A 140661-nucleotide genomic window follows, 5' to 3' on the forward strand; every position below is an offset into this window, starting at 1 on the left:
AAGACGAGTAAGAACTTGTTTTGCAGGCCAACCTAAGACAGGCACCGTTAAGTTGCTGAACCCTCCTCAGGCAGGGTCAACAAGGCCTGAGCAAAGAACTCTGGTCCCCGCTGAGCGCCCTATGTAATAAATGAAAAAGGGTGGATATGTGGGGAGTTAAGGCCTACCAGGCCAAAAGGAGTCAACCTGGAGTCTGCCTGGAGCTGTCAGAGGACCCATCTGTGCCTAGCCAATAAGGCACAACCAAGCAGTGTTTCCTGAGTGCCTAGCAACAGGCGCTGTCAGAGGTCCTGATCGTGCCTAGCCAATGAGAGACATGCATGAAAGGATCTGAAAGCCTGGGTGCTGGGAGGGTATGTAAGTTTTTCCATGCTGTTAAATAGACGAGTCTGGTATAAACTTTATACCCCACTTCCGGCATCTGTGGTCATAGATGTCGTGCCTTACCCCCACTCTCCCAAGGAAGACATTAGGACCCAACAACAGGGAGGAGGCATGGTGGCGCACGCCTTTAATCCCAGCATTTGGGAAGCAGAGGCAGGCAGATCCCTGTGAGTTCAAGGCCAGTCTGGTCTATAAGAGTGAGTTCCAGGGTAGGCTCCAAAGCTACACAGAGAAACCCTGTCAAGAAAGAAGAAGGAGAAGGAGAAGGAGAAGGAGAGGGAGAGGGAGAGGGAGAGGGAGAGGGAGGGAGAGGGAGGAGGGGGAGGGGGGGGAAAGGGGAGGGGGAGAAGGGGAAGGAGAAGAAGAAGAAGAAGAAGAAGAAGAAGAAGAAGAAGAAGAAGAAGAAGAAGAAGAGGACCTGTAATTCTATAAAGAATTGGACCATAAAGAATTGGTGGTCAGTCTGGGCTACATAGCAAGACACACCCCATCTTAAAAACAACAACAACAACAACAACAACTAAGATTGGCATTATTTATTTATTTAGATTTTGTGAGGCAGAGATTCACTTTGTTGCTCTGGCTGATCTGGAACTCACTATGTAGAATAGGCTAGCCTCAAACTCAAAGAGATTTGCCTGTCTCTCAGTACTGAGATTAAAAGCGTGCATTACTACAACCTAGCTTATTCACTTTTAAGTTCCTGTGTGTGTGTGTGTGTGTGTGTGTGTGTGTGTGTGTGTGTATGTGTGTACATGGGCAAGAGTGCTCCAGAACTACCCTGCTGTGTATGCAGTGGTTAGAGGATAGTTTTTGAGGACTCAGTTCTCTCCTTCCACCATGTGGGGGGCCCCAGGGAAGAAATTCAGGTCACATCAGATTTGTTAGCAAATGACTTTACATGCTGAACCATCTTCATGGCCCAAGACAAGCTTTAAAGATAAATTGGCCCAGGGGCTGAAGGATTACCTCAGTGGTAGAGCGTTGCCTAACGTGCTGAAGGTTGTGGTTTCCCCTCTCGACACCGCAGTAATCAACAACGACAGTAATAATAACAGCCACCCAGAGTGGCTTTTGAAATAAGGACTGGGAATGTCAAAGAAGAAATGGCAGCAGGGAGGCCTCCCAGAGGAGCCTTTCTATCCATAGCCCATAGGACTCGGTCTACTTGGAATATCCCAAACAGAACACCAGGCGACATCTGGAAACCAAGCAGCTTGGAGAAGCTGATTGATGGTGGGCATGCCATAACCAACAGTACTGATCCACTGTATCCATCCTTCTGAGAACTCATTAAACAGTAACTATAGATTACAGGACACCAGTGTGATGTTTTGAAAGAAAATGGCCCCCAAAGGGAGTGGCACTATTAGGAAGTGTGGCCTTGTTGGAGGAAGTGTGTCACTGTAGGGGCGGGCCTTGAGGTCTCTTTTGCTCAAGCTTCCCTCAGTGTAACTGTCAACTTCCTGTTGCCTGCACGAATTAGCACTCTAAGCTCCAGCACATCTGCCTGCACACTACCATGTTCCCCATCATGATGATAATGGACTGAACCTCTGAAACTGTAAGCAAGTCATGCCAATCAAATGTTTTCCTCATGAGAGTTTCCTCACTGTGGTCATGGTGTCGCTTCACAGCGATAGAAACCTAAGACACCAATAATTCCTCAAGTGTGGCAGTGGTTTTGTGGTTGTTTTTAAAAAGAAAGACCATTTCCTTAAAATGTATATGGAAGTATTTTGGGAGAAAGTGGCATGTCTGGGTTGTTTCAAAATAAGTTCAGGGCTCCGTGGTTAAGAGCACTGGCTGCTCTTCCAGAGGACCTGGGTTCAGTTCCCAGCACCCATATGACTGCTCACAAGCTTCTATAACTCCAGTTCCAGGGGATTTGATGCCCTCTTCTGGATTCCATAGGCACCAGGCATGTATGTGTGCACATTTATACATGCAGACAAAACACCCATACACATAAAATAAAAATAAAAGCAACCAGTGGGGCATTGGTGGAAATATAGATAAACACACCAATATTTCAAGATGGAATTGTGATTCCTTGTCTGTTAATCCTGGCACTTGGAGGGCAGAGACAGGAGAATGGAGCATTTGAGTGATTAAAGGGTGGGAGACGCCCAGTGCTTAACAGCACTTCCTGCTCTTGCAGGGGACCCAAGGATCTGAGTTTGTTTCCAGCACCCATATCAGGTGGCTCACTACTGCTTGTAACTCCAGTTCCAAGGGTTCTGATGTCATCTCCTGGCCTCTGAAGGCAATTGTGTTTACATGCATGTACCTACACACAGAGATATAAACACATAATTAAAAATAAAGATAAAATCTTTAAAAATAAAACAAATAAAACAGACCACACACGACTTAGGGAAATAAAATTACAGCAAATTTAGCCTTAAAGACTGGGGATATAACTCAGTGGTCGAGTCCCTGCCTAGAATCCCCCAGTGAGGGGCTGGGGTGTGACTCAGTGGTCGAGTCCCTGCCTAGAATCCCCCAGTGAGGGATTGGGGTGTGGCTCAGTGGCAGAGCCCTTGCCTAGAATCCCCCAGTGAGGGGCTGGGATGTGTGGCTCAGGGGTAGAGCCCCTGTGATGCAGGAGGGTCATCTGCCTATGTGTTACTTTCATTGGTTAATAAAGAAACCGCCTTGGCTTTTTGATAGGGCAGGATTTAGATAGGTGAAGTAGACAGAACAGAATTCTGGGAGAAAGAAGGCAGAATCAGAGAGCTGCCCACCATGAAGCTGCCAGGTCAGACATGCTGAATCTTTCCCGGTAAGCCACGACCTCATGGTGTTACACAGATTATTAGAAATGGGTTGAATCAATATGTGAGAGTTAGCCAATAAGAGGCTAGAACTAATGGGCCAAACAGTGTTGAAATGAATACAGTTTCCGTGTCATTAGTTTGGGGGTAAGCTAGCCGAGATCTGGGTGGGAACGCAGCCCACTGCTCCTTTTACACCCCTGCCTAGAATCCCCCAGTGAGGGGCTGGGGGCATGGCTTAGTGGCAGAAAGCTTGCCTAGAATGCTGGAGTGTTGGGAGCCAGGCTGATACAAGGCTTTTCCTGAGGCTCTAATGTATGGAGAAGGAAACCAAGAGTAGCAAGGCCAGTAATGGCCCAGTGCCAGGCCCCTAGGGGAACTCCAATTTTGAATCCTGGAAACCTGACTCTTCTCTTGGGCTGTGGTTATCGGTATGTATCAGCTGTGTGATTGGTCTGTGATGCACTGATATCCTGGGTTCCTATTATGAAATCTTGCTTGATGAGCTTCCTGCTGACTCTGTCCAGTTTTCCCCAACAACAGGATAGGATGTTTGTACTGCTTAGTAAACTTGCTGGGTGAGTCGTCAGTGCAGACAGACCTTCCATCCCTGTTCTCTGTCTTGTTGATTTTCTCATCCCTGGTCCTCCCCTTCCACATCTCACCATTTGGGATCCTTATTCCTATAGGATGATGTTGGTTTGGTCTGTTGGTTCTGATGAAGAAGGTGGAGCCCAACCAACAGCCACCTGTAAATTTGATTTGACAATTCCAATAAACACACAGAAAGGTGATTGGTCTCCTTAACCATTCGGAAAACATAAATTGAAACTATTACACATGCTGCAGATGTCCAAACAAACAAACATCTTTTATTGTTGGTGCCAAGATGAGGCACTCCTCTGACGTGGAGGATGGAGCGGCTGGCTGGCAAAGTCGTCAGGCAGCTCCCAACTGCAGTTGAGCAGTTGTCCTTACAGACTCTAGGAAACGTGCCTCTGCGTACGTGCACATCAAGATTTTAGGACAGCCGCTGCTGGCTTTGTTTTCACAGGCTGAAACGACCAAGCCAATGTCTGCCCACAGTGCGTGGTAAATCAATACTCCGCAAGCCACAAGATGGGAGAAGACCTGCCAAGCACAATTCGGAAAGAGTTTAGGCAATTAAGGTTAAGGAGATAAGCCAGACACAACAGAGCAAGGCAGACAGAGTTCAGGACAGAGGTGCTCTTTCTTTGGACTTGGAGGCTTGCTCGGCTGTCCTGGTTGACCTGGGACTCACTGCTCCCAGTGAAGGCATGTGCCACCAGGCCCTGCTGATGGTGCCCAGGGCTTGGAGCATGCTAGACAAGCACTCTCCCAACAGAGCCCCAGTCCCAGCCCTGCCTCTTTTTCTGTGTTCCTGATCCCATGAATAGTCATCGGAAGACACAAATGTCCACATACTCAGAGTCCAGATCTCAATGACTCCAGTTGTGACAGGAATCTCCCACATGGCAAATGAGTCTTCAGCCAGTGCCTGCTGGGTGTCCTCTAAATCAGTTCAGTTCCAACCTTGGGGATTACTCTTGTGGACCCAAGACTGCCCTTTGCCACAGATGCTCACTGCGAGCCCCAGGGCAGTGAGGGCTTCCGATGAACTGGCTGTGAGTTGAGGCTGCAAAGCCCCGTTCTTGGGTTCCATTAATTTTTTAGGTTAGCTCACAGACCTCAGGAAAACACTCATTTCACTTTACTCTTTCTTCCCTCTCTCCCTCCTTTCTTAAAAAACATATTTGTTAGCCGGGCAGTGGTGGCACACACCTTAATCCCAGCACTTGGGAGGCAGAACAGAACTCTGTGAGTTCGAGGCCAACCTGGTCTACAGAGTAAATTCCGGGACAGCCAAGACAGAAACCCTGTTTTGAAAAACAAAAAAACGTGTGTGTGTGTGTGTATATATATATAATATGTTTATTACTATTACTATGTGTGTATAAGGTACATGTACAACGTATGTATAGATGCATGTTATTGCAGGCTCACCTTCACTCCAGCGTGAGGGTTAAAGGACAACTTTCAGGGATTCATTCTCTCTTTCTGTCATGGGTTTTAGGGATCTGGGGACCCATGGATTGAACTCAGGTCCTCTGACTTGCATGGCAGATACTTTTACCTGCTGAACCATGTCATTGGCCTTCCCCTTCCTCTCTCCTTCCTTTTTCTCTCTTTCTTCTGTCTCTCTCTTTCTCTTTTCTTTCTGAGGTAGGGTTTCACTCTGTAGGCTCTACAAGAGCAACAAGTTCCTCTAACCACTGAGCCACCTCTCTCTCTCAACGTTTAGGCTTATAACAGATGCATTTCCCTCTGGGTGATTGCAGGCAAGGTAGGTCTCACAGACACAGCAGGATGAAAAGTTCACTTAGAAGCTTTATTCTTTTTTTCATTTGCTTGATTTTTTTTTTTTTGAGAGAATCTTGAGTTGGTTTCAAATTCGAAACAGCGTGGCAGAGGAAGACTTTGAATGCACCTGACCCTCCCGCCACCACACCCTAAGTGCTGGGCCCACCCATGCACCACAATGCTCCATTTTTGCAGTGGTGAGGAACGAGCTCAGGAATTCCTGCTGGCTAGACACTCTGCCAGCTGGTTGTGCTATTTTATAAATGATCATCCGGTGTTTACATCTACAAATGACATCCATAATTTGTTTAAAGAATATATACAATTTATATGAGGCTTCTAAATTTTTTTTTGCTATGGTGGGTTTTTGTTTTGTTTTTGTTTTTTGAGACAAGGTTTCTCTGCATGACCCTGGCTGTCCTGGAACTCTCTCTGGAGACCAGACTGCCCTTGAAGTTGGGTATCCACTTGCCTCTGTCTCCCAAGTGTGTGTGCCACTATGACCAGCCTAAGTACATCTCTTTTAAACATTTATTTATTTGATTGCTTGTGTGTATGTGTGAGTGTATCCCTGTAGATACACCTGCCTTGCACGTGTGTGGTGGTCAGAGGACAACCCGTGGGAGCTTTTCCTGTCCTACCTCTATGTGGATTCTGGGCACAGACATTAGACTTTTGAGTCAAGTGCCTCACTGACTGTCTTTACAAACCTAAAAAAAAATCTTGTAAGAAAAGATTTATATGCACCTAGATTAACAGTAACTAATATGTTGTTTATTAAAACTTTTTGTGATATTTAAATTTTTTTACACTTGCTTATTTACTATGTGAGTATATGTGTGTGTTTGAGAGTGCCACATCTTATTGGTGGAGAGACACGCCTTTAATTCCAGTACTTGGGAGGCAGAGGCAGGCAGATCTCTGTGAGTTTGAGGCCAGTCTGGTCTATAGAGGGAGTTCCAGGACAGACAGAGCTACACAGTGAAACCCTGCTTTGAAAAACAGAAATCAAAACAAAAACAAAAGGAATGCCACCTCTCTCTCTCTCTCTCTCTCTCTCTCTCTCTCTCTCTCTCTCTCACACACACACACACACACACACACACACACACACATTCCTAAGGTCATACAAAATTATATTTTTCTAGACCAGAGAGATAAGCCTATGGGCTATTGTGACATTTTGTTTTGTTTCAGTTTTTGTTTATTTGTTTGTTCTGAGACAGCCTCTCACTGTGTAGCTCTGCCCAGGCTGGAACTTCCAGTGCAGATTAGGCTGGCCTTGAACTCACAGAGGTCCACTGGCTACTACCTCCTGAGTGCTGGGATTAAAGTTGTGCACTGCCATCTAGTTTGTTTTAGAGATAGGGCTCAGGTATCCCAGAGTGATACAGGTCTTTCCTGGTATGTAGCCCAGGCTTTCTTAAGTCTCACTATGTAGCCCAGGCTTTCTTCAGACTCTCTATGTAGCCCAGGCTTTCTTTGGACTCTCTTTGTAGCCTATGTTGGTCTTGAACTTTCTTGTACTGCTTCTGCCTCCATCTCCCAAGGGCTTGGTAAAGAAAACACAGGGCTTCGTCATGTGGAGCAGGACTTTGGCTCTTTCTCTGTATCAGTCTGTTCTACATTGCTGTCACAAAGCACCTGAGAGTATGTGTCTTATAGAGCAAATGGGTCTGAAGAAATGACTCAGTGAATTAACACAGTGAGGACCTCAGTCCAAATCTCCGGACTCTGCAATCCCGACACATGGGAGGTGGTAGTAAGTGGCCAGCGCTACAGTGAGACCCTGGCTCAAAGATAAACAAATCGGGGCTGGAGAAGATAAGCTGAGGACCCAGCTGGAGCAAGGCAACACCCACAGATCTCAGTTTTTACAAACACGAGGCCCATTTTTGGAGAAGTCCTACCTCATCCAACCCCACGGCCTTCCTGCCATCAACAGGAGGCTCTCTGTTTCTCTCTCTCTCTCTCTCTCTCTCTCTCTCTCTCTCTCATACACATACACACACACATACACAACACACATACACACAGAGAGATAAAAAATAGAATAAATCTAAAAATATAAACTAAAAATAGAAAGACTAAGGCCACGTGATTAAAGCCCGGAGATCTCTGCAAAGGGGCAGCCAGGCTGTAGCTGGTTGGTGGCCTGCAGCCCACGTTATTTCCCCATATGAGATGCCATCCCATCTAGATGGCCATTGTCTTATTGCCTGCTTCCCTTATTTGAGACCGTCAATCTATCCACACATCTCAAGAAATGAGGGTGTGGTAGCCATGCTGCCAAGCAGGTGTCCCGGCATTGCCTTCCACAGGGTGCATGCTCACTAGGCTCACTCCAAATCATGCACTGCCTGGAACCTGCAGGATGCATCCTGATGTATCCCACGGCTTAGAACTGGGCTGGTTGCCTGGTTCCTGAACCAGACATGCTTAGGGTTTGGGGAGGCCTCCACATTCTCAGATGCTCAGTGGGGAAGCATCGGACACTGTGTGCTCCATACTGAGGCTTGGGGGGTGGTCAATGTAGGGCACTCCTATGGTGCTCTCACATGTACTGTAACACTGGACCCCACTGATGTTCACTCTCCAATACTCATTCCACTGATTGCATGAAGGGCCCCTGGGAGTGTTTGCTCCCTGATTCAGGAGCCTCTTCCTTTGCCAAGAAGCCTCAGGACCCTGTGCGTTAACCTATGCCTGTAATTTCTAGCACTTGCAGGCTGAAACAAGTAGATTGCTATGAGTTAGAGGTCAGCCTGGGCTCCATAGCAACATCCCTGTCTCCAAAAGAGATACTCTGGAGAAAAGAGAAGCCTCTGGAGACTCAGTGAACACACACACACACACACACACACACACACACACACACGAAGAAAGCAGTGACTACCATCCTTGGTGACAATGAAACTATGGGATGGGGTGTGGCTCAGCTCTAGGACACTTACCTAGAATCCCCCAGTGAGGGGCTGAGTGTGGCTCAGTGGTAGAGCCCCTGCCTAAAATCCCCCAGTGAGGGGCTGGGTGTGGCTCAGTGGTAGAGCCCCTGCCTAGAATCCCTCAGTGAGGGGTTGGGGTGTGGCTCAGTGGTAGAGCCCCTGTTTAGAATCCCCCAGTGAGGGGCTGGGGCGTGGCTCAGTGGTAGAACACCTGCTTGGCATGCAAGAGGCCCTGGGGTCCATTCGAGCAGCACACATCAAAACAACCCTAATGGAATGTAATTGACAGGTGACCGCGGTGATAACTGCGGTGCTGTGTTTCTGCAGGCTGTGACTCATCAGTGCTCCTACCATGGCACGTGCCTGCAGAGTCGGTTCTCTCCTTTCACTGTGTGGGTTTTGGGGATCAAGCTCCAGCTGTCAGGTGGAGCCACCTCCCTAGCACTTGTTTGTGGTGTTTTTAGACGGAGAGTTTAGTCTGCAACTCAGGGTGACCTCAAACTTGGGGTTCTCCCCGTATTTAAGCTCTCTAAAGGAATAGATCTGATAGGATAAATACACACACTCACACACATGCACACATGTGCGCACACGAGCGTGCACACACATGAACACGTGCACACATGTACACATGCACGCGCACACAGACACAGACACACACTATCGTTACATGCTAGAGGAGGCCACTGGGGGCAGAGAATCTCAAGTTCCAAGTCAGCCTGGGATAAATAATGAGATTCTGTCTTAAAAACAGAAAGAGAGAGAGAGAGAGAGAGATATTAGTCCCAGCACTCAGGAGGCAGAGGCAGGTCATGCTGTATGAGTTCAAAGCCAACCTGCTCTACTTAGGGATTTCCAGGTCAGCCAAGGATATACAGTGAGTTTTTAATTTCAAAACAAAATAATAAATAATTTTAAAAATTGAGGATGGAGAGCAATTAAGAGCACTGGCTGCCCTTGCAGAGGACCTGGGTTTGGTACCCAGTACCCACATGGTGGCTCCCAACCACCTGTAACTCCAGCTCCAGAGTACCTGAGGCGTCTTCAGGCCTCCTTGGGAACTGCACACGTGGCGCACTTACACATGTGCAGACAAAACACTCATGCACATAGAATAAAAATGGATGCATCTTAAAAACAAAAAGAAAGTAAGTCTTAAAACGGGAAAGGTGGTGAGCAGGTAAACTGAGGGCAGCGGTTGGGGAAAGCCCGGCAAAGGAGGCGACTTTAAAGCAGACCCGAGTTGGTCAGTTTTCGACAACTTGACAGAAACTAGAGCCCCTGGGGAGGAGGAAGCACAGCTGAAGAACTGTTGGCATCAGGCTGGCCTGTAGGCAAGTCTGTGGGAACACTTTCGTGACTGATGATTGCGCTCAGCCTGCCGTGGGTGGTACCACCCCTGGACAGGTGGTCCTAGGTTCTACAAAAGGCAGCTGAGCAAGGCCGGGAGAGCAAGCCAGTAAGCGTCTGCCTGACTTCCCTCAGTGCTGGGCTGCTATGGGGGACACTGAAGAGGGATGCTAAAAAAGACATTCCACACTACCTCAGAACTGAGTATAATAGCAGGTTATTTATTTAGGGGTAGACTCACAGATCACATCACAGCAAAGCACCTTCCTCCCCAGGCTGCTTCTGGTCCTGGTGTCTGTCAGCAATAGGAAGCCAAGCAGGACAGGGTCTCAGGTACCCCAGCTGGCCCTGAACTCCCGCGCGTCCCGTCTTCACGTCTCCTGCTCTGGGATCTTGTTTACAAGGTTTATAGGGAACAACCCCAGGACTTCGGGCCTGCTAGGCAAGCAGCGTACCAAATAAGCTACATCTCCGGGCCAGAGTGGGACTCAGGGGGAGGGAAGGAGGGCACAGTGCTGAGCCCCAAGGAGAGTGTTTCCTCCCTTGAGGACCCATAGAGCAAAGGCCCTGTGCTTGCAATACAATATACCTTAGGTCAGCATTTCTCAACCTCTGGGTTGCGATCTCTTCAAGGGTGGCAATCAGATATCCTGTACATCAGATATTTATAATATGACTCATAACAGCAGCAAAATTAGTTATGAAGTAGCAACAAAAATAATTTTATGGTTGGAGGTTGGAGGTCACCATAACATGAGGAACTGTACTAAAGGACTGCAGCATTAGGGAGGCTGGGAACCCTGGCCTTAGGCAGTCACCGGAGCAAGGGGGCAGGTGGAGGTCACTGGGTCAGAGAGATGACAGGGGTAGATCATGTGGGGACTTGTGGACCACACCTAGGGCTTCGCCTGGTCCTAAGAGCCAGATGATAGGCCATGAGTGCGCTGAGCTAGAAACCCCACACAGCTGTTCCTAGGCTCTTCATGGATGGGTGGGGGAAGGGCTGCTTGCTAGTCCAGGCTGGAGATGGATAAACAGGACCAGGGAGGAACCACGGTGGAGGGAGAAGCCAGCCGGTACCAGGTAGGCCAGATGAAGAGGTGGCTCTGGGGCTGGAAGTGGGTGTGACAATGACTTGGCCTGGCAACCTGGCAGGACCAGGTGGAGTCCAGTTCATAATGGGGTTTCCTAGGCCAACCCTGCTCCCAGGCCTCTGAGTCATAGGGTTGTAGGCACCTGCCGGTGACTGGTTCCAGGTGTCCCCCAGCCTAGGCGGCCGCTTTATTTGGCCTTTGCACAGGTCTCTGGAAGGTGTGGCTTTGGAGAGCTGACCTGGCTAAGGTAAACACAACCCTCAGGCCTCAGAGGCCAGCAGTGGTCCCCCAGTGCCCTCAAACCAGAAGTAGGAAGTGACGGAAGAGAGAAGGAGCGAAGCGGTTCCTGAGTCGGGCATAGATGACCTGCATCACCTTGGGTCAGTAAAGGAGAATCCTGGCCCAGAACCTGCAGGAAGGGTCTGAGGGATGAAGGAAATGCCATAGGTGGTCCTGGGGTGGGCTGCAATGAAGCCCTCTGACTTCCTTAGCTCACTCTCTTGCAGCCCCTCCCCACTTTCCAAAGCCCAACAGTTCAACATTTAAGGTGCCGGCACTCCCAGTCCTCCAGCATCATGGAAAGAACAATAGAGTGTTCTGTAAGGCAACGCTTTGGAGATTTCATTAGAGACCCATCCCAGGGATGAACACCGCCTCCTGCTTCCTTTCCCCAGACTGTTTGTTAACGGGTTCTGTGTTTGCCCCGTGCTGGTGAGCCTCGCCCTATCTTCTGGCTTTTTGTGTCTGTTGTGCCCAAGTTGAGACACCCCCATCGCCCAGAGAGACCACCACCGGAATCCAGTCAAGTCCAGAATGCAAAAGCAAGGTTTATTCAGAGCGTTCTCTAGCCAGGCTTGGGGCTGGACCACTACTGGATGCAGACGCAGCGCAGTGGGGAAGAGACCCCCTCATCATTTGGGGTTGACATATATAGGGAAAAACCGCAAGCCAGGTTTACTCGGAGTCAAGGGGGTTGGTTTTGCTGAGTACAGGGTATGTCCTACTTCTGTATACCCCTTCCTCCTTTGAGCGGGTACTTCTGCTTCTGTGCATGCCTCCCCACTCCCCGCCGCCCCACCACCGCCCTCCCCCTGAGCAGTTATTTTCTGCTCCTGTCTAGACCACAAACTGGGTGTTGACAGGGGCTAGCTGCTAGGGACAGTTGTTTTTTTCCCTGCTGACTCCTATGATGTTGCAAAGGGCATGTGTCTTAATCAGATCCTAATCAAGTGAAGCTTCTTAAAGTTTTCCATGTTCTGGGCTGGAGAGATGGCTCAGTGGTTAAGAGCATTGCCTGCTCTTCCAAAGGTCCTGAGTTCAATTCTCAGCAACCACATGGTGGCTCACAACCATCTGTAATGGGGTCTGGTGCCCTCTCCTGGCCTGCAGACAAACAGACAGAATATTGTATACATAATAAATAAGTAAATAAATATCTAGATAGATAGATAGATAAATAAAAAGTTTTCCATGTCCTTACAGTGTCCAAATTCACTTTCCCTCTCTTGCTGAAGTGGCTGCTATCCTGATGCCATCTGCAGGGCTCCCTCACCTGAGGACCAGGCCATTTGGTTTTGTTCACTCCTTTCTTCTTTACACAGCCTTGGTGATTTAATTACAGTAACTGAGCTACAATGTCCACATTACATCCCCTCTATCCGCGTCTAGAGGAAGAACTCGTTTATAATCGCCGAAGCCCATAGTGAACCGTCTTGTTCAAGCACAATTAGAACATCCCCTGTGAGGCAGTTGGTGAGATGGTTTGTCAGGTACTTGCCACTGGGTTCGATGGACTGAGCTAGCTTGAACTTGATCCCTTAGCCTGCATGATGGAATGAGAGAACCAACTCCCAAAAGTTGTCCTCTGACCCCCAGGTGAACACACACACATACACACACACACACACACACACACACACACACACACACCATCATACACATACTTTGCGTAAGTGTAATCATAATCTTTCCCCAGCAAAGCAACTCACTGACTGGGTAAAAGGCAGTCTGTCCGTTGGTCACTGTTTTGATACCTGAATCATGGCGCCATGGTGCTCCCCTGTGTCTAGCTTTATGATTGTTCCCACAGCATTCAGAAAAATTCTGCCCCAGCAGATTCTGAAGCCCTTTGTTATAGTTTTCAGCTTAACTGACATTTTTCATTAACAAGCCTTCCATTTGGTTCTCAGAGCTGGGGAAGGAATAATTTCAAAAACTTCCCTTTGTAAAGATTTATTTATTTCTATTTTATGTGTATGAAAGTCTTGCCTGCTTTTATGTGTACCATATGTATGCAGTACCCAAGAAGGACAGAAGGGGGCGCTGGATCAATAGAAACTGGAGTTACAGATGGCTGTGAGTCACCCTGCGGGTGCTGGGTTTGAAGCTGGGTGGTCTGGAAGAACAGCAAGTCTTCCTGATTGCTGAACCACCTCTCCAGCCCTATTTATTTCATGTGTAAGTGTGTGCCCACTTGTTAGTATGTGTGCGATGTGAATTTAGGTGCCAAAGAGGTCAGAAAAGGCATCAGATCTCTTGGGGCTGGAGTTCCGGGTGGTTTGTGAGCCCCCAGATGTGAGTGCTGGGAACTGAATTTCAAGAATACTAAACGCTCTTAACCACAGTCATCTCTCCAGCCCCCATTATTTAAAACTTTAACATTTTATTATTATCAGTGTGTGCGGTGTGTGTGTGTGTGTGTGTGTGTGTGTGCATGCGTGCGTGTGTGTGTAAAAGAGAGAGAGAGAGAGAGAGAGAGAGAGAGAGAGAGAGAGAGAGAGAGAGAGTTGATGGGTTTCTGCCCGGTTCCCGCAGTCGTTAAGTCCCAAAGAAATCACACAGAGGTCTACATTAACTATAAACTGTTTGGCCTAGTATCTCAGACTTCTTATTAACTCTTTTTTTTAATGACTTATTTGTCTTTATTTTATGTGTATTGTTGTTTTGCTGGCATGTTTGTCTATGTGAGGGTGGATGCCCTGGAACTGGAGTTACAGACAGTTGTGAGCTACCATATGGGTGCTGGAAGTAGAACCCAGGTCTTCTGGAAAAACAGCAAGTACCCTTAACCACTGAGTCACCTCTCCAGCCCCGAAATTTAAGACTTTTTTGTTTTGTTTTGTTTTGTTTTCCAGACAGGATTTCTCTGTAGCTTTGGAGCCTGTCCTGGAACTAGCTCTTGTAGACCAGGCTGGCCTCGAACTCACAAAGATCCGCTTGTCTCTGCCTCCCAAATGCTGGGATTAAAGGCGTGTGCCACCACAGCCCAGCCCTTATTAACTCTTATATTAGCCCATAATTTTTGTCTGTGTTAGCCACGTAGCTTGGTATCTATTTTGGCGAGGCAGTTGCATCTTGCTTGTTCTGTGTCTGGCTTCCTCTGTCTGGGTGACAGAAAAGAATATCCTCCGCCTATACTTCCTGCCTGGCTACTGGCCAATGAGCGTTTATTTAAAATACAAGTGACAGGGTACAGACCATTGTCCCACAGCTTGTAAATGCAGGGGCACACGCCATGTTCTCATACCTGTGGAAATCAATGTGTGCATGTGTGCATGTGTGTGTGCAGGGGCATATGCCATGTTGTCATGCCTGTGGAGACAACTTTACTCTTCTCCTTATGTTGTAGGCCTGAGTTGGTGGCACTGTGCTTGCCTAGCATGTGTGAGGCTCCACAATCCCTGCCCTCCCCAGAAAACCCCTCACCTTCTCTTATTCCTTCTTTTCTATAATAAGGAAATCATCTTGATCTAAAAGCAATTTGCATGTAGGTATATTATATTAGCCATAAATCTCACTTCAGAATAATGAAAGAATATAAAAGCATTTGTTATGACATAAATCCATGATGATAAAAATCAAAACAGCAGTTACTCCCGGAGTTAAGAAGTGGGTGGTGAGGAGGCTGAGTGCAAGGGGCTCACAGGAACTTTCTGGAATGTTGGAAACCGTCTTTCCCTGAAGTAGGGCAGTATACAGTTGTCAAAGGCCATCAGATAGCACAGTTAAGGCTGGCAGATTTTTGTTGCAATTCAACAGTAAATTATATCTTACACGAGTGGAATTGAACATACATTCAAAAATATCTGTACAGAAACTTTAAAAATGAGTTTGGCCATTTAATCTTTAATATCAGCACTTGAGTGGTAACGGCGGGAGGATTTCTGTGAGTTCAAGGCCAGCTGGAAAGACCCTGTCTCAAAATCAAACACAAAAACAAAAAAGAAGAGGGAGGGAAGGAGGGAGCAGAGAACACAGCATCAACCATTCAAAGACAAACTGAACACTATGACCATTCCTAAATCGCACAAAAAGTTTTAATTCTGCGATGGATGCACACATGCAGGTGTATGACATACCCACTGATCTACATGTATGGTATGTGTGTATATACATGTGCTGGCTTCTGATGGTAAATTTGAAATGCTGGGTGATGGTGTCCAAAGACTCTGTGCAGGCTTGCAGACAGAAGCGAAGGGTTGGCAGATACAGTTCTTGGCATGTGTATGCTTCTTACACGTGTGTGGGCATGCTTGTCCACGTATGCACGTGCACATAGATGTGTGGGCACATGGAGGCCTGAGGTTGATGTCGGCTGTCTTACGAATGGTGCTTTGACTTATATGCTGAGGCAGGATCTCTTTCTTGGACCCAGTCATCAGTTTGGCGAGTCCAGCCGGCTTGCTCCAGCAGCCGCCCTTCATCTCTGCCTCCTGCTTGCTGGGATCATGGTCGCCCTGCCCACCCAGCTTCCCCAGTGGTCGTGCTAAGGTTCAGAACTGTGGTCCTCACGCTTGTGTGACAAGAACTTACCTATGGAAACATCTTCCCAGGATAATGTGTGGAAAGAGGCGGGAGGAAGAGAGAGAATGTGTGTACAGGCCTGTAAGTGTGCACACGTGCATCCAAGTACATGTGTGCCTGTGTATGCACACATGTGGAAGCTGGAAACCAAGGCCTCGTTGTCTTCTTCGGTCATTCTCCTCCGTATTTTTGAGACCCAGGCTCTCACCTAACCTGGGGTTTACCGATTTGGCTAGACTGGCTAGCCGCTGAGCTGCAGGGACCCATCTGTCTCTGCCCCCACCACTTGGGTTGCATACATGTGTGCCAGGCCCAGTTGTCACATGAGTGCTGGAGATGGAGCTCCAGTCCCCACGCTAGCCCAGCAGGCATTGCGCCGACCGAGCCAACTCTACGGCCTCTCATTCCTATATTTTTTTAAAACAGCAAACTAGCAGCTGCAATTGGATTGTCACGGCGGATTCCTGAAAAGCTTGCCTGTCAGGAGCTTGTGTGTGCAAGAGGATTAATGTGTGGCTCAGGGAGTTCCGGTGACAGAAACGACAGGCAGGGTAAGGGAATTAAGTCTTCATCATTTATACCAAGGAGGTCAGAAGTACTTTTAAATTTGATTCACCTGGAATTAACACTAGTAAACAAAACGAAAATTATGAACTGCGCCCAGGAGTGTGTGTCCTGCTATAACCCCAGCATTGAGGAGGCCAAAGCAAAGAGCTGCTGTGGTTTCAAAGCCTGGGCTTGCAAAGTGAGGGCTTGTCCAGTAGAACAGGGATTACAAACTGCATGGCACACAAGGACGAATCACGTCTCTATGGAACACATACACGTTTCCCACAAACCGGTAACAAAGGGATGATCCCTGAGGAAGATCACGCACCTAGAATATGACCAGGTGGTTCACAGGAAAGAAAATGAAAGTGGTTCTGGGGTTAAGAGTCCTGCCAGGTGTTGGTGGCGCACGCCTTTAATCCCAGCGCTCAGGAGGCAGAGCCAAGCGGATCTCTGTGAGTTCGAGCCCAGTCTGGTCTACAGAGTGAGTTCCAGGAGAACCAGGGCTACACAGAGTAACCCACAGAGAAACCCTGTCTTGAAAAACCAACCAATCAACCAACCAACCAAACAAACAAACAAATGAACAAACAAAGCCCTGACTGCTCTGTGTCCCCAGTGCCCACACGGCAGCTCACATGCTCCTGTAACTCCAGTGCCAGGGGATTTGGTTCCTGCTTCTGGCCTCTGAAGGCTCCTGTCCCCACCTGATGTACCTAAAGTCACGCAGCACACACGTATCCACGCTTAAAAGAAATAGTCAAAGCTGGGAGGTGGTGGTGCACACCTTTAATCTTTTAATCCCAGCACTGGGGAGACAGAGGCAGGCAGATCTCTGTGAGTTCTAGGCCAGCCTGGTCTACAGAGCAAGTTCTAGGCTATTCAGGGCTACACATTGAGACCTTGTTTCAAATAAATAAATAAATCTCTAAAAAAAAATTGTTCCTGGGCTGCAGAGTGGGTAAAATCATTTGCTGAACAAACATGAGGACCTGAATTTAAGTCCTCAGCACCCAGGTGAAACACTGGGGATGGTTACATGTACTTGCAAGCCCATCATTGTGGGGGAGGGAAGTAAGCAGGACAGATGGCTCCCAGAAGCCTGATGGTCACCCAGCCTAGTGGAAATGGTGACACCCTGTCTCAAAGGAATTACAGGCCCTTTTCCAGTCTTCAAATGTGTGTGTGCACACAAACACACGCACACATGCTCTCTCTCTCTCTCTCTCTCTCACACACACACACACACACACACACACACACACGGAATGACTCTAAAGTGCATGAGAAGATAATAGAATACAATTGATAGTAGACAAATGCAGGTGAGAGCCTCAAAAGTGGGCGTGGTTCTGCACTCTGAGGGCTCCTGGGCAAGCAAGGCCCTTTCTCAAAATAAAATTTAAAAGAACTGGTAATATAACTCAGTGGTTGAGCAGGTAGTGAAAATGCAAGGCCCTGGTTCCTGTCTCTGGAAACATTCATGAATGCAAGCGCGCGCGCGCGCGCGCACACACACACACACACACACACACACGGGGGGAGAGAGAGAGAGAGAGAGAGAGAGAGAGAGAGAGAGAGAGAGAGAGAGAGAGAGACGAATACTGTTTTTCAATAGCCCTAGCTGGTAAGAGACAAGACTGGTGATGATCTTGTGTTGGCCAGACCTCAGGGCTTGTGGCTGTGATATAAATGGATACAATCCCCGTGGGGGAGTTTGCAGCACCCATTAGTTACTGTGTCTGGGTCAGAAATGCACCCCACTGCCTGACCCAGGACTTCATACCTAGGACATCTGTGTGCAACTACAAATGATGTCCCAAGGCTCCTCAGAGTCACACAGTGTGACATAGCAAAGGTATCAAGAAAAGGACCGCCTGTAGGGGGGCTTTTTACATGGTGTGAGGACAGAGAGCCAGCAAGATGGTTCATCCAGTGAAGACACTTGCAGCTAAGCCTAGTGATCTGTGTCCAATTCCTGGGACCCATATGGTAGAGGGAGAGAACTAACCTCCAGACATCTTCTGGCCTCCACAGGTGTGCCACGGCACACACCTGCCCCACCCCCATTCATCCACGCAAAATACATTTTTAAAAAGGTAATAGAAACAAAAGAAACAGAGATAGAAGATTGGGATGCAGCGACTCAGTGGTCCATACTTGCCTAGACTCTACCAGTCAGAGGCTGGTGGTATGACCCAGAAGTAGAATGTGCCTAAACTTCAGAGGTGAGGGGTTGGAGGTGTGGCCCAAGGGTAGAATGCCAGCCTAGAATTTAGTGGAGAGGAACTGGGGAGGGGCCAGGGCAGCATGTGCAAGATCCTGGATTTAATCCCCAGTACAACAAAATAAAATAAATAACCTCCCAAAAGAAACACAAAACCCACACGGTATTTCTAATACAGCCGTGAAAAGCCAATCTGTCAACACAGCCTCAGCAGTTTTACTGCGGCAACCAGAAGCAACCGATACAAGGCTTTTGGTCCTACAAATCAATCAACTGCCAGGCTCAAGCAGGTCAGTGGTGGCGCACGCCTTTAATCCCAGTGTTCAGGAGGCAGAGGCAGGTGAAGTCTTGTGAGTTTGAGGCCAGCCTAGCCTACAGAGCGAGTTATAGGATGGTCAGAGCTACTTAGTGAGACCCTGTCTCAAAAAACCAAAGAGCAAACAAACAAACAAAACAAAACAAACAACAATGAACAAGCAAGCCTAAATGAGTATCCTCCTTCAAGAGCCTGTTTGATATCTCTAGTTGGATGACTGTTGGCTATCACAGATGCTGTGGTTTAGACGTGGTTTGACCCCCTAAGGGACATATGTTGGAAGCTTGCTTCCCAGTGGGGTCTTGACATTAAAACGTGATGAACCTTTATTTATTTATTTTATTAACTTTTTAAGGAGGTAGGCTCTGTAGCCCAGGCTAGCCTCAAACTCCTTATGTAGTCAAGGATGGCCAGTCAGTGGTGACCTTGAACTCCAGGTCAGCCCTCCTCCACCTCCTAAGTGCCGGAATTATAGCTGTGTGCACTACGTACTGTTTTATTTGCTCCCTGGAAATGAAGCCAGAGTAGGGAAGCACTGTACCAAGCTCCTTCCCCAGCTCCACAACAGGCCCTCTCAATGGTATGATCTAACTGAGAGGGAATTTGGTCTATCCTTCGCAGAGGTTAAGGAGGTCTTGGTAGGAGACTGGTTAGTTCCAAGAATAGATTATTATAAATTGTTCTGTAAGTGTGAGGTCTACCTCTGAACCCTCTTGGATTTCTCTCACATTGTGATTTGCTGCCCTCACCACCATATTATATATATATGATATATTATATATGTATGTGTGTGTATTTTCCCTCCCTCCCCCACCCCCGGAGACAGGGTTTCTCTCTGTCCAGGAACTCACTCTGTAGACCAGGTTTCTTATATTTTACTTCTATTTTGAGGCAGGTTTCACCAGGCAACCCAGGCTAATCTTGAACACACGACCCTCCCACCGCACTGAAGGGTCTGCCTTAGCTAAATAGCAAGTTGGAGGCCAGCTTAGGCTATATTGGACCTGTCTCAACAAACCAGGAAACTAACCAATGAACAAAATGGGCACAGCCGGAGCAGAACTTCTTGGGCTGAGCAGTTAAAAGCATGCACTTCTCTCCAGAGTACTGGAGCTCCGGCCCCAGCAACCACACTGGTGTAATTCCAGCTCCAGGGGTCCTGCATCTCTGAGCTCTGAGAGCATCTGCACTCATACGCACATACCCTCTCATGAAACACATAATTAAAAGTAATTAAAATAGGGCTGGAGAGATGGCTCAGTGGTCAAGAGCGCTTGCTCGTTCGTTCTTGTAGAGGACCTGGGTTCGGCTCCCGATTCATATGTGTGCAGAAATACACTGCAGCAAAACACGCATACACATAAAATAAGTCTGAAAAGTAACATAAATCTTAAAAATATGTATATATTAAATAATTACATTATTGATTGATGATTGATCTAGAGTATGTGTGTTGGCATGCGCATGTCATGATGCTCATGCAGAGGTCACAGGACAGCTTATGGGAGTCAGTTCTCTCACTCCACCTTGTGAATTCTGATGATCAAACTCAAGTTGTCAGGTTTGATAGTAAGCAATCCTTCCTGCTAAGTCATCGCTCTAGCCCCCAAAGAAATACATTTTTCAAAAAAAGAAAAAGAAAATACTATGGCAGGAGAGATGGCTCAATGGTCAAGAGCATTGGCTGCTCTTCCAGAGGACCCAGATTTTGATCCCTAGCAATGCCTGTAGTTCAGAACCATGTGTAACTCTGATTCTAGAGATGTGATGCCTTCTTCTGGCCTGCAAGGGTACTGCACACATATTCTGGACGTACATGCACGTAGGCAAAACAACAATACACATAGGGGGTCTCTGCGTAGCCCTGGCAATCCTAGAACTCATTCTGTAGACCAGGCTGGCCTCAAACTCAGAGACGTCCACCTGAGTCTGCCTCCTGAGTGCTGAGATTAAAGGCATGTGCCTCTACTACTTGGCTAAAAATAAGTGTTTTTCAAGAAGAAAAAATAGAATCCTGATTTTTCCAGCCCCTCTTACTCCAGCAGAAGTGTCCCTTTCTTGCAGTGGCTCAGGCTTGTCCTTGACTCCTGTTTCCTACCATCCGGGGACAGTCTGACATCAGATTCCCTCTGATGCCTTCACAGTTGATCTGAGGTTGAGCACCTCTCCTGGACTCTCACCTGGTCTCCTCTCCCACTCACAGTTTGGTGCCTGTGTTCTTCAAACCCACTCAGGAGATAACGGCAGAATTTGCTGTGAAGACTCAGATCTCTGCAGCCTTCCAGAAGACTCTGGCGGATACTACCAGCCTGACCACTTGTGTTGGATCCCCGAGACCCACAGGGTGGAGGGAGAGCTCCGCAAGCTGTCCTGTGACCCCCAGGCGCCCTGCCTCCCCATACTACATCCATCAATAAATGTGGTTTTTAGGAAGAAGGAAAATATAGGGCTTTCAGAGCAGGAGGAGCAGCGGCATTCGGGGGTGGATTGCTGCTATGCTAAAAACACCGTGACTAAGGCGATGCGTTAAAAAAAAAAAAAAACCCTTCAATCCATTGGGCTTATGGTTTCAGAGTTAGAGTCCATGACGGCAGAGCAAAGGCAAGGCCGCAAGGAACAGCTCAGAGCTCAATTCTTGAACTGCATGCAGGAGGCAGAGAGAATACATTGAGGATGGCAGGAGTCTTTTGAAGCCTCCAAAGCCCACCCCCAGTGACACACTTCCTCCAACAAGGCCACACCTCCTAGTCCTTTCCAAACTGGTCCACTCACTGGGGACCAAGTATTCATATATATGAGCCAGTGGAAGTCACTCATTCGAAGCACCACGGTGGGTGAAAGGACACATGAAAATGACAGCAGAAATAATAAGCAGAATCCAGAAGTAGAATAGTTATCTTGGTGTGGCTGTGCACCTGTAATCTTGGCACTGAGAAGACTGAGTGGGAGGACTCTGAATTTCAGGCCAGCCTGGGCTACAGAGTAAGACAATGTGGTAGAGAAGCAAACAGAAGCTGAATGTTCTACACTTCTCAAGAACAATTCTACAAATGAGAAAGTTGGGGTGAACCACACCCCAACCCCTTACTGGGGGATTCTAGGCAGGGACTATCACTGAGCCACACCCCAGCCCCCTATAGGGGATTCTAGGCAGGGGCTCTACCATTGAACCACACCCCAACCCCTTACTGGGGGATTCTAGGCAGGGGCTCTACCATTGAACCACACCCCAGCCTCTTACTGGGGGATTCTAGGCAGCTTTTTTCAAAATTCTCTAAACTGATTTTTGACATCAAAGAGGAGAGTATGGAAGCCTTTTCAAGTGTGCAAGAACTTCCAAGAATCTGAATATGGATGCACACCAGAAAAACAAAGAATCACTAAGAAAAAGGAAGAGCCGGGCTCAGGACCCAGTGGACCCAGCACAGGAGCGGGGAGGGGAATTTTCAGGATGATGTAAGCAGGGATTCCTGCATGGTAGCTGGGCATCAAGGTTATGGGCCAAGTGATCTAAATAAGATCACATGACTCACGAGACCTGCGGTAAGGGCTGTGGTGACTGACCTGCTAACTTCCATTTTGCTGTCTCACTCTAGCCCAATGTGTCCCGGAACAAACTTTGCAGTCCAGGTTGGTCTGGGCATCAAACTCAGGTCCCTAGGGCTGCACAGCAAGGGCTCTGACCTGCTGAGCCATCTCCTCGGCCCTAAAGAGATTTCTTTAATTTAAAAAAAATTAAGGGCCAGGCAAAGTGACATACACCTTTAATCCCAGCACTTGTGAAGCAGAAGCAGGGGGATCTCTGTAAGTTCAAGGTCAGCTTGGTCTACATAGTGAATCCCAGAACAACAACCAGAGTTGCATTGTAAGAACTTGCCTCAATATATATATGTGTGTGTGTGTGTGTGTGTGTGTGTGTGTGTATAATTTTTAATTTTATGTGTATGAGTGTTTTGTCAGCATGTATGTTGTGCACCACATGTATACCTGATGCCCGAGGAAACCAGAAGGGGCATCAGATCCCCTGGAGTTGGAGTCACAGGTGGCTGTGAGTCACTATGTAGGTGCTGGGAATGGGACCCTGGATAGGTGCTTTTCACTGCTGAGCCATCTCTCTAGCCCCAAGAACTATTTTGAAAGGTCATTTTCAGTAGCTACCTTTGCCTCTCATTCATTGACTTTAAAATCCTTTCTCACCCTTCAATCTCACTCCAGTGGAAAACGCGACCAGTGTTAGTTACCACAACATCTGGACCTGGAGGATCACGCTGGACTTGAGGGCTAAGCTCCAGAACGCAGCAGATGTTCAGGACAGCATCTGAATTTTGTTTTAAATTTATTTGTTTGTTTAGTGAGTGTGTGTGTGTGTGTACATGTGCATGTGTGCATGTGTGTGTCCATGTGTGTACACGTGTGTGTGAGTGTACATGTGTGTGCGTGCGTGTGTGTACATACATTAGGAAACAGCTACGGGGACTGGTTCTCCCCCTCCATCTATGGGACCCAGGGATCGAATTCATATTGTCAGACTTGGCAGTGAATGTCTTTATCCACTTAGCCATTTCAGTGGCCCTGGCACAGTGTCCTGTTGTGGGTAGTGATGCCCAGTCGTTAAACATGGAGATGAATGCAGCTCTCATTACCAGCATGATCTCAGGTGAGCATGCTCACTTGTCTTGCGAGCTTCCTCTTTGGAAAACTAGGGGCGCTGGGACAGGCTATACAAATGCCCCATCATAGTGGACACCTAACTTGCCAAAGTCACCGACTGGGAATGAGGCTGGGGCAGTAGGGGGCTGCACTGGGTCCATCCCAGTAGCTCTCATAGTTAAGAGAGTGATTCAGGCTTCCTTCCAGTTGTAATTGAGGCATGTGGCATGCATGCTCCAGGAAGTGAGCTGTGTCCGGGACACGCCCCTCACCTCCGCTGCCTCATGGTCCTTTGGTGCATGACAGCACGCAGTCATGATGAAATCAGAACCCTTTAGGAGAGGGGAGGTGGGTCTTCATCCTCTTCCTGATCCCAGTCTCTGATTCCTGTCCCTGGGACCTGGTCAGTTCCCTTCGGAGGCTGAGTTGGCACTTGGGTGTGGGTGTTGGCTGTGCTGATCAGTGTCAGGAAGGTGACACCAGGGGAGAGCGGGTAGAGAGAGGGTTCACGCTGGCAGTAGTCATAAGGTGTCACACGTGTGCGTAGTCATTTCAGAAATCCCTGTTGCATGCTCCCCCAGCCTTCCTGAGTGTGACAAACAGTGGGGAAAACCATCAACACCCAGACGAACAGGCAAGAATGACTGTCCCATAGACGTGATGGAGGCCATGGAGGGAAAAAAAAGTCAGAAAGGCCAAACCCAACCTATGTTCCTTTCTGCATAGCCTGTCAACTCCTGGGCCATGACTTGGATACCTTTGTTGTTGTGAGACTTCCGAGTCTCCTGCCTCTCCTCCTTTGTGCTGAGATTACAGGCATGCACTGTCATGCTCAGCTTGCTAACGTGGGGTAAGAGGCTGTCGTGTGGAGGAATGCCATGCCGGGCACTGGGAATTAACTGGAGAATCCATCAGAGTCCCTTCTGGGTGGAAAGGCGGGCACAGGGCTGACTCTGGGTACTGCTGCTAGAAAGATTGCAGCCATCTCCCAGCCTCTGCTGGATTGTGCCCTTATACCCTCATTGGTGTCACTGTTCTCAAAGATATTGATGTTTTGATCCCTTTGTGGATGTGATGAGGCCAGAAACTTCCAATCCCATCTCACTACACAAACAACACAGAAAGCACTATCAGATAAAACTGGAATCCAAAACCATCCTTAATGGCGTAGCCAGTTTGTGGCCAGCCTGGGCTACCTGAGATCACATCTCAGAACAAATGGGCTGGAAAGGTGGCTCAGGAGTTAAAAGTGCTTGCTGCTCAATCAAAGGATGAGAATTTGAATCCTAATGTTTGGGGCTGGAGAGATGGCTCAGTGGTAAGAGCACTTCCAGAGGACTCAGGTTCAAGTCCCAGCACCCACATGGCAGCTCACAACTGTCTGTAACTCCAGTTCCAGGGCTTCTGACACCCTCACAGAGACATACATGCAGGCAAAGCAGCAATGCATCAAGAAAGGAAGGAAGGAAGAAAGAAAGAAAGAAAGAAAGAAAGAAAGAAAGAAAGAAAGAAAGAAAGAGAGGGGAGAGGGAGGAAGGAAACAGGGAGGGAGGGAGGGAGGCACAAACTCTAGTTCCATGGGATCTGACATACTCTTCTAGCCTACATGAGCATCTGCACACACATGTGCAGCATTCACACAAACACATACACACATGCACAAATAAAATGAAAATTGGACACTGTGTTCTAGATTGGGGTTGTTCTGTAAAGCTTTTTTATATACAGGGTACCTGGCACAGTGAGAAATCCTTTCATACTCTGGATTTTCTGTGACTGTCACCAGAATAAGCCACGGAGATGTCAACTGTTTCCCCCAAAGAACATTTCAAACAAGAGAAGAATCACAGAAGGCTTTTAGCAAGGAAGGCATGTGTGAGTGCATGCACACGTAAGCACGCACACACACCCCCATACACTCACACACACAACACTTGGGTTCTGCTGTCTGCGGCTTATTGTTCCCACTTTGTCTCACACCAGATAACTGAGCCATTGTGTGAGCAACAATCCATCTTATTTGCCATGATGAATTACAAACCCCCGGGGTACCTGATAGGATCGTCAAGGAACTGGGCATGGTGTCACACACCTGTAATCCACTAGGAAGGCCAAGGCAGGACGACGGTCAGAGCAAGGTCAGCCTGGGCTAAGTAAGGAGATCCTATTTCAAATGAAACAAAATAAACCAGGCAGTAGTGGCACACACCTTTAATTCCAGCACTTAGGAGCAGAGGCAGGTGGATCTCTGTGAGTTTGAGACCAACCTGGTCTACAGAGTGAATTCCAAAACAGCCAGGACTACACAGAGAAACCCTGTCTCAAAAACAAAACAGAACAAAAAGCAAACAAACAAACAAAATACAGGACTGAGGGCTCGCTATAGTAGAGCCCCTGCCCAGAATCCCAGAGAAGAAATGGGGTGTGGATCAGCCTTAAATTGCCTAATACACACAAGGCCCTGTTTTCCTGTCCAGTACCACAGTAAAGAAAAGACTCAGTTTCATACCAAGCACTAATTTCTTTTCTTTTTTTTTTAAATATTTAAATATTTATTATGTATACAATATTCTGTCTGCGTGTATGCCTGCAAGCCAGAAGAGGGCGCCAGACCCCATTACAGATGGTTGTGAGCCACCATGTGGTTGCTGGGAATTGAACTCAGGACCTTTGGAAGAGCAGGCAGTGCTCTTAATCTCTGAGCCATCTCTCCAGCCCCCCAAGCACTAATTTCTGCTTAATTTTCTGTTTATTGCATTTATTCATTCACTTATCCATCTGCCTTCAGTTCTCTAAAATATGTCAAGAATGGCAGAATATCCCCAATTTTACAAGTGAGGAAATCAAGGCACAGACAGGCAAAGAAACGCTAAATATTTGAAGCTGAAGTTGAACCTGGACCACTCACCTCCAAAGCCCTGGCGCTCTGCCCATGCCACCTTCTCCTCCGAGTTGGAGACGCGAGCCACACAATGGGCTTTGGTGAGCCAGACTGAAAAAACGCTTAGGAGAGAGTCCAGCAAAAATACCACTGCACCATGGCACGCTCAGGGACTAACCCAGGCTTAGGTTTGTGAGTACTGATGAACGTGGAGGGATTAAATGAAATTTGGAATAATTGCAGCTATTACTTACCAAGCTTGTTCTTTGCGCCCCACCCTGTGTTAGCCACATGGGAAGTATGTTTCCGAGCCCTCGCAGGGAGGTCCTGCTCTCCCCACTCCGAACACCAGGACATCGGGCCTAAGAGAACACAGGTCACCCAGCTAAGGGGCTCGTAAAGCAAAATTCAGATGCAGGGCTGTCAGCTTGCCTGAGTCATCAACTTTCCCTGACTCTTCATCTTCTGGTTTGAAACAATACTGTTTTCATAATGGGAAAATATTTTTTTTTTAAAAAAAAAGGAAGTCTTGAAAGATGGTTCAGTGGGACAAAGGCTTGCACAGCTGAGGGTCACCCCTGGGGTCAGGCCAAAAGCCCGCTGTCCTGTGATACCAGTGTTCCCAGGGCGAGGTGGGAGGTGGAGCCAGAAACATCACCCAGAGGCTCCAGGGACAGCCAGCCTAGTGTACACAGTACAGTGGCAGAAAGGCTGCCTCACCGGGGTCAGGCAAGACCCACCCCCTCACCCTGCACACTCCCCTCCCCCCTTTGACTGTCTCGGCCCCGGATACACATGAATGCAGCAAATACCTACAGAAATAATAAAATATAAAAGTAAGGGTTTTTTTTCCTTTGTTCTTTTCAAGATGTTGTTTCGATGCATAGCCCAGGCTGTCCTGGAACTTGCTCTGTAGACCAGGCTGGCCTCCGAACTCAGAGCTCTGCCTGCCTCTACCCCGCCTTAGCACTGGGATTAAAGGTGTGCACTGCCAGGCTGCTTTTTTTTTTTTAATGGCTCATTTGTCATCATTTTATTAGCTGTGTGCGTCACTCTATCACTCGGATAAAATTAAAATCTGCCTCGTACCCACCCACAAAATCAGCTCTGGACAGATGGCCTAAATGGGATGCAAAACGATGAAGTTGTCTGTCAGCAAACAACTTAAGAGCTATGCTTCAGAGGCAGAGACCCCCACCCCCACCCCCACCCCCCACCCCCACCCCCAGCCCAGCCCTCCCTCCTTCCTACTGACTGAACCTAGGACCTAGGCACTCTATCTACCATTGAGCTATAATCCTCAGCTTTTTTCATCTAATTTTCATTTTAATTCACTTGATTTTTGTTTAATTCATATAACCCCCCCTCTCCCTTTCATTAATTCTGAGAAGGTTTTGCTAAATTGCCAGATTGACTTTGAACATCTGTAGCCCACATAGGAACTTTTGGCCCTTTGGCCTCAGCCTCCCGAGTAGCTGGAATCACAGGCCTTAACCATCAGGCCCAACTCAGCAAAACAGAAATTTTGCTGTTTTGCATTATGACAGGGTTTCTCTGGCCAGAACTCACTATGTCAGTGGTTCTCAACCTTCCTAACGCAGCAACCCTTTAATACGGTTGCTTACGGTGTCTTTGTCGTAACCCTCCCAACCATAAAGTTACTTTGTTACTACTTCATAACTGTAATACTCTGATAAGCAACTCCCAATGGGCTCATGACCCACAGGTTGAGAACCATTGTACTACATAGACCAGACTGGCCTTGAACTCACTGAGGTCTACCTGTTTCTGCCTCAAGTGCTGGGATCAAAGATTTACCCCCACCACATAGCCATTAATGGAAAACTTGACCACATTAAGCTAAAGACTTTCTGTTCATCAAAAAAAAAAAGTTCATTAAGAGTCAATGAGACGGCTCTCAGTGGGTAAGGATGCTTACTGCCAAATTTGATGACCCGAGTTTGATCCCCAGAAAGCATATTGTAAGATGGACAAAACTGGCTCCCATAAGCTGTCCTCTAGCCTCTACATGCGCTTCATATTACTTGAGCATACCCACACACAGACACACACACTCTCTAAACAAAAAGCCATTGAGAGTGTGAGAAAACAAACCACGGAGCAGGTTTCTAGTGCGCGGAACCGACAAATGGCTTGTGTTCAGGATAGCAGGAGAGCAAACTGTTCTAAAAACGAATAGCCCAATAGACAACAGGGCAAGACACTTGAACAGGAACACGAGAAAAAGGACATCCGAGGGCCAGGTACAAACAAAAAGCTGCCTAATTGCATTGCTCATCAGGGAAATGCAAATTAACACTACAAGGAGCTGCTACTACACACCCAACAGAATGACTAAAAATGAATTGCCTGACAATGCCAAGTGTTGGCAAGGATCTAGAGCAATGGAAATGTTCCAGCGTGGATAGTAGGAAGTAGAGAAGTGACTACAGCTGTTTTGGGAAAACGTCTGTTAGTACTGACCTAGGATGAACATAATCACACACACACACACACACATATACACATATATATACATGCACATACATATATGTACATGCCACACAACCCAGCCATTCTGCTCTTGACTCTATACCTAAAAGAAGTGTGTATGTATGTTCACCTACAAAACATAAACAAGAATGTTCAAAAGATCCTACTTGCAAGAGCCAAAGTCTTCAATGCATAAACTCGCATTTTCATTGAGAGACGGCAGATAAGTCATGGTGTGCTCACACAGTGGAATTCTCCTTGGCAAGGAGAATAGATTGTATCTGCCCAGCCCAGATGAATTTCACAATGTTCACGCGGAGAGAAGGAACTCAGGCAGAGTTCTCCACACGCACAGAGGCACAGAGAGGCAAAACGAAACCATTGTGTACAGGAAAGCAGGCAGGGTAACATCAAGGTCAGGTCAAAGTCAGGATAGTGGCTTCCTTTGTGAGGAGGAAGCTAGTGGTGCCAGGGAGGGCACGCGGAGTAGGAAACTGGTAAGATCATGTGGTCATGTTGTCCCCCCACCTCCACGCGGGTAATGAGAGCACAGGTACGGTCGTTAAGTGAAGCCCTCGATTTCACGTGCTCTTCTGTTTGCCAGAGCCGTTTCCTCGGGATTCTAAAGAGATTCAGGAAAGCAGGCTCCCGACAGCTTATCTTCCAAAGTGTGCCGACTGCATAGCTTAGGTATCAAGCTAATTGGAAGGGACGTTATGTAGGGCACGCGCTTTGCGCCAGGCACAATTCTAAGAGATTCTATCTGAGATCTAATCTGCTGCCCTGCAACAACCCCAGGAACTTACTATTATCATCCCCTTCAACAGATGGGGAAACTGAGGCACAGTGAGGCCAAATGACTTGCTTAAGGTTAATACACTAACTAGATTTCAACACAGGTCACTGGGTCCCACAGTTGGTGCTCTGTGCTCAACCCAAAGATTACAGCTGCATGGGAGCTGTGAGTACTCAGCGCCAACTCTCACAGACATGGTCTCTCCTCCCTCTTCCTTCCCTCCCTCTCTCCTCTTCTTCCCTCTCTTCCTCTCTTCTTTCTTTCTTTGATTTTTTTGTTTTGTTTTGTTTTAGTTTGGTTTGGTTTGGTTTTGGTTTTTCAAGACAGGGTTTCTCTGTAGCTTTGGTGCCTGTTCTAAAACTTGCTCTGTAGACCAGGCTGGCCTCGAACTCACAGAGATCCGCCTGCTTCTACCTCCCAAGTGCTGGGATTAAAAGTGCATGCCACCACCGCCCAGCCGCCTTCTTTCTTTCTTTCTTTCCAGGGTTTCAAACAGCCCAGGCTGTCCTCAAACTCAGTACCTAGCTGAGGATGACTTTGAACTCCTAATCTTCCTGCTTCCATTTCCCAAATGCTGGGATTATAAGGGTTACCTTCCTCTCCCCCTTCCTTCCTTCTTCCCTTTTTTTCTGAGCCAGGTTCTCACTCTAACCTAGAGTGACCTGGAGCTCACTGTGTAGCCAGATCTGGTCTTGAGCTATTAATTGCAGCAGTCCTCCTGCCTCAGCCTTTTAAGTGCTGGGACTATCTCACGAGACACATCTCCACATCTGTGACTCCTCTTTAATTTTTTTAAATTGGTTTTTTATTTATTTGTTTGGCGGGGCAGGGTTTGACTGTGTGTGCAAGCGTTGCAGTGTGAGCCCGTGGAGGTCAAGGGAGTCCGTTCCCTTTTCCCACCACATCGGACTTGGGGATGGGACTCAGGTCCTCAGCAATCCCTGGTTGAGCAGACCTGGGTGGGACTTGGAATTCAGCAGCTCCTTCTACTCCCCCACCTCCCGACTCCCTGCCCTCCTGCCTCCCGGTCCCCCTCACAGGAGGACAACAAACCACGGGCATCATCTAGACAAGCAGAAGCCTTGCCCCCAGGACCCTGTGATGTGATCTGCCTGTGACTGAAAAGCTTTCGTATGAAGAATAAAATGAAAGACGAACCAAGTGGAGGAAGGCAAAGCTTCTAGACTACCTGTTCTTTTGAATCTGACACAAGACTTGAAGTTCAATGAACTAATAAATCAGCATAGCCTGTATTGGTGGGGCTTGTAATCTCAGTACCCAGGAGTCAGAGTAGAAGGATTGCAGGAAAGATTTGAGGCCATCCTGGGCTATAAAATAAAATCCAGGCTAATCTGAACTACATTTCAAGACCCTCAACTTAAAAAAAAATACCCACATGTGAGGGTCCACAAGAATACAAACAAACACACGTTTATACAAATAAATAGCTGTAATAAAGAATTTAAAACAAGCAAACAAAAAAGCCAGACATCATGTCCTAGGTCTGTAATTGAAGCATTTGACAGGCTGAGTCAGGAGGATCAGCTACATAGTGAGTTCCAGACCAGTCTGGGAAACATAAAACCCTATTTTCAAATAAACACAAGAGCACATATGTTCTGTACGACACAGTTGCTTTAAAAATATCTGGCTATGTGCAACTTGGTGGTTTGGGTTTCTTTTGTAAATCTGTGTGTTTATCTTATTCATGTTAAAACACGACCCGTGTGGGCCTCAGTAGCTTGCCATAGGCGCCCTTTGCATAAAAGCAGTCAAGAGGCTTCCATTCTGGAAGGCCACCAGGAAAAATAACAGAAGGCGAGGGTTTTAGCGTGGCTGCCGCAGTAGCTATGAGTCAAAAGTTGAAATTGATGAAAAGAGCTCTCTTGTGGTATTTTGTTTTAAGATAGGGTCTGGTTATGTAGCCTCAGACTCCCGGCCCCTGTTCCAGCCTCCTGCGTGTTGGGATTAAGTGGGTGCACCACTACACCCAAATGATTTACTTTTATTTGTTTTATTTTTGAGACCAGCTTTCACTCTGTAGCCCTGGAACTCGCTGCAGACCAGGCTAGCTGCTTTAGAATGTACAAGGACCCTCTGCCTCCCTAGCGCTAAAATTAAAGACTGAAACACAAGACCTGGACCCAAGTTATTTATTTGTTTGTTTATTATTGCATTTTAAGCTGTAATGAAGATTTTGGAAGGGTTGGGAATTCAAAAGTGCTAAGACCGGAGACCCCTACCCTGAGTCTGCCTCCACATCCTTCACCAGCAAAGACCCAGACACTTAATTTACAAATCTAAACCGCGGAGTCATCGCGTCTGCAGACAGAAAATGGTTGAAAGACAGAAAACCCGAACACCCTCCCCTCCTCCCCAAGAACGTGTCTGCGGTGGGTCTGGGGAATCCTAAGCATCCTTTGCCGAAAGCTCCCTCAGCACCCAGACAGCTTATAAAGGTTTACCCACCAAATCCCCACTTGTTCCCACCTAGACTCCGGGGGCGGATTCTGGACTTGAACTTGGTTCTCCGCACAGAACACGGGGGTTCGTGCCTACTATCCCCTCCTTTTTACAGGTGAGAAAACAGAGGCTGCGTCGAGGTTGAGCAACTGCGCCTAGGGCGCCGGGCTCACAAACGCCATTGTCACCAGGCCCTTTAGAGTTTCTGTTTTCCAGAATGCCCAGCGGGGGTCGGGGGGGGGGGGTGGAAGTCCCGAGTTTGGGAAGCAGGAAGGAGTTGAGAGAAAGATGTTGCCGGCCCTACAGAGAAGGCTGAAAACTCCCGAGGTCGCGGCCTCCCAAGGGGCTGTCTGTCTGCTGGAGCGGTGGGACGCCTGGGGACAGTGCAGCCTTACCTGTCCCGGCGCGCACCTGCTGTCTGGCTCAGAGGTGTCAGTGTCCCATGCTTTTCTGGGTCCCCCTTTCTGCGCCCCACCCTAAGCGGGGCGGGAGGGTGGGCGTGGGGTGCCAGAGACCGGCCGGACCTGTGGGACCCGGGGCTCTGGCTGTCCGGGGAGCCCGTCACCCGAGGTAGCCGGCTCTTCCGGGGCTGGGACACCTGTGGGCGGCGGGAGCTTGTGTCCCTGCAAGCTCATAAATACTGCAGCACATCGGTGACCGAAAGGACCGTGAGGGCAGCTCGTGCGCCCCTGAGGGTGAGCCGGTGTCCCCTCCCCGATTGCGCTCCAGATGCCCCACCTCCGGTCTGGTGGACGGTGTCTCCAGACCCGTTGCACCCTCCCAGGTCCGGGGGGAAGGTGGATCGAACCTCAGAACCGGCCAGAAAGCTGGGGAGAAAACGGGGTTCAGGCACATGCAAGTTCAGGGCTGGGGAGGCAGCTGGGGTAAGGATGGAGCCCGGGAGGAGTGGGTCCTGAAGACAGGATGGGATGCTGGGGAGAGGAAAGCGAGGAGGCTGCTTCAGGCAGGGAGGCTAGTGAGCCGCCTGGGAGTAAAGTGGGAGCTATCGGGTCGTGAAGAATAAAGTGGAAATCTGAGGATGGATGCTAAAAATTGGGGCAATAGATTGCTAAGGAAGGCTGAGATGTTAGGGACGGAGTTGTCAAAGGTGTCTGACCTCCAGGTCCCCAGAAGCTGGGATTGCTAAAGTTAGCCCGAGGGAACGTTGAGGATGGTCCTCAAAACATCCTGCCCCAGCCACCCAGCCCCCTCCCAGCAGCTGGAGCCCGGGCCGGAAGGGTTCAAACCCCAACTACATCTCATCCTAGCCGTGCCACTGAGTCACCTGGTTGCTCAGTTTCCTATATGTGACAGGGTTGGTGATGACTGCGGCCACCACCTCTTAGGAATGCTGCGAGGCCTCCCGGTGTTAATCTATGCAAAGTGCTGAGCAGCGAGCCTAGCAGACCTCATTAATTATTCTCTCTCACCAGCACCTGCTTCACCACTCCCCTCAGAGACGTTTCAGTCATTCTGTCTCCCTCCCCCACTGACACCCTGACAGACGGACTGACACAGACGGCCCTGCCTGGCATCTCTCCATTTCCTCTGTGACCGGAACCCACGAACGGAATCTGATCGGGTCCCTGCGTTTGACTCTGCCCCCCTACCATCCCCCCTACCATGAGCCCCTTTTTTGAGTGCTGGTTCTACTACTGTCTGCTCCTCCTTTTCTCCCTGGGAGTCCTGGGAGCCCCAGAATATCCTCGTGCTGCTCCAGAGCAAGTCCACCTGTCCTACCCAGGTAAGTGTCCCTGGTCTCTCACTTCATTCTGCCTCTCCTTCAGCCCTGGGGTTCTCTGTGGGTGAAGGGCTCAGGAATCTGTCCAAGCCCAGGCTGGTGATTTGCCCTTCTGAGCCTCAGTGATGTGCCTCTGTGGAATGGGACTTCAGCAGGCTCGTGTGGGGAAGGATGATGGTGTGAGCCCATCACAAGCCGAGGCTCTCCTCTGGAGAGCTGTCCTTGCTCACCGCCTCCATGGCCTGGCATGTTGCCACACTGAGTTCAGAAATGGATTGGGGAAGAAACCAGTAAATGAATAAAGGGGGAACTAGATCTCCCCGGGTCACTTCTTTCTCCAACCCTCTTCTCTTCTTTCTGGCAGGGGAAGGGTCCCTCCCACCCACTGTAGTTTTGGAAATAGGCTTATGTAGCCCACGCTGGCATCAAACTTCTTTGTATCCCAGGCTGGACTTGAATTCCTAAAACTCCTGCCTCTACCTCCCATATGTTCGTTGTGTTCTTTTGAGACAGTTTCTCAGACTTGTAGCCCAGGCTAGCCTGAAAGTCTCCCTGTAGGTTTTTGGGTGTTTGGATTGCAGGGGTGAGCCCCCATCCCTGCTTCTTCTTCTTTCTTTTGTTTCTTTCTTTTCTCTCTCTCTCTCTCTCTCTCTCTCTCTCTCTCTCTTCCTCTCTCCCTCTTTTGTTTTCTTTTTAAGACTTGATCTTGGGGTTGAACCCAGGGCCTTGTGCATGCTGAGCAAACACTCTACCAAACTGAGCTACCCCAGGACTTTTTTTGTTGTTGTTGTTTTATTGTTTTGTTTTTTTTGTTTTTTGTTTTAATATCTGGTTTACTAAGACAGAGTCTCCATCTGTAGCCCAGGCTAGCCTAGAGTTCTCAACCCTCCTGCCTCAGCCTTCCAAATATTGGGATTTCAGGTATGGACTACAGGCTGGGGAAATCTTTTATCAGGAGGTGTTGGGAGCTGGTGAGGCGACTCTGACCCCAGCACTCAGCAAATGAGCACTAGAGACAGGCTTTCAAGACCAGCTTCAGCTAAAGCGCAGGCTTCATGAGATCCTGACTCAAAATTAAAGAAAACAAACAATCTATTGGATATACTGATTCTCACCTCTGTTCCAAGCACTTGAGAGATAAAGACAGGGGGATGAGTTCAAAGCCAGTCTTGGCTACATAGTGAGTTTCAGGCTAGCCTGGGCTATGCGAGACCCTGTCTCAAAACAAAACAAAAAGAAAAAGAGAAGATGTGGCACATGGAACAAGGGGTGAAAACTTTTGCTCCTCTGTGCGCAGACTGCCTGGGTTCAAATCCCCGCTTTCTCATGTGTCTGCTAAGGTATGCTTGGGCACCGAAGGCCAGTTAGCTGACAGCGGGTGATGACAGCAGGTGACCTGTGGTGGGAGCTGTGGGTTGTCATTTGCTCTCTGTGGAGTCACATGACTGAGCTCTGGGTGCAACAGAGACTCTCTCACCTGATTTGTCTTAGTTATACCAACAGGAGTGATGGCCAGCCTTGGGGAACAGACACGAGCAAGGGCTTTCCTTTAGGTGTGCCTTGCTTTGTTTCGATTTTTAAAAAAAGCAAGATAGTGGGTTTCACGACATTTTCTTTAGGATTTATTTTTTACTACATACGTTTCTCTACTTTGTGGGTGTGGATGTGTATATGTGTGTGGGTGTGTCTCTGTTGTGTGTATGTGTGTCCCTCTCGTGTGTGTGTGTGTGTAAGTGTGTGTATTGGTGAGTGTGCCCCTGCTGTATGTGTGTATATGTGTGTGTATTGGTGAGTGTGCCCCTGCTGTATGTGTGTATGTGTGTGTGTATTGGTGAGTGTGTCCCTGCTGTGTGTGTATGTGTGTATATGTGTATGCACGCGTGTCAGAGGACCACTCTCAGGAGGGGTTTCTCTGCTCTCACCATGGGAGTCCCAGGATTGAACTCAGGTCATCAGGTAAAGCGACAAGCACCTCTAATTCACTGAGCAATCCGGTCAGGGCCAGGACTTTTTCAGTTTATATGATAGCTCCCTCCCCCTCTATTTCTTCTCCTGTCCCTCCTCCCTCTCTCTCACTGCTCCTCCTCAAATAATCTCCTTTCCGCTTTCATACGGGTGTACACACATGCATATGTGGTTGGTCAGTTCAGAGCCTTCATATGAGAGAGGATATGGACTGTTTGTCTTCTTTATCTCTCTCATCCTGTCCTGCCCCTCCCTTGTAGATGGCTTCCTCTCCCTTCTAGTCTCTCTTCTACTTCTGTGGATTAAGATTACACACATACACACACACACACGCACACACATTCCACGTGTGAGGGAAATTGTAACCTCTCTTTTCATATGGTTTCACCATACAGCTCAGACTTGCTTTGAACTCACAATCCTCCTGCCTCAGCATCCCAAGAGGTGAACTCAGAGGTGGGCACAACCATACCTGGCTTATGTGATGTGTGTGTTTGTTTGTGTGTGTGTGATGTACATATAATCTCACATCTCCATACTCATCATATTAAAAATAAAAATTTAGGCCAAGCATAGAGGTACACTCTTTTCATTCCAGCACCCGGGAGACAGAGGAACACAGATCTCTGAGTTTGAGGTCAGCCTGGTCTATATAGGAGGTTCCAGGCCACCTAGGGCTACACAGTGAGACCCTAACAAAAGAAAGAAAGAAGGAAAGAAAGAAAGAAAGAAAGAAAGAAAGAAAGAAAGAAAGGAAGGAAGGAAGGAAGGAAGGAAGGAAGAAAGGGAGAAAGAAAGAAAGAAAGAAAGAAAGAAAGAAAACAAAAGAAAGGAAGGGAAACCCCAGCGAGGTATAGTGTCGCTCTCCCATGACCCTGTACTCAGGGGGAGGAAGCAGGAGGAGCAGTTTGTGAGTTTGTGGTCATCCTCAGCCACTCAGCGAGCGAGCAGAAGGCTCGACTGGACTGGGTGAAGCGGGTCCTGTCCACAAAAAGAAAAAAGAGAGAGAGAAGGGAGGGAGGGAGAGTGGGAGGGAAGGGAAACTGAGAGCCTGGGTTGAAACCGATGATGGAGCCGCTGCCTGGCACACATGACTGGGGCTCACCCCCAGCAGTGCCGAAACAAAGCTCCTCAGAAGAAAGCAGTAACAAGGGCCTCCAGTGTAAATGTCATTTTTACTGAATGAGAACTGTATTTACCAAAGAAGAAAGTTAGTGAAAATGCTATTGTCTTACACAAATTTTAAACAAAACAAAACAAACAACAACAACAACAACAACAAAAAACCCTACGTTTTATTTATTTATCACTTAGTGTGCGTGTGGCAGAGAGCCTCTGAGTCGGTTCTCTCCTTCCACCATGTGGGCCCTGGAGATTGACCTCCCATCATCAGGCTTGGTGGCAGCCCCTTCACCCACTGAACCATCTCACAAGCCCATATTTTTAAATCATTGGATTATAAAAATTTTTATTGCTGAGTGTGTGTCCGTGTACGCACACGCAGCACGACTTGTGTGGAGGTCAGTGGTGGGAATATTACTGACTTGGTGATTCCAAATCTTCCTTTTAAACCTTTTGGGTTTCCTGCTGTGTGCACACAGGTGGAGGTCGGAAGGCCTGTGGCTTGATAGGGTTGCCAGTTTGGTGGCAGATGCCTTTATGCACGGGGCTATCTCAGCAGCCCTTACGTCTCTGTAATGTTAGTCTGAGTAGATGTGGGGTTCTCCTGGACTACTTCCTGTCCAGCCTGTCTGGATCAGCCGCTCTGGCTGCTGAGAGGAAGGAAGTACACCCTCAGTGATGGGCAGAAGCTGAGGACAAGAACTTGACGCAGTCGGGGTAACGGTGGCTCCTTTTCTTCGGAACTACCCCAAAATGTAATATATGATTGCTTCTTGTTGGTCACAAATTTAAGGCTTTGCCAGGTGGTGGTGGTGCATGCCTCTAATCCCAGCACTCGGGAAGCAGAGACAGGAGGATCTCTGTGAGTTCAAGGCCATCCTGGTCTACAGAGCAAGTTCCAGGACAGCCAGGGCTACAGAGAGAAACCCTGTCTCAAAAAATAAAAACAAAAACAAAACACGAATGTAAAGCTTTTACATTTGAAATGTTTTGAGACTTCTGGAGGAATTCCTAAGGCAGTAAAGTCACCTAGGCCTGGTTGCACTTGTCGGCAGTTGCAGTATTCTGCAGGATGAGGCAGGAGGATGGTCAGTTCAAGATCAGCCTGGACCTTGTCTCAGAAATAATAATAGTATTTAACCCTAGCACTCGGGAGGCAGAGTGAGTTCCAGGACGACCAAGGTTGCACAGTGAGTCTGCCTCTAAAACAAAATGACAATAATGATATTGATAATAATGATAATAATGATAATAATAATAATAAACGGAGACTTGCTGAGTTAGAGTAGGTCACACAACCTAGAATAATGTTAATACCAACAGAGTCCACTAACCATATTTAATGTTTTTATTTCTTTTTTTCCTTTTAAGGTTAGTGGGGTTTTTTTTTTCTTTCAAAAATATTTTGTGGGCATACTATATTTTGGATCCCTTATTCATTTATTGATTGATTGATTGATTGATTATTATTTTGAGACAGTCTCAATTTGAAGCTCTGGCTGGTCTGAAAGTCACTATGTAGACCAGGCTGGCCTTGAACTCACAGAGATTCACCTGCCTCTGCCCACCAGGTGCATGATTAAAGGTGTGCACCATGAGCCTGGATGAAGTCCTCATTTTTTTAATAATTTATTTTTAACTTTTATGAGTGTGAGTATTTTGCCTATGTGTATGTCTGTGCACCACTGTGTGAACCTGGTGCACGTGGAGTCCAGAAGAGGGCGTCCGATCCCTCTAGAACTGGAGTTACATGTGGTAGTGAGCCCTCGTGAGTGGTGGGAACTGAACCCAGGTCCTCTGGAGTAGTAGCCAGTTCTCTTAGCCACTGAGCCATTGCTCCAGGCCTCTGATATCTTCTGATATCCTTTTGTTGTTGGTTTGGGGACAGGATCTTATGTAGTTCAGACTATCCTTGAATCTCCATGTAGCCTAGAAAGATAACATCTTAAATAACAGTGGTAGGATTATTAAAAATTGAAATTTGAGTGGCCTGACAAGATGTCTCAGTGGTTGAGAGCACTGGCTGTTCTTCCAGAGGACCTGGGTCAGTTCTCAGCACCCACGTGGCAGCTCACACATCTGTAACTCCAGTTCCGGAGGATCCAATGGCAGGGAATGGACACTGGCGCGGTCTGGTTAAAGCACAGACCTCACTCAAATGTCCCCAAGGTCACCACTGATTTTACTGCAGGATCCCACCTGGGCTTGGGGAAGGTGCAGCTTTAGTCTCCCGCTGTGCTTTGGATCTGTAGCTCAAGCTGGCCTCAAACTAGAAAACCTCCTGCCTCAGGTTCCCTGGTGCTGGAATCACTGGGATGCGCACCCCTGCAGCCAGCACCGAAGTCTTGATCTTTTGTGACCTTTGTGTTTTCTGAGTGTCGGTCGGTCAGTGGTTTTGTGAAGCTTCGCTCTTTCAGGTCTCTTCGCTGTTGTTTCAAGGGTGTGTTAGAGAAGACAGCTTCGGGTCTCTCTCCGCACGTGGCACTGGAGGGTCCATGGTGGAGACAGGCATTATTACAGCCGCCGCTGGTGCTGACCCTGATTCACTGGCTGCTTAAGCAGATGCCTGCTGGGTCTATCCACTGTAGGGCCTTTATTCTTTGCTCTGTAACTAATGAATAGCTTGGGGAGAGATTGCTCAAGAAGAAGCAAGTCCTGTTGCTCCACAAATTTTCACCCACTAGTTTGTTTTAGCCTCCATCGGTGGCTCCTAACAGCAGTGATTCTTAGTGCTGTGCTTGCCTAATTGGGAGTTTTTAATTTTCTTATTCCCTCTTTCCATACATATACATGTAAAAAATGCTCTTTTGTATGAGTACAGATGAATCTTAGCCTCCCACCCGCTAGGCAAGAACTGGGTGATTCTAGGCAGGGGCTCTACCACCGAGCCATGCTGCTGCCCCTCAATGGGGAAGGGTGGATTCTAGGCAGGCACTTGACCACGAAGCCATGACCCCAGCTGTTCCTTCCCATCTAATTAAAATTTAGTGTTAGGAAGAGCTGTCCCTCCCTCTTGCCTACTTCATTTATGTATTCAATGATTTCTTTCCATGCCAGACTTGTGAATATTTTTTCATTCTCTGGGTGGAAATCTGGTACTATCATTGCTTATTGCTCTTCCTGGGTCCCAGATTTGGTCTCTTGGAATTTGCATGGCTTGGGAGTAGTGGTGGGCAGACAATGTAAGTCTGTGGAACTTGCCTAATATGTCTCAAGCTCTGAACTCTCCTGTGCCTGAAAAGAAAATCCTTTCTTCCTGCGTAAGAGGCCTGATTGACCAAGTGACTGTGCTGTCATGGTCGACTTACTGCTAGCCTCCTCAATCCGTTAAGACTCTACTTCCCATGCACCACCACCCCCGCCCCCCCCCCCGCCACTCCCCAACCCCGCCCCCGCCACTCCCCCAACCCCGCCCCCGCCACTCCCTTCAGTGTGTTGACGTCACTCATTGTGTAATATAGCCACGAGCTTGTGTTACTTTCCTTTCACATCTGGCTGATTTTAATGTTCTCTAAAGTTTTGTGCATTTATGAGCGTGTGTGTGTGTGTGTGTGTGTGTGTGTGTGTGTGTGTGTATACCATATGTATTCAGTACTCTTGGAAGCCAGAAGAGAGTGATGGATCCCCTGAACCTGTACTCACTGGTAGCTGTGAGCCATTGTCTGGGTACTAGAAACTGAACCCAGGTCCTCTGCAAGAGCAGCCAGTGCTCTTAACCACTGAGCCATTTCTCCAACCTCAGGTTCTTTTAATTTTAGTGTGTGTGTGTGTGTGTGTGTATGTGTCTGTGTGTTTGTGTCTGTGTGTATGTGTATGTGTTCATGCATGAGAGAGAGAGGAGAAGAGAATTAGAGGCCAACTCTAAAGAACCTGACCTATGATATAAAAGCCATTATGTACAAATTTACTCTAGAGCCAAGCATGGTGACTCACTCCTATTATCCCAGCTGAGGCAGGAGGATTACTGCAGGTTCAAGGCCATTCTGGGCTGTCTGGGATACAGTATGAGATCCTGTCCCTCCCTGCAGACCTGCCCTATAGCTGGCCTTTGTCCCCACTTCCCCACTTTATTATTTAGCTGGCCTCCAGATACCTGTGCGGAGCTCTCAGATGACATCATGCCCATGCAATGTTGGCTGCAGGCTAGCACACACTGAAGAATAGGGACATTGACTCAGCCTGTAAATCTCATTGTTGCGAGTCCTTTGCCTAAGGTTGTTTCTCCTGTTCACTAAAGATGACGACCAGGGCATTCTCAGGATGCCAAACCCGAGGTCACCTACAAAGCACAAGGCTGTGGTGTTTGCAGAGCCCCAGCACACAGTAAGACGTCTGTGACTCAGTGCTTAGCACAGTGTTCTGGAAAGTAGCTATTGTACCTGCCACGCTTCTTGTTTGTTTTGTCTTCTTCCTAATTAGTTTATATTAATCACACGTCAGAAGCTTTGTAATGACATTTTCTCTTTTCTATTTATTTGCTTAAATTTTTCTTTTTTTGTTTTTTGTTTGTTTATTTTTTTCGAGACAGGGTTTCTCTGTGTAGCCCTGGCTGTCCTGAAACTCATTCTGTAGACAAGGCTGGTCTCGAACTCATGTAGATTTGTCTGCTTCTGCCTCAAGGGCTAGGATTAAAGGCATGTGCCACCACTGCCTGACCCATATTTGTACATGTGTTTAATGTGTGTAATGTATATATTTCTGTACATGTATATAATGTATATGGGTTCATTCACCTACCCCCTCACCCTCTCTTGTTCCATCCCCCACCTCCATTGGTCCCTTTCCTCTTCCAACTAGACCTCCTACTTTAAAGTCTTTTGTGCACAAGTAGGCACACATGCGTGTGTATGCTCACGTGTGTGTGCATGTGTATATGCATGTGTGTCCACACATGTAAGTGTATATGTGTGCATGTGTGTGTACATGCATGTGTGTGCACATGCGTGTGTGCATGTGTCCAACCCTGTGAGTTTCCTTAGGGTTGCTTACAGGAGCATGGGTGAATGGCTATTCAAAGGAGCACGAGCCATACCACAGCAGAATAAATCCTTAGGGAAGGGCTGGGCTTGTGTGTTCCTCCCTCCTTCAAGTTTGATTTTAAAAAAAACAAGAAACAAAAAAACAAAAAAAAACAGAGCCTTGCTATGAAGCCCAGGTTAGCTCAGAATTTGTCATGTAGCCCAGGCTGGCCAAGAAGTTCCAATTCTCAGTCTCCGGATGCTGCACCCATGATGCTGGGGATGGAACCCAGGGCTGAGAGCACATGGAAGGCGCTCTACACACTGAGCCACATCCCCAGGCCTACGCCCAGAAATTTGTCTTTATTATTTTATTTTATGTGTATTGTGCTTTGGCTGCATATATGTCTATGAATCATATACATGTCAGGTGTCCTCAGAGATGAGAAGAGGGCATCAGATTCCTGGGAACTGGAATTACAGATGGTTGTGAACAGACTTGGTGCTGGGAAGTAAATACAGGTCCTCTGGAAGAGCAGTCAATCTCTCCACCTTCCCCAAATAGTCTTAAAATATTGGTATAAATTTATTTATTATTTAGTTTATGTGGGAGGTAGGCACAACTATGCCACAGCACACATGTAGAGGTCAAAGGTCTTTTTTTTTTCTTTTTAAGACTAGACCTCACTATGCAGCCCTGGATGACCTGTAATTCACTATGAAGACCAAGCCGTCATCAACCCACAGACATCTGCCTTCCTCTCTTAGGGTTAAAAAGCACCCGACTCAGAGGACAACATTGGAAGCCATGTGTGTTTGGGGGATGAACTTGGGTCACAATGGTTGAGTGTTTTGATATTTCTTTTTCTCCCCGGAGCATTTTCAACCCGTAGGTGATTGAATTCCAGGACCTGTATGTAACCCAGGATGCACCTTGCCAATTGTATTTGCCTGCATTCTTGCTTCCTCACAATCTTGGAGGATAGATAACCCTATTCGGTTTCACATACGGGGAAACTGAGGTTCGGGGAGGCCAAGCCACTCTCAACAGAAGCCCCGCTCAGCAATAACGGGGGGCGTGGACTGACTGCTAAGTGCCCCCTCTTCCTGCTTGATAGCCCTCCCCAGGCTCCATTCTGACCTCTCTTCCCAGGTGAGCCGGGCTCCATGACTGTGACCTGGACCACGTGGGCTCCAGCGCGGTCGGAGGTGCAGTTCGGCATGCACCTGTCTGGGCCGCTCCCATTCCGAGCCCATGGCACCGCCAGCACCTTCGTGGATGGGGGCATTCTGCGGCGTAAGCTCTACATTCACCGTGTGACACTTCGGAAGCTGCTGCCCGGGGCCCAGTATGGTGAGAGGGTTATCGGTGGGCAGGAGGGAGGTATGTTCTAGAAGCTATCCAGACCTGTAGTTGAGCTGGGCTGGTGATTCATCTGCCACGCATGAGACCCTGAGATATGATTCTAGGTGTGATAACACAGGCCTTTGATCCCAGCACTTGGAAGAAGGCAAGAAGATTCGAAATTCTCATCCTGGGCTTCATAGACAGCTGGAGACTAGCCTGGGCTACCTGAGACGTTGTCAGGTAGCCCAGGTTAGTTTTCATCATTAATAATAATAGTAATGATGATGGCAGCGATGTCTCTGTGTTTCCCTCCCTCTCCAGGGCTTGAGGGTGAGGTCTGGTGGAAAGGTCCTGGTCCCTGCCTCCCCAGCTGACAGAGGTCTGGTTTTTTTCTTCCCTCAGTTTACCGTTGTGGCAGCGCTCAGGGCTGGAGCCGGCGGTTTCGCTTCACGGCCTTGAAGAAAGGGGTCCACTGGAGCCCCCGCCTGGCTGTGTTTGGGGATATGGGGGCTGACAATGCCAGGGCCCTGCCCAGACTACGGAGAGACACCCAGCAGGGCATGTTTGATGCGGTGCTCCATGTGGGTGAGGCACCGGCGAGGGTGCACCTGGAGGCTGGAGGCCTGGGTGCCTATCAGTCCAGTGCTGGGATGGGCTGGGTGCTGCTGGGGTGTTTCAGAAGGGACGTGGCTGGGGGCTGAGGGTGGGACCCGAGGCTGACTCCACATATGAGGTCCGAGGTTAAGACTTCGGCTCTGGTCCATACCGATTCTGGCTCTGATTTCCTTTTGTTGTTGTTGTTTTTTATTGTTATTGTTATGAGATGTAAGGCTCATTCAGAATACACAGAAATGTTACTATAAATTAAGTAAATAAATTAAGATGAATAGGCATGGTAGCACATGTGCACATGTCTATAATCCCAGCAGTGAAGGGGCAGAGGCAGGAGGGTTACCCAGAATTCAATACCAGTCTGAACAGCTTAGTGAGACCTGGTTAAAAAAAAAAAAAAAAAAAAAGCAAGAGTTGGGGATGTGGCTCAGTGGTAGAGCCCTGCCTAGAATCCCCAGTGAGGGGCTGGGGGCATAGCTCAATAGTAGATCCCCAGCCTAGAATCCCCCAGTGAGAGGCTGAGGGTGTGGCTCAGTGGTAGAGCCCCAGCCTAGAATCCCCCAGTGAGAGGCTGAGGGTGTGACTCAGTGGTAGAGCCCCTGCCTAGAATCCCCAGTGAGGGGCTGAGGGTGTGACTCAGTGGTAGAGCCCCTGTCTAGAATCCCCAGTGAGGAGCTGGGGCGTGGCTCAGTGGTACAGCCCCTGCCTAGAATCCCCCAGTGAGGGGCCAGTAAATATAGAGCACTTGCCTTCTGTTCAGAAGATTCTGGGGTCAATCCCTATTGATAATAAAAGAAATAGTTTGCTTGCTAAAAATCAGCATCAAACCAGACCCAGCTGTGTCGTGGGAGCCAACAAGACATAGAGTTGGGCGCTGTGTCAGCTCATACATGAGAAGGTCCTAGGCAGGGATTAGGACCCACTAGGTCTTGATCCTAGAGGAAGCAGAGCCTGGGCCTTACTCTCTCCCATTCTCGAATACCCTCCAGGAGACTTTGCCTACAACATGGACCAGGACAATGCTCGCGTTGGGGACAGATTCATGCGGCTCATCGAACCGGTCGCGGCCAGCCTACCTTACATGACATGCCCTGGAAATCACGAACAACGCTAGTGAGTATGGTGGGCAAAAGCCAGACTAGAGAAAACAGCTGTGCCCTTCTCAGAGTCTTACTTAAGTTCCTCATGCTGCAGGGGCCTCATCTAGTAGAGAAAGAAGAAATAAAGAAAGGGTGGACTGGGAGCCACACTCTGGCCGGGAAGTTGAGAGACGGAGGCTGCTGAATCCAGGTTCTTACCCCTTGTTCTTTATAATTCCTTTTTTTCCAGCAATTTCTCCAACTACAAGGCTCGCTTTAGTATGCCAGGGGACAATGAAGGCTTATGGTACAGGTAATTCGGAGGGATTTTGAGGGTGGGGGCTTGGGGACTGACCCCCCTGAAGGATGGGCGGTGCAGACTTCCAATCTCTGACCCTTGTCTTTTGACCCCTGCAGCTGGGACCTAGGTCCTGCTCATATCATCTCCTTCTCCACTGAGGTGTATTTCTTTCTCCACTATGGCCGCCACCTGGTGGAGAGGCAGTTCCGTTGGCTGGAGAATGACCTTCAGGTAGGCCCCGGTCCAAGTCCCTTCTGGCCTCTCAGCCCCTGGGCTGTCCTTCACTCAGGCCTCTTTCCTCTAGAAAGCCAATAAGAACCGGGTTGCTCGACCATGGATCATCACGATGGGTCATCGGCCTATGTACTGTTCCAACGCCGATCTGGATGACTGCACGAGACACGAAAGCAGGGTGAGGTCCCTTCCCCGGGTGGCAGTGAGACTTGGAGGGAGGACGGGCCTCCTCACCTCCCCGCTCATCCCAACAGGTCCGCAAAGGCCTCCAAGGCAAGTTGTTTGGGCTAGAGGACCTTTTCCATAAATATGGTGAGTGACCCTGGGGAGTCCCCGGCCCTACCTCTCTCCACCCAGGAGCCTGAACATCATTCTTCCTGCCTTAGGTGTAGATCTGGAGTTCTGGGCTCATGAACACTCCTACGAACGGCTCTGGCCAATTTACAACTACCAGGTGAGGCCCAAGGAGGACACAGGACCAAACGATTGGTGCTCATGTGGTCAGACCCTCGCCAGGGCCTGGCCAGTTGTGACCCACCACCCACCTTGTCCTTTCCTCCAGGTGTTTAATGGCAGCCTGGAGAAGCCCTATACGAATCCCCGGGGCCCAGTTCACATCATCACAGGATCTGCGGTGAGCAGGTGGGAAGGGACTAGTTTAGACTAGTTTAGACTTCTGACTGGGTGCTGCTGATGGTGTATTCGTCACACAGATGGGGACACGGAGGCCGGGGTAGGAAACATAGTGGTCACAGATAGGTAAACCGCAGTTGTTGGAAGCCCTGACTGGTGGTATGTGCTTGTGACGCCAGCATTCCAGATGCTGGAGTCAGAGGACTGTCCTGACTGCAAGATCCGTGAGTTCTAGACCAGCCTGGGCTACAGCACAAGACCTTATCTCAAAAGGCAAAAAAGAGCCTGAGTGGGGCTGGAGAGGTGGCTCAGAGGTTAAGAGCACTGCCTGCTCTTCCAAAGGTCCTGAGTTCAATTCTCAGCAACCACATGGTGGCTAACAACCATCTGTAATGGGGGTCTGGTGACCTCTTCTGGTCTGCAGGCATACATGCAGACAGAATATTGTATGCATAATAAATAAATAAATAAATAAATAAATGTTTAAAAAAAAAAGAGAGAGCCTGAGTGAGTATTGGTGCTCGCTGCCAAACCTGATGGCCTGAGTTCAAGTCCCAGGGTCCCCATGTGGAAAGAGAATATAACACACACACACACACACACACACACACACTGAATAACTGTAATTTAAAAATAATAACAATAAGACAACCAAAACCACAGAATAAAGCTAGCCATCACGGAGTAGCCTACACTCTTAGCACTTGGGAGTGGAAGCAGGAGAATCAGGAGTTCGGGGTCATCCTTGGCTGCATAGCAAATTTGAGGCCACCATGGACTTACAGACAAACAACTCTTGGAGAGTACCAGAGTTCAGTTCCCAGCACCCACATCGGGCAGCTGTGAGCTGACTGAGACAGGTACACATCTAGGGCTGCATCTAGGGTTCATTCACCATGTGCATGCAATACCCGGGGAGACCAAAAGAGGGCAGCCTATCTCTAGAATGAGAGTTACAGCCGGTTGTGAGCTGCCATGTGGGTTCTGGGAGCCAAACCCAGGTTCTCTGCAAGAGCAGCCAATGATCTTAACCACCAAGTTACTTCTCCAGCCCCTGACTTCGGCTTCTGATCTTTCTGCCTCCACTTCTGAAGTGCTGAGATTAGAAGGCCTGAACCACCATGAAAGGTTTTGTGTTGTGCTAGGGCCTGAGTTTAGAGCGCTGTGCACGCTGGGCAAGCATTCTTTCAGCTGAGCTACAACCCCAGCCCAGTTCATTTAATTTCCTTTTGTTGTTGTTATTACTATTGTTACTGTTTATTTTTGTGTAGGCGTGCAGGGTTCACATCTGGAAGTGAGAGACAACATCCTAGAGTGGGTTCTCTCCTACTGTGTGGGTTCTGGGGACCAAGCTCAGGTTGCTAGGGTGCCTCTATCTGTTGAGCCATCTTACCAGCTCCCAGCTTATTTTATGGTATTGTTTGTTTTGTTTTTCACAACAGGTTTTCTCTGTGTAGTCCTGGCTATGCTGAAACTCACTCTGTAGACCAGGCTGGCCTTGATCTGGCTTCCTCTGCCTCCCAAGCCCTGAGATTAAAGGCCTAAATGCCTGCACCACCACTGCCCTGCCCCCATTTATTTTTGAGACAGGGTCTATATAATCCAGGCTGCTTTGGACCTGACTACGCAGACCAGGCTAGCCTTGAACGTTGGGATCCTCCTGTCTCCACCTCCCACGCGCTGGGACTGAGTTGTAGCTCTTGGATGCCGCAGAGCCCTGGCCGGGTGTGTTTTCTGCTGCCCCAGGTGCTGTGCTATCTCACCCGCTGTCTTCCACAGGGCTGTGAAGAGTTGCTGACTCCCTTTACTATAAAAGCCAGACCGTGGAGCGCCATGCGTGTGAAGGAGTACGGGTACACGCGGATGCACATCCTTAACGGCACCCACATGCACATCCAGCAGGTGTCTGACGACCAGGTCTGTCGGGCATGGGTTACAAACTGCACAGCCTGGTCGAGGGTGTGTGGGAGCTGAGTGGTTAAGACCTTGGGCTCAAAAGTAAATCAAGCTGTTCATGGTGGTGTACCCCTTTAATCACAGGGCTTGAGAGGCAGAGGCAGGCAGATCTCTGTTCAAGCCCAGTCCAGTCTACAAAGCAAATTTCAAGGCATCCAGGGCTACACAGAAAAATCCTGTCTCTAAACCAAACAAACAAAAAAGTAAATCAATACACTGGGTATGGTGAGGCACACCTGTAATCCCAACGCTTGAGGGACTGAGGCAGAAGAATTAGGGCCATGGCTGGATGTTACAGTACAATCCCCCAGTGAGGAGCTGGGGTGTGGTTCAGTGGTAGAGCCCCTGCCTAGAATCCCCAGTGAGGAGCTGGGGGTGTGACTCAGCAATAGAACACTGGTTAATGTGAAAGGCCTCAGGTTCAATCTCTAGTTCTGAAAAGAACAACAAAACACAAAATAAAATAAAAGCATAAAGAGTTGGGAGGTTGAAGCAATAGGACCTAAATTTCAAGGTCAGTTGGGCTACATAGGGTAATCATGAGCTCAGAAGAGAAAAAATATATATACACTAAAATTGGAAGCCTGGGTTCACATCCTGCCTGTGCTTCCTACCAGCCATGAGACCCTGAATAACTTCCCTGACCTCTGTGGTCTTCAGTTTTCATATCCGGGGTCTACCACAGCTTCTGGTTCACAGGGTACCCTGGCCGTGTAACAACACATAAAGTACTGAGAGTATAACCTGGCAGTGGGAAGTTAGATAAGGGTTAGTCACTTTGAAGCAGAAGAAAGAACAGGTAGCTGACGGGAGTGAGGAGGATGTATGCGTGGTAGACCTGAAGAGTGACAGTCCAGTTTATTTCTGCCTCTGTGTGTGCGTGCGCACACTCACCCATGTAGGCATGTGTGGAAGCTACAGATCACCCTTGAGGATCTTCCACTATCTCCGTCTTTTTTAAAAAAGTTTTAATTGTTTTTATTTTATGTGTATGGGGCTTTGCCTGCGTATATGTGTGTGTACCACATGGATGCAGTACCCAAAGAGGCCAGAAGAGGGCGTCAGAGCCCCTGGAACTGGAGTTAAAGATTTTTTTCTTTTATGATTTATTTACTTGCATTGATGTTTTGCCCACATGTGTGCCTGTGTAAAGGTGTCAGATCCTCTGGAACTGGAATTACAGACAGTTGTGAGCTGCCGTATGGGTGCTGAAAATTGAACCCAGGTCCTCTAAAAGAGCAGCCAGGTTCTTAACCATGGAATCACCCTCTCAGCCCCAACCTTTGTCTTATTTGACATGATATCTTTCACTGAGCTTGAATTAATTAGGGTTTTATTTATTGTGACGAGAGACCATGGCCAAGACAACTCTTATAAAGGAAAACATTTAACTGGGGCTGACTCACAGTGCAGAGGTTTAGTCCATTATTGTGATATCTGTCCCGCAGACAGACATAGTGCTGGAGAAGGAGCTGAGAGTTCTACATGTTGATCCATAGGCGGGGAAAAGAATGCCACACTGGACCTGGTTTGAACTTCTTAGACCTCAAAGCCCACCCCCTAGTGACTCACTTCCTCTATCAAAGCCACACCTACTCCAGCAAGGTCACATGTTCTAATTGTGCCACTCTCTATGAGCCTGTGAGGGCCATTTTCTTCCGAACCACCACGTCAGAGCTTACTGTTTTAGCTAGAGCAGCTAGCCATAAGACCTGTCTGTCTCTGTGTTCTTCCTCACAGGGCTGGGGTTACAGGTCTGCCTTTAAAAAAACTAAAAAGATATATTTTAGTTTTTAGTGTGTGTGTTTGCCTGTGCACACACATGCTTCACACGACTGCAGATGTCTGTGGAGGTCATAGAAGGCATTGGACTTCCTGGAGAGGAGTTATAGGTAGTGATAGCCTCTCGGAACTGAATCCCGGTCCTCCACAAAACTAGTAAGAACTCTCCATTCCTGAGCCAACTCTCCAGCCCCACGGCTGTTCTTTTTAGCTAGTGGGGGGGAGGGGCATGTGGATGTATACATACAGTGTGTTTGGGTATGTGCATCTATGCACATGGAGGCCAGAGGAGGATACTCGGTTGATTTCCTTGGTCACTCTCCAATCCCTTTGTGGCAGGGTCTCTTCCTGAACCTGAGGCTCTAGCCTCGGCTAATCTGGCAGTCGGGTACCCCATAGTCTCCTGTCTCCACCTTCCTTGGAAACAGATTACAGGCACACACAGAGTAATGGGCCTTTTACTGCGTGCTGAGACTCCAGATCCTGTCCTCATGAGTATGGAACAAATGCTCCTAACTCTGGAGCCATCCCTAGTCCCAGGCCTGGCTTTTACATGGGCACGTGAGATCTGAACTCAAGTCCCATGATTGTGTGGCAAGATGTTTAGACACTGAGGCATTTCTTCAACCACTCCTCATGGTGGTTTTAAAATCGTCGTAAGCTAGGTGCACTGGTGTACCTGCAAGGCAGGAGGATCAGAACACAAGTTCAAGACCAGCATGGGCTTTCATAGCTAGACATTACCTCAAAAAGAAAAGAACAAAACACCAAACAAAAATAAAAATTGGAGTTTAGTGAGCATTGCTGTGTTCCAGACATGGGATTGGACTGTCTTATACTGAGTGTAAGCAATTTGCCCCTCACAGTGATTCCCACAGGGACAGGATTCTTTCCACTTCATAGTGAGAGAAAGCGATTTTCCCACGGTCACACAGAATCCAGATAGCAGAGCTGGAATCTCGCCCACAGACCACATCTTTCCACATACAATGATCACTTACCAAGCAGTGCACGCCCTGTGTGCCCTCGTCTCAGCTGTCCGTGGCCGTGTAGCTGCCCTATCCTAGAGTTCTCGCTACAGCCGCTGAGCAGAGACAAGTGCTTAGGGCAGCATGGACACTGGATATGCTGGAGTACGGGCTCTTGGGGACATAGTCCAGATGAGCTGGGTATGTGCTCAGCTCACAGAGCCTAGCACACATGACGTCCTGGGTTTGATCCTCAGCTCGGCGTAAATGGTGGCTCAGTCTTGTAAGTCCAGCACCTAAGACAGAGCAGGAGCCGTTCAAAGTCAAACTCAAGGCTGGCCGCGTGACTCGAAACCCTCTCTCAAACAAAACAGAAAACCAAACAAACAACCAAACAAAATACCAATCACTAGAGATAACACATTACTACTGCCTCAGGCGGGAGGTTAAGACGGAGTGTTATTACACACAGCCCAGGCTGACCTGAGACAGATCCTCCTGCCTTTGCCTCCCAAGCGCTGGCGTTACTGGTGTGTACCACACCACACCCCTGGCTTCGTCTTGACTTTTCAAATAAGGGAAACTGAGGCTCAGAGAGCCGTAGGAACTTATCCAAGGTCATCGAGCCTTTGAGGCAGTGGTGGGATTTGAACCCCCACCAGCTAGCCCTGCAGGCCAGACTTCCTTCCTCACTGTCTCCTGTTTCTGGTCTCCACAGGATGGGAAGATTGTGGACGACTTCTGGATAGTTAGACCTTTGCTTGGCCGGATGATGTACCACTAAGACCACGGCTTCCCACACAAAGACACTTTGCTGCCGTGACCAGGCATTACCCTGGCCTGGGCGGGGAGTCAGGGCAGGACCCCACTCCCCCCATCCAGAAGCCTGAGGGTGCAGCCCTGACAGAGGCCAGACGGCTCTCACCTCCTGGAGAGGTGGGAGCCCAGACTACTTGGAGAGGGAGGGCAGGTGCTTTGTTAACATGGCTCTGCCCTCCGGCATCGCTCTGACAGGGCAGGGGACCCATGGACCTCAGAATAAAGAGGCTTACTGTCTTGGCTCCCTGGACTCAAACTTCCACTTGGGCCACCTCTCCGCTTGCCCTCACCGGAAGGGTGTCCTACACTGGGACCAGCAAGGTGGATACACCCTCATGAAGGAGCTGCCAGCAGGGTTACACTCTGTCTTCCCACCCTGACTTGCATGTGGTCCCTGGTTTGGCCCATGATGTGCTGCTTAATGTCCCCCTGTGCCTCAGTTTCCCAGCCAGCACTATCTTCTCCAGGCAGAGAGAAAAGGCTAAGACTGTTGGCTCCCCCACGGCACAGTGACGAGACTCGGGAGCACACAGATCTGCTCCTTTCTCCCCTCAATGCCCTCTTTTTTTCTTCGTCCTTTTATGCATCCCACCTAAATTCATTGAGCATCTATCATGCGACAGGAATGGAACAAGACAGATCTCTGCCCTCGCAGCGTGGACATGGACCTGCACAGCGACCAGCTTACAAGGGATAAGTGCTCGGGAGGGGAAAGAGGAGCAGTGTCCGTTTTCAGAGAGGCGGTGACATTTGGACTAGAGCTGACGATAAGGAACGCAGGAAAGGCAGGAAGGATGTACCAGCAGAGATGCAGCCAGCGCAAAGGCCCTAAGGCAGATCACCATTTCCCCAGTGACTGAGGAGGCTGCTATGGCTGTCACCCAATAATGAAGGAGAGAGGACAGAACAGTGACAAAGAGCCTTGTGGGCCACAGTGAGGACTTTGGATGGAGCCATGGGACAGTCTAGACTGACCTCAGCAGATTCCTGACGTGTGGATCACCTCAAAGCTATTCTTCCATTGTACTGAGAGGTTCATTTTTCAAGGCTAAGCCTCAGTGGCCTGTCACCCAGTCAAAGGCTCGTGGATCTTGGCCTCAGTGGCCTGTCACCCAATAGAAGGCTCGTGGATCTTGGCCTCAGTGGCCTGTCACCCAGTCGGGGCTCGTGGATCTTAGCCTCAGTGGCCTGTCACCCAGTTGAAGGCCCATGGATCTTAGCCTCAGTGGCCTGTAATCCAGTCGAAGGCTCATGAAATACATCAAGCACTTTCCCTATGCAAAGCCGATGCGCTCACTGTTTGGGTTTTCTGAGTTCACTCTGAACTGTCTCCAGGTTGGAAGCCCCCTCCCCAGGGTGCTTTTAGACAGGTCCTCACGTAGTCCAGGCTGGTCCTCGACTTCCTCTGTGTCTGAGCATATCTGAGGATGCCCTTGAACTTCTGAACCTCCTGCCTCCACCTCCCAAGTGCTGGAATTCTAGGTGTGCACCACCAAGCCTGACTCAGGGTTGACATCTTCCATCTTAGGCTTCCTTCCTATTGTCCCCTCCTTATAGCCAGCTCTGACGAGTCCCCCTTGAGGCCAGATCTCTAGGGCTCCATAATCGCTTCAGTCCCCGGTGCCTTCACTGTCTGCCTCAGTCATCAGCCACTGTCTGTCTGATGGGGCTCGGGCCTCTGTGATGGTGACACTGGAGTCTGTCACCTCCATCTAATCCTACTGGGTCAGATTGGAGTGCTCGGTGTCCCCTGTGTCCACACTGCTGTCCTGGGATGGGTGTCTCTCAGTCTCCTATTGGACTGTCCGCGCTAAGGAGGTCAGGGTCCATTGTGGCCCAGCACAACACAGGCCTGTAAGGATAGCACATGCCAAGCTCTGACCTGGCCGTGTCGGGGACAGCAATGAATCAGGCAGAGGAACCAGGTCACCCAGCCCGAATGACGCCTAAGGAGAGAATGCTGAGCAGTGAAGGCGTGTCATGAAGGGCCAGCTCAGGCTGTGGAGTTACCCCAGGATGCCACTGTGGACTGAAACTGAAGGTCCCACGGAATGGGCATGTTCTGGGCCAAGCGGTGGACATGCCTGGCAGGGAGAGTCCACAGAGGACAAAGGTCCACAGCCAGGCAGCACCAGGGGGCCAAGCCCAGCTTTGCTACTTCCTGTGTGATGACTGCAAGTCACAGGGCCTTTGTGACCCTCTCTTCTCCATCTGTCTGTGGGGGAGGAGAGCCTGTGGGAGCAGCATGGCGCAGAAAGCTCATCAGCCTGTATTTTCTCCTCCCCTCCCTCTTCTCCCCTCCCTTCCTATCTCACTTTTCTTCTTTTCAACCCCAAATCCGATTTCTTCCTCCATATCCAGCCGCCGACAAACACCCTGGTGTCCATTCTTTGTCATGGCAAGTGACATGCTTCCTTCTCCACAGACTGGCCTTGATCTAGTGATCTCACCTCGGCCTCTCTGAGCTGGAGTTACAGGCAAGCACCTTTATTCCTGGCTGCTTTTTTCTGGTTATTTTTATTTATTTTTATCTTATGTGTGTGAGTTACAGCAGATTGTGAGTCATCATGTGGGTGCTGGGAACCAAACCTGGGTCCTCTGCAAGAGCAGCCAGTGCTCTTAACCACGGAGCCAGCTCTCCAGTTCCCTAGCTGCCTTTTTAATTTTTTTCTTTGTTTGTTTGTTTTTGAGACAGGGCTTCTCTGTGTAGCCCTGTCTGTCCTGGAACTCTCTCTGTAGATCAGGCTGGCCTCAAACTCACAGAGATCCATCTGCCTCTGCTTCCCAAGAGCTGGGGTTAAAAGTGTACACTGCCACTGCCTGCACCACTACCGCAGGCCTTGAGATAGATATATATATAAATTTACGTTTCAGTTTGCTGGTACAGAGTCTCACTATATAGCCCAGGCTGACCCTAATTAAGTACTGGTGTGATGGGCCACATGCCACCCCACCACACCCCTCCCAGTATACATAGGTCTTAACATTTACCATGTAGATACACTTTTTTTTAGACTTTTCTTTGTCATCTTCAAAATCTGACTTCTGGGAACCTCAAGGATTTCTTGGATTCTGGCGCCTCCCCAGCCCAGGTCACTGGTCCACAGTTAGCTACCACCCAGGGCCAACTCTAGAACACAGGAAGGAGGAAACCAGAAGGGAAACTTCCTCATCCAGCCCAGCATACTCCTCCAGAACCTCACACACAGTCGCCAGGCCTCTGCTCCCGGTGAGCCACAGCCTGGTGAGAAGGAGACTCACGCGCACGAGGCCACTGCCACAGCTGGTCCATGTGCCCTGCCTGCATCGGAAACTCAGGCCGAGCACAGAAATGTTCTCTCGAGTCCCAGGAGGGTTTCTGACCTGTTTTCCCTGCCCGCTGAAGTGAACATGGCCGCGTCACCATCTCTATTGTGCTGTCTTTTCATTTTTAGAAATACGCTTTATCTTGGGGGATGGTTTTCCAGACAAACTGGAAAGATAAAAGAGTTCCCACAGGAGCCGCGCGCCCAGTTCTCTTTTATGATTAAAACCTCATATGATAGTACATTTGCTTTTTGGTTTCATTGTTTGGTGGATTGGGAGCTTTGTTCAAAAGATTTATTTTTATTTTCTGTGTATGAGTGCTTTGCTTGTGTGTGCATGGCTGTGCATTGCATGCATGCAGATCTTTGAGAACTGGAACCAGTTGTGAGCCGCCAAAGGGGGTGCTGGAAATTAAACCTGGGTCCTCTGGAAGAGCAACTAGTGCTCTTAACCACTGAGCCATCTCTTTAATTCTTGATTATCATTTTTTTGCTTTATCTCTGGAGAATGTCATGGGCATTTTAATGGGGATTAAATTGATTCTGTTGATTACATTTTTTTTTTTTTGAGACAAGGTTTCTCTGTAGCTTTGAAGCCTGTCCTGGAACTAGCTCTTGTAGACCAGGCTGGCCTTGAACTCACAGAGTTCAACAGAACTCACAGTACTGTTCCCTGAGTACTGGGATTAAAGGCATGTGCTATTACTGCCCAGCTAGATTGGTCACATTTAAAGCGTCAGTTAACTGTGTCTAGTTATATCTCCGTAGTAATATTAAAAAGAATTTGTTTTGGGCTGGAGAGATGGCTCAGCAGTTAAGCGCATTGCCTGTTCTTCCAAAGGTCCTGAGTTCAATTCCCGGCAACCACATGATGGCTCATAACCATCTGTAATGAGGTCTGGTGCCCTCTTCTGGTTTGCAGACAGAATATTGTATACATAATAAGTAAATAAATATTTTTTAAAAAAAGAATTTGTTTTAAAAAGATATGCCCACGAATGTGGCTATGTGTGTAAGTACTGTAAGCTGCTGACCACGGAGCCAGCTCTGCAGCGCCCGCCCTCCACCTCTCCCCTGGCCCCACACTCCACTTTTATATATTTTATTTTTATGTATGTTTGTCTGTGTGAATGAATGGTGAGTGTCTGAACAGGTGAGGAGGTCAGAACGGGGCATCAAGATTCCGTGGAGCAGGAGCCATTGTGAGCTGCATAACAGAGGTGCTGGGAACCAAACTGTAAACTCTGTAAGAAGAGAATGCATTCATAACCGCTGGGCCATCTCTCTAGCCCCAAGTGGGCCACTCTTAGCCAGAAACAGCATTTGCATCTCCCCCCTCAAAATCAATGAGCTGGAGCTGAGAAACTCCATCCGTCATATACATATAGCCAAGTTTAGCAGCATAGACTTCCCAACCCCCTTCCTCTCCTGGCCTTCTTCCTCTCCTGTGAGGTTGTGACATAATGAGAGAAGGGACATGGGCATTGGTAGTTGACCACCTGCATTTCACACTCCAGGAGGTGATCTGATAACCAGCATAGCACCTAAGTGGCTGGCGTGCCCAGCTGGCATGAATGGATAGGCTGGGAGGAAGGATGGTGCCCTTCCTATTGATCGATGGATATAAATAGATAAAGGAAGCCTGGTGCATGACTCATGGCTGCAATGCGGAGGCAGGAGGATCATACGTTCTAGGTTGAGGCTATGTGAGATTCATGGTTCTGTTTCTCATGTAGCTCAAGCTGGCCTCAAAATCCACTATACAGCTGAGGGTGGACTTGAACATTTGATCCTCCGCCTCCATTTCCTTAGTGCTGAGATTAGAGGAGAGTGGTCCCACACCCCGGCTTGAGAGAGAACATTTCTGTCTCCCAGGGTTCCCTGCAGCAAACAGCCCCAGCCCCCATCAGTCTCTGGCATCAAGTAATCTACTTTTGCCACTGTAGGTTAGCTCTGCTTTTCCTGCAACACTGGAAGTGGAGCTGGGCAGTACTGGCCTTTGTAAATGGCTTCTTTCAATCAGGCCAGCCCATTTGCAAGCCATCTATGTTCCACATGTCAGCTAGAGTGCCAGCCACTCCCTCCCTGGGGGATCCTAGGCAGGGGCTCCACCACTGAGCCACACCCTAGCCCCTCACTGTGGGATTCTAGGCAGGGGCTCTACCACTGAACTACACCCCACCCCCTCACTGTGGGATTCTAGGCAGGGGCTCTCCAGATAGCCTGTTTCTTCAACCCTATACGATCTTTTCATCACCAGGTGGGAGTATTTTATGGCACATAAAATATTTTCTAGTATTCATCATTTTATTTTGTGTTTTTAAATCTTATTCATGCTATTTTTCTCAGGGAAAAAAAAAAGAAGTCCAGCCCCTGAAGTCAGCCTGCTTGTGTGATTTTGGAGAAGCTACTTACCTTCTCTGTGCCTCTTTTGCACATCTTTTGAATGGGAATAACCAATAGTGCATACAGATTTTTGTGAGGATTTCAGTGACACCAACCCTCCCAATCTTATCTAGAATAATAGTCTTGCAAACCACCTGTTAGCTGGTCTCCATGCCAGACTGCAGCAAGACAAGTGACCCTTCCCAGGCTCAAACAGCGTTTGCTGACAGCTACGGCAGCATCCTTCCCGAAGGATCAAGAAATAATCACAAAACACCCAGGTCTGTAATTAGCTTTTATAACACTAGATGGCGATCTAAGCCCTGGTTTGTACCATTTTGGGGTAACCCTAGAGCACCATAAAATGGGATAGGAAATCGGATGAGTTGGAGGGGGTTGATTTGAAGGGGTGTGCAGTCATTTGTAGCTCTCTACCGCCCCATAAATAACCCTAATAAACTTGTGTGCTATCGGCACGCACCATTCCTGCGTGGAAGCAGATGTTAATTTTACATCTTCCTGGGAGAGCCCGACCGCAAAATTTAAGGAGTGTTTGTTACATGCTTAATACTGGGACTGCTGCATAGCACGCTCCGTCAACGTTGGCGTTACCAATGTTCAACGTGACTGGCCCACAGCGAGGACTTGGTGGATATATTTACGGAGCCAGTGTGAGCAGTGTTTAAGAACGTGGCCTTTGATGTCAGAGCTCAGTTAAAATCCCGAGAGGGCTGCGGAGGCAGCTCGGTGGGCAAGATAGCTTACCACCAAGCCCGATGGCCTGAATTCGACCCCAGGAATCACATGGTGGAAGGGGGGGGAACATCCTCTTTGATCTGGTTCACATTCGTACACAAGTGAAACGAACAAACAAATGTGAAAAGGAGGGAAAACAACAAAAAGGAGTGGCGGGAGGGACCGTTGTAGAGGATACTTTGAATGTGGGATGGAGCGTGAATTCTTCTTACGGTCTTGTAATGTGCACCCCGACCATGGGGAGGCAACAGAGAGCAGTCAGTGAGTGATCTAGAGACCAGCAATTCCATTTCAGCATAAAACTCCCGGTGTATAATAATGCTTGGGATAGCGGGGCTGGTGGCGCACGCCTTTAATCCCAGCATAGACAAAACCAAAAAGGAGAAAAAAAATTAAAGGCTTGTGCCACTACTTGGTGGTGCGGATGGTGGTTTATAAAAGCGAAATATTTACCATAGTGTGGAAGCTCAACAAGAAAATGTGTTTAAGAAACTTAAAGTTCATCAATAGACAGCCCTAAAATGAATCTTCTTGAAGATATTCAGTGACAGGGAGTGTCACTGCTGATATACATGCCTTGTTTTAAAGGTATTTCTGGGGCCCTCTTCAGGACTCTAAGGACACTGCATGCACATGTGTGCCACATGTACACACACACACACACACACACAGAGGAGGTAGTTAAAAAAAGTTGTGGTTTTCTTTTTTTGTTTGTTTGGTTTTTTTTTTTTTGAGACAGGGTTTCTCTGTGTAGCCCTAACTGTCCTGGAACTTGCTTTGTAGACCAGGCTGGCCTCCCTCACTGAGATCCACCGACCTCTGCCTCCTGAGTGCTGGGATTAAAGGTGTGCTCCACCATGCAGAGCTAAAATAAATAAAATAAATAAATTTTAAAAAGATATAATATTCTGTTCATCCTTCCAGGCATAGTGACACATGCCTGCCATTTCGGTGGTAGAGCACTCCTTAAGTGCATCAGAGACCCTGAGTTCAACCTGAAATAACCGGAGAGAAAGGGAGAGAAAAACAGGTCGACAGAGAATCCCTCAGCAGCAGCCTGTCATTCATAGTTTCCACAGATATACACAAAATGCCTGCTCTGTGTCTGGCGTGCACGGTGCACAGAGCAGCAATAAGCACACACTGAATCTTTAGAGGGGAGAATTGCCCCTTATTCAACCATCGCTTCAGCAAATAGTACTGAGTACTCACATGCCAATAAAACAAGGCACTGGGAATGTAGCCACGAGGTTAGCAAAGACGGATTCAAGGTCAGCCTGGGTTACAAATTGAAGACCTGTCTCATGAAACCAAAGCTGGCTGGCCAAACAAAACCAGAGTCAGCCAAGGAAAATAAGCTGAAGCAGACAAAGGGTTTAGTAGCACAAGGTGGGGTACCGGGCCTCCTGAGAAGACACCCTGAAGGAGTGGGAGGCAGGAGGATACCTTGAAGAAGAGACTCTTCCAGACAGAGGGAAAAGCCAATACAAGAAGCAGAGAAAGCTAGGTCTGATCTCAGACTCCCAAGTGGCTCAGCAGTAAAGCACTTGCCTAGAACTCCTAGGGCTGGTGACTTACCTATTAGGCTTGCCTCTCACTATACAGGCCTAGGTTCAATGCCTAGTACCCAAAAAAACAAACAAGACCCTCAAAAACCTCCAGGTGAGAAAGCCATCTCTATTTTTCAGTAAGACCACAGAAGGGTGTATTTGGTTATGGGTCTCTTTTCCCTAGTGTTTTCCATATTGACCAATTTAAAATTTTAATTACATTTATTTATTTAATTAATTTATGCCTATGGCTCACTTGTGGAGGTCAGAGAGGAACTAGTGGGAGTCATTTCTCTCCTTCCACCATGTGGGCCCAGGAGATTGAACTCAAGTCTTGGCAGTAAGCATATCTTACCCACTAAGGCATCTCACACATCTGAGACGAATTATCAAAACAAAAACAAAACAAAACAAACAAACAAACCCAAACTTATTTAAAAGATTAAGATCATGTAGTCAGGAGGAAGGGGGAACTGGGATTGGTATGTTAAAATAACAAAAGATTATTTTTAAAAAGAAAATTAAAAAAAGATCAAGTAGTGTCAGATTCCCAGGTTCTGCCGTCACTGCATTCAAAACTTACTACGTGTTTCCTGAGGTCATTAACCAAGTACCATCCTTTAAACCTGCTTCTTTACCTGTAAAATGGGAATTAAATCAACAGGATTGGGATATCCAACTTATTCCAGAACCAGTCGCGTGCTAACACAGGTATTAAAGGTGCGTAAGAACTGTTTCTGGCCATTATGTTACAATCTTTCACCGTCTTTACTTCTTTGGGAGCCGATAGGAATCTCTGTGACAAGAAAGCTGTCATTTCCCCTTTAAGAACCAGAGTGGGCGGGGATTCAGCGTCCCCCGCAACTTTTCCAAATTTTCCAATCTCGGCTCCGCATTCTTTTCCTGAGGTCTCCGATTGGACAATCTTCACCAATCAGCGGCTGCAGGGAGCCCTGCCTGCCGCATAGCCCCGCCCCCGAATAGGCACTACCCACCACCCGGCCAGCTCCGTTGCTATGGGGACTAGTGGGCGGCGAGGAGTAGGGGAGGCCCCGGATGTTCGTTGGGGTTTCAACATGGCGGCGGCAGTAGCCGCGGCGGCGGCGGCGGCGCGAGACAGCTGAAGGCGGTGCGCGAGCCCTGAGTTCCGGGCCGGGTAGCTAGGCCGCGAGCGACCGCGGCGCCAAGCCGGTAGGTTAGGGGGTTACCGTGCAGGAAGCTTGTGGTTAGGGGTCTGGGGGTGGGGTGGGGTGGTCCGGGCACGCGCTGTGCGAGAGCGGCTGTGGGGGGCGGGGCCGGAGGGGTCAAAGTTCACTCTCGGTGGAAGGGTCGCTAGGAAGAGGGTCGCGGGCAATGAGGGAGGGGGAGGGGGGCTGTCGCGGTGAGAGGCTCGACCGGCGGAGGGGGCGTGGCCGTGTTTGGAAATTTGTGCAAAGTTTGAAACACTAAGTGGGGGCGTGTAGGAGGGGTTCGGAACAGGTCTCATAAAAGGGGGCACTCAAAGTAATTTAAGAAGAGGGTGTGGCTGTAAGGATTAGAGGTCACAGCCAAGAGAAAGGTGCGACGGTCTGGTTGGCGATTTAAAAGTCTCAACCCGCGGAGTAGGTGAATGAGTTTTAAGTTTGGGGGTATATGAGACAGGGCGTAGGTAGAGTGTACAGAGATAAACATCTGGTGGCTAGGGTCATAAGCTAAAATCCCACCCAAGCGGGGCGCGTTCAGCGGGGAGGGGGCCGGGGCATCCAACAGCCTTCAAAAGTGCATCCTGGTGGTGGGAGTAGAAAGGGAGCCCCCTCCCACAAATAATGAAGGCCAAACATCGGGAACACGCTGATGATGGGCTAGGCTCCCCTCTCGGCGCGACCGCTCTGCATAGGTACTCATTTAGCCCTCACTACTGCATGGCTGGGGCCGAAGCTGTTATTAAGACGCTAAGTGATTTGCCCAGGTCAGCTAATGAGTAAGGTGAGCAGCTGGGATTCCAGCTCCGGAGCGGCGGCCCCGAGTGCTGCTGTGGCCTGCTGCCTTTCAAAGAAAGAGTCTTGGTGCCAGTTAATGTTTAACGCGAGAGCGCACTGGGTACGCCTGGCCTTCTTTCATTCCTCCTCTTGTGAGGTGGAGTTGAGGATTAAAGGACACCCCTATTTCCCTGACAGGAAAACTAACGCCAGGAAAGCTTTGCTACGGGGTAGAAGCTGACCAAAGCTTCTGCCCCTACCTGCCACACTGTCCACTTCCTAGGAGGTCTGTTCCTGGAAGCAGACAGCCAAGCCACTCCCTGGGTGGGAACGGAGTGTCTGTTTAGCCTCCTTGGGAGGGTGTGACCTGGGAGGGGAGGTTCCACAGGGCCTATGGGAGTGGCATGTTGGTGGGTGGCCCAGAGTCCAGTGAGACACTGGTTGGGTGGGTGTGACCTTAGGAGTTCCCTCTTAACCGGCCTTGCTCTTCCTGTGGTCTTAAATGGATCCCACCCTTTAAACTGCTGCTGGTCCGTGGCTCCCAAACTCTTCAGTTTGAGACTTGGTCCTCCTCCTGGGCTCTGACCTCCTGTCCTAGCCAGTCATTTTCCTACTTTGGTCACTCACACTTGGCCAGCTCTGGGCAGCTCTTGGCTTTACTTTCTTTCTCCCTCGGTGAGAGAGCCCATTCTGCCTCTTCCTGGTTCCTGAGGGCATGAGCATTCCTGCTGGTTCCCGGTGCTCCTGCAACACCAGCTGGCTGCCAAGTACCCTGGTGGGGACTGTTAGGCACTGTGCTGGCTTCTGGGACTATCAGCAGGAGGGCAAGAGCCACACAGCCCTACCCACAGGGCCCGCTCAGTCTCTGCCGTGGGAGCAGGCTGGGATCAGACCTCAGCCAGGGACATTGAGCCTCAGCTCTGTAAATGAAGTAAGATAGGGAGAGTGCCAACAGTCTGGGGTTCCTGTCCTTGAAAGGTCCCTGAGGAAGCTCTGCAAGGTGAGTAAGAGAGACAGGAAGGGACACAAGGTCAGAAACAGCGCTATGTGCATAAGCCCTCCTGGGCTAGTGTGTGTGTGTGGGAACAGACCCAGAAGTTTAACCTGAGAAGGGTCACTTAGAAATACCCCAGTTTTCTCTGCAGAGTGGGCTTAATGAGTGCTGGGTGTGGAGGGCTTGGCCTGATTTGGCATACAGTCGGCACCGGGTAGCCTGGTACACTGTAGAAGCCATAGTCTTACCACTATCTCCGGACTTTCCCCACAGCCAGCCAACCCCAAACTGCTACGGCAGTGTCGGGGAGCTGGCATGCTGTCGGCATCAGATCCGCGAGGCTGCCCAACCTCCCAGCCTTGCTGTGGCAGGTGAGATGAGGGACTGTGTCATTGGAGGCCCAGATTCAGGCCCCTGCCTTGTCTCTGACCAGTTTGGTTTTTTTTTTTTTGTTTTTTGGGGTTTTTTGTTTTTGTTTTTCTAAGTTTTTTGAGACAGAGTTTCTTCATGAAGCCCCAACTGTCCTTGAACTCACTTTGTAGACCAGACTGGACTTGAACTCACAGAGATCCTCCTGCCAGAGTTATGGGATTAAAGGCATGCACCATCACTGCCCAGCTCAGTTTGGGGTCTTGAGTGAGTGTTTTTATTTTGACGAGTTTTGTTCCTTATGCTCTATGGTAGGCTAGCAAGAAAAGCAGAGCTTTCAGTGTTAGGGGTCCCCCAGCCATCCCCGTCAGGCCACAGGACAACCATGATGCCATCTACCTAGCACATCTCCCCTCTCTCCCAGCCTAGCTTCTCTGGGGAACTTGATCAGCAGAGCCACCCTCACTGCTGAGAAGACGGTAGGCTAATAGTTGATCGTTCTTTCCCTAGACAAGTCAGCACCACCTGATCAGCCCACTCCACAGAGCCACATCTGACCTCCCTAGGTTGGGCTGAGGTGGCCGCAGTCCTTTGGAAGCCCCTGGGTGGCTCACATCCTCTGTGCCACAGTGCACAGATACAGTGCCATCTGAACACGCCGTAGTGCATTCTGCACTGTAAAGGCCTTGGATGGGCAACTTGTCTCATGATAGGTCACCTAGGAGTCATCCTTTTACATTTTGGTAGTCATGTGGTCAGTTCCTTGCTGGAGCTGTCACTGTGCTGTAATGAATATTCTAGAATGTTTCCTTGTGTTCCATGGCCGCAGTGTGCCTGGCCTTAACACCTCGTGGTGGAGATCACACTTGGCCCTGATGCTGGGAAATTGCTTTCCTAGAGGGTTGTGCTATGTGCTTCCCGGCAGTGCACAGTGATTCTCTTGTTCTGCTGTGACGGTTGTGGCTCTGGCTGGAATGCTTTCCTCAGGCTGGAATGACGATTCCCCGTTACTCCAGGCAGTGGAGACCACTGAGGAGTCAGCCTGTGTGACTTCTGTACCTGATGCTCATCCAGTCTCATGTTAAAGACAGAGGGCAGGTTTCAGGGGTTTTGGCCGTTTCTCACTAGGGCATATATGACATTGGCCACAGCTTTGGCCCCTCTTCCCTTCGGCATACCTCCCAGGCTAGACATTTGGGAAATGGCCTGGACTTGGGAGGGGGATGAGCCTAGTTACTCTGTATGAGGAGCCTGGCAGATTTGTCCCCGAATAGTGACACCCAGATCAGAGGGGTCTGAGTGGGTGGTTCAGGCAGTGAGGGGAGGGCTTTCTGGAGAAAGACTTCTGGTTGAGAAGGAATGAACCGGCATTGAGCAGAGAGTAGGAAAACAGAAGGCGGTATATCCAGAAGGTGGCCAGGCCCTGGGGTCTGAGAGCCTGGGATCGTGGAGCTGAGCAGATGGAGTTGGTCCAGGCGTGCAGGGCAAGTGCTGCAGGGCTGGGACAGGTTCTGGAGCATGGCTTCCAGAGCATCACGGGGACAGCTTGGGTGGCATCGTTCTCCCATTATAAAGCTTGCTTTGGCTGGCTGGGGATGTGGCTCAGCTGATAGAGTGCTTGTCTAGCGTGGTGAGTTCCTGGGTTCCATTCTAGTGTCACATAAAACCAGACTTGACGGTGCAGGCCTGTAACCTCAGGAGATGGGATCAGAGGACCAGAAGCATGAGGTAGCCCAGTGTGTTATCAGAGGGATGGATTGTGAGAGAAGTGGAAGGAGGGTCCTGTGTGAATTCTTCCCCTATTAACTCACATGATCTTTGTAACAATCTAGAAGGTAGATCCTGCAGCTTTAGACCTGAGAAAACAGACCCAGAGATAGGAGGTAGGAGGCACATCTAAGGTACCTAGCACGCAAGTGTCAGGACAGAGGGGCAGGATTCGAAACCTGGTTCAGGGCTCTAGGAATCACTGATTGAGAGTAGCTTTGATTGGATAGTGGCCATTTCTATCACCATGGGCTTCACCCAGTTCCCTGGGGACCCATTGGATGTGAGGAGTGGTGCATGCTGAGTTTGTGTCCCCGCTGGCACCCCCACGACTCCACTCTTCCTTTTGTACTACCTTGCACCCTTTCTTGGCCTGTGGCTTATGATGTAGACTTCCTGGCCAGACGCCGGTCAGGGGTGTCCCTAGCAGCTGTTTCTTGCATCTCCCTCTGAGACTGGTGGCCACAGATGCTGCCAGTAGGAAGCTGTCCCTTTCCAAGTCACGGCCAGGGAAATGGACTGCCCCCCTCACTCATCCGGGGCTGAAGCTTATTGTCTACTGGACGCCTGGGCCCACAGGAAGATTTGGGGGTGTGCTAAGGAAGGCCAGAAGGGGAACTCCCCCGATCCCAGGGGAGCACACAGTGACAGATATAACAGAAGCCACAGCTCATTGCAGCTCGTTCTTGCCAGCAGTCCAGGGGCAGTGGGGACTCCCTTGACTGATATTCAGTACTGGCATATCTCTTGGCCAGTCCCTCTCGCTGGGATCCTCTGGGGAAGAGTTAGCCTCTTCCTGGTGAAATGGGGTGATTTCAGTTCCCTGCCTGCCAAACCCAAGGCAGATTTGAGGGACTCCTGTTGCAAAGTGTCCTCAGCTCAGAGCCTGCTGAGTCCTCCATAAGTTCTAACTTGATGGCCTTTCCAGATGTATCTCCTGGTGCTCTATCCCCAGCCTTACCTGAAGACAGCTGCAGTGCTCAGCCCCTCCCACCCCATATCCTCCTCCACCACCCCAGCACATGTGCCACAAGGACCCTGAAGCCATCTGTCACTGACCTCATTTCTCTTCCTGCATTTTCCTTTTACGAAGGCACATTGTTAGTCGTTTCCCGGGTCAGTCATTCTCCCGCTCCTGCAAGCATGCCCTTCCCTTTGCTCTCACTCAGATGGGGCAGATCACCATGTTTGTGTCATTCAATCCTCCTGCCTCAACCCCGAGTGAGTGCCGTCACACCTAGCTTGCATTTTGCACTTTGCCTCCCAAGCAATTGATCACAACAGAGCACATCCTTGAGTGTCCCATGGCTCGCGTGCTCCTGCCCTTTCTGTGCTGCAGACAGCGCTGACAACTGAACATGGCTGTGCTAGTGTGGGCTCCTAGATCGGAGTGTGAGGGTCAGAGCTGTGCACCCGGAGCTCTGCCAGCGTGCTCTGCTGCCAGGTAGGTGCTGTCACCCCCAGGATCTCAAGACCCCACATTCTTGCTGCTTCTAGCTGGATCTTGTCTGGCACTTTGTGGATCCCTGGGTTGTGACTGAGGGCCTCACTGTTCTAAGTTCTTTAAATGAGTGTGTTGTTGAGAGGCCCCTCGGTGTCCTTTTCTGGGTGCTGCTGTACCTGATCACTTCCCTTTTTCTAAAAGAGGCTTGGGACACAGTCCTCTAGCAAGCTGGTAATAGATCTGGGACTTGTCTCCTGGTCCTCTGCTCTCAAGGCAACTTTGTCCCTACTCACTGATGTGTGACTGGCTCCTGCCCACCAGGATCTGTGAAATGGGGATAATGATGATGCCTCCTGGCTGGGTGTGGTGGCATGTGCCTGTGATCCCAGCATTTAGGGGGAAGCGGGGGGACTGAGTTCAGGACCAGCATGGGCTTCATAGACTTTATCTTCAAAGACATAATGTGATGCTACTTCCTCAAAGGGTTGTTTTGGGGACAGCAGTGCATGTTCCACAGGCAGAACGTAGTAGCAAAAGCTATTGACTGAATACTCAGCGTTTCTCTGCTTGTTTAATCTATCTTCGTGTTTCCTGTGTTTGTTTGTCCATTTGAGAAAAGGTCTCACAATGTAGCCGAGGTTGACCTGCAACTCACTGTGTAGCTCAGGCTGACCTTGAACTAGTGGTTTTCTTGTCCTGTCATCCCTACTGCTGGGTTTGCTGGTGTGAGCCACCAGGCCCCATTCTTAGTATGGCCTGAACTTACGGTCCTTGAACTTGCTGGCTTCTGCCATCAATGCAAGTGTCGCATATCTCCGTTTGCAGGGCAGGAAATTAAGAGCTTGGAAGGCTGACCAGGCAGGGCAGCTGGCCACAGTAAGCAGGGCTGGGGTTTAGACTCTGGAAAGCTGCTGCTAACTGGCTAGCACTTTGACCACTTCCAAGGTGGTGTTTTCATTCCAGGCTGCTGGGGAGCTCCAAAGGGACATAGACAGGTGGGGCCTCTCAGGAGAGGATGCCCCGCCCTCCCTGCCCTGGGCACTGATAAAGCCCCATTGTGCAGTTTTCCAGATTCCCACTCCCACAGGGTAGAGTGGACAGGACCAAGGCTTGCCCTCTTATCTGTCCCCACTATTAGCAGTCAGGTTGGACAGGGGAAGAAATAGGACACTGAAGACTTCTCCACACTCACCCTGAGCTGGCGACTCCACCTTAAGGCAGCTTTGTTCCTCTCGTGAGGGACCCCTCCCGCCCTGCTACCCACAGGTCTCCACAGCCTGCCTTTCTTTCCCCACAAATCTCCACAGTGGCCCCCTCCGAGGTTATTCAACTGAAATGCTGTGTCCACATACAGCATTTATGATCGTACTGTGTGCGTATGTGTATGCATGTGTATGTGTGTTGCTAGGGATTAAAGCCAGGGCCTGTGTACATAGGAGGTGAGAATTCACCTCTGAGCCACACTCCAGTACACTGATGGAGTCTAGGTAAGGGCTCCATCCCATAGCCACGCTCCCAACTCTACTGCTTTTTATGTTCATGTTCTATGCAGAAACCAGCATGGGACCTCAGTTGTCTGCCTCTATTGAGCTCTGTCCCCTGCCTTAAGAAAGGGTCTCTCACAGGGTAAAAACTTGCCTTTTCTGCCGGAAGGCTCCCAGGAGCCTCCTGTATCCACCTGTGGGGCTATAGGTTTATGCAACCAGGACTTGAGTTCTCGTGCTTTTTTCCATTGAGCTAGTTCTCCAAGCCCCAGTTCTGTTGCCTTTTAAAGGCTTGTTACTAATTGTCAAAATTAGAACAGTGCCTAGAATACAGTTATCTGAACCAGGCATCTTAAGATGGCTCTACGTGCTTGGCCCCATCTCAGGGGAGATAGACAGAAGACACAGCACCCTGGAGCCCACTCATCTCCCCTGGGATCATGCCCTCCATGGGATCTACCTCATCCTTGCTAGCCATGGTGTGTTTGTTCTTCCTGACTGATTTACCGCTCGTGAATCAGCACCATCTTAGCTGCTGTTAGGCTGACATGGAATCTCCCATTGGCTTGTCTTTGTACCCCGCTTCTTCCCCTCAGCTCTGTGCGATAGATCTGCTTGACTGTCCATCAATACTTCCTTCCTCCCATTGATGCACCCCATCTGTTTCTGAGCCCCTGCTGTGCTGAGGGATGCTCTCTTCCCAGGGGCTCCCATGTCCCTTGCCATCCATGCCCTTTCCTACAGGCCACTCCCAGGAGTGGAGGGCAGGGTGTCCTCATCATCAAGAGAAGCTGATGGTGGTGAGAGCTTGCCTCGCTCCATGTCACCCTTGGGCCCTACATCCTTGGACCCTTGACAACACTTGGTACTGTCAGCCTTTCTGTTTGATCTTGGGCTAGTTTTGTTTGTTTTATTTATTTATTGGTTTGTGTATTTTGAGACAGGTCTGACAGTGTAGCCCAGACTGGCCTGAGACTTGTGGCATTTCTCCTGTCTCAGTGCCAAGAAACTGTGATAGCACTTCTTCACCTGTGTTTCTGTAAATTCTAATTCTTAGGCCCTCTAGAAATAAGAGAGAAGGCCTGTGCCAGGGCCCAAAAGTCAGGCTCAGTCGAACTTAGGGACACAAACCTTGACCAGAGAATGACTCTGTGACAAGTGACTGAAAGCAGGCTGCCTTCCAACCTGCCTGTTCCTGGGACGGACTGGAGTAATGGTCTCCCTTGGCTTGCAGCCCTTGGTCCTCACTGCTTCCTTCCTTCTCCACGACTTTCCCAGTATAACCTGGCGCCTGACACATTTATTTCTTCCTTTTGCAGACTGCGTCCTTGCCTTCCTCCCAGCCCATGCCACAGACTTTTCAGTCCTTCTTTCCCACAGTCTCCTTAGTCTGTCTCAGCACAGCCAGAAGCCCTGGTGAGGACCCTCCCTGTGGTTCCAGTCTCCTTACAAGGCCCTTGGATACCCAGCCTTCACCTCAGGCCACTCTTACTCTTCTCAGGCTAAGTCCTGCTTCAGAGCCTGTGTCCTAAGTGCTCTAAGAGTCCTGGCCATCTCGTTCCCACTTTGGGAGACTGCTGACTTCAAAGTCTACAGTGGCACCCGCACACAAGCTGGGAACTGCACGCTTGTCTCTGGACTACCCCTGCAGCTGTTTAGATCCCTTGTGACCTGGCCCCTGCTGGTTTATGGTGCTTCCCTCCCCACCTTAGCCAGATTCACAGTGGTAGGCTGGGGTGGAAGAGCAATGCTGTCACCTTGTCCCTTCTCTGTTCTTTCTGGTTTGTATACAGTGGTTGTAAAGGTTGGTGGACTGACAGAGTCGTTGCCAGAGTGTGTACTGGGGGACCCAAGTAGGGAGGCATTGTGGGCATGCTGCCTAGAGAACCCTCTGGCCCTAGCCTAGCTCCTGTGGATGTCCTTTGGGAGAGTATAAGGGAGCCTTTGAGGAATCAAAAGGCTTGGGGGTCAGGTCCCAAGTAAGGCCGCATTTAAATCCTGGTAGTCACTCCGGACTTCCCATACCTTAGTGCGTATACTCCTGTCGCGTAGACTCCTGTTTACACTGCGCTCCTTAAGTTTCCCTTTACCCCACACCAGCTCCTCCCAGTGCCTGTCACATACATACAAATGGACTGTTTATCTTTCTGGAGCAAGTGTGAGCAGGCCCGATGTGACCTCCAGAGGAGGTTACAGACTGAGGCTGCTGAGGCTGCTCGTTTGGAGTCTCTTTCTCTTGGTCTCAACCCCCTGGGGCTGCCCTGCTTGGGGCAGAAGGCCTGACCCAACCTCTGGCTAGGAAGTTCATATAAGGATACCCATTCTCTTTAGGTCTTTAATAAGGGAAACTAGGCGATGGTGCATGCCCTGCGCAGGGCTCCTGTACTGTAACCCAGGCCTTCCCGGGGAATCCTGGGGATACCACACCCATCTGACCCATTTTCCAGAAGAGAATATGAACCTGGCACCTGTGGGGGTCTTTGGTGCAGCCACAGCCTAGTGCTAAGATGATCCTGGTGTCTCCTCCCATTTGATTGGCATCTCATCTCCCTGGCAGTCATCTTGCAGGGCAGCTTCTCAATGGTCTTCAAAACCCAAAGGCCTAGTCAGATCACCTGCTCATTCTGCCCTCAGGCTGTTTGCCGGTTTTAATTCTCATTTCTGAGTTAGTGTGCTGTGCTTGTGGGGGCCAGAGGACGTCATTGTGACACTGTCTTCCATGTTTATGTGGGTTCTGGGGATTGGACTCAGGTTGGTACCCATTGAACCATCTCGCCTGCCCACCCCCCAGCCTCCCAATCTATGAATGGAATGTGGTGTGTGTAATGGATTAATTAGAAATGCTGTGGATCCCCAAGTGGCAGCAAGAGGGGCCATGTGGCTGTAAGGCAGAGAACAGGGGGTCCTGAGAGCAGTCAGTCCAGATGCATGAGACCATGAGGAGAGACAGACAGATGGGCATGCCACAAGACCACGCCACAGGTCTCCGAAGGCAGCTGGTTCCAGGCAGGGAGCCATGTGGCTGGCGAGAGACAGAGACATGGATAGGTATGCCATGCAGAATGAGGTTGGATATTTATGTAGTGGGTTATGGAGGAGAAAGGAAAGTGAGAAGGGGAGAAAAGCAGAGGGGTGGGGAGAGAGAGAGAGAGAGAGAGAGGAAGGGAGAGACGGAAGTTGTCTCTTCGAGAGGGAGATGGGAAAAGGAAGGGACTCAGGCTGCAAGTAGGAAGGAAGATCTGCCTGTCTCAGCAGACAGGGGAGAGAGTGGGCGTGGTTTGTCTCTTAAAGGGACAGAACAGATCATTACAATGTGTCTATTTATGTCTTTTCTCATGGCCCTCAGAACAGTGTCATGCTTTCCCACAGGGGTCTTGTCTGCCTCCTGTGGACTTATTCCAGCTACTTTATGACAGAGCAGAGGTCTCTCCCCTTCACTCTCATAAGACACCTGGCTCCCCAGGCTTCACTTTGCAGGCGAAGACCTCCCCCATTCCTTGCTTGTTTCTGTGGCACCATTGTGGTCCCTGCAGAGGACGGGGAGGGTGCCCAGAGAGGCTGTAATTTTCCTGAACAGTTTCAGGGGCTAATTAAAGGTTTTCCTTGACTAATCAGCTTACTGTTTAATTATCAGGGAGCAGACTGAGGAATGTGGAAGACTCTGCTGGGGTCTCCCCAGAGTGTGGTGGAAGGGAATCTGGAGGCCCTTGGTAGGCTCAGTAGGATTTGGGGATACCCTGTATCTCCTGTGTCAGCAGGAGCCGCTGTCCCAGTGTCCCCTTCTCTAGCTAGCATCTGCTTCGTGGTCTCACTTTACTCATTCTGGGGTTCCTGCCTTAGAAGTCAGGGTGCCTAGAAAGACTTTGCAGGTGCTGGCTGCCCAGCTGGGCGTCAACCCTGCAGCTCCTGGCTGGTTCCAGCTGCCCAGTGTACACAGGAATAAGGGCCCAGAGGGGCAGAGGGGCTGCCGGGTGTGTGTGGGGTGGGGGACTGGGCCCTATAGATGGGGGCCCTGAGGGCACAAGGGCTTCTGGAGCTGAGGAGAGGGCTGGTAGTGGGAGGAGGCTCAGCAGGGTCACTGGGTGATGGCCTAGGCTTTCTCAGGAGAGGCTGCTGGCAGGACCCCATCACTGGAAGTGTCTGGAGGGGGAGGGACCCAGAGATAGCTGCACCAGGCATGATTTCATTCCTTGCATTCCTCAACAGGCCCCAGACCTCTGGTGGCCCTGGGTTGGGGGAGGGTAGCTTAGAGAAAGGCCTCTGGATACTGGCCCTGCCCTCCCCCCACCCCGACTGTCAGCCTCACTCTGCCTGAGGTCTCAGGCCTGGGTGAGTTCTTGACTAGTTCCATTTCATCAGCAGAAAGACTCACCAGGCCTATGCCCTTGGACACACCACCCCTCACTGTTGAGCTTTTCAAGGTACCTCTGGTGGCCTGAAGTGGGGAGAATGGCCCTTGTCTTAACCTTCAGGATGCGTCGGGACATTCCTGCCCTTTGTAAGCCTCTGACCAAGTAATTAAGTCACAGCGCTCTGGGGAGGCAGGACTGTTACATTCACAGATGGGCAGTAAAGGCGGTAGGTTTCTGTGCCTGGTGGTGTGACAGCCACCTCTCCCTGGGCCATGCAAAGGACTGGGCAGTACCCTGCACACACACTCACATGCATGCATGTGCGTATTTCTGTGACCTACCCCTATCTTACCCATGTCTTCTTTCTTCATACCTGGCAGAGGTCTCTGGGAGGCTGGGGTGGGGGATATGGCTTCCATAGGCCCAGAACATTCTTCCATCACTGGGCCTGCCTCCCACCTTGTCCTCACTCCTAGAACAGAGAGTCCATTGTCCTGGAGTTATTGTGTCACCTGAAGCCTTCAGCCGCTCTGTGGACCCATGTCTGGTCACCACTGCCAGTGGCAGTTCTGGCTGCTAGGACTTGGACTGTCTGCTGACCCAACTTCAGTGCCAGCAAGAGCTTGTGTTAAAGATGTGAATATCACATCGAAGAGCTTATGTTATTTTACTTCCCACGAGCTGTGGCTGCACCACCTCTGCCTCCCCAGGCTCCTCTAGGAGGGCTTGCTCTTCGGGGTAAGGTCTCAGCTCAGATGTCCCAATTCCCACATCTGGAGCTGGGGGGGGGGGGGTGATGGCTGGCTCCCTGCCAGGGTGGCTGAGGGTTGAGTGAGTCAGCGGGTGTGCAGCCTGGAACCACTGGCGCTGTGTCATTAGAGTCGTGATCACCATTGTTACTGGTATAGTTGGGGAGGGCGGTGCTCCCACAGAGTCACCATAATTTAGGCATCCCCTTCATCAACAGGGACATCTTTGTGTTCCGTCCACACAGACATTAGAACTGCTTCCTACCCACCCCAGGTGCCTGTTGCCACTGGCAGCAGCTGCCATCTGTAGCCCCATCCCAAGTGATCCTTCTCCAACAAAGTCTAAGCAGTACAATTGTCAGAAACCTCTCAAGTTTGTCTGTTACAGGAATTCCGTAATAGCCTTACACTTTGCAGTTACCCTAAAGTCATTTTACGTTCTGTTCAGTTTGAGCCAGACTAGGTCCAAGGCCTCTTCAGCAGCCTTCCTTCCCTGCACTTGAATTGTGTGTGGGGAGGAGAAAGCTCTGTGTCTGTCTGTGTGTGCGTGCACACAAGTGCACAGTTTGGAAGCTGTTGCTGTGGGTGAACATCTGGGTTTAATGATTTAATGATTTAATGTTTGCATGTCTATCAAGTTAACTTTGAGGGTAAAAATTTATAAAGAAAAAAAAAGAGAAAACCATGATGGTGCATGCCTGTGCTTCCGGCACCTTCAGTAAGGAGGCTGGAGTGGTAGGGAGACTGTCCTGTTAAACAGACAAACATCGTGGAGTGACAGAACCAAAGACTGCTGGAGGTGAGGTGAGTGGCCCAGACCTGCCACAGGCATGTTGTGTGACTTGGGGTTGGTGCCTCCTGGTCCTCCTCTGTGAAATGGAGCCTTGGCAGCCCCCTCCGCCATGCCTGTGCCATTGTGTGGTGCCCACACATAGTAAGTATCTTGTCTCTGGCCTCACTGCTGTCCCATATCTCCAGCATGGAGCACAGATGAGCCACCAGGGACTGCCACCGCCCTCAGAACAGTCTAGTTGATAAAGTCTGAAACAGTAACTTCTGTTCTCTGGAACTAGCTACAGTGTGCCTAGACAAGGAAGCCTCAGACCAGGAAGTTCCCAGTGTCACAGGAGTAGAACCTGGGAGTGGGTGCCTCCGTGTATGGAGAGGCCTGGGTTCACCGCCTGGGTCTGAGGGTTCCAGGGCTGTCTCTTGGCCTTTGTCACCTGCTGCAACAAGATGTGAGGGACCTACTGTGTTTATGGCAGGGACAGGGGGTGGGCAGCAGAATGGGACAAAGGCAGAGGGACTGGCCAGCACACACACTCAGAAGCTCACAAAGCTCAACTCATTCTGCAGTGCAAAGTCTAACCCTGTATGAAGTGTGAAAGTCTCTGGGTTCACCCCAGCACCTAGGGCTTTTGCTCATGCTTTCAGCCCCTTCCTTCCCTTTTACTGCCCAAAGGAGAACAAAGAATCACCTGCTGCTCTGGGTCCCCTGCCCAGCTAAAACAAGCCACACCCCTGCAGTCTCTGCAGCCCAGATCATTCTCTAGGTGTAAACTGCGTATGGATAGCATGTGATTGACAGCTCTTGGCCACCGCTTGCCCTGTCTGGTATTTTGCTTTTGAGGGCTCACCAGCCAGTGAAGGAAGGAAGCATCAGCAGGCATGTTCTCCAACAGGGTCCTCCGCCTCCTACTACCCCCTCCCCTCCGCCCCACTCAACAGGAGAGAACTTGAGTGATCCCTGGTCACCAAATGGGGGTTAGCTTTAGTCCTATGCTCTATAAAAGGGCTCTGATATCTCCTGGGGGGTGTGCCATGACTGAGCAGGATGTCTCTCTTTTCTGACCCTCACACACACTGTTAAGCTGGTTTACAAAGCCAATAGAGAGGCCGCTGAAGTGGTTACTAGCAAGAGCCCAGATCAGCTTGGGTTTACTCCAGTTCTGCGCCAAGTTAGTAGTCTGGAGGCATGTGCAAACCCTACCACACCTCAGGGAACCATTGTGGAAACCATATAAGGGTTAGCCCATCACAGTGACGCTCTCAGAAGAGCTGGCACCTCCTAGTGTTCCCAGTGGCAGGTGTGTGAGTTACTCCTCTGGTTGTTGTGCTCAAACACCCAACAGAAGCACCTGAAGGAAAGGGAGGCTGTCTGGGCTCAGATTTGAGGGTACAGTTTATCATGACAGGGAAGGCAGCAAACTTGATGTCTGCCAACAGGAAGCAGAAAGGGATGAATACTGGTGTGCTGCTCTCTTTCTGCTTAAAAAAAAAGTGTGTGTGAGTGTGTGTGTGAGTGTGTGTGTGTGTGTGTGTGTATGTTTGTGTGTGAGAGACACACCCATCACAGAGACCAGAAGAGGTTGTCAGATTCTCTGGAGCTGAAGTCATAGGTAGTTGTGAGCCACCTAATATAGATGATGGGAACTGAACCCAGGTCCTCTGGAAGAGCAAGCAAGCTCTCTTAACCACTGAGCCGACTTTCCAGCCCCTCGCTGTCTACATTTAGGGGGTCGTCCCTGTTCAGCTAACTTTCTGTTTGTACCCTCATAGACACACCGAGAGACATGTTTCTGTGGTGATTCTAAACCCAGAAGTTGGCAACCATCAACAGTATGGTCCTTGTTGCCTTTCATTCCTTCCCTTATCCCTTCAGCCCTTGCGCCAGGCTTTTGGTCACTTGCTAAGTCGAGGACCAGCACTTAGAGAATGCCTAGTCTAGGGCGGTCAGCCGGGTGACACCTGCCTTAATGAAGCTCTTCCTTGAAACCAAAGGTGACTTCCTGGAGGGGGAGACATGTAGACCAAGGCCAGAACTAGGAGCATGAACTAGGGTGTGGAAGAAGAAACCAGGGTAAGAACAGCACATTCAAGGCTAAGAGATCTGAGCATGTGACATACACCTGCCAGCCTGGGCTGCCTAATGCAGCTTTGTCTAAAATAAAAGGAGAGATGAGATGGGAGCAGGTCTGCCATTTTAAATAAATTATAAATATTCTGAAGTAAACTTACATTTTTAGGGACCTATAGGTTCCCATTGCAGTTGTAAGGCATTCTAGATCTGCCACATCCTTCCCCCATCTTCCCTCAAGGGTGGCATCCCCAACCATGATGTGACCTGTCTGGTCAAGACTGAGCATTCCATCACAGTCGCCCCTCCCCCACCCGAGTCCTGCTACAGCCACGCCCCTTCCACCCCTAACCTGGGCGGGTATCCACTCCCCAGTTTCAGAATTCTTTCATCTTAGGCTTGCATAAGCAGAATCATTCCGCAGAGAACCTTCTGGAATCGTCTTCATTCATGCATCCTAGTTCTCAGGAGATGCTCCCAGATGGTCGTGTGTGCTGGGTGGCAGTCAGGATACCCCAGCGTGTTTCACCATCCGCCCCTGGAGGACATCTGCTTGTATCTAGTTTTTTGGCTATTACAAGGAGAGCCTCTGTAAATGTTCCCATAGTGGTTTTTGTGTGGAGTATAAATTTTCGTTTTCCTGGGACAAATACCCCAATGTGTAATTGCTTGGTGGTATGGCAGTTACAGGTTTTAAGGAGGATGCCAGGCTGTTTTTCAGAGTGGCTGCGCCGTTTTCTGCTGCCATCAGCAGGGCAACGCAAGCAGAACACGCCTTCTCTGTGGTTCGCCAGCATTTGCTGTTGTCCGTCTTTTACTAACGCTTGTAGTAAGTGCATAGCACGGTCTTGTAGTAAGTATGTAGCACAGTCTCACAGTCGCTTTAATTTGCGGTTCCCTAATGGCTAATGTTGTTGAGCATTTAGTGTGTTTATTTGCCATCTGCGGATCTGCCATGGTGGTGTGTCCTGTGGCTTCTGCTGACTTTCTTATTGAACTGTTTGCTTTTCTTCTGTTCAGTTCTGTGAGTGCTTTATCTTAGGCACTAGGCCTTTGTTAGATGTGTGACTTATAAATGTCTTTCTCAGTCTGTTGCTTGCCTACTTTTCCCTTCAGTACTGGGGATTGAACCTAAGGCCTCTTGTGTTTGCTAGGCAAGCGCTCTACCACAGACCCATACCTCCAGCCTGTAGCTTTTCTTTTTATCCCCTTCCCGTGAACTTTATTAAAGGAAAAGTCTTCTTTAAACAAAATAAAGTTTTGCTTGTAAATATTTTGTTTATTTATGTGTATGGGTGTTTGCCTATAATATGTGTGCGTGTATGTATATGCATGTGGGCCTGACTGATACCTGGGAAGCCCAATAGAGGGCATTGGATTCCCTGGGACTGGAGTTCCAGACGGTTGGGAGCCCCCATATAGGTGCTGGGGACTGAACTTGGGTCTTATGGTAGAAAGGCCAGTGCTCTTAACTGAAAAATTCTTAGATTTTGGTGAGGTCCCTACATTCATTTCTCCTTCTATGGTTTGTGCCTTTGGTGTGGCGTCTGAGAGCCCTGCGCTGGATCCTGGAGGCTTCCTTCCAGTTTCTTCATGTGTGTGGTGCTGGGGATGGACCTAGGTCCCTGCACTTGCTCAGCAGGCATTCTGCCACCCACTTCTGCACCCTAGGCCTCCTACTGTTTACCAGGCCTAAGTTGCCCAAGCTGGCTATAAATTCGTTCTTTTGTCCAGGCAGGCCTTGAATTTAGAATCCTCCTGCCTCCACCTGTTTTGTTTTCTGGAAATCTTAGAGTTTTACATTTAAGGGCATGATCTTTTATATATTGTGTGCAGTGTAGTTTCTGTCAAGGTTCCTAAGTGTGTGTATGGGAAGCCGGTTGTTCTAGCACCTTCTATGAATGCTACTGATCTTCTTTTACTGACTTTTCCAGTTACCATGGTCTGTTACCACTGCATACTTACCAGGATAGCCTCTATTAAACAAGAAGAATAGCTAGGCGTGCTGGCTTGGGCCTGCAGTCCCAGCTCTCAGAAAACAGAAGCAGGCAGTCTTTGCAAAGCTAGCCTGGGCTGGGTGGTGAGAGGGATAATGCGGGCATTGGGCAGGCAGAAGAATCGGAAGTTCATTCATCCTTGGCAGCTGCCATGAGAAGGAGCTTGCTGTCCTCTTGTAGAGCTAAACACAAAACACAGACTCCATATGACACATCCTGTTCACTCCCTGCACACATTAAGAAGTGAAGACAGGGGCCACACTTGGCCGCACATGCCTTTAATCCTAGCACTCAGAAGGAAGACGCAGGTAAATCTCTGTGAGTTTGAGGCCAGTCTGGTCAGCATAGTGAGTTCCAGGGCAGACAGAGCTGTGTACAGAGACCCTGTCACAAAACAAAACAAACAAACGAAAGCAAAACAAAAAACCAAAAAACTGAAAGCAGGGACTGGAGAGATATTTGCACAGCCAGTTCCTTGCAGTGTTCTTCACAGCATCCAGAAAGTAGAAACAACCTCGCATCCCTCCTTGAATGGGAAGAAAACTATCGTTCAGCCATCGAAAGAGATGAAGCCTTAATCAGCACTATTGTGAGGCTGGACCTTGAAAACATTATCTTAGTGAAAAAAGCCAGGCATAGGAAGAGCGATTGCATGATTCCTCCTGTCCCCGGGCCTGCAATAAATAGCACAGAGAGGCAGACACTAGAAGAGGATGTGGGGAGGCTGAGTGGACAGGGAAGGGCTGTAAAAAGGCTGGGGTAGAGAGAGTGGCGATGCTTGTGCGGCTCTCAGTGTATTTAAAGATGCTGTGCTGCATGCACACTTGCCAGTGTTAAAATGATAAATACTGCATGCCTTTCACCACAGTGGGAAAAAAGCACTTTTGTTTTGTTTTGTTTTTAAATCTTGTTAGTTTTCTGAGGCAATCTCACTCACATGTGTCTCTGGCTAACCTAGAACTCAAGTCCCTTGCCTTTGCCTCCTGGTGCTGGGTTTAAAGCATGCTGCACCACACCATGCATAAGATCACTTAATCTTTAAAGCCCAGTGCATTGAGTCTGGAGAGGTGACGCAGAGGTTAAGAACATTGACTGCTGTTTCAGAGGACCTGGGTTTGGGTCCCAACACCCACATACAACTGTCTACAACTGCAGTTCCAGGAGATCCAACGCCCTCTTCTGGCTTCTCTGGGCTCTGCACACACACGTGTGCACAGACATACAAGCAGGCAAACATTCATACATAAATAAAAATCAATCCCTAAAGAATAAAACTAGTGAGGTCATGTTGGTGGGAGTGTTTCTGGGTTCTCCGTGCTCCAGCACTGGTCCGCAGGTCGCAGTTCACCGTCTGCTCTCTGTGCGGCAGACTTTAATATCAGGTGGCGAACTGTCTCCCCCTTGGGTCTGGTTCAGACAGCTCGGAACTTCTCCAAGATGGTAGAAGTTCATCCTTGCCACCTCCCTCAACTTCGTTCCCAGTGTCCCACTTATCACAGTGTCACTGAGTGTGTGTGTGCATACATGTGGAGGTCAGAGGTTGATTTCCTCAGTCACCTCCACATTATTGAGGCTGGATCTCACCATTTGCCTAGAATGCCTAACTACTGAGCTCCAGGTATCTGCCTGTCTCCACCTCCCCAGAACTGGGACTACAGACACAGGCGCCATGCCCAGCTTTTCACGTGGGTGCCCGAAGCCAACCGTGTCTTTGTGCTCACATAACAGAAAGTCAGCAACTGAGCCATCTCCCTAGTGTTACTTTTCTTCGTAGATGGAATGTCCCCCTCCATAGCCCTCATTCTCCTGGCTGTCTTCCTCAGCTGTCTGGCCCGTGCTCCATTCTGGCTACTTTTCTCCACACCCACTCTGGTCTTCTGGATCCCACCGTCTCCAAGCAGAATTACAGCCTCAAACTCAGGCTTAACCCTGGCAACCTGCCACAGCTCCTCATGACCTGCCTCCACCACTTCATCTTCCCCTCATACCCTGTCCTTGCTGCCCTCCGCCCAGCCTGTCAGCTGAATTCCAGATCTCATGTATGGGACTTCTGGTCAGAAGCCCCACAGGGCGTCTGGTGGGCACTGATGACCTCTTGCAGAGGGATCAAGTACAGGGAAGGCCGTTGCATGTGGCTGTAGCAGGCGACTGGGTAAAGGTAGGAGGAAATGAGGGCGGTTGTGGGCATGGCCTGGAGGCTCCTGGTAGGGAGAAGGCTGTAGCTGTGAGGCCCTAGTTGGTTTTCAGCAGAAAGGGACCTGGTCAGATTAGCTTTACAAAGGTCTCCCTGACCCAGCAGAAAACCAGGCAAAGATATTGAATAAACACTTAGCGGAAGAGGGCATTCTACCAGTTTCTGTGAGCATGAACGGATGCTCGGTAGACAGAGGAAGAAAATGCAAACACAACCTAGGCTGAGCTGAGCGGTGAGCTGGGCAGATCTCTCCTGTGCTGCAGAGCAGAAGTGGACAGCTCTGATGCTGCACGTGACCCATGGTAGCCCTGGACTTGCTGAGGGTGCTGGGAGCAAGGCAGTCCTGGTGCAGGGCCACTGGCATCACCCACAGATGCTGGAAACACCTGCAAGGTGTCTGCTGTGTCCCATTAGCATCCCTGCACTGCTTATGAGAGTAAAACATAAAGCTGCCAGGCTGGCCCCATGGGGCTGCCCAAGCCACCACAGCACTTCCACATGGCCGTCAGAGTGGGGGCCGGCATTCCGCAAAACGAGGCCTAGTGAGATTCATACGATACACATCTAAACACGCGTACGTAGTTTTTTTCCTTTAAAACCGTGACTTGATGTTAGGCTGTGTGCTAAAATACCTCACACACTAATATCACAGCAGAACAGTTACTATCTCTTGCCCCCCTCCTGAGGAAGAGACAGGTGATGCCATCATTCTGCACTCTCAAAAGCTCCTGGTCCTTTTCCTCCTATGCTGGGAATTTAACACAGGGCCTTGTGCATGCTGGGCAAGCATGCTACCACTGAGCTCTGCACGCCCCAGCCCCTCCCTGGTAGAGTCTAAGCCGGGGCTCTACTGTTAGACTGTCCTCCTTTTACACTTTGGTAGGGGTGAAATAAGGTCTTGCTTGCTGTGTATCCCTGGCTAGCTTGGTATTTACTATATGCTAGGGTGACCTCATATGACAATCCCACTGCTCAGCCTACTGAGTGAACCCCACATCTGGCTAATTTTTTTTTTTTTGTTTTTGTTTTTTGATACTGAGATAGGGTCTCATCTAGTGCCCCGGATGATCTTGAGTTCACTGTAGTACAGACAGCCTTGAACTTGTGATCTTCCTGACTCTTGGAACCATCATCCTTACTCCTTCCTCTTTGGTTTTGCCACCTTCGACAAAGTCTAACAGCCACTTCCTTTCCACGGGATTTGTGCTTTATCAAAATAGTGTCCTAGGCTTTTTTATTGAGACCCACCCCCTTGTAGTTCAGACCGTTAGCTCCCCATGCTGTCCTTCCAGGGACCCAGGAGATCACACCAAAGGGCGTTTGTCTTATTTCCTATGTCTGATGACTGCTCTAAACCTTTCCACGAGCCCATGGATTGGCATGCATTGCTTGTGTTGTACCCAGGAGAACACTTGCCAGGTCCCTGGTGTGTTTCCACCTGACTGGTGCTGCCAAAGTCCTCCCTCCCAAGTGCCAGCTGTGTGGCAGGGCATGTTTTGAAGTAGGTAAAGGTGCTGTGTATGTAACGTGCTGCATTTTGTGGGGTTCTTTTAAGGGTGCAAGTATATTCATGGAACACGTGTCTCTACAAAGGAAAAAACCAGGGTGCCTAGGGAGAGCGTACTCTGTTTTCCCTTTGGTACCTTTTGGCATTGGTACCATGTGACCGTGTCCTCAAGACAGGAGAGATGAAAAGGAAAGGGACAGAAGCTGGAGAGATGGCTCAGAGGTTAAGAGCTTTGCTTGCTCTTCCAGAGGTCCTGAATTGAATTCCCAGCAACCACATGCTGGCTCACAGCCATCTGTAATGAGGCTTGGTGCCCTCTTCAGGCCTGCACTGTATACATAATAAGTAAATAAATAAATTTAAAAAAAAGAAAAAAGAAAGGAAGGAAAGGAAAGGAAAGGGACAGACAAGCTCCTGTGTGACAAACCGTGATTAGTGAGTCATGCTCTCAGCACTCCTCTTAGACCTGTCTCCTGGAGCTGGTCAGAGCTGGCCAGACCGCACCACCTCCCCCACCAGAGCCCAAACTTGCTGGTCTGGTTTGGGGGGGAGGCCTACCTAACTCTGGGTGATTGCTTCCTAGGTGCCCTGCCCCCATGGGGAGGCAGTGACCAGAGACCTGGGACTTTAGGCTCTTCCAGGCCTTGTTCTGCAGCGGGAAAGAGTGGGACTGGAAGGACACAGGCAGCTCTCACCGCTTACTGGTGGTCCTCATGGTCCTCCATAGGAGCTCCACAGACCGTGCCCTGTGCTCATTGGTCCCGAGCCTGCCTTGGGACCAGACATTTTTTGGCCAGATTGCCTGCCACTGAATATGCATGGGGGCTACAGACAGTAGTAGACAGAAGTCAGATGCCGTGGCCAGGCCCAGAGGATATGTGTGGTCCAGTCTAGGCTGATAGGAAATGCTTGCTGAGCATGTACAGGAGGTGGGCTCTGGTCGTGCCCTCACACCGTGTCCTCAGAATGACAGACAGATCCTTACACTGAAAGCGATTGCACAGGAGACCTCTGCTCAGGGTCAGCAGCCAGCTGGACTTCTCAGAAGGGGGTTAGGAGCAGAAGTAAGGGAGGAGGAGGCCTCTTCCAGAGTGGCTGTTGTTAAGAATGGAGGCACTGAGCAACACTACCTCATTCAGAGCAGCTGGTTAAGGGTACAAGCATCAGGGGGAATGACCTGCCTTCGAATCCTGGCACTCAGCTTCCCTGTGTTACTGTGCTGCCTTAGGCCAGTCACATAACCTCTGTGGACTTTTCGGTTGCTTGCTGTAAAGGAGGCCTGCTAAAACAGCTGGCCTGTGCTGGACAGTGCTGAAGTGAGAGGACTTGGGCTTGAGCTCCTTGGCTCCTTGGGGTGAGCTGCTCTCCCCAGCAGGATTCATGGGGTTTTATTGGTCCCAGTCTCCCAGTCTCCGCACCACCATTCTCCCTCCCATCATCCATCTCTCCACATTCAGCTCCCCTGCTTGTACCACTTGCTACAATCCCACCAGGGAAGAAAAATGGGATGATGTTGCAAGGAGAGAGCTCTCTCAGGTTTTTAGGTGGATTTAGTCCATCACGTTGGCGCCAAACTGTTGCAAGGAGAGAGACGCTTGTTTGTCCTGACCGCCCGGCTAGCTTACACTCGAAATAATCACACAGAAATTGTATTAATTAAAACACTGTTTGGCCCATTAGCTCTAGTTTCTTATTGGCTAATTCTTACATCTTAATTTAACCCATTTCTATTAATCTGTGGATCGCCACGTGCCAGTGGCTTACCAGCAAGATTCTAAATGGCATCCATCTCAGGCTGGAGGATCCATGGCTTCTCCCTGACTCTGCCCTTCTTCCCAACATTTAGTTCTGTCTTTTCCGCCTACCTAAGTTCTGCCCTATCAGGCCCAAAGCAGTTTCTTTATTCATTAATCAATGAAAGCAATACATGAACAGAAGAACCTCCTACACCAGGGTGGGGCCCACCAGGCTCTCTAGCTACTCCCCACCTCAGAGGGCCCACATGCAGCCCTCAGTTCAGCCTTGAGGTCTCCAGAGGCCTATCCTGTACCCAGCTCCTCCCCCATTGTCTCCAGAGCACTGATCCAGTAGCCACTCCATGTGCAGCCTGGGTAAGCCCCGCCTGCTTTCCTGGGCTCTGTTATCCAACCTGTGTGTGGAGGGGGAGTTGGTAGGATGAGTGTGCCTGTTGTAGTGGAGGCAAGTCCTGTGAGACCAGGCTGTGGCTGGGGTCCCTGCCAACCTTCCCCTCTGTCCCTCAGCTATGGGCCACCCTCCCGGGCCTACTGGCTCCAGCCCCACCTCCTGCCTCCCTGCTTCCCGCCCTCTGTGGGTGGGAGCCACAGCTCCAGTTGAGCTGTTACCAGAGCTAGGCTGTTAGAGACCTTTGGGTGCAGAGCCAGCTGGCCAGTCTCAGGATACCTTCAAGCCTGTCTCTGCTCTTTGCACTGGGAGGTCTGGCCACCAGTTGCCCTTGGAGCAGTGGCCCAGGAAGCAGAAGAGAATGGTAGAGGTAAGCAGGCTGCCTACAGCCCTTAGGAGAGGGCGGGGCTGGCCACTGGAGCCAGTGTATGTGGGATGGCCACACCTTTCTTGAGTCCAGGGGTGGGGTGACTGTTGTTCCCATGTGTGAGGTGGCAGGCTCCTGGGAACTTGGTGCCTGAGCACAGGCCCCTGAACCTCTGTGCAAACATCTTCCTGGTGACCCTTGAGTGGGCTGGTGTCAGACATTAGGAGCTCATTGCTTGCTGTGCGTGGCCCTGCACTTGTGTGGGTCTTAGGGTCTAACCTTGTAGCCTGGGTTGTAGTCCTCAGTACATCCTTCAGCAGGTTTAGCAGTTGCTAGACCCAGGGATTGTGTGTATATCTGCAACCATGCGCCTACAGAGATGCTGGACTCTTATGTATCATAGCTCTTGCAGTATCTTTAGGGAGCCTCTGCCTTTTTGGGGCGAGGAAGCTCTTCATGTTTCAGAGCGGCCCACAGTGGGCTGCACAAGGGTCCCCGGCCCTTCCACTTGCTGAGCACTTTCTCCGAGCCTGGGCCTGCAAGCTACTTCCCTGAATCCCCTTTGGTGCCTCCTAAGCTTCCTCCTCCGGGCTATGTGGGTACCTGTGTTTGGGGGCAGTAACTCAGTTCCACAGTGCGCACTGACCAGCCACTGACTTGGCTGCTCGTGTGCCACAACAGCTGCCACTCATGCTCAGGACGCTATGAGGTGGAGGGGGGTGACTATGGGCTCCAGCTGATCAGGGGTTTTCAGGATGACTGTATGTATCTGGACGGCCAGCTCGTCTGTCTGTCTGTCCATGGGCTTGTTTGGTTTACTGTTGTAGGGCCTGTGATATAGCAAGTGTGTGTTGTATTAATAGCTATCACTGACTGCATGGTAGCAGAGAATCTGTGTGGTGGCATGGCAGGAGGGGGACAGACCGGGAACCTTCTTTCTGCCTCTGTTTCCTGCAGGGTTTCAGGGGAAGAATGGATGAAGCCTGATCGGTTGTCTCCAGCCCTCAGAGCTCACGAATGCTCTTAGGTTTTCTGTGGCAGATTTCCCATCTTGGGCACTATGGGGACGAGCACAGGCCAGCTGTGCCTGGCCAGATTAGAGCAGTGGTTAGCTCGGCAGCTTCTCCTTCAGCCTTACTCTGCAGTTCACCCTCACTGCCCCGGGGTGCACACAGCTAGGGAGACACTGGCTATAATGGCCCTACCCCTGGCTTCTTGAGGTTCCCAGTCGAGTGGATGAGACAAACCAGTCCTCAGACAGTGGCAGCCTATCATACTCCCCATCCCAACTCTGGGGAAGGTGACACTACCACGTATATGCTAGGAGGGGGACTGGGACCAGTGTCCTCGCTGTGTTCTTATTCAGCCATTCTTTCATGCCGCAGCAGCAGCAGGGATAGTAGCAGCAACAGCCTATGAGAGGACCGTGGCCATCCCTAGTCTACATACCTTACTTGTGTCCTAACAGGTCGGGACTGTCACAGCCTGTGGATTACAGATAGAACACTGAGGTCCAGAGCGGTTAGATGGCTTGTCCAGGGACTCCCCACTGGAATGACCGAGCTAGCACCTGGGTCTGGGCAGTCTGCTCTTGGGCCCACAGAGCCCCTGTACTGGGACAACCCTGTGCTGGGCAGTGACCAAAAGAGATAGAGCCTGTGCTAGTGGGGCTGTCCTTCTAGCAGGAAGATGTCTATAGAAGGACCACTAAGACAGAAAGGGAAGGATAATTGTAATAGACAATTCAAGGAGACGTAGGCTACCCTGGCCACTTAAAGAAAGAGGAAGGGGCCGAGCTTTGGTGATGCACACCTTTAATCCTAACAGAGGTAGAGGCAGGCTGATCTCCGTGAGTTCGAGGCTAGCCTGATAATAGAAAGTGAGTTCCAGGACACAGAGAATCCCTGTCTCCAAAAACAAAACAAAACAAACAAAAAAGTAAGCTGGCAGTTCTGAGCAGAAGACACTGTGGATACAGAGCTGTGACAAGCGTTGATGTATCTAATTTGGATGGAGGACGGCAAAGGGCGGGGACAGGTGTGAGGTGCAGGCCTTAGCAGGTAGGAGTCGTGTGGGTAGCTCACTTCACACTCCCTCCTCATGGCAGCCTCTCTGCTCTTAGGTCTGGTCATTGTCAACAGTTGTCTCTGTCCCTGCTATTGTCCCGTAGACCCCTTAGGTATTACCTGTGGAGTGGAGGAGACCTTGGGCAGGGCGGAGCTAGGCCCACTGAGAAGCTGGAGACTGATGGGGTGCTAGAATCCCTTCTTGCTGAGACAGACCTGGCGCTGGAGGTCTGTGAGCAGCTGATTTCACCTTTGTGAGCCTCAGTTTCCTTGTTTAGGGAAGAGGATTCCCTACTCTTCCAGGTCTGTTTGGGGACCCATGGTGACCATGGTGTGCCTGACATATGCCTGCTCCAGCTCCAGCTGTGTGAGCCACCAGTGCAGCAGACCATAGCTGTAGACAGGGTGGCAGTACCGTGCTCGGGTGGTCAGCACTCGGGAGTGATAGATAGACTGAGGCCAGTGGGCCCAACCAGATGCTAAGGTAAGCTGTGCCAAGCAAGTGAGGCCTGTAGAGTTCACATCCCATGCCCTGGCACCATCTTGCCATCTTGGTCTTTAGAGTGAGCATAACATACCCACTCTGCCCACTCAACAGCCCCCAGGGGTCCTGTCTACCTTACCTCCTGCTGGATTGCCCAGCCATCTCCCTGGTTCCCTGTTCCCACCCCTCCCCTGCCTGAACCCTTCCTGAAGCTCCATCCCACTCGGGAAAGACCTTGCTGTGGCTCACAAGGCTCTACCCAGTCTCCCAGCACTAGCCTGTGTTGCTTACCCAGCTGTCCTCTCGCTCGCCCAGCCTTAGTTTACCCCCAGCTGCCCCTTTTTCAGAGCACAGGTCCTCTTTGGACAAGGCCTCACTCAGTGAGAACTTGACTAACGGTTCCTCAGAGCCTCTGAGCCTGTCTTTATTTCCTCTCAGAACTTAAGTCTGCCCTGCAGACCTTGGGTGGACCTGGTTTATTGACAGTCACCTTTCCCTAGTGTGAACCCTGCAGAGCTGTGGGTTAGGCAGACTCCACCTCAGTTGTCACTCAAATGGACTGATAGGCAGGTGAAGGCTAGTAGCTATGATAGGTCACTTACAAGTGGGGGTGGGCTGGTGAGGGGGAACCAGGTACCATCTAGAAGTTCCAAGGACTCCCTGGAAGAAGTGGGACCAGAGGGAGAGGCTGGGGAGAGTGGGGAGCATTAAGGTTACATAGATAGGAGCTGTGGACTGACAGCAGAGCTGACTGGGAGGAAGTAGGCATGGGCTCAAGGCAGGAACCACACACCACCACCCCGTTGTCAGCTCAGTCCTGAAAAGCAGAGGGTGCACTGAGGTAGGGAGGGCTCTTTTGGAGCTGGTGGCTCATTCCTTATGGGAGTATGGGAGGAGCATTTGCCTCTCAGTAAAGGTTGGAGTAGAGCAAGGGGTGCAGGGGGTAACTGGAAAATGTGAATATCCCACAGCTTGAAGAAGTCAAGACATTAAAAAAAGAACAAAGCTGAAATAAGCATTTCAAAATATAGTACAGTTTTGGTGCACATCTTTAATCCTAGCACGGGGAGACAGAGGCAGGTGGATCTGTGAGCTCAAGGCCAGCCTGGTTTACAGAGCGAGTTCTAGGACAGCCAGAAACCCTGTTGCAAACAAAACAAAAAACCAAATGTGTATTACAGTTTTTAGTATGTGTCTTTGGCTGGGTGGAGCTGCCTGTCATACTGCTCCATCTGTCTGTCTTACTAGTCAACCCTTTACATTTAGGGTCCAGTAAGATACTCCCAACACTGGCTCAGAATAGCCCCTACCCTGAGGCTTCTGGGAGCCAGGGGGCTTGTGTGGTGACTTCCCAGGGCCACAGGTCCCTCATGATAGTGATGGCCATGTCAGCACTAGAGCAAAATGAAGTCCATTTGTGACAGGGATGGGTTTTCAGGCATCTTTTCTGTGCTCAGCTGTCTTACCAAAGGTCCTGGGAGGGGTGGCCAGGAGGCCCATTCCCCATGGGACCAGGACAGCCTTGGTAGGAGGTGCAGTCCAACCCCTGCAGTGCCAGCGCAGGAGAAGAGAGGCAAGGTCTGGAGCCAGGGAGGTAGAGGCAGCATGGTGGTCAAGCCCAGGCTGTGGTGCTTCCCAGGTTCAAATCCTGGCAGCCTCTCACTGGCTGAGTACCTGGACAGGGGATTTCTTTCTGGAGTCTCAGTTTCCTTCCAGACAACTGGAATGAGGACTGTGCAGGTGGCATGGGACTGGGCACCGCAGTCAGGGTCTGCCTATGCCAGAAGGAGGGGCCACAGGCCCTGGAAGGCATCCTGCTCTGATGTCTACCCTGACTTTGCCCCTGGCTAAGTGAGGACCCTCTGCCTCGCTTTTCTTATTTAAGGCATGTGTTCATGGCCTCTTCTGGATCAGGAGCAAAGGTTGAGGGATGCTGGGTAAAGTGGTTCAAAGAGAAGTGGCACACAGTAGGTGCACATTCCTGCTGCCTACTGTCTTCGCCATGGTGATCAGGGTTGAGCACTCCTAGCTTTGGTGCTAGAGGCTCTGGGCCATTCCCTAGGGCCATGCTTGTTTTGTATTCTTCATGACTCCTTGTAAAAGCTGCTGGAAGCAGCTACTGTCATCACCATCTTAACGAGGAAACTGAGGCCTGACTGAGGCACTCTTTCCCTGGGGTCCCACACTGAGCTTCCTAGCATGAGCTGTGGGCTGGGTCTTCACAGATAGAAAAATTAGGTCATGCCGTGCTAGCTAGCCTCAATGGGTTTTGAGGCCTGGGCTGCAGAACTCTGAAGTTCCTAACCCACAAGGTCAGGAGCTGCCTATGAGAGCCTGGGTGTGGCCTACACCAGGTCTTTATAAACATGGCCAGTTCCTCTGTTTGTCCTTCCCTCCATATGCTGCCCAAAGGAAGGGGTGGCCCAGGCAAATATCCGGAGGTGTGCCCTTCCGCCTTCTGCAGGGTCACAAGTGGCTGCAGTGTGCTAGGGGGCTTGTAGGTTATGGGTGGGGTCTGTGTGTGGGAGCACAGGAAGGCACTGCCCCATCTCCCCCACTTTTCCATCCTGAGCGCCTCCCTAGGTTTGGTGAGAGATCACAGTCTGGGAACTGCCTTGGGCTGCCTGGGTGTGGGACGGGGGAGCACAGAGTAGAGCCAAGAGTTCAAGATAGGGAGCAAGCTAGACACCAGGTCACAGCGCCTGCCTCCACACCGTGCCAGGCAGCATGAGGTGTGCCTCTGTTGGGGTTGTAGAGACAGGTCTAGCTTCATGGAGGCCCAGGAAGGGGTCTGGGTAGTCTTGGTGCAGAGGTCAAGGTGATAGGGATGGGCCAGGCAGGAAAGGCTGGGAGGAGGGGTACATGGTGCTGTACGGATAGAGAAGACTGGAAGCCAGAGATGCCCATTCTGCCCCAGCTGTCCCAACCCTTAGCCAGAACCTCTGGACCAGCTGGGAAAACCCTGTCCAGACCTAGGGCTAGCCACCTGCTGGCCTCTTGGGATCAGTTGAGACAGGCTGGCTGCTGAGTGGTCCCCCCCCCTCCACACACACACACACAACCTGCCTCTCACTTGGCTGTGCTGCCAAACCGGTTTCCCTGGCTTCCTGCCCATTAATGTCCTTGTGGGCTGAGCTAGTGGCTCCCAAAGAAAGAGAACTGTGCCAGAAGGTGGGGCTCCCTGAACACTTCCTCAGCTAGGGCTGGGGCTGGGTGCTGGCCCTGTACCTCCCTCAACCCTGTCAGGTACTGGGAAGCCAAGTTGGAGGAAGATGGAAGTCCTCTGTGGCACACTTTGGTTCTTTGGGCCTCCATTCATGGGCGACTCTATAGGAAGCCTCCCGTTGGCCATCCCTCCGTGGCTGGTAGCACTTTGTCAGCCCAGTCCCTGCCCGTGTGCTCTGCCACTATCTAGGGACCGGTCTGTCTGTCCCACATGGACACCTGAGTGGGTCATAGGTTGTCATCATCTCCCACACTAGCCAGCCAGGGTACAGAGGGGGTTAGTGAATGAATCGGTGATGGTCTTTTTTTCCTTTCTTGCAGATGATTAACTCAAAGCCCCAGGAGGAGACGTCACCCACGCAAGGGTGTTTTTAGTCCAGCCAGCTTCAGACCAGGTCTGTGCGACTGCAGGGCTCCTTCCGTAGGCCAGTCTTCCTGGCATGAGGGGTAAGAGAGAGGGGCAGAGGAAGGGGTGGCTTCCTCTGTAGGGTGCTGCCATCATCCTCTCCTCCAGCTGGAAAGGAACCTAGGGCCTCCTGCTTACTGCGCAGAGCTCCACCGCTGAGCTACAGCCCAGACCTTTTGTATTTTATTCTGAGTCCCTCTCAACAATTGTCCAGAGTAGCCTGAATTCACTCTCCACCCTAGGAGAGCTTTGAGCTTGCCGCCCTCCTGCCTCCTGCATAGCTGAGACAGCAGGACTGATGCCAGCCTGTGGCCCTGGCCGGGCTCATCCTTGGACTCATTGTCGTTGGTATTATTTGCTTTTAATTTATTTTTTAAAAATTATTAGTTTTTAATTTTATGTGGGTGTTTTGCCTGCATATAATCTGTGCATCATGTGTTCCTGGTGTCCAGATCAGAAGAGGGCATCAGATTCCACTGGAACTGGAGTTACAGACAGTTGTGAGCCACGGTGTGGGTGCTGGGAATTGAAACCAGGTCCTCGAGAAGAGCAGTCAGTGTTCTTACCTGCTGAGCCTTCTCTTCAGCTTCCCATCCCTGTTTTTGAGACAGGATCTCTCTATGTAGTCCTAGCCTAGAATTTAGTATGTAGACCTGGCCTTGAACTCACAGAGATCCACCTGCCTCTCCCTCCAAGTACTAGGATTAAAGATCTGTGCCACTATGCCTGGCTCAAGGCTTTTATTTGTGGCTGGTACTATCTAAGTGCCCAATTGAAGACCCAGGCCCTAAATATAGGGTAATGTCACATTGTGGAGGGGCATCCCTTGTGTCTATAGCCACTGGTTGTGGTGACCAGACTGGAGGTGGGGACTGCTCACACTGGCATACTCACAGTGTACCAGGCCCAAGGCTGGACCAGGAGGGCTGTGTGACTGAGCTAGTTTAGGCACTGTTAGCACGAGAGAAGTGGAGACAAAAGACACTGCGCACACAGGTTCCCGTGGGTGGAGGACGTCTGAAGGTGATGTGATGGCCGGTAGGCTATGTGGTTGTGGGGCGCGGTGATAACTGAAGGAGGAAAGGGAGGGAGCTCGGGGAATAATAGGGAAAGGTGTCCCAGCCCTGAAGTATGAAAGCTTATGGGAAATGTGGAATGGGCTGCATGAGGTCTCTGGCCACAAGAAGGGTGCTAGCTGTAGCTGTGAGTAGGAGGCAGCTGAGTCTGACCCGCTAGCTCAGCAGTTCTCAACCTGTGGGTCGCAACACCTCTGGGCTTGATTGACCCTTTCACGGGGGTCACCTAAGACCATCCGAAGACACACATTACAGTTCATAACAGTAGCAAAATTACAGTTATGAAGTAGCAACAAAAATAATTTTGTGGTTGGGGTCACTACAACATAAGGAACTGTAATTTATTTAGTTAGTTATTTTTGTTTTTCAAGACAGGGTTTCTCTGTGTCTCTTTGGCTGCCCTGGAGCTCACTCTGTAGACCAGGCTGGCCTCGAATTCACAGAGATCCACCTGCCTCTGCCTCCCTAGTACTGAGGTTAAAGACGTGCATCACCACCGCCCAGCTGAGGAACTGTATTAAAGGGTCTCAGTGCTAGGAAGGTTGAGAACCACTCCTCTGGTTGCTGGTGAGGAACCCACAAAAGTAGAGGGCTCAGGAAGAGACTACTGCCCCCTGCTGGTATTTGGGAGAGAGAGCTGCTGAACCTGTCAGGGCAGAGACAAAGTGACAGACCACCTGCCTCTGGTCCCACCTCCCTTGGCTTCCCTCCTGCAGGTGCCTGTGAGAGTCCAAGCCACCCACGTTCGCACACTTGCTGTGCTAGGGCCCTGGAACCATGTTTGGAAAGAAGAAGAAGCGGGTGGAGATCTCGGCCCCATCCAATTTTGAACATCGTGTGCACACGGGCTTTGACCAGCATGAGCAGAAGTTCACAGGACTGCCCCGCCAATGGCAGAGTCTGATTGAGGAGTCAGCACGCCGACCCAAGCCCCTCATCGACCCCGCCTGCATCACCTCCATCCAGCCTGGCGCCCCCAAGGTAGCCATCACCATTCCTACCCCACAGCCATGCTGCCATAGCGGCCCAACCCTTCAGTCTTGGCCTCCTTACAGAACCATCTCTGTAACTTAGTGCCAGCCTTCCACCCACCAGCCCCATCCAGGAAGTCCATGCTGGCCCCAGCACCACACACTCAACCATGGTCTCCCCAGTGCTTCTGACGTAGAAGACAGCCCCCTTCCAGACAGCTGCATCCCAAGGGCTGAAAGGGAGCAGCTGAGGCAAGTGGGAGCAGGAGAGAAGCTGTGGTCCCAGTGAGGCGCCACTGTCATTCAGTTTTGTGGGGCTTTTCCCTGTCATCCTGAGCAAAATGGCAGAGCTGAAATGGGACCTGAGGTCTGAATCCAATATCTCTCCCTACCCTTCCTCCACCTCCATGTGCAGTGAGAAATTGTGGTCTTCTTGCCCGGCACAGGCTGTAGCCACACAGGCCTAGGGATAAGAATGCCCCTGCTGGGCCTACTGAAGCCAACTTTGGAGCTGGATTCAGTCCACGGGTGGTGGGGCCCAGGGGTGGGTAGAGTTGGGTGTTCCTGTGGTCAGCAGTCTGGGTGCCTGGCACTGCAGCTGACTCATCCTCTCCCAGCCACCAGCCCAGGCCTGGCAGGAAAGAGGCAGAATCAACAGGGTGTCCACGGCCACAGTGCTTGGGCCCAGGCGGGCATCTTGTTGTTTCTGTAGCCCTTGCAGGGTCATGTGAGAGCCTCACCTTCTCTCCATTGCTTGAAAAGCCCCTCTTGTGATCTGACTCTATGTGGACTTCTCATGTATGACCCGGGCCAGCTGGGAGCCAGCAACTGCCTCTGAAGCAGCCCTGCATTTCTGGTTCTGGTCCCCAGACAGCCCACCCCAGGCCCTCCCATGGCCCATGGGACTCTGTAGCCATTTCTCACAGGTTATATCCATGCTAGATGTCCCCAAAATTTCACCCCGCTCCTTGCAGCCTCCATCCCTCCACACCTCCACTTCAGCCTGCAATGGGATGACACTGGCCCTGATTCACATGCGGACACGACCCCAAGTCTAATTCCAAAGCCTGGCAGGTGTCCACTGAATGAAAAAAGAAATAAAAAGGAGGGCATGACTGCTGCCAGGTGTGGTGGGGAGAATGTTCGTTGTAGATTTGAGGGAGAGCATAGCCAGAGTGGACATGCCTGGGCCATGTGAGGAGAGCGGGAGGAGAGAGCCAGGAGACCAAGCGGCCAGGAGGGTGAAAAGTAAAAAAGGTAAAAAGGCCGGCTCAGCCCAAATGGCTGGATTATCTAGGGAAGGGCAGCTGGGGGAAGGACTGCCCAGCCCCTGGGCTGGAGAAGTTTAGGGTAGGGGGCAGGGTATGGCAGCCAGAAGGACCCTGTAAGAGGTAGGCAGTGAGGGATGCTGGGAGAACCTGGTAGCCAGGTCAGCTTCTGGGTGTTAAATAGTAACCTCAGCTATTTGTCTGGGGTTTGAGACCTAGCATCCACTTTTCTTTCTTGGCTCCCTGCACAAGGCCAGGCCTCCGTCAGGCAGGCAGGCAGGCAGGCAGGGCCCCAGACAGGCTGGAACCACAGGTTGTTCCTGTGAACTCAGCATACCCTCCATCTATTAGAGGCCATCCAGGTCCTGTCTCTGCCTGCCACCTGGGGGCAGTGGTGGGACAGCTCCCCAACCTCCGTGTGTGTGTGTGTGTGTGTGTGTGTGTGTGTGTGTGTGTGTGTGTGTGTGTGTGTGTGTGTGTATCTGTCTGTCTGTGTGTCAGTGTGGTGTGTGTGTGTGGTGTGTGTGTGTTCTGCTTCCCTCCTCCCTTCCTCCCAGCTGATGAAGGCCGAGACATAGCATAGGTGGGACCCTAAATAGCAGCAAGAGCACTCAGTCCTTGGAAGCTAACGGGGTACAGCAGCCTGGTGGGTGCACAGCCATGTCAGCTGGCACTAAGGGCCCACAGGGAAGAAGGAAAGAGCCAGAGATCTGTGGGGCTAGCATTTAAGCTAGGAGTTAGAGAGGCCTCAGAGACCTGGCAGAGGGAGTGAGGCCGCAGTGGAGACGTTTGGAAGATGTAGGTTGTGGGCAGGACAAAAAGCTGCTGGGTGCATGTCTGGTGTACTGGGAAAACCGAAGAAGCTGTGTGCCTGGGGCTGAGAGTATAGAGGAAACATGGTGGCCACAACTCAGTAGGGGCAGGGACGTGTGAGGGCTGGTGGTTCAGGGCATATTCCAGTTGATATTTGCCACACAGCTCCCAGGCCTCCTGGCCTTGACTTTAGGCTGTGGGCTTTCTATTCTACACCCCTCCTTTGCCCTAGGGGATCACAGTGCATGGTTTGAGGGTTAATGATGCTGGCAGCCTGCAAGAGAGGAAGTGCTGAGCCAAGTGGCCTGTAATTTGCAGCTTTTGTGGGTTGATTACAGGCTGTGTTTACTTCCCTCGCCCCAGTCCACAGGGCAGAACCTGCCATCAGGCTGGGAGCCAAGGAAAGTCAAGAGGCACTTGGGGGAGACCCCAGAGCGGGTGATGGGCCTGAGAGCAGTTCTTGGGGCACTGTAAGGTCCCTGTCACCCCACCTCATCGTCACCACACCATCACATCACTCGTCTCTGTCTTGTTTTCGTGTTGTATTGTCTTGTTTCTGTGTCGGATGCCACCTGTGTTCCCTCCTTCCTGGCCTTACCCTGCCATTGCCTGGACCCCAGACCATCGTGCGGGGCAGCAAAGGCGCCAAGGATGGGGCCCTCACGCTGCTGCTCGACGAGTTTGAGAACATGTCGGTGACGCGCTCCAACTCCCTGCGCAGAGACAGTCCACCACCACCTGCGCGTGCCCACCAAGAGAATGGAGTGCTGGAGGAGCGGGCAGCCCCAGCCAGAGTGGCCGCAGACAAGGCTGGAGGAAGAACCCGGGCCACAGGCCACAGCGAGGCAGGCAGTGGTGACAGGCGGCGTGCGGGGCCGGAGAAAAGGCCCAAGTCTTCGAGGGAGGGCCCAGGAGGGCCCCAGGAGGCCTCCCGAGATAAGCGCCCTCTCTCGGGGCCTGATGTTAGCACCCCCCAGCCTGCCAGTCTGGCCAGCGGGGCGAAACTAGCAGCTGGCAGACCTTTTAACACATACCCACGGGCTGACACGGACCACCCACCCCGGGGTGCCCAGGTAACCCCTCCCCAACTTCAGCATCTCAGTGTCCTCTTCCCTTGCTTCCCTTTCCCCAGCCGCATCCCAGTTCCTTGTGCCTTTCTCATCCTGACCGTGCATGTCTGTCATCCAGCTGGGGAGCTAATGCAGCCTCCACTCATAACACCTCCTTTCTTCCTTTGCAGGGGGAGCCACACAACGTGGCCCCTAATGGGCCATCAGCCACGGGCCTGGCTGCCCCTCAGTCTACATCATCCTCCCGGCCTCCCACCCGAGCCCGTGGTGCTCCCAGCCCAGGCGTGCTGGGCCCCCATGCCTCTGAGCCCCAGCTGGCTCCCCCAACACGTGCTCTTGCTGCCCCTGCTGCACCCCCTGCCCCTGGGCCCCCTGGACCCCGCTCACCACAGCGGGAGCCCCAGCGAGTGTCCCACGAGCAGTTCCGGGCTGCTCTGCAGTTGGTAGTGGACCCAGGGGACCCACGTTCCTATCTAGATAACTTCATCAAGATTGGTGAGGGCTCCACAGGTATTGTGTGCATAGCCACCGTGCGCAGCTCAGGCAAACTGGTGGCTGTTAAGAAGATGGACCTACGCAAGCAGCAAAGACGTGAACTGCTCTTCAATGAGGTAGACACAGTCCGGGAGCCCAGCACTGTCCTCCCCTCATACCTGTCCCCACCCAGCCCAAGGCTCCTGTCTGTGCCTTTGTCCCACTAAGTGCCCATGACCCAGGCTGACATGTTCAACTAGCCCTGTGTTCTCCCTTCCAGACCGCTTCTCTCACAGTCCCTGTCTCTGGGAAACCCATCATACCTCACTCTGGACCACAACCCAGTCCCCAGTCCCCCTTTCTCCAGTCTCCCCTGGACATTCTGTAGGTGACATCCAAGAGAGGATTCTGACACTGAAGCCTTCACAGGCCTTAGTGTGTCTCCGTAGTCTAGCCCTGTTGTTGCTGTTGCTGTCTTACTCTTCGGCTCTTTTACTCCTTGTTGTTTGGGGGGGGGGGGGCTGCCACTCAGCTCCCAGATAAAACACATGGAGGCTTATCCTCTCATAATTATGAGTGCCGGCCTTAGCTGGGCTTGTTTCTAACCAGCTTTTATTAACGTAAATTATCCTGCCTACCTTTTACCTTTGGGCTTTTTCCTTTTCTTACTTCTGTATGTCTTACGTTCACGCTTACTCTGTGGCTGGCTGGGTGATTGGTCCCTAGTGTCCTCTCCCTGTTCTCTTCTTGCTCTTCCTCTCAGATTTCTCCTCCCATGTATCCTCTCTGCCTGCCAGCTCTGTCTATCCTTTCTCCTGCCTTGCTATTGGCTGTTCAGCTCTTTATTAGACCAATCAGGTGGTTTAGACAGGCAAAGCAACACAGCTTCACAGAGTTAAAACAAATGCAACATAAAAGAATGCAGTCCATCTTTGCATCATTAAACAAATGTTCCAGAGCATAAACAAATGTAACACATTTTAAGCTAATATTCCACAGCACAGCCTCTTGCCCTGTTATAGCCTATTCCCGTCTAGCCCACAGCTAAGCGCTTGGTTCAACCCCACTTCTGATTCTGAGTGTCAGCATCTTGGCATCCAACACAAAGGCAGAGAGGAGTGTATGTAGGATTGACAGGTCCCTCCTGTCAATAGGAGGCCCCAGGTCCCCTCGGAGGCTGTCCAGCTGCTTGTCTATCTCCTAGCTCTTCCTCCCCAACCTTCACCTGTTCTCACACCACATCCCAGTGCTCCATCCACACCAGGAATTCCTTGTTATGCTAAACTGGTCCTTGTAAGCATAGTATTCCCTACCACACCCTCAGCTCCTAGACCTTTCCCTCGCCAGTCGGTCCTTCGTCTAGCTCTCCATTCACCTTCCCCTGCACATACACCTTTTAATTTAGCTTTTCTTCTTACCTGCTTGTCCTCTTTTCCTCTGCGTCCCCCTGATGGTCAGGACACTCAAAGACCAGCCAGGACCAATCAGGATTAGAGAACCTGCATGGTGGGATGGGGATCAGGGTGTACTCCTAGAATGGAGGGGTATGCCTCAGGCTGCCTTCAAGGTATTTTTGACTTTGGAGAAGGGGACAGCTGGAGTGATCCAGTTTGCCCCAGTGCAGCCTGCTAGAAGGCAGTGAGGCTGGCTGGCGCCAGCTGTAGAAAGAGAGCCAATGCCCAGGGTCCCATACTGGCTCTGCCCTGCGCAGGTGGTGATCATGCGGGACTACCGGCATGAGAACGTGGTGGAGATGTACAACAGCTACCTGGTGGGCGACGAGCTCTGGGTGGTCATGGAGTTCCTGGAGGGAGGCGCCCTCACTGATATTGTCACCCACACCAGGTACTACTGGGCAGCCTGCTGGCTCGTGTGCTCCCAGGGGTGGAGCTGGGACCCTTCAGCCTCTGGTAATAGACAAGTCCCTCCAGAGTGTGGGTGGGGCAGTGAAGTCAGGCTCACAGGATGGGGGTCATCTTAGCTCCCCCAACCCCTATTGAGGCAGGTCCTTGTGACCTCTTCATGTCCTGAAGCAGAGTAGGGACCTCTCAGCTCCCCACCCTCACCCCAGGGCTGGACGTTCCCAGCAGGGCCCTGTCTGCCCAGTTGCTCCTTCTTCCCACGCAGGATGAACGAGGAACAGATTGCCGCCGTGTGCCTGGCTGTGCTCCAGGCGCTGTCTGTGCTCCACGCCCAGGGCGTCATCCACCGGGACATCAAGAGTGACTCCATCTTGCTGACCCACGATGGCCGGGTAAGTGGGAGAGTGGCTAGATGTGGGAAGTGGCTTTTGTCATTTCTTTTGCCTTTCAAGACAGTTTCTTTGTGTAGCCCTGGCCATTCTGGAGCTCCTGTTCTGTAGACCAGGCTGGCCTTGAACTCAGAGACCTGCCTGCCTCTGCCTCCCAAGTGCTGGGATTAAAGGCCTGCGCCACCAAGGCCCAACAGCTTTTCATCTTTTTGACAGAACAGCTTGAAGGAGAAAAGTGTTGCATTGTGTTTTGTTTCTGAGCATTTCAGAGGTTTCAGTTTCAGTCCATCATGGTAGAGTAGACTGGAGCCAAGCAGCTCCGGTCTTAGTGGCCAGGAAGCAGAAGAAAACTTGTGCCAAGGTCTCCTTCCCTTCATTCAGCCTATAGAGCAGAGCCACCCAAATGCAGGGAGCCCTTGCCCCAGTTAATCCTCCCTGGAAATGTCCTCAAGCACCCCAAAGCAAGACACCTCTCAGCCTTCTCCAGCCGACCGTCACCATCACAGCCAGAGCTGGGGTCCCTGCCCTGCCCTACCCCCCCACTCCCCCCACCCCCACTCTCTCCCCACTCCCCCCACCCCCACCCCCCGCTTCTGCTGCTGCTAGGGTGGCAGCTGAGCCTTTGTTTGGTGACTAGGAGAACAACTGACTGACCTGTTCCTCACAACAGCCCAGAGAAGGGTCCAGATTGGTGGAGAGCACCGCCCTGACAGAACTGGAAGTTAGAGACCTGCCCGGGACCAGAGAAGAAGGGCTGAGGCAACAGCCCTTCTAGCCAGGCAGCTGGCCTGGAACTTGCTGTGTAAACTTGGCGGCCTTGAGTTCACAGAGACCCTGGCTTTTGTTTGTTATTTGAGACAATGTCTTCTGTGTCTCCCCACTGCCTGGTACCTGCTACACTGCCCCAGGCTGGTTTCTCCTGCTTCAGACTCCAAGAGATTAAGGGCCTGCGCCACTGTCTCTTCCTCCAGACAGGACCCCCCCAGGGCCTTGTTGTCCTGGCCCTCAACTACTGGACACCTGTGCCAGGTTTGCTGTGCACTGAATGTCGACCTCCTTCCTGGTCCTTGTGTCATCCTGAGTGCCTCCCTCATGTTAGCAAGCCAGATAACAATCTGAACCTGTGGTGTGAAGCTGACTTTGCTGGCTTCCCCTCTTTAAACTGAGGTCTTGACTCTGAATCTGGGGCCATGGTTGAGTCAGGTAGTACCCATAGTCTGAGGGACATGAGTTCTGGGGGCCAGAAGAGCCATACACATCAAGAGTCCAGAAAGGCCCACGGCCCCAAGAGGATGTGAGTCCTAGCTACTAGTTATGGCAGAGGTGCGCTCCCCCAGCTACTAGTTATGGCAGAGGTGCGTTCCCCCAGCTACTAGTTATGGCAGAGGTGCGTTCCCCCTAGGTACTAGTTATGGCAGAGGTACGCTCCCCCTAGGTACTAGTTATGGCAGAGGTGCGCTCCCCCTAGGTACTAGTTATGGCAGAGGTACGCTCCCCCTAGGTACTAGTTATGGCAGAGGTACGCTCCCCCTAGGTACTAGTTATGGCAGAGGTGCGCTCCCCCTAGGTACTAGTTATGGCAGAGGTGCGCTCCCCCTAGGTACTAGTTATGGCAGAGGTGCGCTCCCCCAGCTACTAGTTATGGCAGAGGTGTCTAGCCCCTCTTACTCTTGTGCTCTGTCTCTATCTTGCTTTCTCTCTCTCACATACAGACACAGGCTGGACTGTGTTCCTCTTGAACCAATAAATAGCACTTTCTCCCACTAGGTCCAAGGGCCAAGATCCCTGGGCTTTCAGAGCCAAGCCTATCTTGGTCCCTGCTGAGCCTTCACTGTGCAGGCCTTGAGCCACATCCACTAAGACCCTCAGGATACCTTCGAGCTCTGCCGGGGGGAGCAGAGCCCTCCCCTGCCACTCAGTGGAGCCTCTGTGTCTGAAGGCTGCCAGGTAGATGGGCACCTCTGACCTATAGCCCCTGTCTGCCCAGGTGAAACTGTCCGACTTTGGGTTCTGCGCCCAGGTGAGCAAGGAGGTGCCGAGAAGGAAGTCACTGGTGGGCACACCCTACTGGATGGCCCCAGAGCTAATCTCCCGCCTTCCCTATGGTCCAGAGGTAAGCCCAGTGGTGGCCCCCTACCCAGTCCTGAGCAATGTGTGTATGAAGATGGCCTGAGTTTCCTGGCTGGTGATGAGGAAGCCCCTGTTGCTAGGGAAAGGGTGCCGCCTTCATTCTGGCTGTAGGAGCCACCTGGGCCTGCCACTAGATGCTATGCCCTGTCTAGCCCTGAGGTTTCCTCCCTATCAGTCAGCAAACTTGATTTCCACTAGACATGGGGGTGGACAGGCTGGAACAAGGTCCCACAGGGAGCCAGGCCGGTGTGAGAATCATTGAGACTCTCAGTCACGATGGCTCGTAAGTGACAGGAATGGAGCTCGGACACATTAGCAATCCATGGTGGCTGTTGTTCCGTAGACTTGAGAATTCAGGGTAGGCTGGCTTCTGCTGTCCTCAGGTTATAGGCCCAGGACTAAAGAGGTGGAGACCAACTGGGGGCCATGCTTCCTGGAGCTTACTGAGGATTGACTGCCCTCTGCACTCAGCCCTATGGTCCCTTTCCCACCCTAGGTGGACATCTGGTCACTGGGAGTGATGGTGATCGAGATGGTGGATGGGGAACCCCCCTATTTCAACGAGCCACCCCTTAAAGCCATGAAGATGATTCGGGACAACCTGCCACCCCGACTGAAGAACCTGCACAAGGTGAAGAACTAGGCCGTGCCATTGGTGACTCCCAGTAGCACCCCCAGGCCAGAGACAGAGCCACAGAATCCCTTCAGCCCTAGGCTACCCCAGAGCTTAGGCCCAGGTTGCCTGATTGTAGGTCTGTCCTGTTGGAGGATTTGCATGTGGAAAGCCCCCCCCCCCCCCCCGCACTCCCTGCTTCTTGCTAAACCACAGAAATGGGGAGGAAATGAGCCTTAGGGGTCTTGGGTGTTGTGTCCCTTGTGGCCCAGTGGTAGCTCCACAGGAAAGTGGCCCTGTAGCAAGTAGCCCTGTCCTACTGACCTCTGCTCCTCCACAGGCCTCGCCATCTCTGAAAGGCTTCCTGGACCGCCTGCTGGTGCGTGACCCAGCCCAGCGGGCCACTGCTGCTGAGCTACTGAAGCACCCATTCCTCACTAAGGCAGGACCACCAGCCAGCATCGTGCCCCTCATGCGCCAGCACCGAACCAGATGAGCCGGAGCCGGGTCCTGAACCAAAGAGCCCTAGGCCCCCCTGCCCAGCAGTGGCCAGTAGGGACCAACCCGCTCCCACAGCCCATGAGACACTGTGGAGAGCCACCATCACTGTGCTGGGGGTTTTGTGGGACCCAACTACTGAACTCTGGTTTTGGTTCCGGGACTTGTAAAGCAGCACCGGGACATGTGGGAGCGAGCGAGGCTCCTGGGTCCCTCACCCTCCAGGACAGACCCCTCCCCTGTGCTCGTCCACAGGAGAGAAGGTAGCTGCCCCATCACTGGAAATCTGCATCAGGGGCCACTGGGGACACAGATGACACTATGAGAAAGGTATATGTGGTGGGAGAGAGAGAGTGGTGTGTGTGTGTGTGTGTGTGTGCGCGCGCGCATGTTTAGAAAGTCCACCTCCTCTGTCCTCAGTCTGCCAGTAGGGAACTCGGGCCTTGCCTGTGCCCAGCCCCTGACCCTGAGCAATTGAAGGGTCAATCATGAATGTTTGAAGAGTGGCCTTTTCCCAGAGCCCCACACCCTCTTTCCACAGGAGAGATGGGTTGGGCTTCCCCTTCCCCACTCTCTGCAGCAAATGACTACTGCACCTGGACAGCCTCTGTTTTCTAGGATTCTATTTATATTGTCATTTTATAACACTACCCAGGTCTCCTCCTGGGGACAGATGGTCCCTGACCTATGGGGTGGCCCAGGGACAGAGCCACTTTGAAGAATCAGGTTCCAGTCCCCCATCCCCCCCCCCACCTCTCCCTCAAGTTAGTTTTACAATTAAAACATTTTTTTGTTTTGTGGTGGGTGATGTGTGAAGGCTCCTGTCCGCTATGTGGTGCAGGAAGTTTGGGGACTGGGCCTGGCATCCCAGGCTTCCTTGGAGAGACACCCCACTCTACTCCCTGTATGGGACAAGTGAGCCCCAACTCTGGAAACAGCTCATTGGCCAGAGTACAAGTGCTGTGGTCCCCATATTCCGGCGACCTGGAATTATTGTTTCCTCCTTTATTTTTTTTTAATGGTTTATTTAACTTTATTTTATGTGCATTGGTGTGAAGGTGTCAGATCCCCTGCAACTGGATCTTCAGACAGTTGTGAGCTGTCATGTGGGTGCTGGGAATTGAACCCAGGTCCTCTGGAAGAGCAGTCAGTGCTCTTAACCACTGAGCCATCTCTCCAGCCCCCTTGTTTCCTCCTTTAAAAAAAAAAAAAAGTATTTGTTGTTTTGAGACAGGGTCTCTTAGGCTGACCTCAGCTCGCCCACATAGCCTGGGTTAGCGGCAGACTCGCAGCACTACCCTGCCTCTGTCTCCTGATTGCTTCTGTGATTACAGGAGAATATCGCCAGTCTCCACACATGACCTTGACCTGGAAGTGGTAGGTGTTGGTCCTCTAGTGTAGGAACGAGCAGACGAACTCTTTGGGGTTAACTGAGGCTGAGTACCTGGAGCTAGCAGCCAGGGACACTGGTCTAAGGAGAGGCCTCCAAGCCCAACGATGGGGGAGAAGGGCGCTAGTGGCAAGGACCCTGCCTTTGCTATCTGAGCACACCCATCCCAGACTCTGAGATCCCCCCATGAGGAAGCTAGTGGGGGAGTGAGGGCCAGCTGGCTCCCAGCCACCAGGATTTGGACTCCGGACTGTGCAGTCCACCCCATGTCCACTGCCATACAGCTCTGGCAGGGTCGGGACCGTATGTGGTGGAGCCATGCCAGTACCTGGTAACCTTACAGATGTAGAGATTCCAGAGCCCTGCAGCTGGGTACCTGAGCTCCCTGCGATCCCCTTGGCAACTGAACGCCTCTGGGAGGTTCCACAGTGCCGGTGAAGAAATGACCCAGGGCAGAAATCTCCCCTGCCGTATGCCCTACTCCAAGTTGACCACTGGTTTGAACATCTTCAGTCACTGTCCCTGCATTTAGGAGGGGTGACTCTCTGGTTCTCACAGTAGAAGCTTCTTCAAGATGTCCACCCCTGCCCCGGTTCTGTCTCCTGCCCCTGTCATCTGTGCAGAAATGTCCCCAAGGGTCTGTAACACCCAACCCTGATTATCCCAATCGGGATTTAGTTTGGGATGTCAGTCTCACTGTCAGGAAGATTGGAGGAGCCGAAAGGTCAATTACCCAGACTCACAGGGCCACTGTCACAAGAGTGGCTGGGGGGATAAGGGAGGTCAGTGGTGGCACCCCAACCCTGGAAAGAAGGTCGCCTCTGCTGTGGCTGGAGCAGGATGACTCCTCCCAGCTGCCTGCCCTGAACTTGAAGGGTATCTTCCTGAGCAGAGCCTTTTTGGTGCCCGTTTCTAGACTGTGGTTTCTAGACTGCAGAAGCAGTACCCCATGTGTGCCACCTGCAGAGGCAGCACAGACGAAAGAATGAAGTTATCATCTTGCTTTGCCCAAATGCCACTGGCCAGGCACCACACTCTCCAAGCAATGAATCTACTCAGCTGGGTGGGAAGGCGGGTGACAAGTGGGGCCCAAGAGCAGGCAGGCGAGTTCGAGGTGTTTATTCTTCAAGCCCGAGGGGTGTGAATGGAGAACCCAAACAAATGGTGGAAACTGGTCAGACCTGCGGGTCTCTAAAGTATTCAGCCTTGGTCCACCCTGAGAATTTGCAAATTTGATTTCCTGGGTTCCGCCCAAGCTGAATCAGTACCTGGGTGGGCCCATCAACCTGAATGTCAACAAGGGATTCTGACGTCTGCTCCGTGTGGAAACAACAGGGATAAAAGGCAACCTTTCTATGCTAAACACGAAGCTGGAATTCGGTCCTTCAGGTCATGGGAACCCCAGTCTTCCTGGGCCCTCCATCCTGGGACTGTAATCTCCTGCATCAGGACAGCTCCTTTAAGGACTTGACCCAGGGGTTGCACCAGGTGTTTGGCCACACCCAGGGGCATGGCACACTGGAAAATGTAGTCCTTGCTATGCCATGGACCCACCCCAGTGGCTCATTGGATTTGCTGGGTTTCACCATAGGAACTGTGGCTTAATGACACATTGGAGAGAGAGCTCAGAGGTAAGATACAGTGTGTGCCGGAAGCTCCTAGACAAGAATGGTGCTCTCCGCCAGGCAGTGAGGGAAAAGAGATTGTTGAATAACAGGGCTCAGGAAGCTGGTTTATTTCACCCCGAGGAAGAAAAATGGCCTTAAATGGCCTTACTGATTGAACAAGAGAGGGCAGCCTACAGGCCTGTGAGATAGCTCAGCTGGTAAAGGTGTCTTTCGCCATGGCCAATGACCTGAGTATAGAGCATAGGACCCCAGGACCTACTGGGTGGAAAGAGAGAGCCCACCTGGTGGGAGGAGAGATCCAATTTCTTTGAGTTGTCCCCCGACACAGACAAAAATAAGATATTAAAAATTTTAAGGGCAGTTTAGATATGTGATGTCCAAAACAGGACTACCAGACAAAAGTGGGTGCCTATTTAATTTTAAGCTAATGTATGACCCAGTGGAGTATTTGCCTATGTTCATGAGACCCTGGATTTAATTCTCAGCCCCACAAGATCAAACAAAAATTTACATAAAATAAAATTAAATGCAGTCTAGTGCTGGAGAGCTGGTTCAGCGGTTAAGAGCACTGACTCATCTTGCAGAGGACCCAGGTTTGACTTTAGCACCAACGTGGCAGCTCACGGATGGGCCCTTGAGTGTGCTAGGAAATCGACTAGCATGTCCTACGCCAATGCGCTTAACTGCTGAACATCCCTCTCTCCAGCCCCAACCACTTTTTCCTTTTTATTCAGCCTGGGATCCTAGCCCATGGAATGACTCCACTCGTGTTCAGGGTGTATTGTCCCACCTCAGTTAATTTAGAAACTCCCTCACAGATGTCTAAGGGACAGACGCCTGTCTCCTTGGTGGCTCTAGACCCTGTCAGGGTGACCATCAGTATTAACCATTATATTCCATATGTCTTTCCCTCAAGTGTTTGGTCATGGCAATGAAAGGCTGTGACCAAGAGCAGACAGAAGAAAGTTGTCCACGGCCGCAGAGTCAAAAAGAACACCAGAAATAAAACTATACACAGAATATAAATGAAAAATAAAAATAGTTGATAGTATAAAAATCAAGATGCTTCACTTACAGCAGACATGGCGGTACACCTGTCTTCCCAGAACACAAAAGGCTGAGGCAGGAAGAGACAGTCCCAGGCCACCTGGGCTACGTAGTGAATTCCTGACTCAAAATGAACTAAGTAATCAAATAATTTTCATGTGTAACAAGCAGGCTTCAGAATGTAATAGGCAGGTTTCCGAATGGGCAAAATATTCGCAAACACTGATGCTGCTCAGCTTGAGTGAAGCAGTTCTTCCCATGAGCCTCCTGGAGCTGCACTGCACCCTCAGGAGGGCAATATTCGCATGCCTGCCCTGCTGAGACTTGAGACAGAATCTAGCAAGAATAAGAGAACAACCACAGCAGGGACGTGGGTGGTAGCTTAACCAGACAAGGTGGAAAGGAAGTGCCCAAAGGCCGTGAGGCCACCTGACTCATTATCCAAGAAATGCACATTCCAAAAGGGGTGCCATTGTACACTACCCATTTAACTGACTGCTTCCTCAAGATGGACCCAGGATCGATGACAGTAGGGACCATGGGCTGAAAGCTCTAAAACTGCGAGCCAAGTCTTTCCTTTAAAAGACAAAAATCCCAGGTGTGGTGGCACATGCCTTTAATCCCAGCACTCAGGAGGCAGAGGCAGGAGGATCTCTGTGATTTTGAGACCAGCTTGATCTATGGAGTGAGTTCCAGGACAGTCAGGACTACACAGAGAAACACTGTCTTGAGAAACCATAGATGGATGGATAGACAGACAGACAGACAGATAAATGCATGAGGCTCAGGAGATTGCTCAGTGGGTAAATGTGTTCTCCATGCAAAAATGAAGATCTGAGTTCAAATCCCCAGAACCCAAGGAAAGCTAAGGTATTGTAGATTATGTCTGTAAATTCAATGTTCCTAGAGTAAAATGGGAGGTGGAGACAGGAGAACCAACCAGCCTAGGGTCTGCAGCATCTCAAACAAGATGGAAGGTGAGGATTGACACGAGGTTTTCCTATGACCTCCAACACACACACACACAGGCAGGCAGGCACAAGGAGCATGGCTCAGTGGTAGAGCCCCTGCCTAGAATTCCCAGTGAGGGGCTGGGGCGTGGCTCAGTGGTAGAGCCCCTGCCTAGAATTCCCAGTGAGGGGCTGGGGCGTGGCTCAGTGGTAGAGCCCCTGCCTAGAATTCCCAGTGAGGGGCTGGGGCGTGGCTCAGTGGTAGAGGCCTTGCCTACAATTCTCCAATAAGAGTCTGGGAGTGTGACTGAGCAGCAGAAGGCTTGCCTAGATCTATTAGTGAAGGGCTGGATGCATGCTTCTATTGTCCCTTGCAGAGCAGAGCTGGATCACACCCATCTACCTCATCAAACAACATTTAACCCAATCTGCTTTTCTTCCGTACCAGCTGGCTGCCTCTTCCCACTCCTGCATCTCTGACTTATGTCCCTTTCCAGCCCTGCATGCCACCCTCCAGCAGGCACAGGTCCTGTGTTCATGGGGCACATATTGATTTAGCCACGGAGTAAAGATTTGGATGCAGGATGTCTAGACATAGTTCCTCACCAAAGCAGTGTCTGGCCTCCACTTCTTTCCTGCTCAGCAGGCATGGTCACAGCCCAAGATTGAGACAAACAGTAAACAGAACCTGTGGAGGCTCTGCCCTGGCAAGGCAACATTCTAGCAAGGTGAGCCAGATGGTGACCCAGAGAGCTACACATTCAGACAGATCACAGAGAGGGCAGGAAGCCAGGAAGTGTGATGGTGAAGGGCGGAGTGGGTACAGCAGGCCTGGCCTAGGCGGGCACAGCAGCATGGGACTGTGCCTGGGCTCAGAGGCACCACACTGATTAAGAACAGCGTCTCCAGACTGAGGAAGGGACAAACTGAAGACAGGACTGAAACATCAATAAAGCCTGGGGACAGGAGGAGGAGCATGTGCAAAGACCATAAAGTGGGGTGAAGGTGGAGGCCTTAGCACTAGCCGGAATAGGGGGACACCGTGTGGACGGCCTCAAGGAGTAGTTAGGGTGAAGCTAAGCCAACTCCAGCAGGACAGAGGCCCAGGCAGCCTACTGCTTCCCAACAGTGATCTTGGTTTGGTTCTAGTGGTGATGGGAATGGAACCCAGAGCTTGGAGTACAGTGGTCTACTACGGGAGGAATCTGAGACCACGGCAGCAGCGCTACCCTGGGGGTTTGTTAGTAGTCAGCTGTTCAGCCTGATGTACTGATGAACTAGGATTCCAGTCTGAGCTACCAGATCCGACTCTGTCTCAAAATAAAGTGAAAAAGACCTTGGAGGATAGCAGCAGAAGACACAACTAGAATCCCCCAGTGAGGGGCTGGGAGTGTGGCTCAGTGCTAGAGCCCTGCCTAGGATCCCCCAGTGAGGGGTTTGGGACCCTGGAGCAGCTATACTGGGAGGCTGCGTAACCTAGCAGAAGATCTTCTGGTCCCTAGCCTGCTCTTGTTCCTCGTTTGGTTCTCAGCCATGTGTGAAGATCTTGCTTGTATCACCCATGCTTCCCACACAGAGTCACTTAAGGCCCAAGCCAACAAGGCCAGTGATGACTTCCAATGCTTTCGCGACTGTGAGCCAAAATAACCTTTTCTGTGATGAGCTGGACTAGATTCACGATACTTATGATAAATTTTCTGTGTTTTTTTTTCTTTCTTTCTTGGGGTCTCATGTATCCCAGAGCTGTTTGTGAATTCCCTACCTGCAATCCTGCCTCTACCTTCTGGGGCATTCTCCACCATGTTCCATTTTCTTCACTCCCAGGTGTGTGTTAAGTCAGCACCCTACAAGCTGAACTTCACGCCAGTCCAGTCCTCCTAATTATAAGCTAACATAAGCCTCCTTGGACAAATGCTTTTATTTTGTTTTGTTTTTTTGTCACATGAACAGTGGCCCATGAGGCCCACTGTTGTAGTTAATTAAAGTGTAGAGAAAATGACTGGATTCTTGATTGTTTTGTTTCTGATCAAGATATAATTAACACTTGATAAATACACTCATTTAAAAAGCATCCAGATGTGGCCGGGCAATGGTGGCACATACCTTTGATACCAGCACTTGGGAAGCAGAGGCAGGCGGATCTCAGTGAGTTCAAGACCAGCCTGATCTACAAAGTGAGTTCCCAGAACAGTCAGGACTGTTACACAGTCCTGCCTCAAACAAAACAAAACAAAACAAAAATATATCTAGATGCTTTTTGACAAATGCATGTGCCCATGTGATGACCAAAGTTAAGACAGAATTTCCCTGGCCGGGTGTGGTGACACATGCCTTTAATCCCAACACACAAGAGAGAGAAGGAAGTGGATCTCTGTGAGTTCCAGGCTAACCTGGTCTACACATCTAGTTCCAGGACAGCCTGGGCTATCCCACTGCCCATGAAACGTCACTCATGCCACTTGGCTATAATTCCTTTAGCCTCCAATGGCTGCCAGTATGATTTCTGTGGTGCTAGTTAATCTTGTCTTTTCCAGGATTTTACATAAATGAAATCATGCTATAGGTGCTATTGTTTTGTCTGTCTTTTATTGTTTTGCATAGGGATTTTTAGACTTGTCCACGTGTCCACATTCTCATTGTTTGGATAGTCCGTTCCTTTATCTGCTGAGCAGAGAGAACCCCGGTGTATCGGTGTAGCAGTAAGATGAGCTCTCTGCTGCTCTAACAAAATCCCTGAGACGCTCAACTTTAAAAGATGGGATGGAGCTGAATGATACATCAGCACTTAAGAGCAGCTGGTACTTTTCTAGAGGACTGGAGTTTGGTTCCCAGAACCTACGGTGTGCAATATTGGTCCTTCAACATTGCTTGAAGATGTATTACATTCCTTTATGCGGCAAGATATTTGTTTAATGATGCAGAGATGTGTTGCGTTCTTTCATGTATTTGTTTAACTCTGTGAAGCTGTTACTTTGCCTGCCTAAAACACCTCATTGTTCTAATAAAGAGCTGAACATCCAGTAGCTCGGTGGGAGGAAGGAATAGGTGGGGCTGGTGGGCAGAGAGAATGAACAGAGAAGAGAGAAGAGGGAGGAGCAAGAAGAGGAGAGAAGGATGCCAGGGGACAGCCACCCGTCACACACCAGCCATGGAGTAAGAAGTAAAGAAAGACATAGAATACAGAAAGGTAAAAGCCCAGAGGCAAAAGGTAGACAGGATAATTTAAGAAAATCTGGCTAGAAACAAGTCAAGCTAAGGCTAGACATTCATAAGAAAGAATGTATTTATTTGGGAGCTGGGTGGTGGGCCCCCCAAATAGTAAAAAACAAACAGCAAACAAACACAGCTACATACAGGGGGGTTCACAACCATCTGTAGCTCTAGTTCCTGGGTTACTGATGTCCTCCTCTGACCTCTGAGGGCACCAGGCATGCATGTGGTAAATAGACATGCCTGCAGACAAACATATACACATGAAATAAATAAGAGGGCAGATCTCTGAGTTCAAAGCCAACCTGGTCTGCATAGTATGTTGTAGGTCAACCAGTGTAGTAAGGAGACTGTACACAATACTTTTTGTTTGTTTCTTGAGACAGGGTTTTTCTTTATAACAGAAGTGTCCTAGAACTCGCTCTGTAGACCAGGCTGGTCTTGAACTCACAGAGATCCGCCTGCCTCTGTCTCCCGAGTGCTGGGATTAAAGGTGTGCGCCACCTCTGCCTGGCTAAACTTGTAAAGAGAAAAGGTTTAATTTGGTTCACAGCTTCAGAGATCTTATTTCACCCCTGACCATGTTGCTTCTGGTCACTATGAGGACTTGCAGTGAAGCCAAGCCACCAACTCATGGTGGTCAAGAAGTGAAGGAACAAAATAGAGAGGGGTAGAAGTCCCTTGTCCTCTGAAAGGGCACCGTCTGGACCAGAAGATGCCCTACTGGTCCCCACCTCTAAAAGGCACCTTCTAACAGTGCCACGTTGGAGGCCATGCCCGTGTGTTAATACGGTCCTTGATGAGCACCCAGACTCCAGTTACATCCCCGGGTGTTAATCCAGGTGTGTGTGCACGAGCTGTTCCAATGTGGGGCTGCCACGACCAGCGTGTGAGCCTTTCTGTGTGAGCATGTGCTCTAAGTGCTCTTAGCTAAATGCCACACTGGGGACATTCCTGATCTTCCGGTGGCCAGAGCAGAAGCCGAAGCCTTAGCACTGAGACCCACTTTCTCTGCTAGAGCAAAAGCTACACAACCTGAGTCCCCACAATCAGGCCAATCCTGAGGCTCTGGGGCCAGCCAGCTTCCTGTGATGGAACAAGGAAGCTCCCTGTGAATGAGATAGACCCCAGGGTTGGGGACCACATAGCATGGAGGCACAGACAGGAAGGAAAGAAAAAGCTTAAGATAGCTCCATGGGAGAGCCCCTGCCCAGAATCCACCAGAGAGGGGCTGGGGTGTGGCTCAGAAGTAGAGCCCCTGCCTAGAACCCTCCAATGAGGGGCTTGGGTGTGGCTCAGTGGTAGAGCCCCTGCCTAGAATCCCCCAGTGAGGGGCTGGGGTGTGGCTCAGTGGTAGAGCCCCTGCCTAGAATCCCCCAGTGAGGGGCTGGGGTGTGGCTCAGTGGTAGAGCCCCTGCCTAGAATCCCCCAGTGAGGGGCTGGGGTGTGGCTGGGGCAGAATCTGGGTGAATATTCACAGAGCCCAACACAAAGAAACAATTCAGCACACTCCACAGGTCATCTGACAGCCCAGCGCCGGGTATTGGAGGGCAGCCTGAACTCCTTAAGAATATATTCTCAAAGACAACAAACAAAATACATCAAAGTAGGACGGGGCATATTAGCTTCAGCCAAAGGGAGGAGTGGGTAAGGATAATGGGGCTAATATAATCAAAGTGCATTTTTTAATCATATCTGTTCATGTGTGTATGAATTAGGGAAGAAGAAATACATTTTTAAAAGAACAGAAAGCCTCTGTAGGCTTGGACTCCTTCCTCCAGGTTCCTGCAGGCTGCAGCCACGCCTTGCCCTGGATTCTGCCACCCCCCCACCCCACCCCCACCCCCGCTCATCAGGCTTCCCTCCCACCCTTTGTGGTAGGCCTGTGGCTGGCGGGAGTATAGCTGGGATGAGGAGCCCGGGCCGGGGTGGCCCCAGGAGTGCCGTAGTCTTGTGTGTACCATCTGCTGAGGTGTGGCACCTGGAAAGTATATTTGTCACCTCAGCCCTCCTAGGGTCTGGTGACTTCCCAGCCCTTCAGTGTGCAGGTCAACAGCCAACAGCCTCCTTGCCTCAGCTCCCTGAGCTGTGCCTGCGCTTCATCACGGGCTCTCGCTGCTGCGCGTGAATGAGTCTAAGTCAAGAACTCTAATAACTACAATGTCAATAGCTACCATCGGCTGAAGTCCTCATCACTGTGAGCCAGTAGCTGTGTTTCTTGATTCAAATCTGATCACACCTGGGACTTCCTGTGTGTCTGTCCAACTTGCCATGTCCTGCTGTGCAACCTCAAGTGAGTCACTAGACCTTTCTGTGTCTCTGTTTCTTCATTGGCAAAATGGGCGGAACGACAGGGTGGACTCTTTCTAAGGTGGATGAGGGGACAGGATGGCTTACCCCGTTTCCAGGCTGGAAAGAATGAGAGCAAGGCAGGCATCATAACTGGAGCGTGAGCACCACTGAGCGTGAGCACCACTCCAGGGGGCGGAGGCTCTTAGTTTCTGAGTCTGAAGGACAGGGAGTATGGAAGTGTGCGCGGGTCTAGCCTGGGAGTATGGGGGTACCAATGGCAGCACACACAGGTCATATGGCACAAGCTTGTGTAACATCTTTTGGGCGGTAGAAGCAGGAAGATCAGAAGTTCAAGGCCAGCCTGGGCTACTTATAGACTTTGTCTGGAAACAAAACAAAGTGAAACACAAAAGCCCCTAAACAAAAGCAAAATAACGAAGAAGCCGGTAGTAGCTCATCCAGGGCTGCTGGGGGTGAGATCCGGGTTGGGGGCTCCAGGCCCCAGATCTGCTCACAAACTCCTCCTTCTCTTTGTTAGTGAAATGGGTTTAAGGCGCCCTTCTGGCACCAAAATTCCCGATTAGGGATGGTCTCCACTCAGGGCTAACCAGACCGGGGTGGGGATGGGCCACAGACAGGAAGTGGCCTTGGGTATCTGGCCCTACAGGTTCCTCACGCCCCAAAGTCCTGCCTCCTCCGTGCCCCATCCTTTCTGGGGGAGGAGGCCGGGAGGGACAGTCACCCAGAGTAGCTCAGTCAGGGGCTACCGCCTCCAGGCTCCATGGGTCGCCCACCTCTGACATCCCTGCTTCTGGCCTCACCCTGACCTATTTTGCTTTTCGGAATAACAAAAATGTCTGAGTACTTGAGAAGTGTCTCAGGAGAGGTGAAGACGTGCCAGAGGCTAGACCCCTGCCCATTCCCGGCCCCACATGGGGCTAGCTTTAACTGGCTTCAGTCCGGCCGGGTCAGCCTTAAGGAGGAGGTTACACATCATTAGAGAGCCTGACTTAGCCCCAGGCGCCAGGGAAGGTCCTCAGATGGCCTTGGGGAAACTGGGGCAGAGGAGTGAGAAGCTGAGGGGGCACAGACTGAACCCCTTCTGAGGGAGGAGGACTGGAGCCTGGACTCCTGGGTCTGAGGGAGAACAGCTGGCGTCTGAACCCCTGGATCTGGGGAGGAAGGCTGTGAGCCTAGAACGCTAGGTTAGGAGGAGGAGGACTTTGCAAACTGGGCTCCTAGTCTGAGGGAGGAGGGCCCCCGGGGTTCGGATCCTTCCTCTAACACACCCTCTCTTAAATGCCTGATGACTTGTCCCACCCCTCCACCCCCAGTTAACCTGGATCCTAGGAACAGCGACCCAGTCACCCAAACCTTAGGGTTAGAGAAGACACAGACACAGGACAGAGACGCGCTCAGTGGCAGGATGGAAGCGGAGGGGTCCCAGAACTCTGAGGAGCTGCCACCGCCTGCACAGTCCCCACCACCACCGCCGTCCCCAAGGTCTCCCTTGTCCCCGGAGACTCCTGAACTCCCAGAGCCCAAGGCGCCCACCGAGGTCGAAGCCAGGCAGCTGCTGCTGGAAGAATGGGGACCCCTGAGCGGGAAGCTGGAGCTGCCACCGAGCCTCAGCTGGAGGCTGCTGTTCCTGGAGCGGCCGCTCTACCGCAACCTGCTCAGCTCACCCAACCCCGAAGGTGGGGACGCAGCTGGGGACACCTGGCGCGCTGCTCAGACCCTCGGTCTCTTCATCTTCCTCTGTGCTTCCTCGTCTGTCACTGCATGTCTGTGTTTCCGTATCTCTGTCCTACTCCGCATATGGTCTCGGTGCGTGTCTCACCCTGTCTCTCTCCCTCGCCTCCGTCTGTGTTTCGGTCCCTTTCTCTAGATTTCTTCTGGAGCTCCAGAGACTTACCATAACCGCCCACCGGCCTCCTTAGTCCCTGCTAGGCTGGTCTAGCCCGGCTTGGGTTCCTGCCCTTCCAGTCTAGCTCCAGGGGAAGGAAGACGGGAGGAGGTAGGCACTGACCTAAGGCTTGGCTCCCCTTTGTGATTCAGGCATTAATATCTACCAGCCGGCGCCCCCTACGGGTCCCACGCGGAAGCCCCTGACGGACCTGGGTAAGCGTTGGGGGCTCTGCCAGGGAGGATGGCGCCCCTCAAGGAATGATATCTCACCAACCAACGCTTCCTTCCTCCCCACCGGCCAGGTAATTTCCGTGGATGGTACATTACTACTGAGAACCTGCAGGGGCCCCTCAGGTGAGTTGCCACAGGGGTGGGGGTGGAATTCCGCCTTGCCTTCTCCAGCCTTCTTTGCAGTTCTCCTGCAGAGGAACCTCTCTTTCTTGCTCTGGTGACAGGGTTAGTCATAACAGAATCCCTATTAAACATGCAGCATAGGTGCCCAAGAAGTCTGGTCAGCACACAGTAGGTGTTTGATAAAACTTACTCTCATCCTCCTCTTTCCCTGGAAGGGAGTGACCTGGGTCCTCTACTGACCACAGTCCAGCTCCTGTATGGTGAATTCCAGGCAGGAGCTCTACCACTGAGCCACACCCAAGCCACTCACTGGGGGAGTCTAGGCAGGGGCTCTACCACTGAGCCAAATCCCTGTCCCTCACTGGGGTATTCTGGGAAGGTGTTCTACCACTGAGTCACACCCCAGCCTCTCACTGGGGGATTCTAGGCAGGGGCTCTACCACTGAGCCACACCCCAGCCCTTTCCTGGGGGGTTCTAGGCAGGGGCTCTACCACTGAGCCACACCCCCAGCCCCTCACTGGGGGTTTCTAGGCAGGGGCTCTACCACTGAGCCATAGCCCAACCCCTCACTGGGGGATTCTAGGCAGGGGCTCTACCACTGAGCCACACCCCAGCCCTTTCCTGGGGGGTTCTAGGCAGGGGCTCTACCACTGAGCCACACCCCCAGCCCCTCACTGGGGGTTTCTAGGCAGGGGCTCTACCACTGAGACATAACCCAACCCCTCACTGGGGGTTTCTAGGCAGGGTCTCTACCACTGAGACATAGCCCAACCCCTCACTGGGGGATTCTAGGCAGGGGCTCTACCACTGAGACATAGCCCAACCCCTCACTGGGGGATTCTAGGCAGGGGCTCTACCACTGAGACATAGCCCAACCCCTCACTGGGGGATTCTAGGCAGGGGCTCTACCACTGAGCCACACCCCAGCCCCTCACTGGGGGTTTCTAGGCAGGGATTCTACTACTGAGTTCCCCTAGTCCTCTTTTTACTTATTTTAAGATAGGGTCCCACTAAGTGTCAGTTCTCGTCTGGAGCAGAGGGCTTGTGTACACTGTCCTCCAGGGTCTCCTAGGAGCCAAGACTTCAGGTCCTCATGAGTGGAGGTGGAGGGAAGGGAGTTGGGGGAGGTTCCCCTGCTGTCACTAGAGCCCTGTGACCATGCTTCCTGCTCCCTGGGAGACCTCAGGCCCAGACCCATTTCCTCCCTTGTTCCTCTGCAGCTGGACCGTGAAGGAGCAATGTGTGAACCTGCTGGCCAAGAAGCTTTGGGAAGAACTGCTGGATGATGAACAACCTGACATCACCATCATGGACTGGTGAGCCCTGCCCACCTGACTGGCTGCCCCGCCCACCTGACTGCCTGATCATGGCTGTCCCAGGCTCCCCAGAATTCAGGCTTTCCTGTCCCCTTGATGTGTGATCCCTCCGGGTCCTGCCTCCTCTGGCCCTCTGTTACAGCCTTTGTATCTTTCAGGAGTCGATTGGCTGGGGTCCCTCTGGCCCAGGCTGTTCCTTTATCCCCTGAAGACTGTGCCCCTCTGTGATTCCAAGATTCCTTCTCTTCTTATTAAGGGGTAGTTTCACACAGCTCCACCTGGACGCCTACCCCAGTCATACGAAGGGGCCATCCGCCTTTGCTCCAATGCCCTGCGTTCCCCACCCCATCCCTAGCCTCCACTACACCCTCATCTGGCTCTTCCCCCTGCCTGTACCCTATTTCACCTTGATTTCTGCCTGCCCCTCCCATCTACATGTGTAGTGTCAGTTTTGGTGACATATCTACTCCCCCACTGGAGCGGGCATGGGGTTGGATCTGGAGAGCTGTGTGTCGGGACCCAGGACCAGGGCTTGGGGCTAAGATGACGGGAGAGCTGCACTGGTGGTGAAAGCCTGACCCTCCTCCAGGTTCGAGGACAGCCGCCTGGACCAGTGTGTTTATGAGCTGCATGTCTGGTTGCTAGCAGCTGACCGCCGCACTGTCATTGCCCAGCACCACGTGGCCCCTCGGACCAATGGGAGAGGTCCCCCTGGCCGTTGGGTTCAGGTGAGATGCCTTGTCAGGTCCTGCCCACACAGGTGTTCTTTCCCAAGACCTTGGGCAGAGGGAGGAGGGACTGCATGCTGTGGCCACCCTGCTGAGACTTTCTTCCTAACCCTGGGCTGCCACAGGTGTCCCACGTTTTCCGCCAATACGGTCCTGGAGTGCGCTATGTCCACTTCCAGCACAAGGCCAAGAACCGCATGGAGGCTGGTGGGCTGCGGAGGACAAGGGTGACCGACTCCTCAGTGTCTGTGCAGCTCCGGGAGTGACTACTGACTGTCTATCATGACCCTTTGGAAGTCCCTGGTGTTTGTCACCTCTGAGCCCTTAGCATTTCCATGATACTACTGCTTCCTGCCCCTCCCTATGTGTGTACTTAGCCAAAATCTGACCCGTGCTCACCCCTGATCCCTCCTTACCTCCCTGACCCCTCTTCACCCCAACTCTATTCACCCCTGATCCCTCCATACCCCCTGACCCCTCTCCTCACCCCCGCTCCCTCCTAACCCGACTCCTCCCCTCCCCTCTCTGACCTTTCTTTATCTCCTTGGCCCCTCCTCACCTCCCTGACCCCTTCTCATCCTTTGTACCCTTGCTCCCCTCCCTGATGCTCAACCCTTGTCTCCTTCACCCTGTGGGCCTACCTCGCTCCCTCCCCTCCCCTGACTCTACCACTAACAATTTCTCTAACAAGGTCTCTCAGATCTTGCTCAACCCCAGGATCTCTCTGATGTCTCCACATGCCCTGAATGTGTCGCTGAGCTGAGGTTGCTCCTTGCAAACCCACTGTCATTCTCCTAGCAGGCGTTCAATAAACCTTCCCTGAGTGACTCTAAGAACACACACGTGCTCAGAGAGACTGAGTACCTGCCCGGTCTTCACTCCTTAGAGCCTCCCTGGGTCCACGGCTCACCGCTCAACAGATCCTTGACCTCTGGGCACTTCTCTGACCTCTGGAATGTTGACAGTGAACTCTGACCTCTTCTGCAGGCTTAGACTCGACCTCAGGTTCTCTGTGTGTTCTGGATGGGTTCTCTACCACCGAAATACATCCCGAGAGCTCTTTTTACGTATTGAGATTCTGAGACAGGGTCTAGCTAAGGGGCTCAAACTGGTTTCAATTTTCAGTCCTCTGCCTCAGTCTCTTGAGTAGCTGAGGCTAAGGTCTGCAGCACAGGGCCTAGCATGACCTCTGTTTTCTTTCTGCCTTTATGGGTCTTGGGGATTGAACTCAGTTCATCAGGATTGGTAACAAACCCCTTTACCTGCTGATCCATCTCATAGCCTGACAGCCTATCATTTTCTATCCCGCAGTGTGTGCTCCTGAAGTATTCCACTTCCCCATTCTCCCTCATCTCTTAACTCTTAGACTCTCCCCAAATCTGAGACCTGTCTCCAGATCCCCCTAGATTTCATTTTGGCAGAGTTGTTCCCATATATCTCTGTCCAGGATACTGTGTACCTAGAAGCCCAGAGTCACCCAAACCAGACAGCCATTAAGAGCCCTCATGCATGGGGCAAAGGTGAAGCAGAGATCACAACCTGAACAGAAACAAAAAATTGAACTAAAGTGTCTCCCATGTGTCAGACAGGGAACATTAACTGTAATTAACAACCCAGAGTCAAGCCTGTAATCTCAGCAACTACGGAGTTAGAAGACAGTCTGGGCAATTTAGTGAGACCCTGCCACAAATTAAAAGTAAAGAGAGGACTAGGGGCATTGCTCAGTGGTAGAGCCTCTGCCTAGAATCCCCCAGTGAGGGGCTGGGAGTGTGGCTCAGTGGTCGAGCCCCTGGTACCATGTACAAAGCCTTGGGTTTCATCCCCAGCATCTAAATAAATACAGACAAAATGACAATAACAACAGGAACAGAAATCAAAGACGACCACATCACCTACCACACCATGGCTCTAGCCTGGCATAAGGTCCTAGAATGACCCCTGAATGTTGAGGGTCTGTAAGTTCTCCGAGAGTTTGAGGGATATTCACCTGAAGCAAAGAGTGTTTAAATATAGACAGTAGATAGCATTGCCCTCCCTTGCCACTTGGGTGTCTTTGTTCAACCCTAACCCCAGGTCAGAATCTAAGGCTGTGTCTCAAGGCTGACCCAGACCTGATCATTCTGTTCTCCCCTATTCATCCAGGCCTGGGTGGATTTGGATCTCAAATACAAGCAGATGGCACATGGAGTAACTTCTCAAGGCTGTATTACAGGGCAGCTGTGAAGTCAGGCAGCAGGGCCACCTGGTCTCCTGGCTCTTGGGGCCACAGCAATCCCCAAGGTCAGGCAGGGCCGGCTCAGCGCTCTGGGAATTGGAGATCACAGGCCTTGGAGGCCTCAAGAGCACCTGTAACAGAAACAGGGGTTCTCAGCAGGGGGTCCCAGGCACAGAGCTGCCCCACGGTGGAAGGGGAGGGGCTTCAAGGCTCGTAGCTCAGGAGCTTGGGGGTCTGGCCTGGGAGGGTTTGGGGGCTGCTTTGGAATGGTTCTACAGTGAGATAAAGGATACCTGAGGTCTATGGGTTTTGGGGATGATTGCTGAACTTGGGGATCCCCAAGAGTGGGTCTTGGAGGTCTGGAAATGGTTTCTGGGTTTGAGGCTGATCTAGATGAGGGGGGGTGGTGTTGGGGGTGGACGTCTAGGCTAGATTGAGTCTTCGAAACTTGGGCCTGGGGTCTTGAGGTCTAAGAGGATTCTGAAAATTACTTTCAAATGCAATGAGGACAGGTGAGTTTGAATCTAGAACCCGGAAGAAACTAATGAGCTCCTCATTCTCAGGTCAGGAAATCTCACACAGGTGCAGAATAGAGTGCACTACCAAGCGTCTAAGTGGGGTGGAGTGCAGCTTCCTAGTCTGGGGAGCCTAGAGTTTGTCTGAGAGACTCAGGGGCCGGGGGCCGTAGTTGGAAGATAAGAGGCCCACCAGTCTAGGGGCACACCCAGAGATAGGGCCTCCAGAACAGTTTCTAGAGGAAATCTACCTTTCTTAATATTAGTCGGGGGGTGGGGGCGGGGGGCGGGGTGTCTCTGGATTCTGGGTGAGCCTTGGGCTTGGGTGGTGGGGCTGAGTAGGGGGTTCGGAGTGTTGAGGTCCCAGGACTCACTTGCAGTAGAGGCCAGAGATGGCGTTGGACCAGTCTCCGAAGAGGCCTCTGCGGTACTCTTCCAGGCGGGGGTAGCTGCCCGCAGAGAACTTGCGCGACTTGCCTTGCTTGCCAGGCTGAGACCACACAGTGAGCTCGCAGCGCTGGCCCACTACCAGAGATGATGCCTTGTTGTTCCAGTCCGAGGGCAGATAGGGCAGGTCGGTTTCCGGCTCCAGGGACAGCTCTGCCCCCTGGCAGCAATTGTCATAGTAGGCATCACTCTTGTCATAGATCTTGGCGCACGTGCGCGTCCCGTCTTCCAGCTTCAGGCTTGCGGGCACCGGGCAGGCGCCGCGGGCACCTGGGATGGCCACCAGGGCCAGAGCCAGCAACAACGGGCACAGCAGGGACATGGCGACAATGGGCCACGAGAGATCTGCGGTGCATTTATGCATCTGACCCGTGGGAAGAGAGAAGCTGCGAGCGTCTGTGGAGGAAAGAGGACACGCCCCCTGCCTTAGGAGCCAGAGACCTCGCTGGTCGGCATGGAAAACCCCACAACCCTGAATAATAAACACAAGGTGGAAGTGAGACCCTAATATCTCAGAGTCTGACTAGTCAAACACCATTATAAAAACAGTCATGGGGCTGGAGATGCGGCTGGGAGGGCTTGCCTAGCACCTAGGAAGCCTTGGGTTTGATCCTTTCTACCTTCACAGAGCTGCTGCAGTGGTGTGGGCACTGGGGGGTAGGAGCAGCGGGATCAGGAGTTCAGGGTCATCCTGGGTTGCAAAGCGAATTGGAGGCTACCCTGGGATGTAACCCAGATCCTGGGTAAGTAGCAGAGATAGAGATAGATACATGGATAGATAGATAGATAGATAGATAGATAGATAGATAGATAGATAGATAGAGATAGGTAGATAGGAAGAACGGAGATGACTCGGAGGTTCAGAACCTTGAAGAGGACCCTGAAACGAGATTCATCACTCCCGGCCTCTAGGACTCACCCTGCACTCACAATCACACATTCCCTCAGAGACACACATGCATACATGTAATTAAAAATAAATATTTTGAAATGGGAAATGTGAGGGCTGGAGAGATGGCTCAGCAGGGAAACCTGAGTTTGGAGTCCCTACCACCCATGGAAAAAGTCTAATGCAATCCCAGCATGGCAGAAGGCAGAGACAGGAGGATGGCTGGGGTTTACTGACTGGCACCCTAGCTCCAGGTTCAGAGAGAGACCCTGTCTCCAGAATAAGTTGGTGATAGAGCAGGGATAATTCGTGTCCTCTGGTCTCTGTGTACACATGCACACTGATGTATACACTCCACCCGTGTGTGCATATACCACAGACATACACACAGGAGAGAAGTGGGGGGGGGAGGCTGCTGAAAACGGCGCCGCAGACCTCTAACTCCAACACCAAGGAGTGAGAGCTCCGGGCCAACCTGGGCTACAGACTGGATGAAGAAGTCAAGGGGCTTGGCATGTTTACTAAAAGAATAATACAGCTAATTGAAAAGGGCTCTCAGCCTTGCACAGGAATTGTTGAACTGGATAGATGTGTTCTCGAAACACTTTGCAAGTTTCTGCATGGTGTGGTCGGGTTGCCACACTCTGGCTGTAGCTGGCATAAAAGCAGAAATGAGCCTCCTCTTCCTCAGTCCTGCATCCAGGCCAGAGCGCAGGCCTGAGGAGAGGGAGAGGGCAGGGCCTCCCACCCTCACCTTATACTTCAAGAGCTGGAGATCAGGAGTGTGGTTCTGGGTGTGGAACCCACAGCCTCAGGGAGGCCACACTCCAGCCATGCTGGGAGGCTTTCCTTTCTTCCTCCTCCTTTTAGTTTTCTAAAGTGGGATCTCATATACAGCTGGCCTTAAACTTACAGCCATCTTCCTGCCTCCGCCTCCCCAGTGCTGCATCACAGATACACACCACCACGCAGCACAGTTTGCTCACCTGTGAAATGGGTCGTATTGTTTTCTACACTGTCACACTGTAAAGATGACAGTGGATGATTGACAGTGTGTCTTAGAGCCCGAGATGGAAGCCAGCAAGGGAGGGCGAGCCTAGCCTGCGAGGGGAGCTCCTCTCTCGCACCACCAAGTATGAAAAGAAAATCTGGGGTCTGGGAAGGTGGTTCTGTCATGAGGACCTGAGTTCAGATCCCAGCACCAATGTAAAAAGCCAGGTGTGAAAGTGCAGCTGTGACCCAGCGCTGGGGAAGCAGATGGGCGGAGCCCAGGGCTCTCAGGAGGCGCTGCACTGGTCATCTCCAGGGGCCAGAAAGACCCTGTCTCAAGAGTGAATGGACAGGGCTGGAAGAAGTTAAGAGCACTGGCTGCTCTTCCAGAGGACCTGGGTTCAAGTCCCAGCCCCCCACCTGATGGGTTACAGCTGCCTGTAACTCTGGTTGCATCGGACCCAACACCCTTTTCTGGTTTTCATGGGCAACAGATACACATGTGGTGCACTTACACACATAGACCAAAATGATTTCGACTTCTTCAAACTAGAAGTGGAGAGCTGAGAGGGGTGGCACATGCCTTTAATCCCAGCATGCAGGAGGCAGGGACAGGCGGGTCTCTGTGAGTTCAAGGCCAACCTGGTCTGTGGAGTATGTTCCAGGACAGTCAGGGCTACACAGAGTAACCCTGTCTCAGGGAGGGGGGAGGAAAGAGTGACTGAGAAAGGCACCTGATGTTGCCCTCATGTCTTTACATGTACATATGCAAGTGTTGCAAACACGTGAACACACACACACACACATCAAATAACCATAAACATACACACAAAACAAAGTACGGAGGCTGCCAAGATGGTCCCGTGGGTAAAGGTGCTTGTCACGCAGTCTTGACAACCTGAGTTCGGTACCTGTAGCTACATAGAAGCGGGAGGAGAAAACCACCTCCACAATTCCTGTGACCTCTGTGCACACACACTCAACCATCATGCACACAGTATTAATAAATATAACTTAAAACTAAAGCATCTAGTAGGAATTGCCTGGGGAGTCAGATCACCCGGGGGCCAAACCCCAACTCCTTCATGGCCCTGCCCCTCACAGTAATGGGATCTGTTTCACAGTGCTAGTGCAAAGAATAAGTGTGAGAGTCCCACGAGAGCAACAGGAGTAGCTGCTTTATTCTCCTGTGCCTGCCTCCCAAGTACTGAGATGATACGCACACGCCACTGTGACCCCTGTCCTCACGCTTGTAAGGCAAACATTTTACCCACTGAGCCACCCCTGCAGCCTGGAGCTTAAACCAGGGCTCGGCCGAATGCTTGCTGGGTGACTTTGGGCAGGTGCACTTATCTTTCTGAGCTTTGGTTTCTTCTTGTCCCCAGTGGGAACACTGATGATAAGACTAATCAATAATGGCATTTATGATGAACCTAACTGACTATAAACAATCCACGTCATTGATATTTATAAATATACTGCAAATACCTAATAGAAAATACCAGGTAAGCATGAAATTGTGTATATAAAAGTGCAGAACCTAAAGCCTGGAAGCTTCTGGGTCAGCTGGAGTGTCACCACTATCCTCGGCAAGATCCTGAGACCTTCACCCTGCCCCAGATCAGCTCCAGCTCTTTGTCCCTCTTTCCAGTCTTGTGATTCATGAAATCTAATCTCCAGCTGCTACCTTCCCAGAAAGCTTCCTGGACTTCAGGGTCAGTGAGGCCCAACTATACCATAGATACCAAAGTGTGGTACCATCACCTACAGCTGCATACGACCAGGAGAGTCCAAGGAAGTAGGAGACTGCTTGTTTGTTCCCGGCTGCTCAGCCCAGAAATAACCACACAGAAACTGTATTAATTAAATCACTGCTTGGCCTATTAGCTCTAGCTTCTCATTGGCTAGCTTTTACATCTTAATTTATCTCATTTCTATTAATCTGTGTACTGCCACGTGGCTGTGACTTACCGGCAAGGTTCTCTCTGGCGTCTGTTTCTGACAGTTACATGGCTTATCTTCACTCTGCCTACTTTCTCCCAGCATTCAGTTTAGTTTCCCCACCTAGCTCTCTTCTGTCCTATCACAGGCCAAAACAGATTCTTTATTCATTAACCAATAAAAGCATCACATATACAGAAGGACATCCCCCACCAGAAAGAGATAAAAATGTGATTCACACCACACACCATTATCATAGAAAGTACAGAACAGGACATGGGCATAGCACCCCCACCCAACACACATGTAGGTAGAGGAACAGACACTGGTCATCTAGTCTCTGGTGATTTTGCTATTTTGTTTTTGTGATGTATAGGGTCACAGATGTATTAGGCAAACACTCTACCACTGAGCCACACCCCAGCTCCTCACTGGGGATTCTAGGCAGGGACTCTACCACTGAGCCACACCCCAGCCCCTCACTGGGGGATTCTAGGCAGGGGCTCTACCACTGAGCCACACCCCAGCCCCTCACTGGGAATCTAGGCAGGGGCTCTACCACTGAGTCATGACCCCACTCCAGCCCCTCACCAGGGGATTCTAAGGCCACTCAGAGTGTAGTGTGCAAACATAGGTTTAATACACAGTCCTAGAGATAAACAGCCACCAACCTCCTGATTCCCGTGCAATCAGGGCACTATGACCTGCAAGGTCCACTCCTTGCTCACTCCAGACTCACATTCCACAAAATATCAGGCCTGCAAATCCCCAAGTCCACATCGTACTGGTTCGTGTACGCACATGCTCAGTATCTCCACTCGGGAACCATTCTCCTCACCATGCTCCTCACCGCGTGTTCACAGACACTAGCAAAGGGTAGAAGAATAAACATCTTTTCACACGACGTCTCCCCAAGGAAAAATGCAAGAATGCCTTGCCCTTGAGGAATCTGTGAGCCTCCTAGAGAGCCAGACAGCAAATCGGTAACTCAGACACTGTGAGAAGGGTTCTAACAAGCACGTCGCGAAGGATTCTGGGAATGCAGTGACAAGAAAGGTTGGCTTTCTTCTTTTTTGCTTTTTTAAATTTCCAGTGATACGTTTTGATTAATAAAAGAATTCCTCTTTTTAGATCTCGCAACCTTGACTTGACATTTTTGCAGCAGCCCAAAAAAAAAAAAAAAAGGAGATTGCTGCTCATGTGAAATCACCCCTGGGAGAAAAAGGAATATGTCTTGTTCAGAGTAATCACCATACATGAATACCATTATGGATGACACTGTGTTTGAATGAGAAAGCTGGTCCGGAGAGATGGCTCGATGAGTGGCAAGTCCGAGGACTTGAGTCAAATTCTTGGAACCCACTTATGGCAGAAGGAGAGAACCAACAACTCACCTACAAAGTTTTACAATGTAAATATGAAGCTGGTCATGGTGGCGCATGCCTTTAATCCCAGCACACACGGGAAGGCAGAGGCAGGCTGATCTCTGTGAGTTCCAGGCCAGCCGGGTCTGCAGCGTGAGTTTCAGGCCAGTCAGGACTACACAGCAAACCCTATCTCAAAGCGGGTAGAGCACGAGAGAGATGGCTCCGAGGCTAACAGCACCTGCTGCTCTTCCAGACGACCCAGTTCAGTTCCCAGTAGCCACATGGCGACTCACGGCATCTCTAACTACAATTCCACATATGTGCTGTACAGACCTACATACAGGCAAGACACCCACACACATAAGACAGAAAGTAAGGAAAAGGGTTGGTCTTATACGTTTTTCTGTTTTTGTTTTTCAAGACAGGGTTTCTCTATGTAGCTCTGACTGCCCTGGAACTCACTCTGTAGACCAGGCTGGCTTCAAACTCACAGAGACCTACCTGCCTCTGCCTTCTGAGTGTTGAAATTAAAAGTGTACACCAACACTGCCCCACTATTTTTTTTAATATAAGTGAAAATGTTTAACGTGTTTCATGCATACAGAAAAATACACAATTGTGAGACGCACCTCTTGACCAGCCAGCAGGAACGACCACGAAATCAAGAATTTTTTTTCAAATCATCATTTTATTGGAGCCACTCGGTTGAAGGGGGAATGGGGAACGAGAGAGAGCGAAAAGCCAAGTGGCAGCTGCTTTTCTAGGGTGGAGAGGCTCAGACACTGTCCTGATTGGTGAATACCATTCCGCTGAAGCCCGGGGGGCCTCGGGACAGGACAGGGAACCAAGGCTCAGTTGCAAAAACAGACCAAGGCCCACTCGGCAACTTCAAAGGATTTGTTTACCTCCAAGCTGCAGGACGCCAGCACCACTTAACAATGGCGATGTTCTGACGGCTCCTTATGCACAATCAACCCTGAGCACACCAGGTCATCAGTAGTCTCTGCTGCTGGGAAATGACAGGTACCCAGTGGAACTGTCTCCTTCAGTCCCTGTGACCTAACCACGGGGGCACATCCTGAGAACTGCGGCATGGAGCTGTACAAGCTTCACAGATCGCTCACACTGGAAGGTGGTGACTTACTTACCAGGTGATGTCATCTGAGGGGACCGTGCCATAGACATTGTCCCTGTAGACAGAAACGTCATTATAATATACACAGCAGGAATTCGGAAATCTCTTTTTTTTTTTTTTTTTTTTTTTTTTTTGAGACAGGGTTTCTCTGTAGCTGAGGAGCCTTCCTGGAACTCACTCTGTAGCCCAGGCTGGCCTTGAACTCACAGAGATCTGCCTGCCTCTGCCCCTGAGTGCTGGGATTAAAGGGATTTCTTATTTTTTTTTAATATTTATTTATTTATTTATTATGTACACAACATTCTGTCTGCATGTATGCCTGCAGGCCAGAAGAGGGCACCAGACCTCATTACAGATGGTTGTGAGCCACCATGTGGTTGCCAGGAATTGAACTCAGGACCTCTGGAAGAGCAGGCAATGTTCTGAACTGCTGAGCCATCTCTCCAGCCCAAGGATTTCTTATTTTAAAATACGTTTGTGTCTACAGTGAGTGTGTGCATGTGAATGTGGCTGCTCTCAGAGGGAGACAACCGCAACAGGCGGTTGTGAGCCACCTGATGTGGGTCCTGGGTACCCAAACCCAGGTTCTCTATAACTGCAGCAGGGCTCTTAACTGCTGAGCCATTGCTTCAGCCTCCCAATTCATATACTGTATTTATTTATTTTGGTTTCTTCCACTTAGAGAGCAATGAGTATGTAAATGTGCCCATGTGTGTGTTACTAGGTTTTTTGGTATGCAGGATGGAGTTTAAAACTTTATGCATGCTAGATAAGTTCTCTACCACTGAGCCACACCCCAGCCCCTCACTGGGGGATTCTAGGCAGGAGCTCCATCACTGAGTTACTTTACCCCAATTTCAGCCAAGTTTTATTGTTTTCTCTCCACCTGCGGAAGGAAGCAGGGTCTTGAGTGCTAAGCTGCCTGTGATCTGCATCCTATCCCAATTTATCAGTTTAATTTACAAACCTATGAGAATCAGGATGAATCTTCCCACTGTCCTGTTCCATCCCTCCTTGGGCCTTGATCCTCCCTGTGGCCGGTATCCCTGCCCACTGGATCCATGCTGGCAACTCAGAAGAGGAGAAGCTCAGATGGCTTCCTTCCTGTGAAAAGGAGAAAGAACTCAAGAGGAAAGAGAAGCAAGCAGTCCTCTACTGAGGAGCCTAAGAAAGAAAAAAGGAGATATGAGCTACTTTTGCTGTGGTTTCTCAGACTACAGAAGTTCCAGACAGACAGAGAGACACACACACTTAAACCTAAAGTAATAAAATATAGTCTAGAGGTGTGCCAACAGCATAGTGCCTACCTAACCTGCAACAGATCCAAAGTTTAATCCCCAATACCAGCTAAACCAAACCAAAAGAATTGAAACTGTCTTCCAAGCTACTCAGAAGCAGAGGCAGGACTGTGTGTGTGTGTGTGTGTGTGTGTGTGTGTGTGTGTGTGGACCTGTATGGGTATGTTTACGTGTGTGTACATATGTTTTTGTGTGTCTGTATACATATGTGTGTGTCTGTGTGTATGTGTATGTATAACTGTGTGCATGTGTATGTGTGTATACCTGTGTGTATGCATACATGCATGTGTGTGAGTGTGTAGGTGTGTGTGTAAGTGTGGGTGCCTGTGTTTGTATATGTGTATGTGTACGTGTTTGTATGAGTGTATGTTTACCTGTGTGTGTACCTGTGTGTATGTGTACATGTGTGTACCTGTGCGCATGTGTCCGTTTGTGTGTATATGTGTGTATGTGTTAATTGTGTACTTGTGTGTATGAGTACGTGTGTGAGTGTGTGCGTGCTTGGCCATGCATGTGAACTGTGTTCTGTTACAATTCTCCACCTTATTTTTTGCGACCCAGTCTCACACTGAACCTAGAGCTCACCACCAGCTCGATGTTTGGTCCATGGTCCTCAGGGAGCTGTCTGTCTCTGCCTCTTCCTCCTACCCCCAGCACTGAGGTCACAGGGCACCTCAAAGCTTTAAATGTGAGCCTTCACCAGGTGGTGGCGGCCTTTTATGCCAGCACTCAGGAGGCAAGGTAGATCTCTGCGAGTTCAAGGCCAGCCTAGTCTACAGGGCTAGTTCCAGGACAGCAGGGCCACAGAGAAACCCTGTCTCAAAAAACCTAAATAAATAAATTAATTTAATTAAATAAACTGAAGTCCTCAAGCTTGCACAAGGGGCATGCTGCTCACTAAGCCATGTTCCCTGGTCTCACTTTTCACTTTTGAGGCAGGATCCCTACAGCCCAGGCTGCTTCACGGTGCAGCTGAAGCTCTCCCCGATCCTCCTGCTTCTGCCTGCACTGCTGAGCTTGCAGGAGGAAGCTAGCTAGCTGGATCTCGGTACCTTCGTGCTGTGCAGCAATGGCAGATGGCGTGTGCGTGTGTTTGTGTGCGTGTGCGCATGTGTGTGACGGGAGGGGTTCTCAGCCTCTGCTCCTGTTAGAACTAACTCACTCCCACTCAGCCAGCTTCACCCATTCGTGACAGTGACACCCTCGTGATGTAGTCACCTCTTATAGCCCCACCTTTCAATACAGTTGGCGTGACAACTTTCCACGTCAGTTTTGAAAGCACAGCAAGTGACGGCTGTAGGGTTAGGATCTCTCAGGAGGAATGTCACAGAATCGGCTGTCAGCCCATCGTCATTCTTGATGGCTCAGTAGGTTAAAATTTATTTTGGTTGGAAGCAATAGAAACCCACTCAAACTAGCTTTAGTGAGGGAAGTGTACTGTAAGGGAAAGGGATGTGAGAGACTCTGACAGAAACATTTTGGCATCGACTTGTAAAGCTGAATATATGCACGTTCTAGAAGCCAGAAACTACTCACAGGTGTGTCACAAAGAACCCTCACCCTGGCACAGAAGCCACGGAGACTCCTCTTTGAAGCCGAGGGTAGTGGCAAACACCAGTAATACTCGCACTTGGAACACTGGCTGGAGGGTCAGGGGCTCAAGGCCAGGACGGGCTCCTTGGTGAGTTCAGTGGCTGGAGACAGAGAAAAGGAAAGCAGGCAACCCCCTCAGCACCCCAGGCTGAGAAACAACCTGCCTTCTGCCTCTACTTGGGCCTTGTTATGCAGCCCATGCTGGCCTTGAACTTACAGTCCCCGTAACCCGGAATGCTGGGCTCACAGCCGTGTCAACATACCTGCTTAATCTGGGGGTGGAACCCAGGGCAGCACGCATGCTCAGTATGCCAACTCTGCCATTGAGCAACACACCAGCCCCCAGAATCTCTATCCTTTGCAAACTGTCCAGTCACAATCACGGACATTTGGAAGACGGCTTGAGACTTTGCCTCGGGCTCGAAACTACGTGAAGTGATGGTGGGAGAACACAGACACACTTGGATGCATCCCTAGAGACCCTAGAGACGCACACAGCAGCTCCCAGGCCAGGAGTGCACGGACTCAGACTGTGGTGACCCACATGCAACCTTATTCTGAACAGCTCGTCAGCTATGACTGCTCATCCCTGTTGCAATCACATGTAGGGACAGATCCCATGATGTGTCAGAATCCCTTATGACACTCTCAGCCATTCTGTCCTGTTCCACTTTTCCCTCTCCCCAGTCTCCTGTGTGTGTACGCATGTGTATGTATTGTGTGTATACAAATGTGTATATGTATGTATATGTATATATGTATATATGTGTGTGCATGTGTGTATTTATGTGTGCATATGCATGTGTATGTGCATATGTATGTATATTGTGCGTGTGCATATGTATGTGTGTATATGTATGTGTGTATGTATATGTGCATGTGTGTGCATATGTATCTGTGTATGTGTGCGTGTGTGTGTATGTATGTACATGTGTATGTGTATGTGTATATGCGTGCCTTTGTCTCTATCTCTCACCACAGCTGTAGAATAGTCCTCAGAACATAATACCTCTCACCATGTTTTATCAGAGAAACCATGGCTACTCAGAAGAGACCCTCACGGTCAGGCCTATTGTGTCAGCAAGACTGCTTAGTAGGCAAAAGTGTTTCTCCCCAAGCTTAATGACCTGAGTTTGGACCCTGAGATCCACATGGTGGAAGAAGACAACCAACTCACACTGACGTAGCCTCTGACCTCCACCCTTTTGTATACTAGCTAAATAAATTAACATATTAAAAAATTAAATGTAATAATCCAGGTAATAAGCAGTGTGTGGTCTGCCAAGGGGCCCCATGGCCTTGTCTCAGGGGCTTTAGAGGACGTAGAGCACGGAAAGTGACCGCGGGGTTCTGTAGCAAGCTTTGCCGTCAGCCACCTGCTCACAGTGACACAGAGACTTCTTTTTAATCATGAAAGCTCAGCCTTAGCTTAGGCTAGCCCGACTGGCTCTTATAACTTGGGGACCCATTTATATCAATCTACGTTGGCCTTGTGGCTTTCCCCCTTTCCTTCATTCTGTATGTCTGTCTCCTTGATGTCTGATGCACACCCAGCTTCATCTCCTCCTTCCTTTTCCTCTGCCCAGGAGTCCCGCCTACATCTCCTGTCTAAATATTGGCCGTTCAACATTTTATCACACCAACCACAGCAATACATTTTGTTGGCGCCCCATCTTGGGGAGCAGGCGTTGTTCCTATCCTAAGGGAATATTTTCCGCAGAGTCTAAAGTCACAAGTATAAACATCTGGGGAGCAGTGGAGACCTGGATCCAGGGCCCCGGGGAGGGAGGCGGTTCCTGGAACTCCTGCAGCGGTGCCCAACGCACACATTTCTGGTCACAGTGGAGCAGGTGGAAAAGTTTAAAGGTGACAGAGGCACCTGGTGAGGGGTCCCTAGAGAGGACAGGGCTGGCTCAGGAGCTGTTGGGGTTCAGGGCTCGAAGGTGCTGCAGGCCCCAGACTCATCGTCCTCTGGACCTCCTGGAGCTTGTGCATCCAGGAAAAGAGAAGGCGACTCTGGTGCCCGGGGTGTGGGCTGAGCCAGCGTCTGTCGTCTGTCGTAGACAATGAAGGCTGTGAGCCTCGGCCATGACACAGAGGAAGCCCTAGTGGGAAAAACCATGACATGGATGGCCCAGGGGCCAGGATCTAGGACTGTGCACAGACTAAAACTAGGCATGGCTATCGGGCAGTGTGGGAAGGGGCCAGTCCAGGTTGGTTCTGGCTTGAATATGAAATGTGTCCCACAGGCTAATTTTTGAATGCTTCCTTTCCAGCTGGTGTCACAATTTTGGGGAGATTGGAATCTGTGAGGTAGAGTATGTCACTATGATGAGGCATTTTTTTTAAAATTTTATGTGTATGAGTGTTTTGCCTGTATGTGCACCATGTGGGTGCAGTGCCCCCAGAAGTCAGAGAGGGTGTCAGATTCCCTGGAACTGGAGTTGAAGCAGTTATGAACCACCATCTGTGGGCTGGGAACCAAACCCAAGTCCCCTGTAAGAGCAGCTGGTGCTTCCGGAGGTGGTACCTGGCCCTGGTTCCTGCCCCTCTCTCTCCTCTCCCGGTCTGTGATGTGAACAGGCTGGGCTACCCGCTGCCACTACCCGGAAATGAACTGATCTGATGTGCTGTCCCTCCACGGGGACTTAAAACCTCTGAACCCGTGGGCCAAATCAAAGCCTTACCGACATGACAGTAATGAGTACAAGGATGCGGTCCAGAACTTAGTCGACTCCCCCAAGATCTTCATTGTCTGGGGCATCTCAGCCTGCAAGGCCAAGGACACTTCTATACCTGGGCAAGGAAACAGACACAGGATTTCAGGTGGAGCTGGCGGTAGTGGCGCACGCCTTTAATCCCAGCAGAGTCAGAGGCAGGTGGATCTCTGTGAGTTCAAGGCCAGCATGGTTGATAAGAGCTAGTTCCAGGACAGGTGCCAAAGACACAGAGAAACCCTGTCTCAAAAAACCAAAACCAATAAAAAAAAAAATTTAAGGTGAGAACAATAGAACAATAGGAACAATAGTTGGGAGAAAAGACAGAAGGAAAACATCCAGGAACAGGCTAGGAAGACCAGCAGAAAGGACACAGCTTGGTCAGCGAGGGAACACGTGACCCAGAGTAGGGGCAAGAAATTGGAAAAAGATGAAGGGACCAATGGAAGAAGCAGATGAGTGGACCAGCAAAAGGCAGGCTGGGGCTAACTCCAACACATCCGCAGCTGCCCCTACTCCCCAGTGGGCTCCCCCCCCCACACACACCAGGGACAAGGCAAAAGCTGCACCCGACAGCAGCCTCTCTTGCTGGAGAGCAGGGTCACAGGTTAGCCCCTGCAGGAGAGGTGAATGTTCTGCCATGCGAAAAGTAAGGTAGTTAGCCCGTGTAGAAGGGACGGAGGTTACCCCCGACAGGAAGGACTAAGTTAGCTTCAAAATGTCCTGTGTCCCCTGAATGATTCACTCTGCACTCACCCCACCTATTCCTGGCTCCTGAGCCTCTTCCCCGGGGTGTCTGTCTCTCTGGGTGGTCCAGGGTCTCCCGTTGGGAACCTCTGGCCTTTTGCTCCTCTTCATCTTCACAGTGTGGAAACCCTCAGCTCTTTCTGGAATCTCAGCCTGGCCTGGATCCACCCTGCCAGGTCAGCAAGGCAGGGGCTGCAGAGTCGAGAGGAGAAAAATGGTGTGAGGTCTGTACGTGCCGCCAGGGGGAGCCTCCAGCTTGGGGAGACCGGATTCAGGCAGAGCCTGCTGAACTTCGGAGAAAGGGAAACCGATGTAAACCTCACCAAGGCCCTTGGGAAGGTGGCTTCCATTGCAGGACCAGACTTGGTACCATTTTGGCTTGAGTCAAAGAGGAGGACGTGAATGCCAGTATGGGAGAGTGTGTTAGGACTTGATATCCCACCTCCTACAGAAAATGGAGCGGGCTTGTTGGACACCCAGGCAATGTTTTCTAAGAGTATGGTGCTCAAATAGAGACTCTCTAGAGGTGAAAGACTTTCCAGAAATATTCTGCTGCCCCCACCAGCTCCATGCCCCCAGGACATGGAAGCCAGCCATGCCTAAGAGCCAGCCTGTGCTCGGCAGAAGGGGACAGGGTGTGAGACAGCATCCTCACTCCCACACCCACCCCATGGGCAGGACTTCTGACCTACCACCCCCACCCACGGAAGGCAGAAAACCCACCCGTATTTTCATTCATTCTAAGTAGACTTTAAAAGCTGCTTGCATGAGCTCCCCGTGACTGCTGTAACGACTCACCAGAGACTTAGAAGTTTAAAACTCAGACTTTCCAGCCGGGCGGTGGTGGCGCACACTTTTTACCCCAGCACTCGGGAGGCAGAAGCAGGAGAATCTGCCTCTGAGTTCAAGGCCAGCCTGGTCTATACAGTGAGTGCCAGGACAGCTAGGGCTACACAGAGAAACCCTGTCTCAAAAAGCCAATAATAGTAATAATAAAAATAGCAATAATAATAACCAATTAAGCAAACAAAAACCACCAGACTTCCTGCTGATAAGAGGCTTGGTCAGTAAAATATAATGCAGCCTTCAAAAAGAAGCATATCCTGCCACACACTCTATCAGAGATGAACTCTGGGACACCATAGTAAGCTAGATAAGTCAGGCATAAAAGGGCCAGCACTGTGGTTGCACTCATGTGATGCTCCTGGTGAGGCCAGCTTCACAGAGATGGAGGGAAAGCAACAGCTGTCAGGAGGAAGAAGGGAATTCAGTGCTTAAATGGAAGTAGAATTCAATTCATGGTGAAAAAACTTGCTTCTGTTTTGTTTTTTAAGGATTTATTTATTTTCTTTATGTGTATGAGAAGCTGCATGTGTATAAGTGCATCCTGTGTAATTTATTGCATGTGGAGGCCAGAAGGGGGCACCAGATTCTCTGGTCCAGAATCGGAGTTACAGATCATTGTGAACACCCGTGTTGGTGCTGGGAACTAAACTCAGGTTCTGTGCAAGAACAGCAGCGCATGCTCAGAACCGCTGAGCCGTCTCTCCGGCCTGTTGTTTTGTCTTTAAAAATAGGGAATAACGAGGTAGTCCATGGTGGCCTCAAATGCGTGATTCTCCTGCTTCAGCTCCTTCCAAAGTGCTGAGACACCTCATTCAGGAAGATGTAAAGACTTCTGGGAACTCGTTGCAGAACAAAGCGAGTGTGTTTGAGGTCACCAAACTGCACAGTTAATAATAAATATGGTGGGGCCAGAGAGACGGCTCAGTGAGTAAAGGTACACGCAGCCAACCTGACAGCCTGAGCTCAATCCCTGAGATCCACATGGTGGAGGAGAAAACTGACTCCCCAAAGCTGTCTTCTGATCCCCATTTGTGTGCCGTGGTGTGCATGCCCCCAAATACATAGTAAGTATAAAAAGATCCAGTTAATATGGTGGTAATATGTGTATTTTCCACAATAAAAAAAAATTGAAGTGGGGCTGGAGAGATGGCTCTGTGGTGAAGAGCACTGACTGCTCTTGCAGAGCTTCGGAGTTTGGCTCCCAGAGCCCACATAGTGCGGTCCATAACCACCTGCACTCCAGCTCCAGAAGCCACACATGTATGCACACATGTATAGATAGAAAAAATTAAATGTTTTAAGCCAAGCAAAACCAAGAAGAGCAACCTGCACTTAGACGCAGACACCACATGGAGAAAGTAGCCTGAACTGGGGATGGGCGTCATCTCAGGGCTGCTCTGCTTCAGGGACTGAGGCGCCGTCTTCCCTGGCTTCAATCCCTGCCTCCTCTCTGCCCAGCCTCCCAGGCTCTCACCTGTCGCTTTCCCCTGAGGCTCTGCGTTTATTCTGAGGACATCAGGGCCAGCACCCACACCCTGGGTCGCAGCTCCGTGTTCTTGAGACATGCACATTCATAGTGCTCAGGAGAGGGACACCTGGGTGCCACTGCTCAGACTCCACACCTGCCACTTTGGGCCCACAGAACACAGCCTCCACTGTGCTTGTCCCTGGGTGACCCCGAAGCCTGTCTCACACCACACTGCCTCCTGCCACGCATCTCTGCTCTCTTTCTGCTTCTCAGTTACAGCAGTTATGACAACTGCCTCAGCGACGTCTTCTCGGTGTGCAGAGGAGGAAGATGGGAATTAGCACATCATGGGGAAAATGTTTTGATCTCTGCACCTGACGAACACTGGGTTCCCTTGTCCTGTGCACCCTCAGTGGCACTGGGGAGGATGAGGAAGCTTTGAGAGAGAGTGGGGTCTCTGCGTGACAATAGTCATGCACATGTGTGCATATGTGTGTTGCACAGGAAACACATAGAAATCAGAAAACCATTTTCAGGAGACGATTTTCTCCTTCCGTCATTCAGAGTCAAGGATCAAACTCAGGACGTCACCCTTGGTGGCAAGTGCCTTCACCCACAGAGCCTTCTGGCCAGCCTGGAAAGGCTGTCTCCTGAAGGAGACATTAAATTAGAATCAAAATTGCAAGGATCAGGGAGATGGGTAAAGTGTTTGCCACTCAAGTGTGAAGACTGAGGTTTGGATCCCCAGACTGCATATAAACACCTGGTGGGATCTGGTGACCTGCCTGTGACCCTGGCACACAAGGGTGGAGACAGGGGATCCCCAGGGAAAGCTGTCTAATCTGACACAGGGAGCTCTGGCTCAGTGAGAGACCCCGCCTCAATAAACACAGTGGAGAGTGATGGAGGAAGACATCTGATGGCCACCGACATCCTCCATGTGCGCGCATCACATGGGACACAGGAGAGGAGGGGTTGGAAGACAAGAGGGGTCTAGGATGCTCCTATTGGAAGACATGTTCAGATGTAACCATTGGCCCATGAGAGCAGTATTTTCAGTACCACCTTGTAGACAATAGATAAACATTTTGGGGAGGCTACGGGGTCGCACGTAGTCCAGGCTGGTGACAAACTCAAAGAATGGAAAGGATGACTTGAACTGACCCTCCTGCCTCCACCTCCTGGGTGCAGGATTTCAGGCATGGACTATCACCAATGGACTATGTACATCCTGGTTCACCTCTGGTCTCTCTGGTTCAGAGATGCTGCCTGTGTTAAACGGCTGGTGGTAGACAGCATATGCTGCAGACATCCATGGGTAAGGCTTGTGAGAAGCAAGGCTGAGGGTGTGACTCAGAGGGTCAGTCCCTGCCTAGCATGCATGAAGCTGTGAGTTCAGGTCCCAGCACTGCCTAAACCCCGATGTGGTGGCTCATGCCTGTCATCCCAGCAGGCAGGGGATGAGGAGCTCAAGGGAAGCCACAGCTATGCAGTAGGTTTGAGGTCAGCCTGGACTACAGGAGACTGTGTCATCATGAAGCATTGTCTTTGGGAAAGGAATGCTGAGTTCACGCAGGTTCCAGAAGAGAAGATGACAGAGTGCAGACAACTTTATCCACCAGGGCGTCTTTGGTGAAGTGAGAGTGACTATTGTTAGAGCCCAGCACACCGGTGAACTCCTGCAACCCCAGCATTCCAGAGGGGAAATGGGAGAAACAGGAGTCTGAGGCCATCAGCTGTACAGCAATCTGGAGGCTAGCCTAGGCTACCAGAAGGCCTGTTTCAAAAGGCAAAGCAAAGCATAGCACAGAGAAGCCTGCTGCCAACACCTAGAACCACAGAGACGAGATGTTCCCTGAACAACCCAGGAAGAGCCCAATACAAACGACTTGCTATCGACTCAGATGCAGAAAGCAGTAGCCCAGGCTAGACCACAGGGCTCAAGGCAAGCAGGAGTGTCCCTGGAGAGCTGAAGTGGTGGTTCCTTTGCCATGACAGCAAAAGAAAGACTCGACGCCAAGACTCACAAGACACACCACAAGGTCTTTTCTCATCGTGTATTTGCAGATTGTTTACAAAAGTAGAAAAATAGTCATTTTGTGGGGTCTGAGTCTGAGAACCCACACACATAAATAAATACTTTTTAAAAAGTCATAAGGGCTATAAATTAAGGCGGGGGCTTGGTGAATTCCAAGCAGTGCAGAATTCCAGCAGCTGGCAGGAGGGTCTGAGCTCAGGTACACTGATCTCCTCTGGCCACACAATTCAGGTCCCCCATGAGCAGCCGGACGAAGTTGGAAGTGACAGAGTCCACCAGGCAGCCGAGGGTCTCCTGAAAGGACAGGGCTGGCTCAGGGGCTGCCGGGGCTCAGGGCTCCCAGGCTCTGCAGATCCAGGTCCCTCTCCAGACTCACCTTCTCCTGGGCCTCCTGGAGCCTGTGCAGCCAGAGGGAGAGGCGGCCACTCGGGGACCCGGGCTCTGCTGTGGGCTGAGACTGTGTCTGTGGACAGAGGAGGGGACTGTGAGCCTGCTGCTGGGACACAGGGGAAGTCCCCGTGGCTGGAGGCACAATGTTGTGGAGCCGGGGACCCAGGACTCACACAGGTCTGCAGCTGGGACTGGATGTGGCGCAGCGTGTGAAGACGCTGGTCCAGGATGGGGCCCAGGGCTGAGTCAGTCAAGTTCTCCAGGACCTCCAGTGTCAGGGCCAGCTCAGCCTGCAGGGCCTTGGGGCGCTCCTGGACCTGAGCAAGGAGATACAACAGAGAACACGTGAGGGACCCGCGAGGGGAGGTCAAGGGGGACCGGTCAAGGGGACAGGACGGGGGACAGGGCAAGGCACAGATGATGGGTCTGCTGTGGACAGAGATAGGGAGAGCAGAGGCCCAACAGTGGGCTGCTGAGGGCGGGCTGGGTCTAGCTTCAGCTCACCTGCAGCTGCTTTAGGTCCCAGTCCCTGGGGAAGAGGCGGGAGCTGCACTTGACATCTTTCTCGAGCAGCCACTTTTCCTGGAGAGCAAAGACACAGGTTAGTCCATATAGGAGAGTGAAGGTAAGACCACTGCATTGGGGCAGGGCTGGTCACAACAGGAAAAGGGAAGTTCACTGCCAGAAAGATGGAGGCTCCTCATGGCAGCAGATACTAGACAGCCACTGCACTCAGAGTGAAAGATAGCCCAGCTTGGGAAGGATGGAGGTCCCTACTATGGGAGAGTCTGACGTTAGCTCACCAAAGAGAGGGAGGAAATTAGCCCACCGGAGGACTGTGGATTTAGAATACTACAGAAAGAGTAGACTATGTGTCCCCGCTCAAGAAGGGTGGTGATTAGGCCCACTGCAGCAGAGGTGGTAGTCAGCCCACTGCAGGAAGGGCTGAGGTTAGCCCACTATAGCAAGAGTTGAAGTCAGCCCACTGCAGGAAGTGTGGAGACCACTTTCATACCACTTAGCATAAGGGGTACAGCCCAGAAAGGGAGGACTGGAGGCTATCCACACAGGAGGGCTGAGGCAGACTCACTATGGCATCCGAGGCATTCCTGAAGGCCTTCAGCTCTTGCGGGGCCAGAGATTTGAACCGGGCTAGGTGGCATTTTTTTGCATCTGATGGGAGCCTGGTGGCCCTTGGCACAGGATGAGCGCGGGTTCCCGTCAGCACCGCGGCCAGCAGCAGCGGGAGGAGCAGGCGGCCCCCAGCTGTTTCAGAGTCACAAAAGGACAGAGTGAGGGCTGGAGGAAGGGGGCTGTGAGGACACGCCCCCACGCACCAGTCTGGGGACTCACCTGGCTTCATGCAGCTCTCTGGGGTCTGTGAGGTGGTGGGGATTCGGGTGTGCACTCGACGCTGTCCCCGGGTTCCTCGGTCTTGCTCGGCGTTCCCGTGAGACTCTCAGCCTGTTGCTGTGTCCTGACTGAGACTCTACGTTTTCTGTGCCTTGCCATCCCAGCTCCATGCTTTTAACCTGGCCTCGTGGGCAGCCCCGGCTGATGTAGGAAAAGCGAAAACAGGGCTGGAGATCGACACCAGCCACCAGAGCAGCGCAGACTGGGGAAGTCCGGGAGCAGGGCGGGGCCAGAGCAGGTGAGACTCCAGCGAAAGAGAAAGTGAGGAGGAAACATCACCTGGGGCAAGGTGAGTCAGGAGAGTAACCACAGGAAGCGCCAATCAGGGACAGGTTCAGGACCCGGCTCCGGTTCTGTGTGGGTCCTGTGCTCATGGGTGTAGAAATTTTTGCAGCTATAGAAAGACCTGCCTTCTGCTCAGTGTCCCATCCAGGAAGTGGAAAGGATTCCCAAGAGTCGGCCAGTGAGGGGACATAGATTTGCCTGCAGGCCTGGGAGGCTCAGAGTCAGGAACCCCATGACCCCACTTCCTGTGAGAGGGAGTGTGCAGGTGGCCACACTCACCGTGAAGTACTCTTTTTTCTCTCTTTAGCCCTTCAAAGTGTTAGGCTCCCTACCGGGATTTTCCTTCAGCGTCTGTGTTGATGGTCTCCCTGGATTTTGCCCCTTCCACCTCTAGTTTTCCAATTTCATGTTGCATGTGTGTCCCCCCCCCCCCGAAAAAAAAACTTTGTTTTCTCTCCCCAGGACCACTTTCTAGTTTCAGGCTGTGTGGGAGGCTCCCGTGTGACGGGAATGTGTGCTCCCTGAGACTGAGGTACCACTCTCTCCCATGACAATATCCTGTCCTTTCAGTGCCCTGAACTTTTTGGAGTTTCACTTTTTCTATGTTGCTGAGTGAAATCCTGCCGTATATGTTTCCCACGTTTCTTCTTATTTGTTTGCTGACGGACAGCTGTGCTGGTCTCCTTTTCTGTTGCTGTGGCTAGGGCAATTGCGACCACAGGAGTGCAAATGTCTCTGTGGTGGGGCTTGGAGCCTTTCGGGTTTGGTCCAGGTGTGGAGCTGCTTGTTCTTTTTTCTATGGTGTTTGGTGCCTGTCTTGTAGACCAGGCTGGCAGCGCTCACAGAGATCAGCCTTCCTCTGTCTCCTGGGTGCGGGTTTAAAGGCTTGTGCCACCACTGCCCAGATTTTCTTTTCTTTTCTTTCTTTCTTTCTTCTTCTTCTTCTTTTTTTTTTTTTGTAGACCAGGTTGGCCTCAAACTCACAGAGATCCGCCTGCCTCTGCCTCCCGAGTGCTGGGATGAAAGGCGCGCGCCACCACCTCCACCTTTATCATTGGAATTCTGATGGGCCTTACAATGCAGATATAGATTACATATGGTAATATAGTCATGTTCCCAATATTGATTTTGCAAGTTCAGGAGCCTGGAAGAGATGTCTTATCGTCTAGTGCTGTCCTCAGTTTCTTCTTTAAGAGTCTCTAAGTGTTCACTGTAGAGAGGCCTCACCTCCCTGATTAGATTATTCTCAGGTGTACCTTTGCTTACTTATTTTTTTTGTTAGTAAATTTTGTTCCTTAAAACTTGATCCCACACATGGATAGGATGCATTCTGACCACTCTCTCCCCTTCTACCTATTCCCCACTATTTATCTCACTGAAACAACTGTGAACGAAATTTTTTTCCCAATTCATTCTCAGTAAATTTATTATTGGCATCAAAGAAAAAGAAAACACTGCTGATGGTTTGAGACAGGGCCTAGTGCAGCCAGGCTAGACCTCAGATCAACGTGTAGATGACCTCAAACTTCTGATCCTCCTGTCTCCGTCTGAAGGCTGAGATTCAGGTGTGCTCCACCAGGCCCCGTTTATGCCGTCCTGGGAACTGAACCCAGGACTTCATGCATGGCAGACAACGCTCCATCACCTGCTGTTGGGTGCAGCCCCAGCTCCATAGCAGCTCCTGGTGCCTGTAAGCTGTTTGTGTCCTGCCATGTCGCTGCAAGTGTCTGTCAGCTCTGATGTTTTCTGGGGGACTCCAGAGGGTTTTTTGTTTTTGTTTTTTGTTCATTTACCCTCTCCTTATCCTTGTATTTTGAGGAAGGGGAGGAACAAGTTCTCTCTACGTAGCCCAGGCTGGCCTGGGGTTCTTTGTATAGCCAAGGATGACCTTGAGCTTCTGTCCCTGCCTTAGTCAATGTGCCCATCTGTCCCTGCCTTAGTCAACGTGCCCATCTGTCCCTGCCTTAGTCAATGTGCCCGGGAAGATCTGCTCTGATATGGGTGTGACCAGGATCTCAGTGAAGGTGTGTGTGTGGCAAAAACCTTGTCCAAGGTGATGAGGAAAACCATTTATCATGGAGCTTTCTTTAAAAAAAAAAGATTTATTTTATTACTTATTTAGTTATTGGTTTTCTGAGACAGGGTTTCTCTGTGTAATGGCCATAGCTGCCCTGGAACCAGCTCTTGTAGACCAGGCTGGCCTCAAACTCACAGAGATCCCCACATCTCTGCCTCCCAAGTGCTGGTAGTAAAGGCATACACCGCCACTGCCTGGCTATTTTAATTCTTTGTGTGGCAGCGTATTCCTACATGTATGTTTGTGCATCTCTTGTAGCCAGAAGATGTCATGAGCGCCCTGGATTATAGGTGGTTGTGAGCCATTGTGTGGGTGC

The 140661-nt window shown here is 50.7% G+C and overlaps 4 protein-coding genes and 1 long non-coding RNA gene across 11 annotated transcripts; 3 read left to right on the forward strand and 2 right to left on the reverse strand.

The window, feature by feature from the left end:
* Positions 1-4005: 4005 nt before the first annotated feature.
* On the reverse strand, positions 4006-10422 carry LOC125405079 (uncharacterized). The gene is made up of 2 exons (XR_007233454.3): positions 10080-10422; positions 4006-4292 (listed from the first exon to the last, which is right to left on the reverse strand). It is a non-coding gene; the product is annotated as an uncharacterized LOC125405079 (long non-coding RNA).
* A 22225-nt stretch (positions 10423-32647) lies between these two features.
* On the forward strand, positions 32648-55175 carry Acp7 (acid phosphatase 7, tartrate resistant (putative)). Of its 2 annotated transcripts, none has more exons than XM_048441471.3 (13): positions 32648-32805; positions 33544-33854; positions 43050-43250; positions 43647-43829; positions 44846-44969; positions 45186-45248; positions 45353-45467; positions 45541-45648; positions 45725-45782; positions 45857-45924; positions 46033-46104; positions 47883-48020; positions 51528-55175. In XM_048441471.3, exons 2-13 carry the CDS (start codon positions 33734-33736, stop codon positions 51591-51593), a joined length of 1317 nt encoding a protein of 438 aa, XP_048297428.1. In that variant the 5' UTR covers positions 32648-32805; positions 33544-33733; the 3' UTR covers positions 51594-55175. The 2 variants fall into 2 exon arrangements, with proteins under 2 accessions (XP_048297428.1, XP_085551033.1); XM_085694907.2 differs by having other exon boundaries at positions 32796-32894.
* A 5484-nt stretch (positions 55176-60659) lies between these two features.
* On the forward strand, positions 60660-101946 carry Pak4 (p21 (RAC1) activated kinase 4). Of its 5 annotated transcripts, none has more exons than XM_087907222.1 (10): positions 60660-60815; positions 89902-89975; positions 91779-92043; positions 94735-95187; positions 95355-95795; positions 97370-97503; positions 97786-97912; positions 99897-100022; positions 100536-100670; positions 100993-101946. In XM_087907222.1, the coding sequence occupies exons 3-10, from the start codon at positions 91840-91842 to the stop codon at positions 101146-101148; spliced, it is 1776 nt and encodes a 591-aa protein (XP_087763348.1). In that variant the 5' UTR covers positions 60660-60815; positions 89902-89975; positions 91779-91839; the 3' UTR covers positions 101149-101946. The 5 variants fall into 5 exon arrangements, with proteins under 5 accessions (XP_087763348.1, XP_087763352.1, XP_087763351.1 ...); XM_087907225.1 differs by lacking the exon at positions 60660-60815 and adding an exon at positions 62121-62582; XM_087907223.1 differs by lacking the exon at positions 60660-60815 and adding an exon at positions 83648-83808.
* A 9469-nt stretch (positions 101947-111415) lies between these two features.
* Positions 111416-116814, forward strand: Nccrp1 (NCCRP1, F-box associated domain containing). 2 transcript variants are annotated; one of them, XM_085694890.2, is made up of 7 exons: positions 111416-111668; positions 113002-113364; positions 113726-113788; positions 113878-113929; positions 115151-115246; positions 115836-115974; positions 116100-116814. In XM_085694890.2, exons 1-7 carry the CDS (start codon positions 111647-111649, stop codon positions 116238-116240), a joined length of 876 nt encoding a protein of 291 aa, XP_085551016.1. In that variant the 5' UTR covers positions 111416-111646; the 3' UTR covers positions 116241-116814. The 2 variants fall into 2 exon arrangements, with proteins under 2 accessions (XP_085551016.1, XP_048295891.1); XM_048439934.3 differs by lacking the exon at positions 111416-111668 and having other exon boundaries at positions 112750-113364.
* Positions 116815-118162: 1348 nt separating this feature from the next.
* On the reverse strand, positions 118163-119488 carry Sycn (syncollin). The gene is made up of 2 exons (XM_048439948.3): positions 119079-119488; positions 118163-118320 (listed from the first exon to the last, which is right to left on the reverse strand). Exons 1-2 carry the CDS (start codon positions 119471-119473, stop codon positions 118311-118313), a joined length of 405 nt encoding a protein of 134 aa, XP_048295905.1. The 5' UTR covers positions 119474-119488; the 3' UTR covers positions 118163-118310.
* Between the last annotated feature and the right edge of the window lie 21173 nt (positions 119489-140661).

Source organism: Myodes glareolus, chromosome 1, assembly GCF_982192425.1.
Source record: "Myodes glareolus chromosome 1, mMyoGla1.1, whole genome shotgun sequence".
In the NCBI taxonomy this organism is placed as follows: domain Eukaryota; kingdom Metazoa; phylum Chordata; class Mammalia; order Rodentia; family Cricetidae; genus Myodes; species Myodes glareolus.

Coding starts and splice junctions, on each gene's coding strand:
- Acp7 (XM_048441471.3), top strand. CDS start 33,734: ATGAGCCCCTTTTTTGAGTGCTGGTTCTACTACTGTCTGCTCCTCCTT. Junction 45,783..45,856: donor GGACCTTTTCCATAAATATG/GTGAGTGACCCT, acceptor TTCCTGCCTTAG/GTGTAGATCTGGAGTTCTGG. Junction 45,925..46,032: donor GGCCAATTTACAACTACCAG/GTGAGGCCCAAG, acceptor CCTTTCCTCCAG/GTGTTTAATGGCAGCCTGGA.
- Pak4 (XM_087907222.1), top strand. CDS start 91,840: ATGTTTGGAAAGAAGAAGAAGCGGGTGGAGATCTCGGCCCCATCCAAT. Junction 97,913..99,896: donor TGCTGACCCACGATGGCCGG/GTAAGTGGGAGA, acceptor CTGTCTGCCCAG/GTGAAACTGTCCGACTTTGG. Junction 100,671..100,992: donor GACTGAAGAACCTGCACAAG/GTGAAGAACTAG, acceptor GCTCCTCCACAG/GCCTCGCCATCTCTGAAAGG.
- Nccrp1 (XM_048439934.3), top strand. CDS start 112,974: ATGACTTGTCCCACCCCTCCACCCCCAGTTAACCTGGATCCTAGGAAC. Junction 113,365..113,725: donor CAGCTCACCCAACCCCGAAG/GTGGGGACGCAG, acceptor TTTGTGATTCAG/GCATTAATATCTACCAGCCG. Junction 113,930..115,150: donor AACCTGCAGGGGCCCCTCAG/GTGAGTTGCCAC, acceptor GTTCCTCTGCAG/CTGGACCGTGAAGGAGCAAT.
- Sycn (XM_048439948.3), bottom strand. CDS start 119,473: ATGTCCCTGCTGTGCCCGTTGTTGCTGGCTCTGGCCCTGGTGGCCATC.